At 41.8% G+C, this 144,179-nt stretch overlaps 1 protein-coding gene and 1 long non-coding RNA gene across 3 annotated transcripts; one reads left to right on the forward strand and one right to left on the reverse strand.

Annotated features, from left to right (window-relative positions):
- The first annotated feature begins 7,010 nt into the window (after positions 1-7,010).
- Positions 7,011-40,317, forward strand: INO80C (INO80 complex subunit C). 2 transcript variants are annotated; one of them, XM_075084407.1, is made up of 5 exons: positions 7,011-7,278; positions 28,033-28,143; positions 31,018-31,129; positions 32,859-32,926; positions 37,914-40,317. In XM_075084407.1, exons 1-5 carry the CDS (start codon positions 7,144-7,146, stop codon positions 38,043-38,045), a joined length of 558 nt encoding a protein of 185 aa, XP_074940508.1. In that variant the 5' UTR covers positions 7,011-7,143; the 3' UTR covers positions 38,046-40,317. The 2 variants fall into 2 exon arrangements, with proteins under 2 accessions (XP_074940508.1, XP_074940509.1); XM_075084408.1 differs by lacking the exon at positions 7,011-7,278 and adding an exon at positions 27,851-27,954.
- On the reverse strand, positions 32,853-58,696 carry LOC142053169 (uncharacterized). The gene is made up of 3 exons (XR_012659107.1): positions 58,517-58,696; positions 58,273-58,378; positions 32,853-35,308 (listed from the first exon to the last, which is right to left on the reverse strand). It is a non-coding gene; the product is annotated as an uncharacterized LOC142053169 (long non-coding RNA).
- Between the last annotated feature and the right edge of the window lie 85,483 nt (positions 58,697-144,179).

Consider the following 144,179-nt stretch of genomic DNA (forward strand, 5'->3'; position numbering starts at 1 on the left):
CGAAGCTGGCCTTCTCTGAAAAAAAGCTCTTTGTAACATAACCTGAATCCTCCTCACTGCAAAGATAATCCCTTTATTTCTTCAGTTACAGACACTGAGAGAGATGGGCTCTCCTCCCTTGCAGTGGCCTTTCATATCCCTGGACTTATCTACCAAAACATACAAAGAAAACCCAAGCCCTCCCAAATTGTAGTCAACTAATCATTGAAATAAAATAAAACAAAACAAACAAAAACCCCCAAACAACCCCGCCCCCCAATTCCTCTACATATTGCCCACTTGAGTGCATCACAGAAAGTAACAAAACAGATTCTTCTAGTACAGTCATTACTAGTAAAAAAAAAAAAAACATGTGGAGTATGGTTAGTGTATAAAGAATGGCCTGCACTGCTCAGTAAATTAAGATCATCTACAATGGGTGCAGATAATAGTTTCCTCCTCCCTTTTCCACAGAAATATTCTCCAGCCCCCTTCTCCTCCTTATACCATAGACATAATCCAAATTCTCAATCACTCTTCCCAGATCATGCTTCCAAGACCTTATTCTCCTCCAGAAAGATAGGTAAGATTTGGAGAGAGTCCAGAAGTGTAATGCCCAAAGATAGACACAGCATTCAAATCAAGCAAACCAAAGCTTTGAGGAGTGAAAGGATTACAGCATGTGCCTCACAGGCTTCCTGCTTGTGTGACGTTTATGTTTCAAGGCACTGCAATACCGCTGATTCATAACCAGCTCATAATTCACCCAGGCTTGCCTTCTACTGCAACTGTTACCCACTCATTTTCACCCCAGCCTGTGATTTATGTTGTTCCAATAATTTTCATTTTTTTCTGTCTTGTAGAATACTTTTCCCCCACAGATATGATTTTTGGGGGAATTTCACAAGAATTACACTGATGCTAAGCAGTATCAATCAGCTTCTCTTGGTCACCTCACATGGTCCTTACGGATTTCCCAGGGTCAACTGACCTAACTCTTAAAGATCACTGACTGTAAAAAGGAAGTATGAATTTGTGCTTGTCTGTACCAATTTGTTTATGTTAAAAAAAAGAACCCCAAAACCCCAAACCTTTTCTCTAAGTTCTAATTCTATCCTCCAGCTATAGTCTCCTCTTGGCTTGGTAACGTGCAAATTTAGTTAGGGGTTGTTTTTTTTTTGTCTGTCCCATCATCTGGTTTGCACAGTAGCAACTCAGCAGAGGCTCTCACAGACCTTGGCTAAGAGACTGGGTGCAGTCTGACTAGTTCTGCACCCACAAAAAAAAAAGTGAGACTGACGAATAACCACCAAAGTCAAGATGTTATCAAGCAGATGTCACACTGGTTGCACTTTGCATCTTCATCTTTTGTTCAGGTTTGGTTTTTTTCTTCATTGAGAAAGTAATAGTGAGCAAAGCAGATAACATTCACAGGTGGCCCACTAACACTCCGAGGATACTGTTGGCAATATTTACTCACTCAAATGTCTATCCTAATTGCAGTAAAAATACCCCAGCCTTAATCTACACGCAAATGCAAAATTACTACAGGCCTAAAAGTGCTATAGCACTAGCAGATTTGTTTTAACAAGCAGAGATGCAGCAGCTAATCCCTGCAAGCAATTTATTCAGTGACTTCAACCCCTCTTCTGTTAATTAATTCAATGGGACATTTTTATTTCTGTGAATTTATTCTTTATTTAGAATCATTAATAAATGAATTATGTGACCATGCTTAGTCTCCAGATTGCTCACAAACCATTTGCCATCCCACCCAGATCTTGTTCATAAATCAGAATACTTACTCAGCTAATCCACATTTTTTTCAGTCTACAAACCTACAGCATTTTCAAGGTGGTTACTGCATTAAAGATTATGCAAATGAGTATCATGACATTTTTATCTTTCTCAGCTGAGCATTTTGGAAATCAAGAACTTGTTCACATGAATAACCGCAGAAAACATTCATCAGAATCTGAATGCAAACTAAATAGGGAAATTCTTCACCCATTTTCACTTTCAAAAAGATAAGATTAAATCTAATACGATAAATTAATTCATAAATCTTTTGAGACGGTAAATATGTTAAACACTGTGTAATAAATAGTTATGCAGGATATACAGAATACAGGGCTCCATTAACTACACAATGGCAAGTTTCTTCCTTTCACAGTGTACGCAAACAGAATAATGTTTAAACTCAAAGTCAAGCACTATGTCATAATTTTTTTTTTCCAGTGTAGAAGTCTATTTTACCACAGCGAAACCTGTATTTAACATAACCTTTTGGGTTAGATTTCTCTTGCCTACACAGTATTTTGGTTAAACGTGCCAGACACAGCATGCATACCATTTTTGGTCAGAAGTCTACACTTCAGGTAACACCACTGATAAATGGCAGGTGTGTGGCCAATGTAACTTTACTGAGCTAGCAGCAAAAAATCCAAATAAAGTACAACTAAAATGCAAACAGAACAGCACTTTGACTCTTCTCTTACTGCTCATTTCTGATGTGTCAAATCCATCACATATTATAAAATAAACTTTGAGAAGGAAAGGCTAATAGGAAAACGGCACAAAAGGCATTTCTAAAGACCCTGCATCTCTTTTTGTGTTGCGAAGAATATAGAAACAGCTTTTTCAAAACTTCTAACAGGAAGAACATTGAAACTTAGATATTTGATGTGTGCAAAAAAAAAAGGCCTTTAATATTACAAAAGTAGTCTCCTTAATCCAAAGTTCAAATACCTATTTTAAAGGCGTTCGGCATTATATTTAAACAAAGCTAGTGCAATGCCTGCAGCTGCAAATTGCAGGGAACAAATGCAAATCACAAGACTTCACACTGCAGGCTCTGAAAAGTCATCAAAGCCTCCAAGTACTTTTAAAGAATAATGTACAAAATGCCACCAGACCTCACAAGCTACCCTGCAGGAATCCATTGCTTTTTACCTGATAGAGCGGTGAAGCTAAGAACTTCAATCCTTTCTTCTTCCAGAGGCTCTATAAAAATGCAAATGATGCCCAGTAGACACATACACAACTAAAAGAAAAAAAGTTTTGGTTTTTTTTTTAATAATATTTAAGTCTTTTTAAAGAGTTAAAAACTTAAAAATTATAGCACAAATTGCATATGTGTAATGCTGCTAAAGATGGATAAATTAAAAAAAAAAAACTGTCTAATACTGTTGCCAGGAAATTGTAATGGTACAAATTACTATGCAACCATCACTAGGAGGTATTTCTCAACTGCCACAACTTCCTACACTGAGTTCAACCTACCATCTAGCAAAAAGTTATCCCTACTTTGTAGATATGAAAATGAATGCAGAAAGAAGTTATGTGAGAATTTTAAAACCTTTGTTTTAATTCAGAAGTACACAGAGGGATTATGTATATTGCCTCACACCATTTTATATACCTAATAGTCTTATAAACTGCAATATAGCCAATGAGCGAAGCCCCGGACAATTTCAATTTTAACCCACCCGTTTTCCTGGTAGTGCAGAAGTAAGAACGAATGTTGAGCGCCAAACAGCCAGGTGGGATGTAGATCAGGTACTGAGAGAGATGTCATTTCAAAGCTTGGAGCAGAATAAATTCACAGTTATGGAGACCAGCCTTTTCCTTTTGGTGGAGCAGATTACCAGTGCATTTCATCGGAAAGCATCCAAGGCAGTTGCTCCCACACAGGCTGAACGTGGCATCCCGGAGGCATCCCACCGCAACCAGCTGCTCTGCTGGGCCAGTTCACCCATTCTGGTAGGAAGGATGTTGTCACAACTCATGACTCGCTAAGAAGCTGCTCCTGGGGCAGGCAGCAGCTCTGGCGAAGCATATGCTGCCCCAACCGCTTCTGCTTACAGATCTTCTCCCTCTGCTGCCCCTGCACCTCCAGATACACATTACTGACGTTCATAGCGGTAGGCCATCCTCTTCCAGTTCAGGTTGGTCCTTGCTGTCCCAGGGGCTGCTGTCAAGCCTTGCAGCCCACCGCAGAGCCACCTGCATGGCAGAGCCCTCCCAGGACCCCCGCAGCTCACGGACATGGCCTGCACAGGGGTAGAGCATGGCTGCCGGGAGCCTTGCTTTCTCAACTCTGCTTTATCCTAAATCATGCTGAAGATCCTTTCGCTGGTTTTCCATTTTCTTCTCTCATCACTTTCTTCCTCCATTAAGGAAAAAACCCCAATCTTAAATTAGCCTAACCATGAGGCACCCACCACCCTTCAATATGCCTCAACAGGTTCACACTGGAGTAATCCTCTCTGGATGATAAGTATTGTTAGTGGTCAATTTTTATCCAGTCAAAGGGTGAAAAAAACAAACCCCAAACAACAAAACCAAACCCTACCTCACAAACCTGGGATAGGAGCCTGAGATCTTCTTCCCTATTTCAGGAGACTCCTGGATTTTTCCTCATGTGTTATTGAGAAAAGTACAAGGAGCTTTTCCAGTTCACTGAGGCTATTACTAACAGGCAGGTGGGTGACTGCTCGCATCAAAGAGCACGCAGGGCTATTGCTGAGCTGTATTTTATTTTCTTATTATCGAGGCAGCATATAAAAACCAGACCTTGCAGTACTAGTGAGGGAAACAGTGCTCACCTCAAGCCAGGTTTGAAGCGAGCAGCAGGAAGAGCTGCGCCACACCAAGCCAGACTAGCAATTGCAATTTGCACTTCTTCAGGCGAGCCCTCGTCCGTGTGACAAAGCAACTGCCCATTTAAGCGTGTAACAGGAACCTAGCAAGATACATATTGCACTTACTCACCAGAACACCACCTCTTAATTTTCAGCAGGGCTGGGTGCGGACAGCCCACTCAAGGAGTGGGGAGAAGGCAGCTTCGCAACTCCATAGCCCTTTTGCACATCCCTATTTCTATTACTCATCCCCTGCAGACACTCTCACTGTTTACATCGCCATTATTGCTATTTTCCAATGAGTTGTAGGCCTTCTGGGATTGTAAATCATTTGGTACCGTGTAGAACTGCATTGTATTTAATATTGCTGCAATACACATGGGCCTTGTGATTTTGCTTTTAGTAAACCCATTGATAAAAATGGGTACAGATAAGAAAACGCCTAAGCGCTATTCAAAAACTTTCATAGCACGTTAATTCTCTGCATGATCCACATGCAGCATCTACTCTCCAGCAGCATTGAAGATGCTCCTCTCGGTAAAAACAATCCTATGATAAGGTATGCTTTCTTTTTAACTGGGCCTGCCTGGGAGCTGAGCACACAGTATGTGCATGGGAAAGAGACGGGACCCAGCCCGGGGAACAAAAAAAGGCTGACTGAGACAAGATCAACGCTTTGAGCACATGGCAAAGCAGATTTGGCTTTGTCAAGGGACACAACCCCCCTGCAATTCCCAGTGCCCCTGCTAATTTCAAACTCAGGTCACCATCTTGAGTGTGCGACAGGAGGCTGTCATCTGAAGTGAGAAGCAGCACACACTGCATAGCACACATCAGCCTAAAACAATTACTAGAGGTAAATGCAATCGTATTTACCAGCCTGCTCTGCGGTGCTGCTGGCAGCCTGCACGCTCTGACGGCAACTACAGTTTGGAAGAAGATGAGTCTTGGCTGTTCGTACAAGGCCTCGCTTACACCCCTGAAAAGCAAATCTTGTCCTGCTCTTCTGCCACATACACAGGTGTCAGGAACACAGCCTGGAAGTCCAGGCTTTTGTCCTCAACACTTTTTTAGGCCACCTTCAAAGTTTTTGTTTTACACAGCAGTGCCTGGCACCCCTACTGTGACCAAGCTCAGTCCTCATTACAGCACCGTCTATAAACGTGACCTAATTTTTATGCCTGAATATCAACTTCTTGGACCTCTGCCTCTCCATAAGGCATACCCTGGGGCAGCATCTCATAGCGCTGCAGCTAGAAACCTAGTAGTCAGGCATTGCATAGAGGTAGCTCAAACAAATATGGTAATAAGTTGACCAGTATGTTGAACGCAGGTGCACACAAGCATGAAGAGGCTAAAAAGAGTTTTATCAGCCACCAAGCAGCTTGAAACCCCACATTACTGCCAACCAGTTCTCTGGGGTAGGGTATGAAACAGCAGACAGTAAGAGGACTGTTGAAAACACTTTGGAGCACGGTCCAAATCACCACAAATCTATTCTGATACATTGCTCCGATGCAAAAGCACTCCAGATTCCAGTGAGAAGGAAAATTGCTGGACCGATTCCCTAGCCACGTCAAAGCAGGGTGGAAGCAAGCAAATCTGCAACGGTATGAATTACCCAGAAAGACACTGTTATCTGTAGTCATATTCTGAAAACTTTAATTAGACAACTGTAATTACCTGCAACTTGCATTTAAAAGTTGACACAGTTTAAGTGTGGACAATCACACCGAACATTTATCAGTGGCCTTCTCGGAGCTCATCATCTTAGAGCTGAAGGGAACAATTAAAACCAGCTGCATGTTTTTTTCAGGGCAACTGGAAAAAGCTGACACATTCGAAACTCACAGACCCTTCTCGTGGTCTGAAAGTATTTTGCATGAACTTAACCTCACATGGGGCATGCTTAAAGACAGTGATCGCCTGCACACGCAGCACCGTCTTCCAGTGCTCACACTGCACATGGGGTAGGTCCCCCACCTCCCACACTACAGCTTGTGTTCAGTCAGGTCTTACACAGCTTTTCATTTTACACTTCCCAAATGACTGCACACAGCAGGACTCAAAAGCCCCTGTGACACAAGGGGCCGGGCGGCAGCGCCCTTCCCAGCCCTGCACACCTACTACCTCCTACGGTTAACAAACCCGAGGCTTGCCACGTTGTGTCACCTCCCTGTCAACGAGGCGGCGCTAGGAGCTTCGGCCCGGCCGCCAAAGCGCCGGCCTCGCTCTCCCGCGGCGGAAACCTTTACAAGCGGGAACCCAGCCGCCGTGACCGCCAACCCTTCCCCGCTAACGGCCTCCCTCACGGGGCCCCGCCGGGCTTGCGGGAGCGTGCGCCGCTGCTACTGCGCGTGCCCGCCGGCCAGCGCCCGCCCCGCCAGTGCGCCTGCGCGGGGCTGCCTCGCGCCTGCCGGCTGGGTGGGTGTGGGGGGAGGGGGGAGCGCGCTCCCTGCCGGTTCCGCCCCGCCGACGTGCTCAGCCCGGGCGCGGAGGGGTTGGGTGGGTGTGAGGGGAAATGGCGAGTCTGATCCCCGCGGCGGCCTCGTCTCCTGCCGGCGCCCCGTCCCGCAACAAGAAGCGCCCGGCGAGCCCCGGCACCGGCAGCGGCCCCGCCAAGAAAAAGAAAGCGACGGCGGCGGGCGGCTCACAGGTAATGGGAGCCGGGCGGACAGCGCGCATGCGCAGCGGCCCCCGCCCCGCCCCTCGCGCATGCGGGCGGGAGGCGCGCGGGGCGGAGTGTCCGTTACCTCCTGTCAGGCAGCCCGCGGGAGTTCTCACTGTCCCTCTTCCTTCTCCTTCTCCTCAGTCCCGCCCGTGGCTTGACTGGAAGCCGCTCAGCTCTAGGGATCGGTTGGCCGCCGGGTGCCTGCCGCTGAGCCGCGGGGCTCCGGTGACCCTTCCTTTGCCGGTTTTTTTTCCAGGCGGTTTGAACGCCGAGTTTCAGGCCTCTTCTTTCACCCCCTTGTAGCGTGGGGGTTGTGTCCCCTCCGTGTATACAGCTAAACTGGTAGTGTAGTTCTCACGCCTTCTCCAGTCGGGTGTGTAACCGAGAAGTAAAGTTTAACCGAGATCAGTTAAAGCTGTGTTTAAAATCTCTTCACTGTCGGCGTTGTGCATGTTGACAAACCTTCTTGGAGTTACTGTTTTTTCCGTGCTTGCTTTCGGTAGCTTCCTTTGTTCCCAAAGTTATGCCATACCTGAACTCTGTATGTACACCTACACGCACAAATCTCTTGATTGTGCGTGAGGATGATTTTAATTTGAGGTAGTTGATCTGTCACAGTGGAGGGATTAGCGCTTTAATGAGCACAACTTAATTGCAACTAGTTCTGTCGTGTGCAGCTCAAACACGTTTTTGAGTTATGGCCTCTCGGTTGAGCTAAGTGAAATGAAGATGTAACCTCAAAGCCTGAGTTTTTGGGGAACAGGGTCGGGGAGGCAGAAGCGCTATTAATGTGAGTTTCTCCTAACCTCCTGTCCTCAGTCGCAGCGGGTAGTGCAGCCTCTGTTTCTGCATCGTGTGACGCGACAGTGCAGCTCCACAGACCCATCCCCAGCTGGCGACATCTACCCCTTGATCATTCAGTAGCACCTCATGCTCCAGAGCTAAGCCTGGGAAGAGGTTCAGAGTCAGCGTGTATGTGACATCTGCATAGACTTTAGATGCAGGGTGTCTTGAATTACTTCTTTTAGAAAGATTTCAGTAGCTAAAGGGTCAAAAAAGGGTTAGAAAAACTGTTCTCCCAGAAATTATTCTCAGTAACATTTCATGAACTATAACAGTAGCATAGCTGTGGAGTGTGCACTGCTGCCAGTTAGGTTGCTTATTTTCCCATGAGCCATCAGATGAGGGGAACGTTTCTGCATTTTTCAGCAGATCTTCTCTCCAGACAATTAAAAGCCATTGTGCACCCACCAGAGCAGTCACAAACCCTTCCTCATTCTGGATGACTCTTGTAACTCTTGTTTTCACCCTGTGGCAGTTACATAGTTTCTTTTCCTTCTCTGGTGGTTTATCCCTAGGAGAGGGAGTATGAGCCATAGTGCTTAATGTAGCTTACAAACTGCACTGCAACTGTGAAAAATTACTACCTGGCATGATTACGTTTGACAACTCATTCAAGGTCTGCTAGAGATAACAGTCTGGGTTTTCCAGCGTGGTGAGGTCTGCTCTGTGGTTGTGTGTGTTTGTGTATGCAGATATAAAACATTATATACTTTCATATAATTGAAATGCTTATAAAACCTTTTCTATTTAAAAAACTTCCCCAAACCCTTCAGCCTCTAAAACTATTTTCTGTAGTTCACACCAGACTTGAGCCTGTGGAGGGCTTCCGGTATTATGAGACAATCCATGATTTTTATTCAAACTGGGTTTTGATAGTGCGTGATAAACAGATTTTGCAATTCTTCTCACAAGTGATTTCATTGGAGAAAGGAGTAATTTCTCAACATTATGTCCAAGTCAGTGTACACATTCACTGACTTCAGCAGTGCAGATCAATCCCATAAGGAAAAGAAAAAAATTACTCTCATAAAATGTGTAACTTCAGGAATGGGGCAAGAAACAGCTCGTTGATCTTCTAGCAATCACATTCAATGTTGCTGGCTAGCTCTGGAGCGAGCCAGTTCAACAGAAATGAAATGGGGGCTTTGTATTTTTTGAGTTAGAAACATTGATTATTGGGCACTTTCTTCTGCAGTACCTTATTTAATCTTAATCTCCGGAAGTCCTTATAAAGTCCATAGTTAATTGCTGAGTAATGTACTTTTTCTGGATAAGGAAACCTGTGACACAATGAAACAGTCAAGAATTCTAGTCTGCTGAGCTGCTCAGAATACAGCCAGTCAACAAGCACTTAATGCTCTATTTTGTAACTTACCCAGTCTTTAAGTGGCTCAGCCAATCAGGGGCTAGGTCACCCATGAACTTTAAATACTTTTTCTGAATATCTGATATACCGAGTGTCCAGTCCTTGTGGGATTTTTATGGTTTGGTGTTTTTTTAATTATTTTTTAACTCCAAACAGGTAACATTCATCTGGCAGTCTGATAAGTGCACACCTTTAATACACACCACTTTCAGCAGAGGTTTGGAAGTAGCATGTGTTGCTCCTCTGACTGCTCACTTTCATAATTAACCCCTTTGATATTTTTAACAGCCTTTTAGAGCCTATTTCAGCTTTTCAGAAGCCAAATATATCATGCCATAGCTCAGCACAAAATGGCTTCTATTTTAAGTATACTGACATTATGAAACATATAGAGAAATAGTGAATTATTTCCTTGGTTAATTAAGTAACTGACGGTAAGAGGAACCCTACTGAGAGGTTTGTAACTACTTGCAGGGGTCAGCTTAGGATCTGGCGACTCCCTGTTAACTGGTGACTTCTGCTGAGAACCTTGTGCCTGGCCTTCCTGAATATACACTTCACATTGTGCCAGCTGTGAACTTACCCATATCTGTGATTCTGTCACTGTGAAATTAAAGAAAAAGGGGTTTTTGTAAGTTCTGCATATAACATAGTTTGTTCTTCTTTTGCGAGCTTTATGTCACAAGTAGCTATTGCAGTGCTCACCGTGAAAGACGTGCTGGTCTGGTAAAACTGTAGATTTCAAAAATGTGCTCATTTTTTTGTATAACAAATTTGCTAAAGGATAGCAATGTAATCAACTACTTTGAGTAACTGTGTGTATCCTACAGGAAGGTACACTTACCACACAGCGTACATATGCGTGCAAACCCAATTTTGATTATGTTTCTTCAACAAATGAATTGCTACTTTCTCTAAGATACACTTTAGGAACATTACCAAAAAACATTATTCTTCATTTGTATGAGTTACCAACCCAAAGGTATTGAGTCATGCTTGTCTTGGAAGCACATTGCACACAGGGCTTGTCAGTCACGTCTACAGAAGGAGACACATGCTTTTTGGATATAATGCCTGTATTTGCCAAATGTAAAATCAAAAGCAAGTTTACAGGAAAGCATGATTGCAAATTGATTACATCACTTTCATTAGCCTTACACAATTATTCCTCCCATGCAGTTGTGCTACTGAAAAATACCTCAGTCTTTGCTGCAGCAAAAGATTTTTAGTGCTGTTATTTGTATTAAATGGTCAACATTCACGTGTCAAACCCAATGCTGTTTAGTGGTTTACATGGCACCGTTCAGTTAGATGTCCTTGCCCCATGATTCCTGACAGCAGCTGGTTCAACTCTGTCGCTGCCTCTTGTGCAGACATGTCTCCAGGTCTCCTGTCTTTTTAACTACTGTCACTTAACCTGGGGTAGAATCTTTGACAGTGATCTTAAAATGCCACCAGCTCCTCTACCTTAATGTTCACACCATTATTTTTATAGATTATACAGCAACAGGAAGCTACTTCAGGATGTAATGGATGAAATGAAATGCTTGCCCATGACAGCTAGCAAGCTTTAAAGATAAAATTTGCAGTGAGATAAGAGAATGATTTTGAAAAAAAAAACTGTCTCTGATTTTTTATAATTAAAGAGATAAAATATGCTACATATTATGGTAATGTATATTTGCTTACGTTATTTGTGAAACAACTTCTGACACGCGTGATGAAGTATAGTAAATGCCTTACTTTGAGAATGACACCATGTTTCATCTTACATTTTGAATTGATGTAAACTGTGCTGTAAACTAGAGAAACACACAGAGAATGCTTTTTGCTTCCTTCCTCTCCATCATTGTAGCAACAGCAGGTCTTGGTACCATTTAGAAAATAAGGACTGAACTTCCTCATCTGTGATAATATTTAAGAGTTAAATTATTAAATATATTTAATTGATCTCTAATTGCGAATATTGCAACGGTACTGCTGGCAGCCTTGATTTTATGTAACTAGCTCTCGTTTGGATACTTAACACTTTCTGTATTTCTTGTTCTATGCTTAAAAACAGAAGCTATCCAACAATATTAGAAAATAAAGTCAAAACGGTTCAAAGTTACCGTCCTCATAAATAAGCTCCTCTCATGCACAACATGAAAATAAAAGGAGCAACTCTAAGATACGCTTAGAACTCCATTTTTATTTTAAATATAACTGAACGATCATGCTTTATATCGTAAACTGAAGATCATCAGATGAGATTTCTGATAGACAGCTGTAAGTTCACCAAGAAGACTTAAATATACCACACTGACATGGTTACTGCTATGTACTGAGAAGCTGTCCAGTAAAGACAGAGGGCTTACCGTAGTACATAAGTAGCATGGAATTGGACTCTAAACCATCAGTAAATTTAATCAATTCTCCTGTTATGCTATTTTACCAAGCCTGTCGCTATTAAGTAGGAAACCATCAAATCAATTTTAAAATAACTTTGTTTTAAAAAGTCCATTTGATCTGGCTGTAATTTCCTGAAAAATGAGGTTAGGGAGAATGAGAGTAACTACAGCACCGGTGAGTAGTACTGGCACTGCTGGGCTGAACTGCTGCTCTCACCATATTCTGGGACAAGTACCTCCTCCAGTGCGTCACAGTATAATAACTTTCTGATCTGAAATTAAAAATTACCTGCTTACGAATTCAGACCTTGTTTACTCCAATCAGTATAACACTAGACTTATTCTAATTGTTGCAACACTGTTCCATATAAGACTTTCTGTAACAGAAAAGCATGATTTTTCTTTGTAGTGGCAAATGAAATAAAAAAGTTGTGTTTCTCACCAACCCACCTGCCCTGAAAGAGACAGCAGGAACCTGATACAGCATGACAGTAGGGAGATGTAAGTACGTATGTACTTGCCAGTTTATTAAAAAGCTATCACGTCATTATGTTCTAGACTACACTTTTTCTTTATTAAACATCTCTCAGCCCTTAAGGTATGACAATAACTGAAAATATCTGAATTTAACCAGTGAAGCAGTGCCAATCTGAAGCTGCCGCTTGCCTGGAACAATACCTTTAAAAGATCTAATGTGCTCCCAGGGGATGTTAACTCAAACCTAATCGATTAAAATCAGTTTAGATTTAACAGACACTTACACTGGATAAAGTATAGGTATCATGATAGGTGCAGTCAATTGCTAGTTACTGCTGAGGTGAGCTCTTCAAGTTCAGCCACTTGCACACTTATTCACAACCCTGCCGAAGAGTCTTGGCTCTTACAAAACTAGCAGCCTGTTTAAAGCAAATTGCCATGTCTTAACAAGAGTTTTAGCAGGTAGTGCTTGAATCGGGATAGACAGGTGATGTGCTCTGGCATCACACTGCCTGGCACCAGACCACACAGTGCTGAAACTCCTCCAAACCTGCGGTTCTCTATATGAAGCACTCAGAGGGTCACCACTTACATCTCCTAATCCTTTCAAACACATGTGACCACAAAGATACTTTCTGCAACAAAGCAGACAGTGAACAGCTGAAATATTAAACGTCTCTTCTTCCATGAGTTTTTGTACTCTTCCTGAAAACCAGCTTATTTTCAGGCAGTCCACTAATGAGAGCCAGGATTATCCTGAGGTACCAGTTTTTGTCGCTTGAACATTTGAAGTCAAATCTCTTAAAGAGCCAGAATCCCTCCAGTCCCTGAAGGGCAAAAATGATAATTAAAAGACAATTAGCAGATTTTGTAGGGAAGTCTGGCAAAAGTTATGTGTGTTTTAAGTTTAGCTCTATTTTAAAAATGGGAATTACTTTTATAGAGCAATCTAGATTAAAAGGGAAACTGTCAAAACTGAGAGCTAAGAATTGACTTTGCTTGACATTTGTCACAAACTGAAGGCTTTAGATGATCTGTAATCATAAAAGTATGTGAATTTCCAAACCTGTCTATGCCAGTCTCAGAGAATTACCAACCCCCCAACCAAATGTGATTAGATTTTAGATTTAGAGTAAACACAGATGTGTTATGTTTTAGTAAGGCAAAAGCATATGTGTATTGACTTTTACTATGGGCGTCAGTAAGCTGGTGTCATGGTTTTTTTACCCTTCTCCCCTTATCCTAGTAGAGAACTTTAATATTTTCCTTTAGCTAATAGAAAATGGACAGTCTCGCTATGATAATGCTTAATTTCAGGATTCATAATAAACATGAAAGAAACTTAGGAAAGATAATAAAGATGGTTCACTGCTTTTATCATGAGATAAAATAGGACAGGTTATTTTTTGAAAGCAAAAGAGCAATCTAAAATGCCGCATGTACTTTAGCATGACATTTTCTCTGAGAGGTAGTGCTCCTAAAAGGTGATCTCAGAACCCAGTTAGCACATTAAAAGGTTCAGATTAACAAAAGAAAACTTGGAATAACTTAACTGTCTAGACATGGCAGATTTGAAGAGGTGTCAGACTGTTTTTCACATTTTTGTAGAGTGTAATGCTTGTATTAGGTAATAACTTCAGTTCTTCCTTTAGCAAGGCATTAGTACTTACATAAATGTATTAATTTTGTATTAGAAAGGCTAATAGAAATATTAATTTGGTAGTCTGGGAGGATTTTGAACACATTTTTAAAGTATTCCAAGAAAACAATGGAGACGTTGGCTATTTATTTAGACCTGCAGAAAGCCATAAAAGTTGTGATACCCCATGTTGTGACATGTACCTGGCCGTCACAGCAGAATTCATATCCATGAACAGCATGCCCTGACTCATGGCAAAGCACACCTGCAACTTCAAGAGGCTCAATTAGGCAATCTGTAAGCCTCTCATGATCAAAAACGAGAGTCCCAGTCTCCTCGTATCTCCTTCATGCTTACCCACCTCCACAAGTCTCAGCTGCATGCTGCTGCCTGTGTCACACCTGCTTTGGTACTCACCAGACTTGCTGAGCCACTGACAGAGGTCATCAGTCAGAAGACTAACTTACCAAACCTTCCCCCTCTCCCAGGAAGCTGCGTTGTCGCCTGCTGCATTGGTGAACTGGACTGATTCACAGGGAGGTCTAACAGGTGTTCGAGGTAGCACGAGGAAGAAACAGGACCACGTGGCAAGGAAAACGACATTTCCACTACCAGCGAGCTATTTCATGAGCTTAGATACCCTTAACTGCAGGTTTCATTAGTTTACTGTAACAAACTAAATGAAAACTGGAGCAGTTCAAGATCTGATTCATTAGTAGACCCAGTGTCCCAGCCTGTGGGAAGACCTGGAGAGTAACAGCTTCAGCTGTCATACTGCTTGTCTGGCAGTCCCTAAGTACCTTAGAACTGATTCTACAAACTCCAGCAACCTCTGTGAGGTAATAGGAAATACTAAGGACTAGTCCTAATTCTACTTCTCCGTGAAGATATAGGCAACTCCTGCCACCTGGGATTCAGAACCATGAACATCTGCCTTTCTGAAAGCAGTATTAAAACCTTTCTTTCAAAAGTAGAACAGAAGTCACACTTATGGCACTGACACTTGCTTTTTATATCTTGCGTCCTTACAAGTGCTTGCTGTGTCCTCCCCTCAACATTAGTCCTGTTCCTGCCACTGCCTGAGGGGATTCAAACCCTCTTTTTCCCCACGCACACCCTAACCACCGGGCAAGAAGCCGGTCTGGTGTGGTGGGAGGGGAGCATGGAAATGTTTTCTCCTCTACAGCTGAGGGTGGAGGTTCTGTCTGTTCCAAAGAGAATGATTCTGTAGTCTGGTACTGAACACAGTTGTCAGAAAGGGCTCCTTACGTATTTTAGGTATTTATTTCTGTTACCTGTTTTGTCTAATGATAATTTTTATGCAAAATACACAGTTGTGCAAATGGGGATCAGAAATCTTTTCCTTCCAAAACTCTAGCCAAAATGCTATATCGTCATGCCACCTAATAACATGCATTTATGTAGTAATAAAAATGCATCACTGTTAATTCAAGAAACAAATTGGAAATGGCTAGAAGGAAACTAGTTTGTGAGTAATGTGTAATTAAACTGCAGAGTCCATCATTCTGGGAGGGGTGAATATCTGTAGTTACATGGTTTGTAATCATCCTGCCCCAGGGTGTAAGTGCTGGCTGACTCAGGAAAAAGAATTGTCCTTGCTGTGGGTAAAGAGCATTTTGGGGAATTAAAAGAAAAATCCTTCCGTAAAGCATTGCAGGCCATTGCTAGGATTTACCACATGAAGTGAGACTCCTAGTATCGTATCTGTCCTTTTATAATTTATTAAACAGAGAAAAATAATTTGTTGTATATCATATGTCCTTAATTTTCATTAAACAGACAAAATATCACACTTCCATGTGCTTCCGTGCACCACCTGCCTGATATGTGAATTGCATGATATCTGCCATAATTTAAAAAGATACCTCTTTTTGCAAACATGCACAGGCCTAGAGGTGCATCCTTCTACACAGTTTTAAGCAAGCTAGGTTTTTTTACTTTTCTGCCCTTAAAGTGTTGGCGTGCTTGTAGTACTACTTACCCCATGTTCATAAGGATACAATGTGCTTATCACAGCAGCCTTATTTACTGCTTCCTTGGATTTATGGTTTTCTGAGTTAGTGAAAGAACAAGAAGGGCAGAAAAGGCTGAGACGCCTATGATAGTTTCTGCATAATTAGACAAGGTTTGCAGGTATGGATAGTGTTACTTAAGTTGTACAGCTGGAAAAATCAAATAAGCTTTCAAGCATATAAGTGTATTTTCAAATCTGAAAATGAAATATCAACTTCCCAAGGTAAATACAGAACAACTGCTTAGAGTTTGGTTAAGTACGTATCAGGTAGACTATAAAGAAAAGGTTAGTGGCATCCCAAGAGTATAGGGGATGTTAATCAAGGGAGGGAAGAGAGTATTATGAAAATACTTATCATCTAGGAGAAAGGAGGAGGGAGTTAAAACCCTGGAGGAAACTGCTTGAAAGTGATATGCCATAAAAACAGTGTTTCTATTGAATCAGTGGTATATTGGTGTGCAGTCCATCCAGCTTGCCTTAATTTTCCGGATAAACAGGTACATTTAATAAAAGATGGCCCCTCTGCCTAGAAACTTTGTTACATTTATGCCCTGAAACCATCAGGACTACAGCAAAATACTGCTGAAATGGAACACACAGAAATTAGGGCAGTAATTAACATGAGTTATATGACTGCTCGTGACCAAAAGAGCTTTTTGTTAATAAAGCCAGTATTTTCTATTTTATATAATATTGATTTCTAACTAGGGAGATGGAGAGTTGCCCAGAGAGCTGTGGAATCTCTGTCCTTGGAGGTGTTCAAGACCTGCTGAGACAAAGCCCTAAGCAGCTTGGTCCAAGGTCAGTTTTTACCCGCTTTGAGCAGGAGTTGGGTTAGTGACCTCCTGAGAGCGCTTCCAGCCTCAGTGATTCAGTGTTCCCGTGTCTCATTTCAGATGTCTGATTTATGTGATTAAGGTGGGTGCGCCCTCTCCTTAGCCAAGCAGTTGTATGCTCCATCCATAGGCAGGTCAGGGTACCTCAGATGGGAAATTTTCCCTATAGTGTATTAATGAAGCCCAAAATTCAATGACTACATTTAAACAGTATCAATTCTTCCTACACTGTAACAATGGTTACGTTTTAGTAGAACTGCTTTTCCCTGGGAGGAGAAGCACAATATTCTTACAGCAAAATTAACTCTTAAAATCAAGAAGCTGGAATAGGAGAAGGCCATTTTTCCTTGACATATGCACAGTGTGTTCAGGCTCCTCAAACCAAAGTAGTTAGCTGGAAAGTCCTTATTCCTTAAGTCGATTATCTTTGTTTACATAGTCTAGAACTAGCAATGCTAGCTTGAGTCTCACGCTAATAACCTTAAATCTTCTCAAGTCAGAAATTCCATTTTCTCCTTGACTTTTGTTAAACCTATTTGTTGCAGCCACATAATTGCCCATTTTATCCTCCTCCTTTCCAACTGTCCAAAAGGTATTTTTTAATTTGGTAACTATTTCATTGTGGGAAGCTTCTTAAAATATCTTGTTAAACCCATCACAAAATATTAAATACTATGTTTCCCACTAACCTACGATCGTGGATGTAATACCAAAACTTCACTAATTTGAATGTAGTGAAAAAGTCAAGTCTTTTAATAGTTCTGTTCTGTTTCAAGTCCAGCAAAAATGTCAGTCAGGATACAAGTTTATATGCAAAACACTGAACTGTCTAGTGCTTATCAGATGTGCTGCAGTTCCTCAGCTTCAATATATACTATCAGGGTGAAGTGTATTGCCACAGAACATATATAGTTGAGTAAACCAGTGACTTGTACAAATGTTTCTGCAGAAATATTTCAGAAATTTGCCTTGAAATTAGCATCACTATACAACTCTCTCCTCCCTTTTCCACCCAAGCAGCCTCAAAATAGTCAGATAACAGATACTTGTATTACCTCATTTTCATCTAAATTAGAATTTGCCGTATGTTTATTTTGGTTCAGTCATCAGTTTGTCATTATCCAGTTAAATGTAGGTAGCCATAGGTTAATGCACCTACAATTTTGCTGAGTATGGGAGGTCTGGCGTGCTGTTCAAAGGAGGAATGGTTGGTGTTGAGTTTGCTAGGTGAAGGAAAGTGGTTGTAGTATTCAGGGCATGTACAGCCATATTTTTTTAGTCCCATAATGTGAGAGAAACAATAGAGATGATATTTGTAGTCTGAAGATTTTTAAAAACTAAGGTATAGTTTCTTTCCTTGTCATCTTCTAAAGACCTCTGGAGCACCTGATGCCATTACTGCCCTTGGATACATTATGCCTTTGATAACTTTCTGAAGGTTTGTAGAAAGGATATTTTTATTCTCCAGTGCTTTAGAAGAGGAATGTTTCATACGTCACTATACCTAACGTTTGCCTTTCTAACATTGTGTTTGAGTACGACAGTCTTAAGTACCTGTAGTCAGATAGAAGAACCTTCTTCTGAGTAAATTTAGACTGTAGTGCTAAGCCTTTGCAATACGACTGCCATAGTTACTAATGCATCATGGCAGCAGTAGGTGTGGTTAGTAGTAAGGTAATAGAAACAGAATTTTTATCTACCTAAAGTGACAATTAAGACAGACAGAAGGAAGTGCTAAAATGTGCAAAAAATAGTGAAAATGCAAGAGTAAAGTTTTGTATTCTGCATTGGTTTACCAGTTAGTCCATAACATCTGAGCGTAAAATCTGACTGTTCTAACTCAGGTCTTTTTTTCCAAAGAAAAAGAGATAGAATAGGGGCTCTGGAAGACAGATCTACGCTGTCTTTACTCAAAACTAATTAATTGCCTTTCCTTGAAGAGATGGGGTTTTTTTTGTTTGTTTGTGACTCAAATGTTGTTTCCTGTCAAAATGGATAATGTTTTACAGAACAAACTAGAATCAGGAAACTCAGTATTTTTTGCAGAATAGAATTGGTTTCCTGTCAGGCATAGGAGCTGATATCTTTTTGCTTTCTTTGTCCCTGGTTCAGTCACATGCAGATGAATGGACTTGGATCCTTCTCCTACCTTGGCTGAAGCCCGTTATTCAACAGGGATTTTGATAGGCTCCCTGAGCAGCATCACAATGTTAACGGCATATGAGCATATTGTAATCCTCCACTCTTTTTTCCTGAAATACTTTGACCTTAACTTTACTATATCAGATGATGTATTTTAAACTTTAAGAAGCAGTTTAACCAAAGTCCTTGACTGAACTGAATTTTTCTGATAAAGGAATGTACTCGCAGTTTTTATAAAAATTCAATTGTGATTTACTCTAGTCTTTTTTGCTAGTATGCTTCCATCCATTTTCAGTCTTAAGGCCCATCAATTTAGAAGACTTTTTTTCTCTTGGGGAATCAAAATATTCCGTTAGCTGGGCTCAGTTATACCCTTGGTGAAAGTATGAACTAACATGTGCTTTTTCATTCCTTACATACTGAAATTTTTAGTTCCAGAGCTGCTTCAGCATGCCATTCAGCTCAGGAATTTGTCCGAGTTACAATTTTCTTAATAAAGAAAACTGTCAAACGTTATAAACAAGGAATAGTCCCAATCCACCAAATGAAATCTAAAAGTGAGAGATCCTTTGCAATTATTTAAGCCGAAGGGAGCTTTGTGGCAAATGCAAATTAAACCAAGCTTTTCTGGGATAGTGTGAAGCTATTCACAGTTGCGTCCCAATTACATTTTATTTGAGGCTTTTCCCCATAGAAAATAGTAATTTTTTCTCCTTGAAATATCTGTAAGTTATAAACTTTGTCTATCATAACACTTGAATGTTTTTAAATGGAAAAACATGTTTGGCATCTGAAATCTCTTGAGAAGAAATCAAAGCTTTTTATTGACGCTTGTTAGTCTCTTTCTGTGTTTGAAAGTTTAATAATTTTGAAGAGAACAAAGTAAACTTGAGTTTTTCTGAATTTTTTTGTTAAGTGAGTAGTACCAGTAAGAAGGGAGTTCTTGTGTCATGAAATTGCAAGGTCTTTTTCCCCTAGGTTTTCAAGAAATGTTTGAGAGGAGGGGAATGTAATTAAAATCTTATTCTCCCTTTGGCTGCATTTTTAATTTGGAATTCAGGCCCTCACACATCGTAATAGAGCTTTGCTTTAGGGTGTTTTATACCTCTATCAAAGTGACTAAAGTAATTAGTATTTTATACATTTTGGTAAGTATTTTGTCACTGGAAGCACCAGTGCAGGTGAATGATAATGGTTTGAAACTCAGGCAGTGACAGCACCCTAAATGAGAATGTCGCCTTTTAATCAAGTGCACTTGGAGTCTATGGTATTGAAATGCCCTACAGAGAACATAGAAAAGCCATCCATCACATTGTGACAGTCCAATCTTTTAGTGCATGAGTAAAATTTTATTCAGCCTTTCCAAGGCAGTTGGAATGTAAGATGTTTTAACAAAACAGCAGTGTAGAAGTTTGGAAGCATAGCATACAGGTTGCTTTCTGGACAGCATATGTGTCTTTATGTATTACCTTTATTGATTTAGAGTGCAATTGAAACATTTTCCATGCCTTGTTTCAAACACCTCCCCCTCCCTCTTATACACTCAACAGGCGCGATTATTTCTAAATTTCAGGCACGTGTTTGTTTGGAGTTAATTTGCATAGTTGATTAACTCTTGATGCTCAGCGGAAATACTCAGCAAGTTAAAGGGAAAGAACTGCTACTTTAGGAAGGGCAGATTTTTAAGTCTTGCACAGAAAAGGAGTCTTACGCATGACTCAGGAGTCCCTTGGGGAGCGCTTAGAAGAAGCTGGAGTACATTTAGTGACATGTACTTGGAATTATTAACTATTATTATAATAATTCAACAATCTAATTTCAAGCTTTGTGTTGTTTTTAACAACCCTCCCTTAGCTTTCTTTATAAGTGCAAGCAGCAGCAGCTTCTGAGGGCAATGTAGTAATTTAAACAAAAATATTTTTGTTGTTGCACATTTGGGAGATTGACTTTTGAAGTTAATGGAAGTAGAAACCTGTACCAGGAACCTTGTCTTTTAAGATGATTGGCAATGATGAAACCCATTGACTTAAATGGATTTACTCCCAGTTTACACTGTATTCATGACTGTCTTGCACCCTACTAGCTGCTTGAAATCAAGGACATTGATCTGCACTGCACTTAATACCTGTTTTCAGCTGGCTACTACTCAGTTTTTTTGTTTAGTAAATTTTGTTTTTCAGTACCCTGTGGAACAAAATTTGCTGTCAATATGCAAGAGCAGGTTTTCTTTCCTTCCTGGCATTTGCACATTTTCAAGCTGAAATATTTTTTGTCCTGCCCCAAAACAATATAGGACCTTCTGTGAAGGGAGAACATTCTGCTACCATGTACCAGAGTGCTGAGAGAGAAAAGGCTGGGGAAATTGTATTGGGCTTCATTTTAGTGAGTGGAGAAGACGAGGGAAAAAGTTTTTCCTGCTGAATCCAAGAACTAGTAAAATGCAACCAGATGGTGAAGACATGTTTATATGTGTTACTGAATAAGTCTTTCTGGCAAACTTTTCTGTCACAGACATGAAGAGAGTTAATCATGTTCAAGAGAGTGCTATTTCTTCAGTCTTATATTGTTACGGAATCTTCAGTGAGTTTGCTTTCAGAAATACACCATGCTAATAACATTGGTGATGTGAAATTTTTTGCTATAATTTTAACATGAGCTTAAGCATGTCTAATTCTGACACCTTTCTCTGTGAATTGTTCCCAGAAATGTAAAGAGCTTCATTTTTGTCTGCCAGAGTGTACGTGCTCAAGTATTAATGGCTCCTGTCATGTCATCATGCAAAGTTAAACGAGTTAAATATTCAGAATGTGCAAGAGCCTGTGCCAGGTTTGTTATACAGTGAGAGCTAATATATTAATCAAACAGCTTAATATATGTTCCAGTATGAGCAGTATTAGCTGAGACTCTGTTAAATAGCTGACATTCAAAGTCTACTCCCAATTTTAAAAAAAAGTCTGCTCGTATCATCGCTGCTGTCATCTAGTGACATTTGTGCTCTGTTTCCAGAGGGTATTCTCACTCACTGTAATTGGCTGCTAGTGAAAATACAGGTATTATCCATCTATTTTATAAATTACCAATTTCTTCCCTGGCTGCATGCCACAGCTTTGTCAGGATGTCACAGAACTTACACACAGCTAAAAGCTGAGTAAGTTGCTACAGGTTGGATATTGCTTTAGAAGTAACCTACTGCTGGAATAAATAGACATAGACCATTACTGAGGCTGACTTCAAACAACTGTGACAATGAAATTAAGAATGTCATTGTAGTGTTATTGTGATTATGAAAATCAGCTGCCAAACATAAGTAAAAATAATTTAAACTATTTATTGAATTTCACATACAAAGGTTGGAGCAAGTGGGTTCCTCAGCAAGCCAAACTGGGTGCTTGGGGCAAAGTTACCACAAACTGTGACGGCTTGAATTAGAACCAGACCCCACTTATTACTTGTTTTTCAATAGTGACATACAGCTCCCTAGTCATCACTGTAAGACAAAGCCAAAGTATCAGAAATACTGAACGCAGAAGCAAAATCAGACCAAAAAACTACATATGTAATCACTTTCATCTACAATTGCTGTACGCAATATAGTGTTAAAACTAAAGAATTAATCATTTACAGAAAACAAAAGAGACAGAGAAAATAAATGTTTACAGTATTGTTTTTGCTTCCTTAAAATAGAAACTCCCTTTCCAGTTCTTAGGGAATTTATGCATTTAAGTTTTGCTTTACCAACACACTGTTTAGTTTACCTTCTGCTTTTAAATTCTGTTTTACCATGTAAAACTAACATCTAACAAAAAGGTCACTGATGATCATAGTGTACTTTCAGTGATGTGCAAATCCATTTTTTTCTAAGCCATGACATGCATGATCTGCAGTGATGGGATGCCAGAAATGCACAAATTTACATCTTTGACTTTTATCTTCCATATTTTTAATGTTTATTATACTTCATAAAATCCTGCTAGCTAGTCTAAAATAATGAAAAAATATTAGAGAATATAATCCAAAAGTAAATAAGGTAAGAAATGACACTTTAACATATATCAGTTATTCTGTTATGGATTTCTAATCCTTGCTGGGGGGAGGGGGGGCAGGGGGAAGGAATGATGATTCAGGCAAGCACTTTCATAATAAGCTAATTTCACATGGTATTTAGTCCCATCACAGACACCCATCCCAAACTCCACAAAGCTGATTCTACCTAGAAATAGCCAAAACAAAGAATTTAGCTTCCACGGTCTAGAAGTTTTGCTTGTCCTCTCCCTAAATAAAACCAGACAGACAGAGCAATCTTTGGAAATCATGTGAAAAGCAATACATCTGTGGTAGGGAATTTGGAACAGAATATATTGAAAAAATTAATAGATCTACCAAAACCTAGGATTGAAAAGTGGTATGCGATTAGGCAGCCTCCCAATGTGTGTTTTCTCCTAGGACAGACAGCGTATACAGTAGGGTCCAAACTAGGCTCATTCCTGGGGTTTGGCTTTATTCAAAAGAAACCAGTGTTAAGGTAGCAAAGCTTAGCTCAGGTCTCTTCCCCTGACTTGGCTGCTCTTACCCGCAAATCTCTTAGGACTCCCAAGTGTTTGCTGCAGGTCTTTGCTCTCGCTCAAATTGTAGCCGGCTCCTAACCAAATGAAGTCCTCAGCCAGCTTCCTCACACAGTGATTATCACCCAGTCCTGGTACGTAACAGGGAGGACAGTGTCCCACCCAGCTGGGCTGCACTGAATACTTGATAGATGGTCCCCTCACTATTGCTCCCATCTATCCCAGGAGGGGTTGAGGTTGCCAACCTGTCACACTGTGGCTGTAGTTAAAATTCAGCTAAAGCACATAAACGCAACTTTATAGAGGGAATAAAATTGCACAAGTGGTCCTATAAGAAGCCTTTGACCTGCTGTCTACAGCTTTTAAAACATGCCATTCCAGTCGAGTTTGGTCTATGCCTGGCTACGGAGGATACTGGGAGGAGGAGGAGGACACAGGGAGGTAACATGAGAAGTGGTGGAAGCATGGACTTCTGTGGAGGTTAAGGGCCAGAGGACTTGTTGATGGGAAAGGACAAACATAGTTCATCTTTTGGTGGTGATGGCTTAGCTGCAGTCTTTACTGTAGTGTTTTTATCGTTATTTGGGGTAAAACTAGTGTAAGCATGTCCAGCTGTACTGAAATCACACCTTCATTTGCCAGTGCAGATGCACCCTGTAAACGTAAAGCCACTTCAAAGTCTTTGTTGTTACAATCTTCAAACAGCCTGTGGAGGAATACAGACTGCTTAGTGACTATTCTAGCACAAATTCCCTGTAGCCCTAGTTACAGAAACCACTATTTAAAAGACACAATTTAGTCACAAAGAGCACATTAAAAGCTGCTTCACTGTCTCTCTCCTTGAAGTATATATAGAGCTTCCCATACAGGATGTTTACAAGATCAGTTAAAAAGAAGCTTTAAAGAAGCTATTGGGAGTTTCAGCCCATGGTTACACTTTCTTTCTAGCCCTACTGCAAAGCATTTGGGATTATCCTAGGACGCTGGGGGTGAGGGAGTTAGCTACGAGACTGGCTGGGTAGAGAAAATGTGCTGGGGACTGGTTGTGAATTTGGCAGGAAGGGGAAGTTACCCACACGTGACTTTGGGTTACAGCACACATTGAGCAGTACATGTTCCCTGGTGACAGGCGCTTCCTCACTGTGCTCATGAGACCGCCACTGCTTCATAGGACTACAAAGGGGATTTGAATTCATTCCTGCTTGTTTGCCCCATCACGTGACGGTGAAGAATGAACTATTTTCCAAACTAAACGATCAAGTGAACAAGCACATTTGGGAGAGATTTGTTCAACTAATGTTAAAAGTTAAAGCTCACCTTTACTGTACAGTAATTGTGCACTGAGGAATCTTCTTTCAAGCTGTAAATAATGTGTTGTATTATCACTGTACTATTCACTTTCAGGAAACATGGGGTTTGCAGTACAAAGGTAGATCCATATTGGTGTCTCCCCCATGCCTTTAAAAAAAAACAAACCTGAAACATTAAATGATGTTTCTTATGCTTTAAATCCCGACATTTTAAAACACAGGCTGGACAGATCAGTAGATTATTAAGACCCTTTCAGTTTGTGGCTGAAAAAGCGCTGAGGATATCAGCGGAGACTTCTGCAGGCTGCTCAGAAAGAGCATTTCAAAGCTCTGTACTTGCCGGAGTTCATTTCTCTGTGCAGGAGCACATTATTCTGGAAGCAGCGCTTCTACTCAACTCTTTAATGTATTTCCAGAAAGAAAAGCACATTAGCTGAGTATCTGTCTTCCATAGTGCTACTGCTAAAAATCAGAATTTTCATACAAGCAATGCTGAGTGAGGGAACTGGCTTGCCTCTACAGTATGTCTTTATCTCAGTTCCCAGCATCTAACTGGGATCATAGTACTCAGTCCTGTTTGCTTCCCAGTCTGTCACAGGGCTCTGAAATCATGGTATCAGTTGCATACCACTGTGGTATGCAAGCTGCTTTACAGTCCTGCACACCAGCCTGCACCATTTGCCTTGGAGAGGAAACCACTGCTCCCAAACTGTCCATGACAGATCCAGGAGCTCCTGCTGGCATTATGCCTCAGTGGGACTGGAGGATGGCTCGAGTGTCCCCATGGCCCAGAAAAGCAGCAGCTGCTGCTCCGGATCCGGCTGCGTCTGCCACTGTGCAAGGGATGCTAGCACAAACAAAAGTAACATCTGGCCTGTAACGTGAGTTATCCCGACTCTTAGCAGCACTAATACCTGAAATCCCTTAGGGGTTGGTCCGGAAAAGAAACGACGTGTAGAATTTACATTCAGGAATTGTCCTGCCAGGAACAGTTCCTTACTTTCCTTCCCAATGCGCCAGCAAGATTAGCACTGAATCCACACAGAAAAACCCACTGAAGACAGCAAGCGTCATATGTAAATGTGCCCAGCTGCAGAAGTTAAGGACTATATGTATAAGGAAGCTTCTTCCCCTTTACTGATAAACCATTTTTATTTGCTCCACCTCAAAATACTAGATACTATTTTGAGATGTTGTTGGAGTGCTACTCAAAACCTGTTTCATAAACAACAGAATACTTAGAAGGAGATCACTGAAGGGACAAAAGCGACCAAGTAGTTAATAAGAAGCTGTAGGATTGGATTTAAAGCTGACCGAATGGTACCAAACAAGAGGTGAGAGCGCTTTGAAGAATAACTGTGAGTGATGATTTGTCCACTTACAGAATTTACACTGATAATAAGCAGTATCAGAGATAATTTATTGATCAAAAATTAGCTTGTATGTCAAGCCTTGTCTTTCTCAAGATTGACTTTAATGTTTGCTCCTGAAATCTGAAGTGCTGGAAGCGTGCATGTGGAAGAATATCGTTTGAAACCTAACAACTCATTGTATAAAGCCACTTTACTCAGGATTGCTGAAGATATTATTTTTGCTGCTCACTGCCACATAATGCACATATTTCTGCACATCCATCTGCATTTCTTCTGTTTCCGTGACACTCATTGCCTTTTAATGTTGTCCTTAGCAAGGGAAGAATCAAGTTTAAGCTACGGACTTCAGTGCTGCTTCCACTGATGTTATTATGGCAGTATCCTCTGTACTATGAGCTGACGGAGGACTGACTGTGGTTCTGAAAATAGATCATGTCTATACATATATTTTAATAAGACACTAGAAATGTGACTATTTTACTTGAATGCTTCTTTATACCATACTTTGAATATTTAAGACCTCTCTTCGCTGTTAAAAACAGGCACTGTTAATAACTGATATATTTCCCCAAAGTAGAGTTCAACTTGCCTACTTCCTAATCCTGTAATTACTTATGCATGTAGTTAAGAATACAAACACTTTCCTTGTAATCACATGGAGAAGGATATGCTGAATCATGGCCTTTGCTATATCGTCTCGGTTTCTAGTGGTACTCCCATAACTCAAAATAATAATGATCCTTTTTTCTCCTACTTAAAAGAGTATTGTATCAACACAGAAGGCTTTGCAGTGCAGGTTTTCATAGGAAAACATTTTTTTGTTCTATGTATTATCTGTCTGAAGGTGAAGTAAAGAAACATTTTAACCACCCGTTCAGTAAATATTGATTTAACTTTTAGCCAAGCTTTTTATTCCTCAAGAGAAAAGAATCAAGATATGAAATCCTATCGATTGAACCACCAAACTGAATGGCAAAATTCTCATTTGCTTTGGTATGGATCAGGATTTCTCAAGGAACATTTATGTATGTAGTGTGGGCTAGTTCTGGTAGTGTGGAGACTTGCAGCGTGCTCACAAAATAAAAAACCAACATAGACTCAGCCATGCAGACCTATCAGAAATTGTTTAGACTGCCACACAACTTTTTTAGCTTTCTGATCACACACACCCCTTCTCCAACTGCTCTTCCTGCTAAATAAATAAACCATAAAGAAAAGCCTAGAAAACACCAACTAGTGCCATGTAGATTTTGTGAGGCTTGTATATAAAAATAATGCATGTAGTGAAATCTTTTTTACTCCCTCAATCCACACTCAGGCATGATTGAAGCCAAATATGGAGAATAAACTGATTAATCAATTATTCTTTAGAATCTTGACAAAAAACTTCTTATAAATTTTATATGTTCCTGTTAATGCTCTAGTACCGAACATTCTGAAACAAATCCAATGTACATTTCTACTGTTCCTGGTTTCACATGCTGTCTTGCATTTTATAGAGATGGCTTTCATTAATACTGAAATAAACCCGATGCTGTTTTTACTCAGTAGGCTTTGGCCACTCTACTCCTCCCCTTTATGTGTCAGTTGTAAATGGCTTGACAAATATTCTGTTTCATGCTTCCCCACTGTTGGCATGCAACATGTTTAAAGATTCAAAAGAGAGAGAAAGGCTAAAAAGGCAACAGGTAGGTAATACAGCAGACGGCTGTCTCCAGTTAAACTTGCTCAGAGTAACAAGCAGTAAAATTGTATTTTTTCTTCAGAGTGCAAGTGGAGAGGCCATGAATGAAAACAAGTTTCTGAACACAGACTCTAGCACAGGATCAGTGGAAACAACTGTCAAGCCGTTACCATTTAAAGATCCAAACTTCATCGTAAGTATATTGTTTTAACATTTTGAAATGCTAAACTCTTCAAATAAAACATTAACTAAGATTCTATTTAACCATATTGCTATTGTAAATATTAAGAAAGTCAGCTTAACAGCCAAATAAAATGTCGGCAATTTTTAAGAAATTCGCCTCAAGTCCGTGCCCCGCCATGGTCCAAAGTGCACATTGTATTATAGCATGAAAATGGCATTGCTCCAGAGGCAGAACTATTACATTAAATTCTGGAACAGAGTCAGAAAGCCTGCCAGATTAAGGTAAGTGCAGAAGTTTTATGGTGTGGTATCTCACAAACTACCACAGCTAGAGAGGAATAATTTATACCACTGTGAATGTAGGAATCCCATCTTCCAGTTCCTAGCCAAGGCAGGCTGCAAAACAATTGAACTAGAAATCAGCCAGAGAGTCATTAGCAACTGGCATTTTGCTCCTCTCCTGGTCCCTGAAACTCTAACAGACCTGTGCTGTCTGTTCTTCCAGTAATTGCTAGATTTAGAAGCAAATGCTCCGTGAGGTTTAAACTGGGGGAGAAGGTGAAGGTAGGCTACAGCTAGTAATGCTGTCAGTGCTGGGTTTGTTTTTACTCTCTTTTTATCTTGCTGTGCCAGCGCCAGCTCATTGGCACACTCTACAAATGCTTTCTAGACAAGCAAACTTCTCAGACGGCTGGTCCTAAGCCAGTACTTAGAAAGAAGGATTTTATCCCAGATTTCATTCTGTATGAATAAGGTACAATATTCCAAGCATAAAACCTGACTAGTCAGGCATCGCACAGCTCACTAAGTACAGGTTTGGCAGAGGGTGTAGAATTAATCTCTGACTTGCAAGTTGCTCTCTGTCTGCTTTGCAGACAAATTCTGTCATGAGAGGGGCATTCGAACAATTGTATGCTTTGCTCACTCTAATCCTCCAGTGAACACCAGCATCTTTGAGAACTGAGGCTTGTTGGAAAAGCTCCATTTGCGCCCAGAGGCATTCCGTGTAGCTTCCATATAGTATTTAAATAGCCATGAGGCCTTGTGCTGATCCTTCAGTTCTTAGAGGGACATCACCATTTTCAGAGAGGCAATACTAATGTCTGCATGCTTGAAATAAAAATAGATATACAGGGCCTTTGGCAACTGCTGCAGAAATAATAGGCAGTTGTAATAAAAACATGAAATTGTCCTCCCCGATACAGTAACTAATTTGAGAAGTAGTATATTGAGTTTTAACTTTTAGCTTTTTGTCGGTATGAACTGGTGGTAACAATCTGGATGACTTTTCGCATCCGTCCAGACTAATTTACCTTAAAAGGAAGAAAATAAATCAATGTTTATCTCTTATAAACATGCCCAAATTTGAACCATTAGCTCACTGCAGAGACTTAAAAGCAGAGAAGAAGGAAGAAGCTACCTTTTTCTAAACTTCCTGAATGGAATTCGCATCCCTTAGCAATGGGGAAGGGGAAGACAACTTTCTGACAATTGTGCAGAGCAATGAATAACTCCACCTGTCCTAGCTCCAGCTTTCCCTGAACTTCACTAGTGCAGAGGCAGCTTGGTTCATTTGTGCTTGGCAGTCATGCCTTTTGATTGTAGGTATGTGAGGTGATACTCAGGCCCATTCCAAGGAGGCAGAAGTTCATATAAACCCAATAGCTGCTTCTGAGAAACCAGATTACCAAAAAAAGAAAAATCATTATGCAATGATCTAGGGAAAAATTAATGTAATGAATTTGAATTAGTAATGTGGTAGTACATCTCTTTTCATCTCATATTCCAGCAGTCTCTATTTTATGACGCTGTCTAGATTACTAGGGTGTTACTCTCAGAGCAAACATTTGCATGCACTTTCTATATTGGATATCCAGTCCCAAAACAAGATATATCATCAGCTCATGAGCATTTTTTCTGCATATATCTTAATGTCTACAGAAAAAAGCTTTCTCACTGAATTCTTCCTCCTATCATTCTCAGCAATTGAACAGGCTAATTTATAAACCAGTCACGGCAGAAGTGTGTTTGCAGAACTTTGCTGTGTTTTGATGAGACTGATGTGGCAGGTAGTAATTATTAACAGAAGTAACAACAACTCCCCAATTGTAATAGCATTTTCTTTTCTGAAGTAAAGCTGTGAATCTGTGTCCTTTGATCGTTTAGAAGTAGTACAGTATGTTGTGCGGCTTCTGTCTCTGGAGGGACATAAATGAATTACTCTGTAGCAGTCACATTTGATAACTGAAACTACCGTTATAGTACCTGTGGCAAGTCTTCCATTAGTGTACCTTTCAAAATGCAAAATTGTCTTGGCAGCCAACATCCTATTTATTACTCTTTTTCTATTCTTCTGTCTTCTATCCTTTGAAAGAAAAATAAAATTTCCAGAAAGTTTCTCATAGTATTCATTATATTTTGCAAGATCTGTTGTGTTTTCTACAGTCCTGGGTGAGTTGCAAGAGCTAGAGCTGCACCTGTAATATGCCATGAAAAGGAGAGAGAAAATTTAGCTGTGTAATCACAATTTTCAACACAACTTCACAGTAATAAGTTCTGATACGATGGGAAGTACATACAGAATCCTGTAATCTCAGGCTAAACCTAACCACATTGATTTTCTGTTTCCGTGTAAAAAGCAGATTTTCATTTCCTCAGTTAATCCTAAACATAGTAGCTTTGACACAGTCCAAAAAGCTTTGTTTTTCTTGCAGCTAAGATTAGAGTGTACAGTATATTAGCCTGCTGATGAAACAAGTGAGGATAAAAAATGGTTCATGACAAGATGAGAGGTATCAGAAAGACTACGAAATAGGAGTGTCACATTCTGAAATAGTATTCTTTATTTATTTTTTTTCTCTAAACACCATATTTTTAATTCTAGCACTCCGGCATTGGTGGAGCAGCAGCTGGCAAGAAGAACAGAACTTGGAAGAACCTAAAACAAATTCTTGCTTCTGAAAGGGCGTTGCCATGGCAACTAAATGATCCTAGCTGTAAGCTGCTTAGACTCTTTGCATGTATTTATAAATAATAAAATCCACACAAATACCTTTCTTTAAAACAAACCTGAATTATTTCATCCGTGCATGCAGTACCCTGCTTGAACAGGGTCCAGTAGTACATTTAAGATTAGTCCGATCATACTCGCCAGCCCCAAGTGGAGAGTAGGGGGAAGCAAATGATTTGGAGTATTGTAAGAAAGTTCAGGTACATTTGGGGATAGAGTTTAATAAAGGAAATTTACATCTCTGAACCAGGTCAGAAACTCCTTATTCCCATCAGGTTATTGTCACCTCTTCACTGCTGAGGAGCCTCCTCTTCTGCATACCGTCCAAATCTCTTCTGACAGGTGGCTGCTGCTTGATTAGCTATATTTGAACTATTTTCAAATAGATTCTGCTAAGCCACATACTTGCAGTAGCTTAGACCTCAGCCCAAGCTTCCTATCCAGCTCCTTATCCTAGAGTCTTGGGAGATTCAAATCTTACAGCTCCTGTTTAGTTCAGCACAGCTGAAACTACGCTATTAGCAGTCCTGAATACAGCTAGATGGTGTTCATCTACAGAAGCAGACTTACAGCAGTGGTCTGAATCTAGGTATACTTCAGGTCTGCTCGTAAAGTAGGATACTATTGAACGTAGCTGGAGACAGAATGTGAGCCTCAGATTTTACTTAAGCAAGTGGAGGCATCTCAGAATTGAGCATACACATATACTTTTTGTCAGACTTGGTGTTTTGCCCAAAGATAGCTTGCCATTTTTTGAAGTGTTTTAGATGCAACTGTTACAGAAAAATGCAGACTACTGCATAGTTCCTGGCTATTGTAACTGATAATCTGCTGATGTTGCTATTTCTATTACGATCTGTTTGCAACAGTAAATTTACAGGCTGTTTTTAAAAAGGTGGGAAAAGAAATTCAGGCGCATATTTAAAACCAGCTGTCTGTGGCATTAGTGTCTTTTGAATTTTGAGATGCTGAATTAGAAAGTTGATATGCATGGAGCATTTGAATTGATCATAGCATCTGAATGGGATGCAAGGGAGATCAGGAAGGAGGAAAGAAATGAGTCAGGTACATTATATTTTTGTAAACATCCAAAATAGGGGATTTAACTATTTAAACATAGCATATGTATGTTAGAAATGTTTATGAATGAGAGTTGCTATCTAAAGAGCACCAAAGAACAGCAATTTCCATCATTTTATTTAAACATTCAGACAATTTTCTAGGTCATTGTCTGGGCTTAAAGTGGTACATGCTTAAAGATTTAATTGATTTAAAGTATTGCTTTGCTTTTCTGGATTATAGAATTTCAGAGCTGCAGTCTTGAGCAATGTTTTGTGGTCTCAACATATACCATGCATATGATAATGACTATTCTTTGCAAATAACGGACTGTAAAGGAATTCATTAAGACTTGGAAGAAATCAACACATTTCAAATAGCTCTCTGGCATTTTTCCTTTTGGGGAGGGCAGTCCTGCTTACTGAACTCTTGTTTAGAGAGGTGAGCAAAATCAGGCTGTTGTTTACAGTGCTAACAGGCTAAATGTTTTCAGAGGTAATTCTGCTTCATATTTCTTTGCCTTAGTGGTGCTAGTTAACAGAGACCTCAGAAAGTAAAGGCAGCATTTTAAAGAAGTATTGCTACCTGTTTACATTTGGGGTTTGCGTTTTAAAATACATATAGCACACTGAATTTATTCTTTTGTTTTTCTCTAGATTTTAGTATTGATGCTCCTCCTTCCTTTAAGCCTGCCAAGAAATATTCAGACATTTCAGGACTTCCGGTAAGTATTTTGTTTTTCTCTTCAAAATTGGCATCTCACTTTCCACAATGAAATAAAGCTGGTGCATGCTTTTATAAAAGATCTACTTGCTGAGGGTCCTATTCAGCCTTGCGCTTAATAGCTGTCCAGTGATTTAGGGCCAAATCCCAAATCTTGTCACTACATCATGAAATCCTTAGGTTGTTAATAGATGTCAAGACATTAAATACCTTGTCCCGCCGGGTGGCTCCTATCACACCACTCTCCCCACTGTAGAGTCTGCATCGGTCCCCATCATTTCTGATTCTTTAGATTGTTACAGTGAAAGCTGGTGGCCCACAGTCTCCACGACTCCTAACTTTGCCAAGCTTTAACCATACAGACTGAAACTTTCCATGCTGAGTGTTTGCCTGAGGCTCATTATTTATTTCATTATATCTTTCAGAGAAATTTTCAAAAAGATGGCTCGGCAATTTCCAAGAATGAGATTAGGCAAAATTGTATTGATTGGCCAAACAAATCAATAATAAAAATTTTGTTATCATTGCTCTCAAACTTTCCCTCAAGCAAATCAGCCTGAGACAGACACTTGGCATGAACTCGTGAGAATTTCAAATACCCCCATGCTTCAGAGCTGGAACTTGGAGTTTGGCAGATGTATAGCCTGTGTGTCACAGATGGGCTTTTTTACATGGTTTTGTTAAAGGAAAGAGAAAAAGAAAAGGAAAAAAAACCCCACATTTGACATAGATACAGTTTGCACATGCTCCAAAAGTCTCAGTAGTTACAATTTGGCACCTGAATTCCCCAAAGATTCTGTTGGCACAAAACAGGAGTAAAGTAATTGAATTCTGTTCAACAAAAATTTTATATCTGCTGCTGACACTGTTCCTATGTGACATGAATAATTTTACTTAAAACAAAACAGGTGTTAGTAACAGCATATCTTTTAACTTTTCACCTTCAGCCCCCAGTGATTTATTTTGCAGAAGCCTATGCGTTTATTACAATTGAAATGAATGGGAATGTTGTAGTCTGGGCTATAAAAAGGGTTAAGTAATGGTTACACTAAATAAATACAATAAAGAAAACTTTGTAATGTCATATAGCCTTAGAATTTCTGGGACCCTTCCCCCAGTTCAATCTGTTTCTCATCCATAGGGCACTAGCCCACCTCACAGGGTTGATATCACCTCATAGAGATGCCTGTAAATACACACATTTGTTATATTGGTGCAGGTTAACACAGCACCTTGCATTCTGTACACTGAATTAGGTGAAAGTCCCTGTTGAGAAAAAGAAAATGGGTAAGCACTTAATTAAGGACTGCCTTACAGTGGATCACAGTGCAAAGGATCAAAGGATAGCTAAGCACCAGCTGTAATCTGGCGCATCCTAACATTTGAGTTCTTGATTTGGCAGCGTATGTTGTCTTTGACTTTTTTATTTTTTAAGTAACACATTTAAATAAAGCACCTAGGAGGAGGCATGTTTCCAGCCTGTGCCTTTGAGCGGGATTTGGGAATGGAGTGGGTTGCTCGGATTGAGGCTGGTAACCCTTGGTGTTCAAGAGGGAATGGGAAAGCAACATCTCCCTCACAGATGAGCTGGCAGACAGCAAATAGAAGAGACTGCTCACAAACCCAGAGAAAACATTTCATAGAATCATAGAATAGAATCATAGAATCATTAAGATTGGAAAAGACCTCTAGGATCATCAAGTGTAACCGTCAGCCCAACACTACCATGTCTCCTAAACTGTGCCCCGAAGGGCCACGTCTACACATCTTCTAAATACCTCCAGGGATGGTGACTGCACCACCTCCCTGGGCAGCCTGTTCCAATGCCTGACCACTCTTTCAGTGAAGAATTTTTTCCTAATATCCAATCTAAACCTCCCCTGACGCAGCTTGAGGCCATTTCCTCTTGTTCTATCGCTAGTAATTCGTCCCAGCCAGGCAGACTTACAGTCTTGTACTTGCAAGAGTATTGTTTTGATACAATAGCAACATGTTTTCAGACAAGGAGCAGGGGTCAGTTGAATAAGGAACTTCGCATAAGTACCGCTACTCTATATAAAGATACAGCAGATGGAGGAAGGGGGGATAGGTGGACATGTGAAATAATAATGAGCAGATTTCACCAAGATAGCAAAAAATCCATACTGGGTCACTGGAAACTCATCTGTTTCCTATCCTCTCCCCTTAGAGCTGCTTTGCAAGTATTAGTAGCATTCACACCAGGGGTTTTTAGTGTTGCAGCAACATCTCTGACCTGTGAGGGGTTACATGGGGCAGACGGCAGGAGGGCATGCGTCCCTTTCACTGCCCCATCTCCAAGGAACGAAATAACGTTTTCCAGTATTGGCCTTTGATGCATCTTGAAACTAGTCAGTCATTGCACCTATAACAAGATGATGATACAGGTTATAGATGTGAGTGAAGACCATGTCCCCACCAGCGAAGGGTCAGTTTAGTCATAGGAAATAAGAGACTTTTTTTCAGTTCCTCAGTTTTTGTTTACCAGCTCCTCCTTTCCATCAGTGATTTCGGTACCTCAACTATTGTAGCTCAGTATAAATACTCTCTTTTCTGTATGAATCCATTCAGTGCTGCTTTTGTTTCCTTTTTTTTTTTTGTCTTTCTACTTTTTTTTTCTTAATTTTCCATTGTCTAATTGCATTGTGAATCAAGTTTCCTATTTTACCTGGCTTTTCCAGACTATGATAAAAATACCATTTTATTAAGATAACTGAGACAGTGTGTCCTTTAAATTTCTAAGCCAGAAATGTTTCATAAGAAGCACTAAATTTATTTTCAAGATCATTTCCTAGTAGGAAGATATGTGGGGTAATAGAATATTTTAGAAATCCAGTATAAGAAAAATGTCCCTGTATTTTCTGTGTAAAATCTGAAAACATTTGTGTAATAATATGTTTTCTATGGGAACGCTGGATTCCCCATGGAAAAAAAAAAAAGAAAGTAAAATCAATTCCTTAGTATTACATATTTACGGAAGAATTAAAGGGTCTACAGGTACCAAAAAAGAAAAGTGTATTAAAACAATCTCATCAATTATATTAAATGCCACAATTAAATTCTACCAATCCTCTTCTCTTTCTGTGTGTAACACAAATGGAATTAAATTTACCAATGGTCTAAGCAGAGCAGCCAAGTGATATTTCTAAGCCAGCCTAAAATTCAAAAGCTATTACCTACTGTATTGGCACTGCAAAATAAAACTTTATTTCCAAACTTGCAAGGTGAGTATTTAGGTATTTTAACATGCAAAACAGAGTGATTTATTGTGAAGCAGATAAAAAAAAACCCCAAACCTTCAAATGTTTAATTCTCTTCCTTTTCTGAAAATGGATCCTCCTTGTTACTATAGAAACAGATCGAGATAACTAATTTATTGTAGTTGGAGAGCATGTATCTGTGGCCTTTGACTTAGTTTCTAAATATGACAGAGTTTTTTCTTTGCAAAATCACCTTACTTCACTTTTCTAATCTGTTTTAATTATTGCTGAAGCAGCAAAGTGTGTTGTCAGACCGAAGTCATGGCATAAATGGCTAGTTACCATAAATTAGTCTGTGCAAACAGTACAGCCCAATACGATGAATCAGAATGGTGAAGAACTGCCATAATATTTTTAACCTAGACCGGTGCGCAACACAAATTGCAGATATTGCTTGGCTAGTTTATTACAGAATCATGGACATTTGAAAAAGAGTCTACTTGGTTAGCTTTTTCGTAGATATGTGAGGCCAGATTTAAAGTGTGAAATAAAAAGAGATATATACCTGCTGTAACCATGAAGTTTCCACCAGGGGTAATTTACTCCTAATGTCCTAACTTTGCCATTTGTTTGAAAATGAATCGGTGGTTTGACTGTTAGCTGACTACATGTAACCTTGTAGCACTTCGTTCTGCAGAAACAAGCTGCAAATAACACTTAATTTTCTGCCCAGTCTTATTAGGCTGATTAACTGGATTTTTACCATGGTCAACAGATCCTTTCCAACATAAAAATGGTAGAGGGCTCTGCACTTCAACAGTATGGATGGGGGAAATGCTCCAGCTCTTCCTGGCCTTTTCTTTTTTAGTAGCAATGTCTTAAGGGACCTCAACTGTCTGTGCCTTGCAGCCTGCCACCATCTCCTGTTAAAGAAAGGTACAGAAGACACTTTCAGAGCCTCGGCAGGCACTTGGTAATTCAATGCTGAACGGGAGGCAATTGTCCTGGAGGCTGAAGGTGGAGAGGCAATACCCTGAAACCTGCCTTCTCCCAGGGCTGCCCCTGAGCTCATCTGAGCTCAAGGTTTCTGTAGCAACAGGGAAGGCGAGAGGATGGAAGGAAACTGGCACCACTCCCAGGCACCCAGGGTCCAAATATAGCGGTGGTTACAAGCGTAGCCCAGGGTTAGCTGGCCAGGCTGCTATCCTGAAAGCAGGCATCTGTAGCAAAGCACAACACCGAGTTCAAATTTCTTATCAGTTCAGTCACAGAACCATGAGCAGAGACACCCTTGCTTTAACAACCACTTTAAAGTAAATTAAAAGCTAAGTTGCATGCAGGAAGAGAAAATCAGTCCAAAGCTATCAGAGCACCCATAATTCAGCTTCTTTGTGGGTAATTTATTGGCAGCAGCCTGACTCTTTGGAGAGCTGCCTTGTGAGAGACTGCACGAGGCACAGAGTTGCTAGGGTGAGTTTAGAGAGTTGAGGAGTTTCTTTTGCACTGTGCTTTGTATGAAACTATTTCAGCCCTCTGTTAGGTTTAATGCATTTCTAATATGATTTTATAGGGGTCCGTTAACTTCTCATAAGTTCTGACATGAGGAAAATGTCAGAAAGGACAAACTTTTGGTCACATGGTAGAACAGCAGCAGTGCTGTTACTGGGAAAAGAAATTGACTATTTTGTGGTCTTGTAATTAGACACTTTTTTTAGTATGCTGTTTCGAGATGTTCTTTGAATAGTGTCTCTTCCATTGTTTCCTTTTCAGGCAAATTACACAGATCCCCAGAGCAAGCTGAGATTTAGTACTATTGAAGAATTTGGCTATATTCGGATGCTCCCTTCAGATGTGGTTACAGGATACCTGGCTCTCAGGAAAGCCACAAGTATTGTTTCCTGAAGAGACCAAATATTGTTGTATATTGCTTGTGAACAGTGCTAATTTTGAGAATCATGATGGAAACAGGACTGAGATTCCTTAAATCTATCCATGGATATTTACATCTGGAAGTAGTTGATGATACATGGATTTGAAGAGCATATGGGTTTAATTTTGATAAATGCTGATATTTGTTAGTTTGCCAATTTGTTAGCAATTTGGTTTGGTGATCAGAATAACTTAGACCTTAAGGATACGTATCTGCACCATAATGTCTGAATTATATTAATTTCTGTAGAGACAGGATTTCATCTCCACCCTGTACATTTTATGTACTGCTCTGGCTCAGAAGAAACAGTCATCTGAATTAAGGAAAAGGTACCAGGATATCCCAGCTTCTAACCCTGCCTTGCCAGATACACTTGGCTATGAAGAAGTTCGTCCCATCTGTAAAATGAAGTTAAAATATCTAGCGAGTGCTGCTATTGTGATGACTGTTTATGGTACTGAGCACTGTGAAAATGAACAGCTACACACAAATACTGTCAGCATAAATAAAGTTGGACTCGATCTTGTTTTTAAAATATCCTAATGAATATGCATAACAGGATCAAATCAAATCACCAGGCAACTCTGAATCATGACACTTTGTAGTTTTTGAGTGCTTCATTTCACAACCTGACTATTCCTCTACCTTTCCCAAGTTAGTACAGTATTAGTACTAATTAGTACAAAAAAGTACTGATTTCCCAGACTTTTGAAAAATTATGCTAAAAAAAGCAGGAATTCTACCATCCAGTGGTGTTCTGACACCCAGATGGTTTTCAGCAAGGCGAGACCTCCTATGTGAGGACACCAACCTTTGCGCCATGAGATACCAGAAGAATAATCTATAGCAACTGAACATTGTCAGCCTTTGGAGGAGGGAGACTGAAGGAGAGTTTGGACTCTTGCTGGGGGCGCTGATAAGTACATGCCAAGATCAGAATGTCCTCAATTTCCTGAAACTAAGTCCAGGGGCAAAAGGGCAGAGGGTTTTCTGCCCTTTCTTTCTTTTTGTCCTCTTTCTTATAACAAGCTGCTGATTTGTTGTCTTCTCACTTCTGCATCTTTGTCCCAGCCTTAGACTCTTGTGAAGTTTTAATCTGGACTCCAGGTTCAGGCTCAGCCATTCCTAGCCTCCAACCATGTGGCCTTCATGCCCATACTCCACCAACTGCTGTGTGGCTGTGGCACTTACCTCCCTTAGCTCTCTGAGCCAGTGGGTGATAGCCAGAAGGGCGGCTAGGCAAGTTACCACTCACTGTGGGAATGCTCTCTTCCTGTGTGCAAAAATGCCAAGTGGAAGACTTGTCCCATAGCTTGTTAGTCCTGGATTGCCCAGGTCACTAACGAGGTGAGACACTGCTCACGGGACAGCAGTCCTGTCTCACCCCAGCTCCATCACGGACACTGGGGTCTTGTGCAAGACACGTCTTCTCTCTGAGTGCTCAAGCAGCAGGCAGTGGTGACTAGCTAATGTCTAAGCTGCATCTTGAATGCATGGTTCTATAGACATGGTAATTATTAGAACAGATTTTTTTTCTCATTGAAAGAGTAAATATGCAGAGTGTTATTAATGCTAGTTTCATTTCAACTCCAAAACAGGAAAAGCAATAATGGGACACATTGTTTAATGAAAGTCTGTGGGACTTATTCCTCAGTTTTTGTGATCTAATATTTACAAAACCAAAGTAATTTAAAAAGTCTTTGACATGCTTACAATAGATCCTTCAAAGCCCTGGATACCAGATAATGCTACAACTGTATCACAGAACAAAAAAGAATAGGACAGGATATCTCTCTTCATGCCAGTAAGCATCCAGATCACATTCTTTTTGCATCTGAGTTTTAGAATGGATATTTTTAACTCACTTTACGTACTAAAGATGTGTTTATAAGATAAGCTTAACATTGATATGAAAAGAAAACACATAGAACTGCTGTAAGATCATTTGTGCTTTAAATAAGCAGTCAGCAGCTCAAAAAAATTGTATTTCACCAGCTTGCTCTCTCCTACAAATATTTTTAACATTCTTTGGGAATGACGGTTTAGGAACCCAGGCTCCCTCACCATCAGAAGTGTTCCATGCACTCCTGCGCTGTGTATTACGATGTTGCTTCTCAGTTAATTTCTACCACGCAGTGTTTATGCATTATTCCATTTTCAAAACCTAAGTGCCCTACCGAATCAGTTGTCCTTACTGAGTCAATCAATCAATCAAAAGTAAATAAAGCTCAGATTTGGCAAAAATGTTAGTGACGCTTCTCTCAATGTTTTCTGTCCATATGATGGCTGCTAGATTCCCTTTTCTTTCCTTGTTTCTTCCTTTGTTAGCTACTGGCCCTTTTTTCTTAGTCAGTAGCACCTCCCTTTTACTCATTCAGCTGTGCAGCCGTCAAGCCGAGGGTGGTGAGTCAGCCGCCAGCACCATTCCGCCTTACATGCATCAACAACAGTTTACTATGTAGAACAATCAAAATTAATTTCTTTTAGTGGGAAGTTGAGGACAGAAAAGACCTAGCAGCCAACATTACAACGTCGTTCAGTCTGGCTAGGTTCTTTTTGGGAACAGCATGTGGACTTGCTGCTTTCATCAATGCCTTCTATGAGAGAACTGAGCAATACCTACCTGACTGTGTGTCAGAGAAAACACGGATAAGTGAAGAGCTAGTCTGTGCCACAGAGTAGTTTTAAAGAATGTTTTATTGTCAGCTTTAGAAGAAGTGAAAACTGGTAAGTACATTTATATTTCAAAGTACTTATGGAACGCTATCTAGATAAATATAATTAACTTGAATTTAAACTGCAAAGAGGACAAAAGAAAGGCATTTGAAAAGAGAAGCAGCAACAGATAGCATTTCAGACTTGGAGAGAATGTATTTTGACAAAGAGTACTGCCACGTCTCTGAAGCAGAAAGGCGGCAATCAGGGTAAGGACTAATTTGTTCAAGTACAACCTTTACTATCTGTGAAGCATCACCTGAATATGTTACTTAATAGAGACTGCGGATGGCTTGAGCCTCACATGCGTTTGCATTAATATGTTCCCCTGTCACCCCCCTCTGTTACCCCTGTAACAGCATGCAGCAGGCCAGTTGTTAAGCTCCCACAGAAATACTACTAACATTGACGGGAAGCGAGCTTGTCCAGCAACTTGCAAGGTACAGTCTAACTGACAAAGCTTTACCCTTAGTCTTTTTGGTGGGTGGAAAGCACATTTTCCTTGCCTCATCTGTCCAATTCCCCAGAAAGAATGAGGATGTTCACCAGAGGCCAAGCTCCTCTTTCCCTGCGGAGCTACCTGCCCCGAGCACTGCCGGTCCAGCAAACACTGGAGGTGGGGCATCGCCTCCAGGTTACTGTGGGGTTTTCTGGTTGTTTTTTTTTAAGACTGCAATAGCTTGCATTTACCCCATGCTTTGAGTGAATCTACTTGCTCTCTAGGCCTGGGCAAAGCAGGCAACTGCCTCTGCAGCAGCTGGGCCCAGGGCAGCAAAACTGCTGTAGCTGAACTGTCTGGTATGGCCAAAGCCCTGGTGCTGGAAGGGCGCTGTGCTGCAGCTGGGGCAGGGGCTGCATGAGGTGGGGCTGTAGGACTGCAGGGCTCCGAGGGGAGGGGTGTGCTGGGGGTGATGAGGAAGCTCTCAACAGCTGCAGCTGCTGCCTCCACCTTCCCACCCTCTCTAGTGGATGGGAGAGCAGGATGCTGGAGCTCCAGGGCTCCTGCCTTTATTATGCACCACTGGTCTGTGCAGCAGGTCTGTACCTGTGGAAACTTCCTGCTCCAGCCCTGCCCTCTGCTGCATCTGTAGTAGGAATGACCTTGGCCCCATGTCCTGCAAAGCAGCAAAATTCAATTCAGAGAGGCCTTGGGCCAGCTCATTTTGGAGCCCCTCCATTTCACTGTCCTGTATTTCCCAGCTTTTGCCCATCATAGCGTTCTGGATCCCTGTGGAGTTGTGGAGGACAGGAGTAGCAGGCACATGGAGGGACATGTGCCTTGATCTCCTTTGACAGAGGCCTGTAAGTGCCACACCCCACCGAAGCACAAGGAAATGAAGGTAAGCAAAGGGGAGGGGGATTTTTACTAGTGAATAATATCAAGGTAAAAATAAACTAGTATAAGGTTAAAAAGGTTTTATAAGTCTTCTCTGTTGAGAAAAAAAGCTCAAACCCCCTGCATGACTGCAGTCTTTCCTGAAGGGCTAAGTAATTTTTAATACATTAATATAACAATAATTTATTACTAGAAAATTACCAATGGGTTTTAAGGCCTCTTGCAATCTCTGACAATGTATGTGGTTTACATACTCAAGACAAAATAGCACATAGTTCTTCTTTCTGAATCACTTCAGGGAAGAAGACTTTCACAGACTTGATGTCAGGTTCTGGGAGAAAAACCCTGACTTAGTGCTTTTTTAAACAAGAAGAGTCAACCAGTGTCTGTGTTGTTACTGAATGCTTCAGTCACACTACGATGATACCACAAATATTAGAATTCACAGAAATCTCTTTGTATTTTTCTCATGTTAGTATGTGTCCCCCAATTAAAAACGACTTTTCTCTGCCGGCTGGAGGGTGGATGGGTGGGTCACAATAAAATAACACATTTTAAGTTAAGAAAAACATTTTAAGTCCATTTGGTATCCATAAGTATTGCTGGACTTGGTTTTGTATTTTCTGAGAAGCTTAACAAATCCAGTCTTCTCAGATGATTACATTACTGTAAATCACAACCTATAGACAGCAGCAGCAGCAGCAATCTGTTGGGAGAGATAATAACAACAACTAACAAACACTGTTTATACTACTGGTAAGTAGTGCTTGTGTAATTGCACACAGTTTATGACTTATGAGATCACATATGTTAAGTACAGATCATCGCTTTCTCTGACACCGTAGCCTAAAAATCAATAACCTCTACATAAAAATCGTAGTACTAGTAGACTAGACAATAAGTTGGGTTTGGGGCTGGCTGTGGTTACTGTTGGCCGGCATGTGCTCCTCTGGGCAAGAGCTGCCCTCAGTTGCTTGCATGTTGACGGCTGTGGCTCTGTTACTTGACTCTGGTACACCCAGCACAGCACCCCAGAACACTGCATCTGACTCATGGGCAATCAAAGCCTTCTCCAATGTCCCAAATCTGGGATGCAAAAATTGTTCTTCTCTCAAGTGAAGAATGTTTACAAGCTGCTAACCACACACAGCACATGTGAACAGCGTCCTTCTTCTCTGCAAGTCTTGAATCCAAAGCATGGTTTGTGTGAAAGAATAGGTGCCCCTCGTGTGGGTACTTCTGTTTCAGCACAAGTCACACACAAGCAAGCTCTCAGCATCAGGTATTGGGATTTCTGAAGGCAGCTGCCTACCCATTCATGGAAGAAGGCATTTCCTGCCACATCCTATCAAAATAAATCGATATCCGGGCTCATTCAGTGCGTCCGTATAGATCTGATAAACCGACAGCAATAAACCCTTATGAGCAGAGATGCAGGCCTGGTCTGCTTGGTGGGTGCTGGGCACTGAGTAAGCAAGGGTTATAGGGAAGGTCTGAATTTTGGCTGTGATCCCATTTGTATCCCAAGGGAGAGCAGTTTAACAAGACATCTTCCCTTGATTCTCTTCTCCCAGGAGGAGGAGGAGGTGTCTCTAAAAGGACACCATAAACACACACGTACATTGCCTACACACTGTGTGTCGGGTCATTAATTTCAGGACTAATGCATCAAGACGACATAAAGGGGACAGATTTACGGATCTTTTAACATAGCTGTCTGTTGGCCCAAATCCTCTCTCACCTTCCAGTTTAGATAACCTGAGTGATGGTAACCCTTGCGTGCTCACAGAAGGGAGCGAATAAGTGACCCCACCCACACGGAGGAGTGCTCCTGTGGTCTGAACTCCACCCAAACAATTAGAGCGGTTAATTGTGTGAAACCTTCAGGCCATGGCTGCTTACCCAGGCAGCAGAGGGCTGGCTGGACAGTGTGTGTCTCACCTGTTCTGTAACTACTGCTGCATCCTTCCCCAGGTGGCTAAGCAGACATGGGGTGCGGGGGGGTGGGTAAATACGTGCAGGCAATCTCACGGTGGGAGCCTGCCCTCCAGCTCAGGACCAAAGTGCAGACACCCACTTTCAAATAACAGGAAAAGGCGAGCAGCCTTTAGGAGCGTGCCTGAACAGCAGTTCTTGCATGGGGGGCAACAGAGGCAGTGTGGGGTTTGATAATAACTTCAGTAAAAGAGGAAATCTCAGGAATTTCAACAAAAGCTGGACTTAGAGTAAGGTGAGAGGACTGGAACCGAAGAGAAATAATTTCTAAAACACTCCGTGGGTGATTCTTAATCCTCTAAAATAACACGTATGGCATTATGGTGGTTTTATATTTGGAATAAAGAACATAAATAGAGCATAACTCACTTCAAATTGTGCCTTTCTGGAAGGTATGTCATAGCTGGTGATGTGGACTCAATGACTGCCATCAGTCTCATGTGCACAAGTGACAGCAGCTAATAGGCATAAGCCTTGTTCTCATATTAAATGGGCTTTTGTTACTGAAGCTGATAGCAAAGCACAATCAACCAAATATTTTTGGCCCCTAACAACCAAGAATCTGTTTCTTTGTCATGTTTCATCTCTTGTACCAGGCTGTACAAAATCAGAGAGCTAAAAAGTAAATACCAGTGACTCCATTCCAGTGCTACGTGAGCCTTTCCCATGAGCTTTGCAAATTGAGAATTATTACCACCATTTTAGCGAAGTATGAGATGTTCCATGCCAGTACCCTGGTTTGGCCCCATGCTTCCTGAACCCTTGCGAAATGGCACATCAAACCCTACTGTGAAACCCCATCTGCAAACGGTTTATTTCAGCAGCTCTCTCCACGTTCTTATAATTTACCTAATAATGAATTGGAAGCCAAATTCTCTGTGGACCTTGAGAAGTCCTTCTGAAGGATCACACTGGGACAGAGGCTGCAAAAGCCATCCTTCCTGTACATCTCCTGTATAAAGCGCCACTGGGACATGCAGACCTCTCCAGAGCCTTTGGGCAGTGACTCTCGCCCCAAGGTCTGTTTATACCTTTCATAAAAAATACACATAAGTCACGTGGCAGATTTTTGGAACAAGCAGCGGAACCCCGCTCTTCCACCTTTCACACACATGCTTTGCTCACTGCACGTAACAGTGTCTCGATTAATCCCTCCAACTCTATGAATCATGGGATTGTACCCACTGCAAAACAGTTGTACAGCCTTGTGCTAGTTTGGGCACTCTCCAGAGAATGGGAGAGGTGCTTTGAATCTTGGGTGCAAGAGGAGACTGAGCCCATACCAAAGAGTGGGGAGGAAGCGTCCTCACCCCTGGGCAGTTCGATAAGGAGACTAGGAACTGCAGCAGCCTCTCTGTACTGCCTGTATTTCAAATGAAAGCAATAGCCTACAATAGCCCTTTTGCAGAGTGTGATCCGGAAGGGCACTGCATCTGCTGCTGCAGGACAGAACGTGGGCAGGAGGCTGGCACCGAGCTGCTCAGCTCTGTTGAGGCTGACACGTCTCCAGGCACACCCAAAGGCAGAGCTTCAGATGTCTGGGTTAACCATCCGGGATCCAGTCAGCAGCTGTGTGAGGGTACAGAGGACTGCAGGTTCGGGCATAGACTGTCTAAACTCAGCCTGGATCCCTTCTGGGGATCTGCTCCTCTCTGAAGACTTGGGAATGAGTCTTACCAATTCAGTGGATTTTGACTCAACACCCCACCCATGTCACCTGACCAGCTCACATAGCACACACTTCTTGTCACCAGAGGTACTGGTATCGCTACCAGCACTGGATCCAAAGCGGTGAAAGCATGAGCATGCATGGAAAAAAAAAATAAGCAACCAATCAAGGGCAGACAGGGGCCCTCTTGTCATTCTCCCAGAACTTCTCTGCCTTTCAGGCCACGTCTCTATTACCTGCATGACCTATTGAACGCTATTCTCTGCCTCCAGCTTTTCCAAACTTATGTCACAAGGTCAAGCCAAGACACTGCACAAGGTTAAAAATCCCATCCTACAACATCCATTTCTAAGCAGTTCTCAAAAGACATAACCAGAATGCAGCACTAACAGGTGTCCTAAAAGTCCTCCTTTGCACCTCTGTACTGGGTGTAGGTGGCAAGGTTTTGGTAGGAGCAGGGCTGCAAGGGTGGCCCCCGTGGGAAGAGATTCAGGGGCTGTAGAATGCCTAAGAATTACAGATGCAGTCTCCTGGCCCCCTAAAAATGAATATTTGAAGTAATAACTGGTTTTTGGGGTCATGCAGAAGGAGAGGCTTTATTTTGTCCTAAATAGCACATACAAGGTTGATCAAGTAGTAATTATATCTGAGCCACTAAGAAATAATCTCCAAGGCATAATTAGTAACAGCACCTTCCCTGGGAGATGTGATTCCCTCCACCTCTCACTTCCCCTCCCTGCTCCAAAAAACCCAACAAGCAACCAACCAAAACCCCTCAAACCACTGCAGCCCTGTGATAGCTTAAAAATAAGGACTGAAAAATAAATCACCAAATTAATCAAAGGAAGGTTTTTATATAAGATCTGTCGAATTGACCTGGAGGTCTGCAGAAACTGCTTACCGAAAACAGAAAAGCAGCACTGGAAGAAGGAAAATCCCAAGTGGAAAAGCAAGAAGAAAAGCTGAAATCACAAGAGGAAAGTTAGTGGCTCATATTGCCAAAAAGGCAGCCTTCTGCAAAGGATAATCGAAACCCCAGGGTGGGACAAAACCAGAAGCATCCTTTACAGCAGTCCTTCTGTCAAAAGGGTCATTGAAGCAAGGCTTGAAATGGACCGAGTTCACCAGAAAATCGAAAATGGCTTGCCGTGGAGCCAGCCAGCTATCCTAACATACAAAGCGTTTTCCATCAGGAAGTGTATTTCTATTTCATGAACTGTACAGCTACCCAAGGCTTGCAGTCACTGCTTGAGAAATTTAAAACAACTTAAGTAAATTAAAAAGGTGCACACACACACACCCCCCGAGACCTTCCAGATTTCACCCAATCAAAGTGCGGGCACTTTGGTTCTTAATACTGTCTCCTTCCTGCCAACTTCTCTAGCTGAGGGACATTTGCCACACTGTAACTTTATCTACAAACCCTGAATGTAAATACATGTACAAACCCTTAATGTAAATACATGCGTTGGAAAGATTTTACCCGGAACTTAGAGTGGGTGAGCAGTTAAAGGTTATCTCTGGGTAACGACTTCCATTTGATTCAGCTGACACAATTCGGTCAGGAAGGGCCCACATCCAGAGTGGTGCAGCAGGCAGGTACCAACCTCCACGCCTTGGCCTCAGGCTCCTGCAGGAAGCAAGACCTGTGAGCAGCGCTGGCGGTGGCATGGTGATCACCGTCACAGGAGTGCCAGCATTTACTGGGAGATTTCTTCATTTTTCTTGGCTCAGACTTTATATATATCTCTATACAGAACAACCCCCACGTGTTTGCATTCTGAATGGTACTCCGTTATAAAAATAGCACAACTGGAAAAACTATTGTACCTGCACACACATGGGGGTGCACCTTATAAATAATTTATTGTAGTTAAGCAAAAGCTAACGGATAACCTTTAATTTAGTTTGCTAAAATTGCTAATAAGCCACTAAAAGCTATTCAACAGACTGTCTATTACAGGAAATCTTGCCAGGATGCTCAAGTGGTTTATGACCATCTCGGATATCTGGGGAAGAGCGAAATGGGTCTAATGTTTTTGAAGTTTTGTGGGGCTTTGAGAAATCCAGACATCTGCGTTTTAATCTTTGGAAAATCCTGAGATCAGCAAAACTATCGTCTGCAGGATTTAACCACAAGTTGGACCCACCTCTTAGCAAGTCTAAAAGTCTCATGATTGCTGTAAAAAAACCCAACAACCCCCTTTTTTTTTTATATATGTATGCATAACGATGGGGTTCGTGCTGTAAAACATTTGTCTTTAAATGGCAGAGTAAGAACATGGTAATTCATGCTTTCTGCATAACCAAGTTAACTGGATGTGTCTCAGTGACCGACTTAACAACTGCAGCTTTTCACCTGCTTCTTTGGCAGCAATATGTTTATTGCAGCTGTGTGTGTCAGCCCACTAACAACAACAACAAAAGGGGTAAGTGCAGCTGTGAGGCAAGACTCAAAGGCTTGCACAGCGCTCCTCCTGCCTTTTAGCCAGTCCTGTCATCCAGCTACCATCACCTCTACATTTCATGGGGAGGGATTTTTTTTAAACACTGGCTACGCGGCTCAACCAAGAGGTGCTGTGTGTGCACATCAGCACTTTTTGCTGAGGGGCACGCTTTTTACAATTTCACTTTTCCTCTCTCATTACTTGTCCTTCCGTATTTACAAGTCAGGAAGGATCTGAATGCAGTTCTAAATCTTCGTGATATTTGAGATTTTGAGTGGGACATTGAAATAGCTCCAACACCATCAGCAGGGACCTCCAGCTGAAAAGGTAGTACCACAATGACTTCCCTTTCAATGTAAAATCATTCATGTCAAGTGCTCAGATTTACACATCCCTTCATATGTACTAATCTACACCACCTTAACGGCTTTACATGTTTCTAGTACTTACTTTGGCTTCCTATGTACCGTGTTAATCAGGTGTTATTTTTCCATGACACAGGCAGCTATCCTGAACATTTCTGGAAGCTGATATGACACACTCTTCTTTGGAAAACGCAGTAAAGCATGGGTGCACACCCAATGCAATATCTACAGTAATTAGAGTCACTGCTCATTAAAAAGTGAAAATAGGTGGATTGTGTTATACAGTGCACCAGTGCTGTGGCAGCAATACTGCATTGCTCCATAAATAAGAGGGAAAAAAAAAACCCCGTTAAAGTCATTTATGGCACTTGTTTCCAAAAAGGACACTATTTCCAGGTATTTGAAACAAAGAACACAGTGTATTTTACCCTTTTTTTCATCTTTCTGCTTCTAGACTGGGCAAATTAACATTGTTTTCTTACCACAAACCTCTGGAGACACCATGGTTTAAGAATGTTTTTCTGAACACTCACACTAGAAAAGCAATCAGCCAGCTACTGAGCTTTGAAGAAAGGCAGTGGCATCCCTGTTCATACACCTTGAAAACAAGTTAGCCTGCGGGGAGCCAGGCTGGGTGAAGATGAGGTAGGCAGAAGTACCACAAAACCTCCCTTCTACCCAAAGCCAGTGTAGCTCATTAAAGCCACTATTTTGCACACGCCATAGTGGTGATCTTAGATGAAAAGACTTACACGCCTCTTCAGTGTGCCTTATGTTAATCTATCAGCACCTATACGCTCATTTAGAAAAGTAGAGAAGCTAGCGAATGTGACACCTCTACAAGAAGGGTCAGAAAGAGGATCCAGGGAACTACAGGCCTGTCAGCCTGGCCTCGGTGCCAGGAAAGGTCATGGAGCAGATCATCTTGAATGCCATTACGCAGCACATGCAGGACACCCAGGGGATCGGGCTCAGCCAGCATGGGTTTATGAAAGGGAGGTCCTGCCTCACTAACCTGGTCTCCTTCTATGATAAGGTGACCCACTTAGTGGATGAGGGGAAGGCTGTAGACGTTGTCTACTTGGACTTTAGTACGGCCTTTGACACTGTCTCCCACAGCACCCTCCTGGAGAAGCTGGCTGCTCACGGCTTGGACAAGTGCACTCTGCGCTGGGTTAAAAACTGGCTGGACGGCCGAGCCCAGAGAGTGGTGGTGAATGGAGTCAAATCAAGTTGGTGGCCAGTCACGAGTGGTGTTCCCCAGGGCTCAGTGTTGGGGCTAGTCCTGTTCAATATCTTCATTGAATATCTGGATGAGGGGATTGAGTGTACCCTCAGTAAGTTTGCAGAGGACACCAAGCTGGGTGGAAGTGTCGATCTGCTGGAGGGCAGGAAGGCCCTACAGAGGGACCTGGACAGGCTGGATCATTGGGCCGGAGCTAACGGTATGAGGTTTAACAAGGCCAAGTGCCGGGTCCTGCACTTGGGTCACAACAACCCCATGCAACCCTACAGGCTTGGGGAGGAGTGGCTGGAGAGCTGCCCAGCAGAGAAGGACCTGGGGGTGCTGGCTGACAGCCAGCTGAACATGAGCCAGCAGTGTGCTCAGGCAGCCAAGAAGGCCAACGTCATCCTGGCTTGTATCAGGAACAGTGTGGCCAGCAGGAGCAGGGAAGTGATCTTGCCCCTGTACTCAGCACCAGTGAGGCCACACCTCAAGTACTGTGTGCAGTTTTGGGCCCCTCAGTACAAGAAGGACATCGACGTGCTGGAGTATGTCCAGAGAAGGGCAAAAAGTTGGCGAAGGGTCTAGAGAACAAGTCTTATGAGGAGCAGCTGAGGGAGCTGGGGTTGTTTAGTCTGGAGAGGAGGAGGCTGAGGGGAGACCTTATCGCTCTCTACAACTACCTGAAAGGAGGTTGTAGTGAGGTAGGGGTTGGTCTCTTCTCCCTAGTAACAAGCTATAGGATGAGAAGAGATGGCCTCAAGCTGCGCCAGGGGAAGTTTAGGTTGGACATTGGGAAAAACTTCTTCACCAAAAGGGTTGTCAAGCATTGGGACAGGCTGCCCAGGGAGGTGGTTGAGTCTCCATCCCTGGAGGTATTTAAAAGAAGGGTAGAAGTGGTGCTTGAGGATATGGTTTAGTGGTGGACTTGGCAGTGATGAACTTGAGGGTCTTTTCCAACCTTAGTGATTCTATGATTCTGTCATTCCCCTTCCCTCCCTCTCTATGCAGGGGGAAAGCAAAGCCCAGCTCCTGTCCCAGACAGCTCATCGGCTGCTGACTGTCCCCGCCCAGCCCCAGCACAGGCCACCTCTGCCACACAGCACTAAAACTGCGGTGATGGGATCCCCCCCACAGAGGAAATCTGTGTGCACTGCTGAACGGGAGAAATACAGAAAAAGGAAAGAAACTTGACTGTCATCCCATCTGTAACATATTTCTGTAGAGAAAAAACATTTTATTATACTAACCATTATGTTTTTATACCTTTTTAACCCATGGTGGCCAAGCTTTAGCAAAGCAAAGCTTCAGTTATTTCCTGAGAAAGGAACCAGAGGTTTGGTGCCTCAGCAGGGGCAGGGCAGGGGGAAGGGAGAAGAGCTGAGAAAATAACTTTTATAACTTTTGCAATGGGTTCACGCGGGACTATCCACCAAACCTATCCCCAGCCAAGCAGCTTGGGAGCTCAGGAGCTGAGTCGGTGGTGTAACACGTCTATCTGAACTTCACAGGACACACAGATGCTGGGCTTGATATCTGCCAGATAGATAGGTTTCCGGGGGAAAACTGCCTCCCGCCTCCCCCCTCCCTCCCGCTTCCCTGCCTCTCTCCTGCCATCAAGTACAGGAACGAGCCATCTGCTGCCATGAGCTCACGGGAGCGATGCCTACATCCGAGCCGGTCACAGTGTGTGCTCCCCACAGAACTATCCGCTTTCCGCTCCAAGCAGTGACGCACCGTGACATTCCCCTCTGGCTGGGGACTCCAGGAAGCGAGCTGTTTGAGTTGGACACAGGCACAGTGACACAGACACAGGTGGCTCCATCTATTGCGACATAAGGTCAAGCCTGCTGCAAAGGGCCCTACTTTCCCCGATTGTTTCCCTAGGGACCAGGAAACAGGGTGAAAAGCAGGCCCCTTGCTGGTATTAAATTATACTGAAGTTCACTCCATGAGTACTTGTGCAGCTCCCTGGCATTTCTGGATAAATCAGACCAGGCCTCTACAGCAGGGAGAGGCAAAAATCTCACTATTGTACCAGATTCAGGGAAAATTACAACCTGGATTTGGAAGTAATTTTGTGGCTGATGTGCATTTCCACTGCAGAGTCAGCCAAAATCCCACTCTTGGCTGACTCCCATTGCAGGACGTTTGGGTCTGGTGCAGAGCTGGATGGGTACCTGTCCTTTGCAGTAGGACAGACAGCTTCCAAAGTAGCTGGCTGAAAGACATACTCACTAGAATGGGGGACATTTCAGGATGCGTGCAGTTTTGATTTTAAACTCCTCTTCCTCAGCTGGTTTTTTAATCTCTTGTTGATTGTTGGAGAAACACCCAGTTCAATGTGTTCACGGCCATCATTTACCTGGTGGTATTTTGCTCCAGTGGGAGAAAGAGTCAACATTTAAAATGTAGTTGAGGGAAAAGAAAAGCCAAGAGTCAAGCTCTCACTCAACAATAATGGCTCCTTCCTTTTCTGGACAGTCTGCACATTCTTCATTGCCATTAATAATTTTCTCCTGAATAAAATTAGATGGAGACCTCTATCTGCCAGGCCTGAGGCAAACAACCCACTGGCTGACTTGGCCAGCACATCAGAAGTCGCTCTTAACACTGACTCTGCAGTGTCAGTACTGTTTGATTACGATGCACAAGAGAGATACTCCAGTTAATGCCAGCGAATGCTGTATGAGAAGACCTATATCTCAAAGAGGGAAAAACAGCACAGTTCTTTGTAGCAGGGAGCAGGGGAGGCGAGTCCCCAGAGCTCAGCTTCAGTGGTCACTTCCCTCCCCTTTCTGCTGCAGACTCCTGGGCCAACATGAGCGGTGATTCACAGCTTGGAGCTTGTGTCACCCTCACCCCCTCTCTCTTTTTCATCACTGGTCTGGCAGTGGAAAGGCTTCCCACACGATCCCCCAGCCAAATCCTGCTGGAACTGCAGTTGTCTCATGGTGCTCTCATCCCAAATAACTCAGCTGCTATGTTGGCTTCAGCAGTTAGAAGCTGCTTAAGTTTTCTGCTGCCTCAATAGAATATATTTCTTGGGAGGGATAGCAAATCTGGTATTCTGAGCTAGACTGTGGAGTAAGGGGCAGAACGTCCAGTATTGCACAATCGGCTTGCATCTCTCCTAAAGATTTCATTTGCAATGCTCTTTTGAAGTTCTGCTCTTTTGAAGAAGTAAATTCACTGCCAACAACAGTTACAGGGGTATTCAGTAAGAGGAATTTATTGCCCTTGATACTTGTTCTGACCACAAATAGGTAACATTTTTACAGTCTTTTCTTATAACCATGTAATGAGGAGGTCCAGTGAAAGCAATTTTTGCCTATGGGTTGCTGAACGGTACCAGTATCTCCAAGTATTTATGTTCAGGATTCAAATATGCTTTGTGACTGGTCACCCATGTTAAGCAGTATGGTTTCTATTCCCTAATCAGATTCCAAAAGAGGCCAGGACTATATGGAGAAAAACAAAGGGCATTGAAAGAGGATGTAGGGAGAGAAGCAAAGTTAGAAAATTCAGCAACCTTCTCTCTTCTTGTAAAAGAAAGTACCTCATAAAGGCTGTACAGGTGTGGTTCAGAGTTTAAAATACTTGTGTTCTTTCTCCACTTGCAGACAGAACTGTCTAGATGCTATTTTACCCAGCACATCTACTCCAAGTCCTGCCTTGTGCATGGATGCTTTGAGTTTTTTATTGCAAAAGGTGTGGACAGGCCTCAGTTTGGCTCGGTTCACTACTTTCAAATCTTAATGCCAGCTGGAAGGTTGATAGAGATGCTTACTTTCACATGGCGCGTACCTCATATTATTTCATATATTTACTGGTTCGATGAATGGGTCATGTCTGCCTTATATCATGGTGTGGCTGGCTGAGTACAGCATTCCAGGTGTGTAAAGCGCACAAGATGGTCCAGGAGCCTGGGGATCTTGTCGGTTCCTGGGAAATTCAGGCCTCACATAGCTAAAAGTCCTCCTCTGTTGCCCATTTTTTGCCACCACAAAGAACCACAGTGATGTGCCCAGAGAGAAGTCTCCAAACTGGTGAGAAAGCCAAACAGGGGGCCCATGCCAGGCACACTCTTTTCTCCTGAGATTTCTGTCCTTGGTCTTTTGCTACCGAAGAACATGTTTAATGCTCAAGAGAGAGGAGGCGTACCAAGTGCTTTTAGGCAGGGGACCTGTCTTTTGCTCCTCCAGAACCACCACCTCTTATTCTGCTGTCCTATTCCCTGGTACTCGGGCTAACAAGTTTTAAAACATATTTTAAGATGTATCCGCTAGATAGCAAGATTAATGCCCAAATTCAAGCAATAGCAATGTCACAATGAGCTAAACTGTCAGCCTATCCCAAAAACCTTATCAAAACAAACTGCTTGCTGCCTGTGTCTTGAGGTCACTTTATATTTCATTTCGTAATATAAGCATTATATTCTTATTCTAGCATTCTCATGCTAGAGACTGTCTAGGATATTTAAACTCACAACTACCATCAATGGAAGTGTTACAGTGTTATGTCTAAATCCACCAGTCAAAAAAAAAAAAAAAAAAGGAAAAAAAGTAAAAAGAACCTATATTTTGAATGTTAAGGCCTGCACTCTGCTTTTATGACTGGTGAATGTGCTGTTTCTTAACTTTTTTGTAATATAATTCGCTTTCACATGATATAACACAGGTTTCAAAATATTTGAAAAGTTCCGCAGCATCTGCATAAACAGCTAGCACTGCTGTACAGGGTAAAGGTTGCTTTAACTTCACGGAACAGATAAGGAGCAGTTCATTTTAATATAACTCCTAGACGCAATACTGTTGTTACTCGTCTTTAAATGGTAGTTGGCTCTTGGTGCTGACTATCTATAGTAATACTGTGTCAAGCTGAGTGAGTACAGATATTGTTTAGAAGTCTGTCTATCTTCCACTGTTTTAAACGTCTACGTTCCACTTATTTAAACTTGCATAAGCATACTTTAAAAATGCACATTGGGCTCTTATTTTAATCACTCTTATCTTTATATTTTTTATAGTGAAAACATATTTACATTTCTAATATATACGTTCCTCAAAATACACGTGCTGCTGCAGAACTTCAGCAATAAGGATGAGAGGTGCAACCCCTCAGAAAGGGAGGCAGAAAACCCAAACCAAATGACAAAACGTGCAGCGCAGAGAGTCAAGTACTGGAAAATATAAGCTTGCCAAACCTCAACTTACGTAACCAGCTATTTGAGAGTACGTCACATGTTGAAGAGAGGTTGAATAACAAAAGCTGAATCCTGGCTGCGTCTGCTTTCTTATACAGGTAGTCTTCACGGGGGACTCAGATGACCTAAATACTGTGTTACATAAAGGCAACTGGAAGTTTAAACACCCTATGTGGGTTTCAAGCCCTCCATTACCACCTCTACAATGGTCTAAATGGTTTCTCAGATAAGTTACATGGTCATTTAGAATATTATATCATGAAAAGCTACATATTTTAAGTGAGGATTTGGTTTAAGACCCAAACAAAATCTCTTCAGCATACCAGATAATAGATTACGTAAGTTAAACTCTCTAAAAATTGTGAAAGAAGAAATTAATAAAAGTGCACATCATCTGTGCAACAAATTCAATGATAATACAAAGTGCAATATGAATGGAAACTATTAGCAAAATACTGGGCACCAAAGCAGAAAATACGTTATCATTTGCTGGAACCAGCCTAAATAAATATCTGTCAGAGAATAAAACAATTTACAAGGAGACCTTCCGCTGTCTAATGGGGCTATGTTTAACACTTTTTTTCTTCATATTGGTATTTGAACTGGGTCACATACATTCCTCTTAAGATGACATTTTAGACCCTATTTATAGAAACTCATCCTGCCTGCCACATCTTGTTTCAATTAAAATTTGATCTTGAAACAAGACAGAAGGATGGAAGTGGGGGGACCCCGCAGTACCGGCTACTGCTGACCTATTAAAAGTTTATGCTTCACTTTGAATGCAAGGAAAGGCTTGCAGGAAAACACCAGCACAGACACCGCCCCAGAAACCTGCAAAGCCTCTTTCTACAGCAGAAGAAAGAGTCCTGGACACTTCCTCCCATGCCACCGGCACACAGTGCTTCCCATCTGTTGGGAGTCACTTCCACCTCTGCCAGCCGTGCCATTCACACACCTTTTGCCTTTTTAGGCAACACTTCTTGCTCCATTTTTCTGGGTTTTTCAGCATGTAAGACCTCTGTCTATTTTAGATCAAGCTTTCCCATTTCAGACTTTTATTTAAGCAAAGGCCTTTGTGGATTTCTGTTTCAAATGTGCTTCTGGGACATGGGTAGGTTCTTCTGAGCATTGCTGTACTCAGGAACCCTGGCTGGTTTGGGATATTTAATCAACTTCCACATCCCTCCCTTCCGCCACAGTGACTCTAGTTCCTCTCTCCCATCCCTGGTGATCTCAGCCTTCACAGTATTTCCACAGGTCTCCTGCCTACAACATTGCCTCCGGATCCCTCCCAAGTCCCCCAGGTCACCCCCAGAGGAGGACTGAGCTCTGTTCCACATTGCTGACTGGCTGAGAGCGACTCATGTGGACATGAGCAGGGTAAGAGATGAGGGAAAATCAGGGGAGGAAAGAAGGATAAAAAGGTTGAAAGGCCTAAAGATATAATCTATAAGTTTATAGCTGTTGTGCCCCCTTGCAAAAGAAAGCACCTTAATTCAGGCTGCACATGGTACAGTTCAGACTTTAAAATATTTGCGCTTTTTTGAGAAAGGCGGTGAGATCTGCCTCAGGGCAGCTGAAAACTCCCTCTGGTCGACCTCCATTTCCACACAACTAGACAGTACCTTAATCTCTAGTGACCCCCTGCCCTCTCAAGTGAGACTGAAATCAGCCAGCTGGTTCAAAACCCACTGGAAAAACGGTGGAGAAAACTTGCACAATACCTCTGTAAAATAAAACCACCAGCACTGTAGCTGCTGGTGCCCTCGCCCAGCATTGATGGTAGGAAGTGAGACAATTCGGGAGCTTTGTCCCAGGCTGCCAGAGCACAAGCCTGGTCTTGAAACCACAGCTGCACCTCATCACAACAGGCACTCAGAGCTGCCAAAACACATAACACAAATTTCATACCAGGCCTGAAAAAGAGAGAGACTTGGGCATCTCCACCCTCACTCCTGGGACTCCTGCTGCCCCAGGCTCTGCACCTCTCCTTGGCTTGCCCTACCCTCCAAGGTGACAGCAGCCCCCAGCTGTCCTCCCTGCTCCTGCATCCCCCGTTTGCGTGGTCTCCCCATCCCAACCCTCCTCAGCAATTGTGCCCATCCACGGGCTGACCTGAGACCCCTGGCCTCCCCCTTCTGCCTCTTGCATCACCCCAGACTGACGAGTTCCCTCCTGCATGGCGCACACACTCTCGCATTTCCTTCCTTCATTCTTCTCTCTCTGAAGTTAGACAATTTTCATGGTTTTATGTTAATTACTTTTGAACAACAGCCTTTCTGGAAAACAAAAGGTTTCCCAGAGCACTGGTTTCTTTGGAAACGTTCCCATGGCCAGCTACAAGCTGAAATAATAACAATAATAGGAAAATTTCCACAGAAGTATACAAGACTATTTTTTCCAACAACTGGAGAGAAGGTTGTGGGGTTCTCTTCAGTTGATTGGGGTGTTTGTTTGACATTCTTGGGCCAGCTTTCCCCTCTAGCCTCCCAGTCCCTCATTCCTGCCAGGAGAAAGGCATAAAGCAGAGTCACCGCAGTCTGCTTCAAGACAGGGAGAGGCAGTGACCCTGTTTACTGAGAGCACCCTCGGTGTGTACGAGTGAGGAGCTGCATGGAAAGGCTGCCAGCCTTGGCTGCCATTCCTCTGTTGTTAAAGATCACAGGAAACGATGGACACTTCTAAACCAGAAAAATTTGCAAGCAAGCTTCAGCTAACCACAAGAAACTAAAGCACATGGCAAGAATCACAAGGTTCATAGCAAAGGGAAAAAGCTGACAACTTTTGATTCATTGACTGTTAAAGGTTATGATGCTGCCATATAATACTATGGAATTGAAACGATGGGTTTAAACGCTAAGCAGGTATCTGCTTCAGCAAATAAATCCAGGTTTCACTCTTTTTCACGTATTTGTGTATAGGTGGTGGTGAAGTTGGGCTGGTCTCAAAGAGGCAGCAACACTTTGGGGTGGGGCATAGGGTTTGTGAGGGCCAACTGGCTTGCAGAGCAGTACAATCCCTCTCTCACTCTCCTGGAGCCAAGCCATTCAGAATACAAGCCTACCTTAATCTGGCTCCCATTGCCCTGATCTTCTGGAGCTTTCTGATGTCCCCTTCCACCTCTAGAAAGTTAGAGTCCAACGGCAGCATACAGGCAGTGACACAGACATAGCCAACAGCTACCTTACAGCCAGTGCGAGTGGGTGAAAGATTAACAGCCCCATAGATGCAATCCTACCTTTTTGCCTTTAGCTCTGATAGCCAGAGACTCGAAGATTTTGCTCTCTGTTGTTTCTTCTCAGCTCGTCCCATCTTGCTCTGTTATGCTCCAGTTCCACAGGCTTCTTAAAAAAAGACAAATAATTTAAAAGGTGCTGTAAAGGAAGACATACGTTACACACTCTCATTTTAGTACAGGATTTTTCTCACAGCATGCACATAAAGTTTGTTAACTACTACAATATCACAAAAAGTACCACTACCTCATATGTTGAGTTGGCAGAAAGAGAGGAAAAGCAAATCAAAACCTAGCTTCCACCAGTGACTGGCACACTTGGGGGCTTGGCAAGGAAAGCAACTGCTGAACTCCCTTCTGCCAGAGCAGAGATTTCCCCTGCGGTGGCACGGGCACAGCTGTGCCTGCAGGTGTCTGCATGCAGGGCTGCTGGCAAAGAGGGAGGAGAAGGAAGGAGATTTTGCTTGCGGGCCCACCCTCATACCAATGACCCCATGGCATGTGTAGGGTAGAGGAAGATAAAGCAGAGGAACATGGCGGCTCTTGATGCTTTACAAATCTTTACCTTCTGACAGGACTAAGGGGCTTTGCAAAGGTTTCCCAGCACACTTCCCACACTGGACAGAAAGTTGTTGGAGTCCTCCACCCAACTTTTCTCATAACCAATTCTTTTAAATCACAGAGAGCACAAAAAGGGAAGAAGAAAGGAGTCCAAAGTAACCTCAAGGGGGAGAAAAGGAAAGGGGTACTTGCAAGTTGGAAGACAGAGAGCCTCAGCAAACAGCAGCTGTTGCTAAATAAGCCCCAAAAGGCTGCAGGTGCTCATTTCCTCCAGGTTTAAAGAAACAGCTTGCAGCAGGACTGCTGGAGCTTGTAGGGGTTGGGTAGGGGCTATCAGCTATTCTCAGCCTAGCTTATCAGCTTGAGCATAAAACCCAGAAGATATGTTTTCACTTCTTTCAACAACTATTTTCTGTGTTCAGTTATAGCCTTGGTCTGCCTGCAGAGTAAAATTTTCATGACATTTGTGAAGCTGCCTATCTTTACTCCACCTGCAGTGGCAAAGCACCCTTCACTGTGAGCCAGGTGAGAATATGGTTCCTAAAAAGGGGATCTATACAAGCAGTATTTTGAGACTGAGCCAGTTATTAGAAAGGAGTTTCCATTCCTGTAGACATACAGTGCTTGCACTATGTTAAAAAGGAGGCAGCTTGCCATAAGCCCGCAGTGCTTGTTTAATACCCACTCCCTGTGTGTGCATGCGGAGTTGAGCTGCTGAAAGGATGGTAAGACACAGAAGGATCACAGCACCTGCTGCCTGAAATTGTGTTATGTCAGTTCAGGCCCTGTTCTCTTCTAATATGTAAACCTCTGCATCCAAAAGCTGCCTCCAAAAACCCTCAGTAAATAATTCCTTGCCCAGATCCACTGATCTTTGTAGCCTCTGCTTATTCCAGCAGAGCCTTGGACACAGATGGACAGACAGAGATGCCATAGACCATGGTACTGGTATTGCCATAGACCGTTTACATGGACATCAGGGTTCATATCCCCAAAGGTACTCGGGTATTTTGTATGTTCTGCAGTCACAGGGGTTAGCTTCCTAACTGCTGCAGGCCCCTATTCCTGTAGTGGCTTTCTCCTTTCATATCCCAGCAAACAGGGGCTGGTGTCAATGTATATCTTAATTTTATGTCTCTGAGTACCATGTAAAGGTAGATCCCCAAGGTAAACAGCAGGTACATGAAAGTTGGAAGGAATAGTCAACTGAAAAGAAAAATATTGGGGAGCCTGAGGTTATGAGCCTACAGCTGCTGAGCAAAAAACATTTATTCATTCAGAGATGGGAAAACAAACAGAAAAATCGATATGCCGTCCCTCTATGCTGCATGTATCCAGATGAAAATAATTAAAATGCATCTTACTACCTGTTGTGCAGATTTAACAAAGCGTAAATGCACTGTGCTCCTCTACCACTCTGGAGGCATGGAGGAGGGATGAATTAATGTCAGACACTGAAATGGGTGAAGTGGCCACTTTGGCTTTGCAAACTGTCATGAAGCGGTGTGAGACAACCACCAGCCATGTGTAAGCACCGCTGTGGAGTAGAGGCAGCCTCTTGGCCGAGCCAAAGTCCAACATCAAGAGAGCACAGAGGGACAGGGTGCTCCTGCAGATGGATCTGCACAGCAGCAACGTACGCTTACTGCAAGGCAGGGAAATGTGGACAGTGGCGATCATGCCTGAAGATGTGTAGAGATCAAGAGCAGAGGGACTTCAATGCAACGATCTTCATCACTGTAGGATTTTGCTCTTAATCTCCCCCACTTGCCAAGAGAAGCAGTAACCATCTCAAGTTATTTCAGTTGGGGCTGTCTAGATGCTGTCAGCGAATTGTCTGAAATTCTTGCAATTGAGAGATAAGCAGCTTTTATGCAAAAATAAAAAGAAAAAAGCTGGCACTTCAAAATTTTTAAAAACTAAATTCAGACATCAAGCAAGGAAGTCTTTAAAAGCTGCCACTGATGTAGATTTTGTGTAAAGAGCAACTGCTTTTCCCTCAAACAGCATGAAGGTAAAGAAACAGCACTCTCCCCTCCCCAGCACGCTGACAGCAGCTATGGGCTAAACCTGTCAATTCATACTCAGTTTAAAAAAGAAACTGAATATGAACACAAAAATACAAAAATGTGTTGCATGACATACATAAAAAAAGGTTGGCAATTCTTTCTACTAATTATTATTGTATATGGCAAATAATGAATGCACAGCGCTCTCAGACTCTGTCCCTGAATCATCTCAGTGGTTAGACCACCTTGCTTCCTTTATGTTTTTCTTTCTATTTGTGGCCTCTTGTCATTGCACTGTACATGCAGCAGCGACCACACCTGGCAGTGCATGAGGTCTAGCCCGCTTGAGGGCCTGTGTAAACACAAAAAGGGATTGTGTTAATCCTTCATGCAGGTTATTTTGTCGGGGACAGCTCTGGACATTGACACAACAGTGTTTTATTAACTATTTGTTACAGATAGCTTGAGGTGCCGCAGCGCACATAACCCCAACCAGCTCTCCTGCACTATCTCAAATGCAGCAAGTCCGGAGTGTTGTAAGTGGTGTTCACTGTACGCAGTTACGTTACTGTAGCTAAACTAGAAATCAATCCTTTATTGATCAGAGGAAGACCCAAATCTCTTCAAGGACACACGTGACTCATGCTCCACCTTTGTGCTATATATATATACTGGTGTTTAATTTAGTGCACTTTGACTTAGTATCACCAGCATTCACATATTGCAAACAGGAAAACCGAGACAGGAAGTTTGGGAACTTCTTTTATCTCAGGGATTAAAAAAAAATACTTAAACAACACGTCAGTTACTGTATTCTAGTATTGCATATGCTATATAGTAGAAGTTAACAATCCCTTTAGATTAAGTGCCTTTTCTCACAAAGCACACCCTGAAGGGCTCAGCAACAATATTTTTATTATCTGTCTAGGTACTTATACAGCTCCCACCACTGCTGTACCTGCTTTTATAGTAGCTGTGAAATACAGAGACACAGAATCTAATATGGAATCAGAACAAGGAAACTTTGTTTGTCCAACTACTATATAAGCCAACAAAGGAAATGAAACAAGAATCCCAATGAGGTCCAAGCTCTTTTTATGACGCTGAATCACTCAACTTCTAATTTATCGATCACAAATTGCTATTGTTAAGATTAAGTATGAGCATCACCTGGAAGAAAGCCACCACTTCTCAAGAGACTGTGTTGTGAGCTACAGAGGAGAGAAGAGTGTGATTCCCACTCCTTCTCTTATGAAACCCTCAAAACAGAGAATATTTATTTTGCCAACAAAAATCAGTTGGTATGAGTAACTCTTAACTTTGCTTCTGTAAGAAAACAGGAAAGAAGAAATGAGAAGAGCACACAAGAAAGCAAATGCACACACCCCCCATCTGTTATGACCTGCTTCTCAGAACAAAGTGGTATTATCTCCTCAGGGAAAACCCACTTCATTTTGGTCCCACAGTCATTAGCATCTTCACAAAGTAAATACAAGAGACAGCACTGGGCATTGTTCTGCACTCTCTGCAGGGGTATGACTGATAGTACAAGACAGTTTACTGTGGAAGAATCAAGACTGTGAGAATATAAAGCTTTCATATGCCTTCTTTTTCCATTAAAAATGGCTTACTTTTAGTAACGAACATGCTCAGTTGTTTTGACCTCAGACAGAAGCAGGAGCAGGGGGTTTAATTCTGAGGAAGGAACCATTCAGGTGGACAGGCTGAAGTAGCCAATGCCCGGGGCTGACGTGCAGGGCCGCCAGCAGCTGCAGTACAGCAGACAGTCACCTGCTTCCAAGAGGCGTGCACAGATCCTGAGTCGGGAGACGTAGCGCGCAACAGGACAAGCACCCTCAGAGCTGGGGACAAACTGGATGAGAGGTAAAGCAGGCTGGTGTTCAGCAGGATATCCTTTGGGAACAGGGAGGTGTAGGGAGCAGTATGTGTAAGAGGGGAGAGAGGTTGGGTGGAATACAGACATGATATAAAATCAGATCAGGAACTTATGGAGATACATTGAGCCTTCCCCCCAGGAACCTCTACAGCAGGAAAGCTGTAGCTGGCAACCGTCTTACCAGTAGGTCTATGGAAACACAGAAAGATCCCCTTCCAGTTTCATCTCACTCAGCTACAACCAAGTCCCACAACCAACATTACTTTATCAGGGATCTGCCTTGGCTTTCGTGAGGGTCTCAGACAAATTCTTAGTCTGCAAGACACAAGAAGTCTAGACAGCAAGACAGTGAAAGAGGCACCCACCAGAGAAAACGTGAGGTCTTGGCCAAGAGGTGTTTAACACGGCTGGCCAGAAACACGTGTACAAGCAAACGTGGGGCTTGAGACAGAAACAGTGTGAAGTCAGTGCTGGGTTTAGGACTCTACTTCAGACAAGAAATCTCCCATATGCTGTAGTGAGCTCTAAGGCGACCAGCCTGTACATGAAATCTGCATTACTTGATTAAAATAGAGACCAGAACCTTCTTAGTTCAACCATGGAAATGTCAAGGAGCAAGCAGAAAAGGAGGTGTTTCTTCACAGAAAAGACATCTCTCTGAGGCTGCCACTTCAAAGACACAAGTGACACAGGGAAATCACCTGCGGTGGTGTCTGTTCTCTGTTTCTGAGGCAGGGGCAGAGGGGAAGAGAAACTGCTGCTAGATGCCATTCTGAAAGCAGCTTTTCTGTGTCTGGTGTTACCAGACATACAGGGCTCCAGGCCACCCTTGGATGTAGGCGATGCCCATGCTGACAGACCTTGCTGAAGGGTGAAGCCAGGGAAGGAGGCACAGGTGCTGCAGCGCCCAGGATCACCCTCAATCAAACACTTAGGGTGGGGGAGCATGCCAGAAGAAGTCCAGACCCTCCTGTGGCTGTCACGGTTCCCTTGTCTGAGGAACAAGGTCCCACCTCTGCTCCAGGGCTTCAGAGGATTAAACACAGAAACAGCCCTGCCCAGGCAAGGTGGCAACCTACATGGTTTACACAGGCTCATAACTTCTTCACCATTAACGCTTGCTATTCCTTAGCTTGTTTTTGAGGTTGTATTGCAGCACCCCAGGCGGCTGTAGAGGTGACTTCGTCCAAACCTGTCAGACCCTGCGTGCTCACCCTGTTCGCCCCCAGCTCTGAAAATGGCAGCTGCTGGGTGGGTGCTGCGGGGGAAGGGGTGCTGGGGGATTACATCTCTGTTGCAAAGTGACTGCATGGCAGCGAGGAGGCACCACATGGGGGTGAGGGCCATGTGGCATCAGGGGCTCTGGAGCAGGTAAGGTGTGGGTCACCGCTTCTAGACAAAAGCCTGTTTTGGAAGCAGAGACCCGTGAACTCCCTCCTGCCCCTCACTGGGTCTCGTAGCTGTCTCAGCCACGCCAGCGAGGAACAGTCTTTTTCTGACCTCAGGTCTCAGCCTAAGTGACAGAGAGGACATCAGGCAACAGAAGTATCTGCTTCTTCCAGGGCACGGGTCAGAAGGAAGAAATTAAGTAGAACCCCTGGGTGTCTCTCCTGCCATCTGATGCGGGCTCCTCTCTTCCCTGGAGAATTCAGGGAGGAAAAAAAAGATGAAAATTGTCTGGCTAAGCCTGTGTGTCTTTTTACCACAAACACCTTCTGTTCTGGCCTAAGTAGTTGCTTTCACAGCTGGAAAGAGAATATTTTTTGCCTTAAATAAAAAGAAAAAAATGGCTGGACTCTTGTCAGTATGCTCTGGGGAGCTTCAAGAAGCCACATGAAACTAAAATGTTCTCTATCACACCTCTGGCACCTCTCCACAGCTCCCTGGGTGTCACTGTGAATTAAGTTATGTTGGCTACACATAAAATTTTTTGCAGAACATAACTCATCAAAGGTAAACACATGGAAAACCTCTGGCTCTGGCAGCAATTGATGGAGATGTCTTGATGATGGAGCCACATCTTCCCTCAGGGCTGGCCCTGGGCATTCTGTGTTAGTGTGCCTGTACCAGGCTCCAAAGTTTGAAGTGACCCTCAGAAGACACTTTCTACTGCCTGCCTCAAAGGGGGGATGAGAAGGTCTAAGGGGAAGCTAAAACCTATTGCACAGAGGTTCTGCCTTCACAGCAGGAGGAAGCAGGCTCGGACCCCATACAAGTACCAGGCGCAGGCAGTAGGGAACAGAAAGTGGGTGCCCATTTTCTATAAAACACTCCTCAGCTATCGAACATTTCCCATGATGTTCTCCCACCAGAGCAGCTAATCCCTCCAGCAACCTGGGTGACCATCACCATCCTTTCAGCCAGCTTCCCCTCACCGGCTCTTTCCATACGTAGCTTTCTTTCAGAGGCAATGTGCAGTGGCCAGAAAAGTTTGGGTTCTGTTTTCTTTCAGTGCAGGCCTCCCTACATGGGAGCACTCGGTCTCATGCCGTAAGCCACCCCAGCCCCAGGGGCAGCCTGGGTGAGAGCATGCACGGGACCCCTTTGCAAGGACTAAACACTGCATGGATGGGCTCTGAAGAAATCATGTGGCTTATTCCTGAGGGAAGTTGAGGAGGGGAGAGATGTGGCCGTGGCTGCTCTCTTCCCATGTGAGTGTGGAGATTCAAACAGAGGAGGTTTCCTTCCCCATACAGATGTATGGGTAGGGGTGGTTAACTTGGCTTGCATTGAGGGCTGGGGGACCAAGCACCTTATATCTTTTTTCTTCTTTTCACTCCCCCATTTTTAAGAAAGAAGTGTTTAATATACTGGGGCTGAGCCTGACCTTATACCAGTACGACTTAGACTTCATTGTCATGCATTTCTGTTTATACTGGAAGAAGAAAAAACAGAATCAGCTTCTACCCACAGCAGCACTACAAAGATGAGAAGAAAAAGGGCTGTGAGTGCTATAAGACTAAGTTGTCATAGCAGCATAATTACATTTGAGTCTACTTTGTACGAAAGTAGACTGCCAGAACCTCATTTTGGAGGGAGAATCACTGTCAGGAGAAAAAGGGAATGCTGCGCTGCTCTGCCTAAATTGTATTAGACGGCAAACAGCAAACTGGATCTGCATCTCCCTGCAAATGAACCTCCTTATATGAAACCAGCCAGACCATTTTCATCTATTGTGAATTCAGAAAGAGATCAATGAAACACTTCTTCACAGAGTTTGAGGAAACTATATCAAATTGTAAACTACAGCACATAAAAACCTATTAATTATACATGTGAACAGTGTTTTCCAGAGGTTACATTTTCACTGAATTAAAATTTAAACAATGATGAATTGGTTAGGTTGCCTTCCTGTTGAATAAATAATTTAAGTAATAATGTAAATAGGACTTCATCGACCATCAGCATAAAATCCCTTGTAGATGCACCGATTGTGTAAAAAACCCAAACCAAATATCCAGAAAAAGACAAATCAAAACAAAAGGCACCTTAATTGCTTATTCTCTGATATGCAGACAGGGTAGCTGCTCAGTTCAGTTTTTCTGGCACACCTCACAGTGATGTTTCTTGTGGATGCCAGCTCTGGCAATTTGTACACCGCTTTCCTCCTTGGCACAATATCCTAAGGAGAGAGACTCTCTCATTGCGACGTGGCCATGTTCACACCACATTTACAGAGTTTCGTAGCTGTCAGGGGTCTAACTTTGCTCCACACACCTCGAACGAGCATCCCGAAACCCTCCGGCAGTGGCTGCTGGGGTGGAGGTCGCAGGCAGCGCGTCCCCTTTTCTTCTGAGAACCTCACCCCCTCCTACACTGGTGAGTAACCCTGAGTCAGCAGGGCAGGACAATGAATATTGGCTGCTGTCAAGGCAATTTCTTTCAACAACTTTACATGAGTTTATGTTTTGTATGACTAACTTGTATATTGGTTTTTATGAAGAAACATACAATGGGAAATACAAAAAATAGTGAACGTGCTCCAGATGGCACAGAATTACTAACAAGAAACAGGCAGACACACAATTTCTGCAGCAACCTGGAGCAGCTACAGAACAAGGCAAAACCATACAGGTAAAGTTTTAGGTTGAAGGTCAGAGAAGTAAAATAGGGGAGACAGTGTCAGCAGGAAAACAGAGAGAATGTACTTGCTAGCGGAGCGTTTATTATAGCTAACCAGAACTTTCATCCAAAATAAAATAAAACTCCTCAGTAAACTTTTTTTTCATCCCTTCTTTTGACACTGTTAATTCTTTTTCCAAAATATAAGGACCTTTCTTTGGTTAATGGTTTGTGTAGTCGTTATGCTTTTGCTTGTGAGGAAAATCTTTATTGTGAGGAAAAGGTGTAATTGATGCGGTGTCTGAAAACAGCACCTACCTTATGATGATATAATATTTCTGAATCATAAGCAGCTTCATTCATCTCCAGAAGACATTCATGCTGAAGTTTCACTGTGACCATCGGAATGCATCATCATTAAATATTTTGCAGCCACTCAGTGCTCGCATTCAAGAAAGGAGAAGCTTCCTTCCAATCTTTCTTCCTAAACTGATGGCTGTAGCTGTATTTCTGAACAATGTTGTCTGTGCTATATTTTATTTTTGTGGTGTAAGTAAATACCAGATAAGAAGAAAATGGATTAGTTATCTCTTGAATTTTACCAGCCTGGGAAAATACTCTGTCATAGGCAGATTTCCTGTAAGATCCTGACATACTTTCCAGATAAACACTCACATTATAATACATCTTATGGGCTCCTACTTTGTTATTCATGTAATTGTGCAATCATTAACATTATCTACCTCTGAGTTAAACTTTCTCTTCTTCTTGGGAGTGACATTCAAAAAAACTTTAAAAGCCAAGCATTAGCTGTATCTTTGCTGTTTCATTTTTTTGTGTGTGGGGTTTTTTTTCCGTTTGTTTGTTTGCTTGGTGTTTTTTTTTTACAAAACCTGGAGCTGGAGCTTCCTGATTGTTAGGTTAGATGTTGTGCTGGGGTGGAGTAGAGTGATATTAAAAGGACAACACTGGCAGCCAGCACAGCTAGCTGCCAAAAGAAGGTGAGACCCAGTTTTCAATCATTTATTTCCTTTTTCAGAAACGCTGCAAGCCCAAGCTCTTCACAAGGGCTGATAGAAACTTTGGGAGGTCCTCAGGGCACTGAGGGCATGAGGAGAGCCCAGGGGCAGCACCCACACACCCGCTGCCCAGTGCTGCCCCACAGAGCACTAGGGGCAGAGGGGAGGCGGTGGCACCACATCAGACTTTAATGCCAGAGACAAACTCCTCTCTAGATGGAAGCATTTGCTGCCATCTGTAGCAAAGGCTGTTCCTATTCCTTCCTTATGTTTTCAAAACTTTTCTCTGATCCTGTTTTCTCTCTCCTATCTGTTTCGCAGCCTAAGAAAACACACTGAAACAAACAGCTGTGTGCCCTAGCAAGAAACAGCAGCTCCCCCTCACACCCTGAGGATAGCAGAAAAGCCACTGGCTGGCCACAGCCCGGAGCCGTGGCACGTCCTCCTCCCTCGCAGGAGTCCTAGTACGTCTAATTCCCCAAGCCCACAGCTGCGCGTCCCAGGCGTGACAAGGAGACAAGGTGGTGTTATTTAGAGATCCTAATTGAGATCACCACCTCTCTGTTCATACCCACAGCTGCTCTGAAGACCTCACATTCAAACATGGAACTATTATTGGGTTTCCCAGTGAGATCTGTGTCTGCTCACAGAGCTGCTGAGAGACCCCTCTCGTCCAAGGATGAGCCAGAGCTGTCGCAGTGCCCTACTTTCTCCCCTAGCCTAGATCTGCTTCCAGCTCCAAGGACACAGCTCAACCTTCATGTCTTCAGATTCACTTTGTCCTCTTCTCTAATGATCTTGTTCTTGCCCCTGTGCTGCATTCTGCCTGTACCTGTATATTTTCACTGCAGCTCGGCACATCAGATTAGGGAACTTTTAGCTGGGAGTAAAATGCAGCATGGTCTCCTGTTTATTTTTCAGCTGGATCAGTTTCCCAACTTGGTCCACTGGATAGCCACAGAAATACTTCTGCTAGCATTAGCACGGGGCTACTCTGGGGTCAGAAACAAGCAGCTGCAGGCCAGTGATTTGCTTTGAGACAGATCAGCTCTTTGAACCAGGTCTCAAGATGTCTGTCTCTGCAACAGTGCCTGCACAGAGGAGGAAGCAGGAATACAAGGCGGGGAAGAGGGCCTGGCCAGCAGCCTGGGCTTGGATTGGCTTAATCAAACCAACCTCAGTTACTAAGGGAAAAGAACAAAAAAGAGACTTAGTAGTTGCTGTTTCCCAAGAAAAAAAAAAACAACCAACACTTAAAAAGACTGGGTAGCTGGACATTCTCCTATGAACATGAACTTCTAAATCTTTAGAGGTTTTTTTGCTGTTGCTTTCTCAGACCTGATATACCTCTGAAGGCTTGTCTACCTTTTCCATTTACATCACCTGATGTAACAGAAGATGCAACACTTCATACAAAGGCGGTCTCTGAGTTACTATTCACACTGATGAGGGACACAGCCAGCCCAGTTATGCCCATGGGCTGAAAGGCAGTTCCTGACTTAAGGGATTCAGGACCTAAACAGACTGGGAGAGAGGAGGTCAGGAAAATTATTTTGCATATCGAACTTCAGAGAACAACTACAGCAACTAACATCGTAACTGAAAAATGGCCAGAGCACCATCCAAAGCTGTGATTGCTCATCTTTTGGCTAGATTAACGGTAGAGGTTTGACAGACAGATCACAGGCAGAGAGGTGCTGCCCAGTGCACCTTTAGCTAAAGGTACTATGTCAGGGCTACCTACGGCGTGCTACTGTGACAGCGCACGACCCACGGCATGGAAATGGCAGGGAGCAAACACAGGGGCCTCCCAAACACCGATCATTAGTGGGTCTCGAACGGAGCAATGGCAATTCTCCCACAGCTTTCTTAGAGCCCCAGAGAAAACTGATTCTTATTTGTTGCAATCGGAATTGGATCTTGGAATAACTGAAATATTCTCAGTTTACCAAATGACTTCTATTAACGTAGCTAATTCTGAGTCTCGTGGGTTTTTCCAAGAAACACACTCTGACATCTGCTCGCAATAAAAGCAGATGACAGTGCTTCTACACGTACAGCCCAAGCCGATTCCCTGTTAAAATTAAAGCACCCCCATGTCCATTAAACAGAGTGTAACTTTTCACTTGCTTGATATGTACATCAGTGGATGTAACTTGGAGGGTTCGAGATCTGAAACAAAACAGACTGAAGACGATCTTTTAATAGCCTGTTATATTAAAAGTGGGGCTCTTGGCTGCTATGCCTAAGTACACAGGTGGGTATCGCTGCATGGAAAAAACGCGCCCTGCTCCACAGCAGACAAACCCACACAGCGGCGAGGAAGGTTTCAAGTGCCGTGTGTTGTACAGAGCAGGGAGCATAGTTATTGCCAGCCTGCTTCAGCCTGCCTGATGACGAGTTAACATGCCATTTTCCCTGTGCTGTCAAAGCCTTTGTCACGGTAATAGCCCGTTTCCTCTTTTTGTTAATATCTCTGTCAAGAGAATGAAGCAGCAGAATTGAAAGTGCCATGGTGTGTGATAGCACTGTTCTGCTCAGGCTGTGCTGGCAGCCTGCTGTGTTTTGATTAACTGGATGTTCCTCTAAAATTTGTATGAAATTATTTTTCCATAGAAGCGCAGGGTGATGAAGGAGGAAGGAGCGGCCGGGACAGAGCTGGAGGCTGGCTGCCTGGTCGCTCGGGAGCCGGCACGGCCACTCGGGCTGCGGCTGCTTGCACCTCCTCCTGCTGCCTTGCCTGGGCTCTGGCGAGGGAAATTGCTCTTGTCCTGGCAAGTGACTTCCAGTTTCTACTCAGCAATCCCAAGAAAAGCCTGTCAATACATGTAAATTGTGCCCTGAGGTATGTGAAAGGTACGTTGGAATGAAACCCAGAAGCGTTAAAGTTTTACAAAGTGGCGAGCAAACTTAGCACATCAGCCTGCTGGTACAGGTGCTGCCACCCCCGCACACACATAAGCCCCACAGTACGGGGGGAGGATGTGCTGACTTTCGGCCGTTCTGCAAATTTCTCCACTGATCCCAGGTCTCACTGAGGTCGGTGCGATGCTGCTTGCATGGCATGCCTCTCTTCCACCCCTTGTACAGTAAGGCCAACAAGGGGTTTGCTAGTGGAGGGGAGGCTTCAATCTCCTTGCACGTCTGGTTGGGATGTGCATACAAACAAGAAGAGGCCACTTTGCTTTGCCTTTTCTTGATCCTCGAAACTGAATGGGACGAAGCTCATGAACAGGGAGCTCTAACTTTATTTCCTAGGGCAACTAACTTCTCTGTAAACAGGGATCCAGAATCAGGGATCCCATTTCCAAGATTAAGCACAGTTCACCGGCAAGGCACAATGAATCTAAATGTCCTGCTATAGAAACTGCTGGTGTATCACACCCTGCGTTCCTTGCTGCGGGTGTCAGAAGTGGACAGAATTGTCCAAACTGTGATATTTTTGATCTGATTTAGCACCAGTGCAAATGACACAGGATGCAAAGTAGCCAGGATTCAGTCATTCCTTTCATTATCTCTGGTTTTACTGCTTAACTGAAGTTGCAGAGGGCTTGCGTGTTACAAAATGATCTGTTTTCTGCTCAGAATTCATTAGTAAAACAGTTCTGGCAAGTGCAGTGTCCGTATCATTCCTGTTGACTTACACTTACAGATGTTGTAACACCATTGCTCTGCAATCAATTGCAAGCCGGTACGGGATTAACTTTCCCACCACTTACAAACTCAAGCTCATAAATGTTTTACAAAATATTTCAAAGTTTTTCTAATGAGTTGGTCTGACTTTTCAGTCTGCACACTTATTACAAATGTCTCAAAATATTTTATGTATTAATAGACAAATTTGAAATGTATTTGTGATGACACCTCCCTCCCTCTTCTTCTCCCTCCTCCCATTACATATTACACGTGCTTGGTAGGCTCTATGTACTCCAGCAGCTTTATAACAGATATAAAAAGTTTGAGGCATGGGTTTTGTTTTGGTAACTCGGAGAACTATATCAACAGGTTTAAAGAAATGGAGAGGTTTGGAGAGACACCAGCAAAACCTGGTGTCTGACTACTCCAAGAAAGCATGCCACTCCACTTAAGCAACTGCCATTCCAGTGTGGACAGTCCTCCCGCACCCTTGTCCATGCAGAGGACTCTGAACACTGAACATAGCTTAGACCTCTGCAACTCACCGTAACAGGGCAAATTATTTTATTCACCAACTCCCTTTTCATTGCCTAACTCAATTCAAAAGAAAGCACTCTTGCAAAAACTTTGTATCCTAAAGCAGACATTACAAGTTGTTGCACTGTATGAGATTTGACTACTGCTAACTTGCATTAAACTCACTGAGAGCTGGTTTTGATTTCCTTTTGAGTGCTTTTTTTGTGTTGAGGGTTTTTGTTTTTTAATGGACAACAAATATTGGCATGGAATGGAAAAGCAGGATGCCATTTGTATGACATATTGTACTATAAGGACTTTTACCAGAGTACTGAGACATGCTGCCTAATGAAAGAACAAGCCTGGAAATCCAACAATTTCTTAGTCAGATAATACCAGGCATTTAGCTGAATCTTTACTGTAATACTTGCAAACTGCTGTTTCTTACTAAAGATCAAGTGGACAATGACAGAAGTGGGAAATGTATTGAACAAGACTGCAGGTTAAAAAAACCACAAATAGTACACGGCATCTGGAACAGACATGAGCTATGGGTATTTCAGAAATGAAATATGCCAAACAAAATGTAGGAAATGAGGATTTACAAATGTTAAATCCAACAGAGTTGCACCAGAAGAGGATAGAAAGAAAGGTTTACAAGCACTGGGCTGGTTTTGCTTTTCAAAACACCAGATAATAGTGCTGGATAAGAGGAAACAAAAAAAAAAAAAAGAAAAGATGTGGGAAAATTACAAAGGAAGTTTTGCAAGAAGAAGCTGCCTTGGCAGGGAACGTGGACAGGATAATGTGCATGTACAGAATATAATAGTTAACTGCAATAAAGCATCCACCACTCCTGGCCAAAAAGCATTAAACTATCATGGCTGGGCTAAAGTGCATGAGTGAGTATTTCAGGTCACAGCAGGAAACACCACACTCTATATTTCATTAGGCTGCTGCAGTGTTTTGCAAACATGGTGGTGGGGCGGGTGTAGATATGAAAAGGCAAGGCAGGTTGTTTCATTTGTTTATATTAAAAATAAATAGCTTTTGAAAATATGACTGAGTCAGTAAAGAGTATGAAACACAATCCTCAATTTGTTATGATTTAGCAAGTAAGAAGTGGAGAGAGGTAAAACCCATACAAGAAATGCCCACAATATCTTTCAAAATCCCACTCAGTCTACAGAAGTGCTTTCAAGAGATCATGCTGGTATTGTTCTAAGCAGACTGGCTTGCTTCAAAGTCCAGCAAAAACAGGCAGGTTTTTATAAAAGAAGCAACTTCCCCTGCCCAAGACCAGACGCAGCACACACCCAGGAACAGACACTGCATAGCGTGATGCCAAAGGAATTCACTGGTAGGAAACCTCTGGCAGTGCATCATGTCACTAAATGAAAACAGAGCATGCTTAGGGACTGCAAAGCCCTGTCAGCTACCCACTCCCTGGCTTTAAACTTTGAGTTGGTTTAAGAGAATAATTCTCAAGTTATTTCTTCTGATATCACCATAGCTTTACCTAATCTCAAAGGGTTACTCTGCCTGACCTCCAAGTGGCAAGGCTGTGATAGTCTCAGGATATAAACAAGGTAAAACTTATAGGGAAAGATAATATCTTTTATTAGTCTAACTGGCAGAGCTGAAGAAACCTGCCAAGTGTGGACAGAGCCTATATTCATTAGAAGCAGATACAGTGATTTCTAGCTTTGTGTGCTGCAGGAATGCTGAGACTGCAGTTTATATGGGTCACAGGCAAGCAAGCCAGCTCAAGCATCACACCCAACCCAGCTAATTCCTTGTGGAGAGTTTGCAGCCAAGGTTTGAATGGCTAGATCACCGCAAATACTAAGCTGAGTAGGTTGAGGCTAACCTGTATGCTATGCTTTCTGTGAACAGAGGCTGGAGCGCTTTTGCCACAGAACAGCATCAACAGCCTCATGCAGCGATAGGGTCCTACCCAGCAACTCACTGGAGTTGCAGCCTGGTGGTGCTTGGGAGGTAGGGGTCCTGCCTGGCCCAGACCCGCCCTGCTCCTGCCCCACGTATCAGCAGGACTGAATCAAGACTGGGGCACCGGTTCACTTTAGCAGCACTATTTCTCTGAATTAACCCAGCTACTTCATTTCTATTTGTGCACCCTTCAAAAGCTCCGTAATTGTACTCAGCTCGTTTCACAACAGCTAGCGTTTGGTAACAACATGGGGCTTGAAGTTTAGGGTGCAGTGATCTCTTTTCCCAGAGGATGAAGGTGGTGGAGGCTCTCTAACAGCTACCTCTTAAGATAAAACCATTAAGAAATGAGAACTTGTTAGAAGGAGAAAAAGTTACATAAATTTTTTATTAATCAAAGCCTTTGAAAAATTCCAGAGCTAGTTTTTGAGCCAAGGCTAAGAGAAATTTGCAGCATTTTTGGTTTGTTTTCTTTTATGTATTTTTGACTTTGAGATGGTGATAATGTGAATGCTCGGTGTTATGGTGTCTTTATAGTTTCATCATCCGAAATCCACAGACCTTCCTCCTTTCGGCATCCTTTGGTATAAATATGTGTGTACAAACTTACATAGATTTATAAGTATAAAGTAAAACACACGTCAAGAACACACACATGGTATTGTACAGAGGGATGAGTTCTGAGAGGCTTACGATGCTAAAGGTTTCTCTCTGTCCTTTGAAGTACTAGTTTTAAGGCATAAATTGCCACCAATTGCCTTTTTTCTTTAAATTAGAAAGCACAGGCCTCAGGGTATGGCTGCCTAGAACTGCCTCTGGTACTCCTAGGAAAATGACTTCTTGCAGGCACACGAATTTTGTAAAGCTAAAACCATGACATAGATGAAATCACATCTCTCATATATTAACTTGATGATAGACTCAGGCCAGGATCTTCTTACTAGGACCACATAAAAAGGGATGAAGGATTTCCCACAAAGGGCTTTTGAGCAGTGATTGTACATTTGAAAGGAGGAAATGAAATTGCTCAGTGCTACCAAGCTTCAACTTTAAAAGACTGAATCCTCTGTTTAAGCTCCATTACACCAATAAATGGCTAAATTGTCCTCAGATGATGGGAAGCAACCTGCAGCTTACAGTAGCTAAGTCTCACCGACATAACTGCAACAGAATAGAAGCAAAAGAGGGGCAGACCGCATTCAGAATGATGTGCTTACTTTATTTCCAGTTTATAAAATCTTAGCTCTACAGAGGTCAGCCTGGGGAGCAGATGTGTTCGTTATGACTCTTTTATTCTCAGTACAAAACTGAGAGGGCCCCCCAGAATACGAGCTCATGAAAGAGCACGTTTGACTCTGTAAAGCCTCCTCCCAGCTCACAGAGCTTGCTCTCTATGTGTTTGGCTATTGGTTACTTTTTTCTATAATGGAGACAGGGTCAGCTACAGTCATATAAAGAGACTTGTAGCTCTAACTTTCAGGAAATTCAGGCCTTTGGGAGATATCTGGATGAGCAAATTGTTAAATTTGTATGTCAAAATTAGAATTAAGGCCAACCCACCACAAACATACATATATATAACCCCAGCATAGACAATGCTAGCATTATTTTTTTCCTAATTGCTTACCTATCTTATTGTTAGCACAGTAACTCTAGGTGTGTTATTTTAATGAAAGTTAATACTGCAATAATTATAAGCCCCCCTCCTCTCTTTTAATATTCTTGTTTATACCTGTTTTTTAGATTAAATAATGCAACCTGTTTACTGGCCATAAATTATAAATCACAGGCCATGCTTAATTTTTAGCCCAAAGAACTACAGAAAGTAAAAGGTATGTTTTTAACTCCACATAAGACTGAGTTCCCTTTTTAAACATGAGAATATGATTTCAACTCCCTCACCACTCCACCACCTGGTGATGTAATAGCTGCTTGTATCAACACCTCATCCTTCAGGGAGTGACACATCACCATTTGTGTTGTTTTGCACCAAAAAAAAGAGAGAAGTTTTTCTCCTGGGCTCTTTCAACAACAAGCCTTTGCTACCTTTTAAGCGGATTGAAGGAGCAGAGCCCTGTGATTACCAGTGAGGGTCACAGAGGTCACAAATGAGGTCAATTCTTCCCTTGAAAGCTTTTTCAGAACAATGCACTAAAGAGTTTGCATCCCAACGGCTAAGCAAAGCAACCATGGACCCACTTTTTCTTGTCTTTCCATCCCTCTTCTTCCTTTCTTGCCATTTTAATGAACAATCAGATGTTCCCTGACTCACAGTCTGTAGTCTCAGTGGCAGCATTCAGAAGCACCTTGTGTGTAGTTTTAAAAGCATATTTACTTTATTCATGTAAACAGGATTCATTACTCCTTGATCATTTGAATGAATTTCAGTGTCCCTACAATAGAGGTTTGGTACCATACAGAATCACAGAATGGCAGGGGTTGGAAGAGACCTCTGGAGATCATCTTGTCCAACCCCCCTGCTTGAGCAGGGACACCCAGAGCAGGGGGCACAGGAACGTGTCCAGGCAGGTTTTGAATGTCTCCAGGGAAGGAGACTCCACAGCCTCCCGGGGCAGCCTGTTCTGCTGCTCTGGCACCCTCACAGGAAAGAATTTTTTCCTCATATTCAGGTGGAACTTCCTGTGTTCCAGCTTGTGCCCATTGCCCCTTGTCCTGTCATTGGGCACTATTGAAAAGAGCCTAGTCCCATCATCCTGACACCCACCCTTTAGATATTTATAGGTTTTGATGAGATGCCCCCTCAGTCTTCTTTTCTCCAGGCTGAACAAACCCAGGTCGCTCAGCCTTTCCTCATAAGGGAGATGCTCCAGCCCCCTGATCATCTTTGTAGCTCTCCGCTGGGCTTGCTCGAGCGGTTCCCTGTCCTTCTTAAACTGGGGGGCCCAAAACTGGACACAGCACTCCAGATGTGGTCTCACCAGGGCAGAGTAGAGGGGGAGGATAGCCTCTCTCATCTGCTGGCCACACTCCTTTTAATGCATCCCTATCATCAATTGAGTTTTCTCTAAATAACATTTTTTGTTTATTTGTTTATAGGAATGGCTGCATTTAAAAATCTGTAATCCATGCCAGTGTTGATCTGCCAAAACTCACACAAACACAGGCCTTTTAATGTGCAGCATGACTTTATTGCTGAACATATATGTAGCAGAAAAAGTGACCTCCAGTGAGGAGGAGGTTGTTCACAACATACCCCTGTCTGTATCATTTTATTGGATTTATTTCTTAACCAGACCCAGCTCAGAAGTGGCTCATCTAGTTTCCAGGTACAAACATATACACTTGCTTCTTCCATCCACTATGTTTCTCAGCCTAAATATACTAGAAAGTCAATTCCATTACACTCTCCTCTTCAGTTACATAGATGTAAGAAGAGCATATTGAAATTAAAAAAACCCAAACCTTAAAATAAGTCATAAAATGTCTGTTAACTGATAATGCCTGTTTTTGAATTAAGTAAAAAAAAACTTATTAAATGCCTGTTACTAGTATACCATGCTTAGAAAGAAGTCCTAGTGTTTGTGGTCACCCTCCTATAGCAGACATAGCAGCTTTATGGTTAGATGCAGCTGCTTTCATTCACCATGGTGGCATCGTAGCTGTTACTCTAAGCAGTTGCTGCAAACAGTATCTGGATTGCCAGTTATATGGTGCCTGGAAACAGTTAAAACCCCACCCAGGACTTCCCTCCCTTGTTGCCCTTACCTGTTACCATACCTTTGCAATAGGATTCTGCAGCTGACAGAAAATTAAAGACAGCTTTTCTTGCCAGCCTCCCTACTCTTTAAAATTAGTTTGTGATAGAATAACCTGTAACAACCAGATGAGCTTTCAAGTTATCAAGATGTTGTCATCCTGGCATTTGCCCTAATAAAGGCAGAATGTTTATCTTCAGGAAACATGGTTAAAAACAAAGGCAACACCAATCTGTTTGGAATATAAAATTAAAAGAAAATTTCAAAAAGCTGCCAAAACCAAAGGAGTCGCAGAACAGTTTTATTTATAAAGCTCAGGCAGAAGCGGTACAAACAGTGCCAAGGTGCCAGAGGTCCCTGAAGCAGAAGCTGTGAGAACCCAGGCAGGCAGCCCATGATCTAGCTGAGCCGTGTCTGAGCACTGCACCCTAAGCTGAGGGCAAACATCACTTTAATCCGTCTGTATGGTTTAGCGTTTATGCCGGTTATAGCTCCAGCTGTGCACAGACCCAACACTCTGTGCCCTTCTTCTAGCCATGGTCTGTTAGCGAGGGACCGGAGCTAACACCCAGCTTCTGCACTTGCTGTGCCTGATGAAGAGACTTTCCCTGCATGGAAGCCATCAGCACAGACTAATGCAAGAGGGACTACATGGGGTAAAGCGACTGAGCCACGAACCTGAAAGACCAACACCCACTTTTTCAGTTTTGTATTATGGGCTTAATGCCTTACAGAAAAGCATCTGGACAATATGAATTGGGAAGGAATCAATAACTGATTAACAAATATAGAAGGGTCTTCCTGGCACATTCAAAAGTGTCACGTCTTTCTCAAGTAACGACCACAGGATAAGCAGACCGGCACACTGAGTGAAAGTCCACAGAGGGAAGGAGTCCTGGGAGGTGAGTGTCACTACTCAGGAAGCCTTGGTGTCGCTGTGAGATAACTTTCTTGGGGAATTGTAATAAGCAAGCTTTTAAATTTTGAGGATAAAACCTACTAGGATGACTTGCTGCTAATAGCGCTAAAAGACAGACAAAGAACTCCAATGAAAGCCACCTTTACTTGACCAGACCATCCCGCCTCCCATTGCTTTCCCTTGCTTACCCCAAGTTCCCACCTTGCCCTCCATATCTATGTTCAGCTGTGTCCTCCCTCTCCCACCATCGCAAAACACATTGCTCTTCCATTTCAGTCCACTCTCTACCTCATAAAAGGCCAGCTTTTGTGACAGCTGCCCACTGCTCTCTCTCACCTTCTTGCGGTCTGCTAGCACATGGGCTACCTGGCCAGAACGTCTCTCCCCACAGCAACCCTCCTCCGTCACGCTCCTCCAAGAGGAATAACAGGAGTCATGGAAATGATTTGGCCCTCCAGAAACCCAGGAGCTTTGGTGTCTGTGATCATTACTTTCATCTCCCCTCTCAAAACAAACCAAATGAAACCAAGACGATTAGGAATAAATTAGGAAATAAGCAAGAACTCTCGCTCAGACAACTGCTGGATTCTCTCCAGCAGTAACAGCAATAGGGTTTCATAGGGTAAAAGAGCAAATCGGAACTGTTTCAAAAAATCCTATCTTGTTGAAGTTTAGTTTCATTATGGTTATAATCTTATGAAACAAGAAGCAGGCTCCAGAGGAACCCATTTGCAGCTATTGGCAGAGCTGATGCATGCTAGCTGCTCCATCAAGCAGGGTCATGCGAAGTGTCAGTCTCTGCTCTTGGGTTTCACCCCTTCCTTCTCCAAGGCCAGTTGCTAGCTCACTGTAATACCCTTCTGGGATATGAAGGACTGGAAAAGATCAGCACGACTTTGTTGGCTGACAGTGCTGAAAATGAAACGCTTTCTTTTCAGATCCAGTACATTACACACCTGACTCCAAAGCTGTCTGACAAGCATTTATATTCTTTTCATTGGCAAAAGAAATGTCCTAATAGTGGCTTTGAAGGCTGTTAAATGTACAACTGGCATCATCATGTTCTAAATGCTGTGGGATTAGCTGTTACTGTGATCACTGATGGCAAAATACACAGACAAAAGTATCCCCTTTCGCCTATCAAAAGCACATTTTAGAGAACAGATGGAAGCAGGGAGGTCAGGAATGGTGGGGAAAAGCCAGCAGTAGACCCAGTGGCCTCAGAGGGCTGCCTGTGAAGTATTTGCCCCTCATGACAAAAGGATGGGTTAGAGGAGACCCTCTCAGTAACGGTGTAGTCCACCTTACTAGTGAACATGCCTAAGAGAAGGCTTGAAACTGCTAAGTGTGTCTGTTCTCCAGCACATGTCATGCCAGAGAGGTCAGTTAGGTTGTATAGTCACCTCCAAAAAGGAGAGAAAAACTCAAAGGAAAAATTGTGTGATCTGTTGCCTCTAACTTACCACAAAGCAAACTGTTTCCCCCCTCACCTCTTCACCCCTTTTTGGGGAAACAATTGACCCTTCAGCCCTCCCAATTCAGGAAGATGCTTTCCTAGCATGCTCCTGTCTCCTGCCTCCCTCCAACACACACCAAAAAGCTGAAAAACAGGCCACAAAGGCATCTCTTGCCAAAGGGCTTATGCAGTTTACAGGAAGAGGTGCTTAACTGTTGGCAGGTCAAAAACCTGGCTGTGGGTGGCCCAGCCCCAGTGGCAGTGCAGAGGGAATACCAAGGGTGGCCATTTTGCTCAGTAACACATTCAGGTTTGCCATTTCTTTAAAGGCAAAGAATTACATTTTTAACTGAAGTAGTCCCAATTAGTATTGCCTCATGTCACAAAGATTTTGGTATTGTAAATGTATGACCTGTGTTGCTTTTATCTCTTATAAACTGACCAGATGCAATGGTTTCTTTCCAGTAAGCTTTGTTTATGCATCCACATCTTATTATTCATACCAGCTCAGCTGGTACAATTCAAGCCAAAGTCAAACCCCACGGAACCAAGCCCTCTTCTTGAAAAGGAAATATTTTTCTCCTTTCTGCCTTTAATGAGTTTATTTTCTAAACAAGTCTTTATTGGTCCGAAACACTTTAAAACACAGCCCTCGCAGTGCTATGAATTCATACTGGGAAAAGTATGCCACTGTCCATGTTTAAACCCAAGCTTAAATACTTTTAAATAAAAGAATGGCACAGCAGTTTAATTTATTCCAGCCACATTAACAGTTGCAAAAATCTGTGGGATTTTACTAGGGAAGTAATAGGTTGTGAATAATTTATTTTTTATTCCTCACTCACAGGTGACAGGGATTAACCTAGCTATTTCAAATGAGTTTTAGATTATTTTAGAGTGCTGAATAATATCCTGTTTGAAGGCAGCTATTATATGTCAACAAGTCAATGTTTGCACAGTGGGTCATTCAGAAGTGAGAGGAAATTCTGACCACATACTCAGAGTTCAAGCGCTGGATATTTCATGAACATCGCCTGTAATACAGGGAATAAACTCAAAGTGCTTTTCTTTCTCCCAGTTCTCTCCTCCCCTAAATCTCATTTCTTCTACATCTTTAACACTCTGATGTCACTAGATGCTTCTGTCTGGAATCACAGGAATACATATATCATCCCTGTTCTAGCCAGTGACACTGATCTTTCAACTCTGAAGCAATTAAATGAAATGAAATGAACATGAAATTAAACATTGCTGTCGCTAAATAAACTTCAGTGCCTTACGGTTACAGCTACAAAAATGCTTGCTAATGACCAGGCGTGGCTGATAGCAGAAGCAGCTGTCCTTGCTCACAGAACACTGCTTCCAGGTCACAGCTGTGCCCATACCATGGAGCTGATGAAACCAGGTGTGCCTCCAATATAGCTTCTAGCAAGGTAAGTGCATGGAACAGAACATGTCTACGAGAGTCCATCTCAGAGGTCTAAATATTCATGAAAATGATTTTCCTGCTGATTTCCACATACCTGGTTCAACATCCTGCTTAGCTCATGTTAGGAATCAACAGTTCTAAGTTTGCCTCCTTTCAAAGAGTTGCTGAATGTCAAATCAGTTACTTGAGCAGCGATGAGTGAGACAACAGTTTCTGCAGTGCAGTCTGGCCAGAAAAATTTTGCTGGCACTAGTGGCATTGGTAATCTAATCTGTGTCACCCCAATTTGCTAAAACAAAGAGTCTAGAAGGGTCTCTGCAGAGCTTTTGAGGTGCATTTCAATGCATTAAGTTCAGCTTGCATTTGATCAAATGACCTACAGCAGCTTTGATCACCATTCAACATACTGGTGTCATTAGCATTTGGTTTGGTTTTGCTCTTACTGTGTATGTATTAAGACCATTCAGAGACAGACTCTTCCTCTCATTAGCTAAACAGATAGGAATGAGCAAGGAACACTGTGCACACTCCACATATAGGAATCTGCTATTGAAAGAGAAAGTGATTCTCCTTACTGGGTGAAACAGGGAGAAAAGTAACAACCCAGCCTTTCTGAGCCCTGCTGATTGGGTCCGGACAAGAACAATAACTCTACTTCACCAGAATGATTTGCTTACAAAGAGATACTGCTCAGACAGATCCAAATTCCCTTTTTGGCCAGTATAAGGTGACAGCATAGTTAACCAAGTCTGCTTCCCCTGAAATTGTGTATTCCTGGGAAACCTTGAACCTCTCCTGGCTTCTCTAGTCCACACCATAAGTGAGGCAGTTCTGCCCAAGGGCCGATGCTGTTCCGCAGTGACGTTAATAGAAGTATTTGCTCCCATTTTCTGGACTTCAGGTTCATATATGAGCAGAGGCAGAAGGTAAGTCCTGTTTTCAGCCTCACCATACAGAATCACAGAGGGGATTGGTAGTGGACACAGGACTAGACTCAACATGAGCCACGTGTTGACTCAAAAAGCACCACAACGTGCACGTTCCCGAAAGGGACCCTGATGAAGCACTGCTCCCCGTGAGGAACAGCCCCTGGAGCCCGGCCAGCCAGTACACCGCTGCCTGTCCACACCTGTCTTTAGGTGGCTTGATCCAGGCCATAGGTGACGAGTGCTGAGAAGAGCACGTATGTGAGTTAGAGGTAAGGTGTGGCACTGAGTGTGTTTGTGCTCATCTTGCACAGGACGGCAGCGGAAGCTGTCCTGTTTTGGACTGCACACAGTAAATTGTTACAAGAAAACCTTGTCCCTTTGCCAACTGCTTTGGCATCAAGCGTGACACGCAACCGCTCATTGAAACAGTGGGAGATGCAAGACTTCCTGGCCCATATCCCACTGTTTGTGGGCCACTGTCCCCATGCCCTGAACTCTGAGAGAACTTAAAGACCCCTGGGGAGCAGTGAAATGGTAATTTCAACAATACCACCTTGTCTGCAGAAAGCTTTGTGGGTCAAAAAGCCTGTTTTTTTCCAAATGATTTACATGTTTTCAATGTCCTGAAATGAATACAGAAACATGTCTGTTTGTTTCTAGCTATTATATATATGTATACACACACATTTAACCTGTCCTTATAAATCCTGTCATGGGCATAACAGCAGTAAATCAGTTCAAAATGAACCAATTATTTTTCATAAATTACTAAATGTACTGTAAACTGTTTTGTTTTAAATAGTTAATAGACCTATTAGAGACTATTTGTAGGATGACACAACGTTTTCAAAAGGCTTTTACTCCTTGAGTGCAGATCAGACCCTGCTAAAGGCTACCAAATAGAGGAAATTAAAAACACGCTATTACCATACACAAATGAAGATCAGAAGGGGACATTTCAGACACTGCCATTACAGAAACAAAAGACGTATTTAGAACATTTCCTCATAGGCACCGACAAGCAAAACCATTAACAAAACACAAAGCAAAATGAAAATAAATGTTACACAGCAGCCCATCCCTTCAAGCTTGGGATTCGGACAACCTCATCATTCCAAAGGGGAGAAGGTGATTTTGCAAACTGACACAGTCACAAGCAGTGCCAATGGCAGAGGAAAGAAGACATTTCATACTGAGGAGGGAAAGACAAACACCCCCCCTTCTCTGCCTGCCCCCTTCCCTGGCAGAGGCCCAGGTCAGCTGTGTCAGTGAACAGCAACAGCATTCCTGGTCTCCAGAAACCTCTGGAAGGAATCCAGAGCCATACGTGTATGTCTTGGCTCTCTGCCTTTTCCTGGTGTGAACCTGGTTATGTATTAACTACCTGACTGGTTTCTTGGATTTCTGCTTGTTCTTTCTCTCTTTTTTTCCTTTTTTTTCTTCTTTCCCCCTGACAACCTGAGATCCAGAGGGAAGGGTAAAGTGGAGCAATAATGGCCCACAGACTCCCAGGGCAAATCTTAGACAAAAAACACTCATGACATTCTCATTCTTGGCAAGTGAGTTCTTGACCATGGCTGAGCATCATTCAAAAGCACCCTTGGCACCAACAAAGTAGTCAAAACAATTTACCAGCTCATTGATGTTCAGCACTCTAAAAAATCTTTCCCTGAGAACTTTGCTGTTGTCCTTCCCAAGCCCTGGAGAACCGCACCCAGAAAATGAGCTCGTTTTTCAGCTATGCTGAATGCTTCAGAGTGAATTTCAAAATAAAACAAGGATCTCAGACCAACTGCTCCACACAGACCATTCCTCATAGCCTGAAAACCAGCCTCGCATAGTTACGACGGATTACTTCAAGGCTTACATTTCTACGGGTCACATCAGGTGCTGTGGTTGCTGATGCTCTCAGTGATTGCACTCAGTGGAGTAATCCATTACCTTTATCACAACGCTTTTGATCATGACAGACAGAAGTGCTCTAAACATACCACATGATTTATTTGCAGTGCTTTCTAATTTAGCTATTGAGACAAGTTAGTTACTGAGACTGAATATCAAGGATATCTTACAGGATAGGTCAGCCTAAAGAAAGCAATTTTAATTTCTAGTAGCTTTTTGGGGAAAAAAATCAGTGACAATTAAGTCCCTGTTTACTACTTTGCTGCCATTTTTCCCAGACATCAAGAGACTTCTGCTAATATACAATCACATCAGGGACTCCTGCTGCCCGGCACCATTGTGTTCTCACCTATCTAGACAGAACAATTCAGGAGCTGTTCACGTATAGTCACCTAATTTGTAACTAATGATTTGTAAGTTTGTTGTGGACTTCTTTGCCTTCCACCGTTTTTATGGGGAAACGGCACTGCTTGAGAGGCAGAAGTGACTGCATGTGTAGGTTCAGAATATACATGTCACTGATGCAAAGTATGTTCCTTCAATTCCTCCTTCACAATGTGACTCCTTCTGTCCTAAAATCCCGAAGGTAAGCTCCAACTAGTCTCTTCTTTAAACTGTGTGCACTGGTATTTACAACATGTATTTGCCATGTACATATGTGTTTGTATACATAAGTATATACTTCATACATATATATATATATATAAAACCACTTACAGATGTTGCTGCATCTGAAAATTTTAGCCTAAATATAAGTTCTTAAAGGTGACTTCAAACTAAGGCTAAATGCCAAACAACATTTGAAGAATGACACATCACATGTTTATAAACCCGTTAAGTGCTTTCAGCAATTTTATCTGATGTCTAAAGATTTGGCTTCAGTAGAGCTTTATCAGATTTCAGCACTTATAACTTAGAGCCAGAAAAGTGCTAGTAATTGCTGCGTGTCTGTAAACGTGTTTTAACTAAGCATTACATGTGTTATTACATCAGTAGTCTATTCTGCTATGAATTGTCTTAGGATTCTCCCTCAAGGAATAAAAGCCAAAAAAAAAAAAAAAAAAGGCAGCAAAAAGAGAAGAGAAGAAAAGACCTATTTCTTTAAGTCTAGTGGGAATACACTGAGTAAAAGGGCAATCAGACTCCCAATAGCAAATAGCAGTTACACCAGTTTTGTGGTTGGAAGAAATTATTATCTTTTTTTTTTTCCAGTTTCATTTAAAAAACAATTTCTATACTTTTACATATTTTTACTACATTTTAATATATAATTCAGTGTCTTGGAAAATTTTTTAACTATGAGACTGAGGTTGACCTTCGGACTCTAAAGTAACTACACCTGACTTTTGGGACTTCATTGAAAACACTTAGCAAAGCGAGCTACATTTACTTTGGAAATCATTGCTATAAAGCATAAAATACAATTTATCTTTTCTTTTACCCCATTACATAATATAAAAAGGGCAAAGGAAGCAGCCAACATTTCAAATTGTCAACAATTTCATTTGACTTCATGTGAACTTCCATTCTCCATAAAATACTAATGTCTAACAAGGCAACACATGAAGTCGATGCAAGCACACAGACAGGCATTCTCTTCCTCAGAAATACAACAGCCTAAGATGGGTCGTCAGAATTCAACCACGAAGTTGCATATTAACTCACCAGTTCAGGTCACTCTTCTGTGTAAGAAGGAGGTAACCTCTGTCCAACTAAAATTATGCCTCTGTCATTGTACAATTCCATGAAAGGTATTTTTCTTAATTTTACTTCCGAGAAGTGAAGTTTATAACCCAGAATTTGATGCCTGATATTGGCCATATAATTTGTCTGCTGTAAAACTGTTAATGGTAGCAGAATGATCTAATCCTTCAGATCTTGCAAACCTTACTTTTTATGACATACTGTTAGCACTGAATTCTACAGAATTATTTCCTTTCATTGTTTTAAGGATAGTCAAATTACTGCTGTATGTGACTATAGCTCTCGTCTTCTGGGAACCTAAAGCAAGACTTTCTCATTTCTCTGTTTGCCTGGGTGAAGGAGGCTGAACTGCTGTCAATAACCACTTATAGATCACAGCTTCTGAAGATAAAGGTTCTTGCTTAGATTCATTCTTATCTGTGAAAAAATTAGATTTTCCTTCCTATTGTACATGAGTCTGTATGTATACAAGTTAAATTGCACTTACTGTTTTGTTCACTGAAGTAAGACTTTCCAGATTTTGTGTGCTTCTCTAGTTTTTCCTAACATGGATAGTGATACGTAATGACCACATCTTCAGTTCAGACTTCAAATCACCAGCAAAACTGTACAAGAACAATCCCAGCACAGATCTTTGTATGGCACTACTAGGTCACCTACATTTTGAAAAACAGCCGGTACTTAAAACATTTGATGCCTAGCCAGTATTCAATTAGGGACAAAAATTTCCCTGTCTAGCATAACATAAAGTCCCTTTTTCTTACAAACATCCTCAAAACCTCCTAAAAACCTGGATGATATATGCCGGGTTTTTCTTCCCAATATTTAAAATAAGGTCTTCAAATAACCTCAAGGTTATTCCTTCCAGCTAAGGAATTTAAGCAGAAACTGTGTTGTTGGTCAGATGACGTAATTTTGTTTTTCTAAGTATATGTTTCTGTTCTGAGTACCCTGAAATGCTTCCCCTCTATGTAGGATATTGCGCATTCACCTGCAACTCCCAAGGTCACTCTTCATTGCATTTTGGAAGTGATGCTCCCTGGTGACACTTTTACAGCAGGCAGGCAGAACTCCTATTTTAAGGGATATATTGCATGGGTTTGTCAGAAGCTTTCTGGTTTTGGAGCTGAGATCCCTCACAGCTTGAGACGAACACCATCTGGTCCTGGCGGTTCACTAGAATTAGGATTCCCACATTATTCTGTGAATTTCTCCCCTGAGATTTCTCCTCTTCTTAACAGCATACTAAGGACTAAGGTTTCCCTTGGGTGAAATTTTGGGATAAGAATTTCAACAATGGACATATCTAGCCTAGTTTAACTGCTTCAGGCAATTAGCTTTTCTTTAGTCATGTCATCTGCCTTTAAAATTCCTTTTCCCACTGATCTTTCTGTACCTAGGGGTCCTTGGAAACAAGTGCAATCCTGCTGCCTCAGACACATGTTAGTACTTGTGTGGTAGCGGTATCTGTCTCTTTACCATAATTAACACAAATTCTTTACTTATGAGCTTAGAAGTTAGAACGGCATTTTTCATCAGGCTTGGAGATAGGAGGCATTTTGCAACTGGAAAAACACATTTTGTACATCTTGTGCATCTTGTACAGATACATGAAATCTAACAGTCTAAAAGAACCAAGAAGGGCCACTGTGGTCAGCTGATTTAACTTCCTTGCAGCACAAACGGAGCTGCTTTCTGCTGCTTGAGTTTACTTCTGAATCCATGTTTGGGTTGGGATAATGAGATCCAGAAAACTGCCCCACAGGACGCTCCCTTCTAGCCCACAGACTTTGCCCTCTAGAGCAAAGGGGTGGCTTACAGAAATGTGGGTTATTACAGAAGATAAGCATGCCTTACATACATCCAGTAACATGGCAAAATGAAAATGAAAAGGACAGAAGGAAAGAGGCAGAATGTGAAGAGAGCCAGCATTGCAAAGGGAAGAACATGGCTGACCAGTGGATGCATATAAAAAAGTTCTTGGAGTTAAAGGAGACAAAAACGTTGATGGCAAGGCCAGAAGGAGGGGAACTGGAGGAGGTTAATCAAGATATGAGCAAGGGCACGTGTAGTAGTCTAGAAAGGCAGAGACACTCTTTGTCCAGGTGGGTCAGCATGCAAGATAGCCAGCAACATGCAGTAGTTAACCAGCTTCACACAAGATACACTACATCTTCCTCAAAGGTGAGGAAACCCTCATTAGGAACTACAGAGGAGGATTTTTCCTAGGAAAAGGAAATTTGGAGTACTCTGGTTTACCTTCTCCCAGAGATACAAGCACGGACAGTCATAGCTCCAGTTGGCCCTACTGGGCTCCCAAGTTTCTGAACACTGCTGTTGCGGAAGTCTGTGAGCAAGACTCGCTGGCTATCACGGAAACTGTCATCTTCCTTTTCTTGAAAGTCAAGTCAGGGATAAGGCCAATTTTCTTTAGTAAAAAGAAGCCTGCTGCCAAGTCCTGATGCTCCCATAAGTGACCTTGCTGAACTCAGATATGACAACGCAGATTCTACTGGCCTCTGTCTTTGCAGACCCCATGAGCACTGCTTTCTTATTCCAGGAGCCCATGGGTTGCTGCATATATATGGGTCCATCTGTCTCCCCCTTCATATTTAACAACTCAATTTTTCACCACACTCGCTCCTTTTCATCCTTTTGCCTTCGGTACAGTGACTCATACACAATATTCAAAATTATTTTCAAAGCTGCTGAGTTAAATGAACAGTCCACAGCTTACCAAACCCTGACAGAGAAATTAGAGGCAAGCTGATAAAATCAAAGACACATACCAAAGGTGTAATGGAAACACAGAACCCTCTGTGTGAAAGTACTTTTGAATAAAGAAGGCATTTTAGGAGAAAGATAAACTGCTCTTTCTAACAGTAGATGGTCTTTTCTAGCCTTCAGCTTTTTCTTCAATACACCTGAATTAAACCCACTTAAAGGACACACAAAGCTTTCCTCTTCTTTGAACACCAATGGTACAAAACTAAAAGCAGCTCTTAATTGCAGTTCACATGTGGCACTGACAGAGCCGTGTACTTCCCAGAAAGCCCTATTAATACTTGCACAGCACACACCACTAAGGATGTTAATGGGCTCTCAGTAGTGGCATTTAATTCAGCCTCATAATACACTTTAAGCCCAAGATTAAGTGCCTCCTATAAAATCCGCATCACTATTTTACTCCAGATCCCCAGAACAGTTTTCAGAGATGTCCAGTACTTGCAAAGTTGGGACAGGTCATTTTAGAGCTGGTGTTCTGAGACCTAAATGACCCAGAAAAACAGGTCGTATGCTCCTGGAGGCTGGCGCTGAAATCAACAGATGCTTTGTTTTGTTTTTTTCTTTTTTAACCTAGGGTGCAAAGCAAAATAAAAGGCAGGTTCATGGAGTCCCCAGCAGAGAAAGGCAACCTTGTGCCCTTCCTTCTGAGTACTGCATAACATGTTCTGCTTCTTACCCACACCCAGAGCCTGGGGGCCAAGGCGCTTATTTTGGTTGTGTCAGTAAAAGACTGTTCCAAAGTGACCTGCCAGAGGACAAAATGACAGCCTCTAGAAGCCAAGGGCAAGGATCCTTATTTCAGATTAAGCCACAAGACCATTTTTCTTTTTCTACACATGACTGTATCTCATATGAAGGACGTCTCCTTTTTCTCGGAGACACTACACTCATTCAAGGCAGCAGTTTCACAGCTGAGATGGTGCTGAATGCTCTTTAAGCAATAGGATTTCAATTAAAGCAGCAACAGTTTTTGGCTCTTGGAACAGCACCACGTCAACAAGTCCAAGGACTCCAGATGTTTGTCCAAAGAAATGTTATGGCAACAGCCTCCCTGACACAGCTCCTCTGTGCTGCAGCGTGCTTTAGGGGTTGTCATCATGACCTTCATATTGTTGCCTCTCCTCTCCACTCCAGTCCCTACAGGTTTGCAGCTTTGGCTGACTTAGCCTGTTCTCAGTACTTCTGAGACTTCATCACAACTCCTCCAGTATTGCTGCTGTCCTGTTCCAGGGCTCTGGATTGTTGCAGAACAAGTTTCAAGTAACAAGCCACCTACTTGATGAATGATCTCAACACCTCACTACAAGCTTCCAGGGGACTGGATGCTTTCAGCTGGAAAGTTGGGCTGCCAAAGATTTTCATCGCCTCAGAATACCCTTTGCTCACTGGACAACTGGTACTGCTCAGCTGCCACTTAGACACAAGGATTCTCCCTTGCTCTTATCTTAGTTTCTCACACCCCCCGCTACTCTTGAATAGGTCACAAAGTCCATATAGTAGAACCTACATCAACTCTCACATCAGGCTGCTCAAAGCCAAAGGGACTTGATGCCATCTGTTATACAGATGAGAGGCTGGGATAAGCAGGAAAATGTTTTCCACATCTCTTTTGAATGATCTAACAACCCAGAAATACTCATATCTAAAATTCTGGTCCATGCCCATTTCCACATAAAACTGTGTTCCTGCTAACAGGCAAAGACTAGTATAGACTAGAACAGAATAGAAGACAATAAGAATAGAATATTTCAGTTGGAAGGGACCTACAAGAATCATCTAGTCCAACCACCTTATTGCCCAGTGAGACCTCAGAGGTGCAAATATATGATTTAGAAGCGTAACGTAATGGATTGATCCTTTGAGCAAGCATTTCGGTGAGACTTGGGAATCAAACTTGCAGCAGCTACAGTAACGGGTGCCGTGTCCTTGGGCACTGTTGAGGAAGTACTGTCTTCCTTTTGCAATCTCACAATATATTCATCTTTCCAAATAAAACATTTCTGGGCAGCTTTTTACACTCACTTTCACAGAAAGCTCCTCTGGGTCCAACTGGTATCAAACTGGGGAGGGATATGGGAAGGGAATCAAACCACTGATTATGCCTATTGTGCCTTTCTGATCTCAGACCAGATGCAGCTCTTCCCATGTAGTGAGCCTGCAACAAGACTCTTCAGGCACTGCTCTGCAGAGCATTTCCAGTATCATGTGGCTGAGCACACCCAGAGGCTTAACATGCTGCTGGGGCATATTTCCTCGGGCTTCCCATAGACGGTCTGTGAAACAGCCATGCAGACAGGAGGAAAGCAAATCACTGACGCCAGGGCCTCCACACCAGCAATTATCACAGACCAAATGGGCACGATCACCTCATCTGTAAGCTCTCCCATAGCCATTTCAAGCAGGCTTTTTCAAATAACAAGGAAATTGCTTCTTAGCCACAAAGTGTCTGTTCCTCCGCAGCCCTGCTGACAGTTTTCCATGCAGCCCCAAGGTGGTGCTGGGTACAACAGCTGGTATTAATGGGTTGACACAATGTAAAAAGTCAGTTAATGGACGAAATACATGAGGTGCACAAACAGTGCATTCTAGGTAAAAAAAAGGCACAGCTTGGCTCCTAATTTGGATCGGCTTGCAGAAGAATCAGCTGATGCATGAGTATACCTGACTAGCAGAAAATTATTTTGCTCCACAGACCCAGTTTCACTGATGTATATAAAAACTAATATGCAGTTTTAACTTTATAACCACTTGAGTAATAACCATTGGCTAAAACTATACTTAAAGCCATGACTATACTTAAGTGATTACCTAAACATGGATCCTTAGGTATTGGAATCTTAAAATGCCCCATACCACTGATCAGCCATTGTGTGTCTTAAAGAGATTCGCTATTGTGTACCACAAAGGGAAGTGAGGCAGACAGAGGTTAAGCGATGTGTCTTAACCTTTTGTAAAACATCTAAACATCTGTTAAAATCAGCACACCTTCTCTGAAGGAAGGAGGATACCTACTTGTCTGCTATTCCACTGGAAGGTTAAAATAACCTCTACAAAGAACATATTACAAAACCAAGAATTAAATCATCATCCAGCAAAACAGACACCTGGAGGATAAATGGCTAAAGCTGACAACTGAGGCTCGATTCTTTAGCAGTGTCAATGCCTCCAGCTCCTACCTGACTTCTTGAGGATGGTGGTGTTGCAGGTCAGAAGTTAGGGGCTCAGGAAGATTGGTAGAACAGGCCAAATGCAGTGCAGAACTCCCAGGGGAGCTGGTGGGGTACCACTGGCGGGAGTAAGATGGGCTGTCAGCCTTCTGCACAAGCCAAAGAAAAGGAGTGCAAGTGTCAGAAAATAAGCTGTTTCTTCTCTTACTTGCTTTAATACACATAGTCTTTAAATCCAGGGCATCTTCTTAGGGAATAGACAGAAAGGTACAGTTAATGGCTCCAAGGACACTTCAGGTTATTTCATTTTATAATTAGCTGCAATCTGTAAAACTGAACTCGTTAACACAAGGGGATGTGTTAAAATTTTTGGATAACAGCAGAAATATGGGATTTTTTAAAAGATGAAAGGAGTATTTAGGAAAAAGAGATTATTTGGAAAAGAGGCTAAATGATCTCATTCATTTCCCAATTGCCCTGCAAACTCTAATCTCAGCTCCTCTTAACTCACCCATCCTGCTTACCTACACAAACACAGGAGAGGCATACCAGTTCTCCATCATACTTAATAAAAAGACAATATTTTAATGTTTACTTTTAAAGAATATCTCTTTCCAGCCCACAGTTTCCTGCAAGCTAAGCTAATTCCTCCAGGCTTCTTAAAATATGTTAGCAACATCACTGTTCTATATCTTAATTACTATCTCAGTTGGAGTTACCAAGCTGCTATCTTTGATTTTGTTGTCTCTGCAAATACAAATAAAACTGTACTTCGTTGATCCTCTATGACAAACTGGGCGATACGTGTATTCTTACACAACGAAAGAAAGAATTAGCAGACACAGTATTCAGAAAGTGTTGCTTTGCCAGAAATCAGAGCGGTGGGGCAGAATGACAATGATACACAGGACTGTACCTGCACTCCTGGCATTGTACAAAATTTGCTGGAATAGGAAAAACAGTTAAAGTCAGTGTGTGGAACAAGTTGACTCACTCCATATTACTGTGAATGACAGGAACATTTTAGGAAATGCTCTTTTAAAGTTATATACATTTTCAGATTTATCTCAATTTGACTTCGAGAAAACTGAAACTTGCAGAGCAAAGATAATTTTAAAAAGCTTTAACAGCTAGGTTCTTTGAGGCAGGGATTTTTTCACCTTTATGGGTAACATTCATTTCTCCCTTTGACATGAAAAAAGCTTAAAGACCACATAAGAACTTGGGACTTCTTGGAGGTGTGACTCCATTTTTCACCTTACCTAATATGTGCTATTTCTTCGCTGTGCCAAACTTTCACCTGCACTGCATAATACAGTTTTACTAGTGTTGTTCTTGTCAGTGAGTTTTATACCACTTCCCCAAAATGGATGAAAAAAGCATTTTTTTGTTGTGATGGACATCAAAATCAATGTGCCTCATCATCTCTGGAGACCTGCTTGCAGGGAATGCTTAGTCCACAGCCCTCATGTGCTTCCCGCTAGTTTTTGTTGTCCAGTAGATCCATCCCCAGTGGCGGGAAGTTCTCCCAAGAGCATACAGATTGTTACTCATTCCTTGATGTAGCCGAGGCTTGGCTGCTTTGAAAGGCTTGGCTTCTTTCTTTCCTCTCTCCCTCTTCATTCCCAAGTTTAAACTTAAAACAAACGCAGAGGGAGTGAAAGAAATTCCCCAATCCCAACATCCTAGGGTCTCCTACTCTCAGGTGCATTAACGTGCATAACACTACATTTTTCAGACCCAGGTTGTAACTGGTAAGTTCTTCAGGGCATGGATACTAACTAATTTCTCCAATGCCTATTCAAATCACACAAGTGCAGTCGGGATTACAGGGCCTTGTCAGCACTCCCTGCTCACAAAGCTGACAACCCACCTCCAGATAAATGGAAAATCAGAATGTTTTCTAATATTTTTTCATATTTATTTCATATATTCATTTTAAATACTTAATCAAATTTGGCAGATGGTCCTTATGTTTTTTTGTTGACTGTTCCAGAAAGCTGTGTGCACCTTTATTACCCAAGAGCCACCTCAAAACCTTTTGTATATCTGCTTTTCCTTCTGCTTTCCTGAGGGAAAATGTCTCTGCAGTCACACTGTTTGTCAGCCCCTTCTCCTAATAATTTTGTAGCCCACTGGTCAGTATCAGTCAGAACAGACAGATGAGTTTGTGAAGATGTGAAAATTCTGCAAGTTCTGTGAAATTCAGAGGTCCAACTAAAGGAAAGGGACTATCTTTTAGCCCCTAATAAGTGAAAGACTGGCAAAATTCAGCCCTATCTATTCCAAGAAGCAGCACCTTACCATACTAACCAACATACACAGATTTGTAGAGTAAAACGTGTAGGGAACATGGGGAAGAACTACCATGTGCATGTGTACCTGCGCAGAAGGTCTGCAGAAAAAGAGGTATTAAGGGGTATGATGGAAAAAAGAGGTATTGTGGAAAGGGGCGTTCAGGACTCTGGAAGGGGACAAACTACAGCAGTGACAGATGGCCATGAAGCCACAAGGGTGGGCAGGGCTTTTTCTGGAGGGCAGCGTGTTATATGACACTCAGGTCACAAACCTATAGGACTTCGAGCTTTATGGAGATCCACTTCATGAGGTCACAGAAACCCTGCTCATGTCCCACAGTTTATTGTTATTTCTGGCACACTCCTGTTACAAGAGGATAGCTGAGTGCCATGAAGTGACCAAACATCTGGGTTGTGCTGTCTGCAGTGTTATATCCTATGCACTGTCACAGGGCAACTACTTGGTCAGCTGGTGTCTCTGTGGCTTGAGCAGGCATCCATCCAGGACAAATTTCATGTTGTGTAACTGTCCCCTAGTGTCAGGGGGATATGTGTGAACTTCCCACTTTCTTTCCTGGTAGGATCCGAAGTAAAAGCAGTAGGGCAAATCACTGCAAGAAAAGACTTCCTTAAACTGAGGACTTGCAAAAATGTAAAACTGGTATGAAACAGTAAAAAAGCAGAATGGTGAGGGCAGCCCACTTTGACCAAACGTCAGTGACTACAAAGGTTCTTTTCTTTTCAGGGGCCCAGGAAATGGCACTTTCCCAAGATACCTCCCTGTGGTTACCCTAGTACACGGTGTGTGCAGTTTTCAGGCCACCTAATATTCTATAAATATATCGGATCCATTTTCTCACCTATTAATAGTACTATTCTTTCTGGTCAGAGGAATTTGTGTTTTTATTTGGTAGAGAGCGAAATGTTAATCATTTTTACTACTGTGCTGTCACTGAAGTGAATTGGAATTATTACAAAATGATGAATTAGAGGTAAAATATTTTTTTCCTTGGATAGTATTTGCCTCAAATACTCTTGCCAGGGCCAGTTTAAGGAACCCACAAATTTCAAGGGAGATTTGCCAAAATAGATTTTGTCTTTCTAAGAATTTGCTCATTGGAGCATTTCTCCCTTCAGTATTATAGGAATAATGACTATGACCTGGATTTTACAGGAGGAGGGTTTGCAAGGGGAGATAGTATCTTGCTAGACAGTGATATAACTGAAGATAGGAGATGCAATTTCAAGGATACAACCCTGATTACAACCCAATTTCACAATGCTGCTTCCGTAATCCAAGGGGCATTCTGCTGCTACAGACAGGCAGGGAGGCGGGATGGATGTGCAGGTTCTCTTAAGGAGTCAGCAGAAGTTGTAATCCCCACCACGGTGGATACTGGTGCCTGAACAAGCTTTCCTTCTTCTTACAGAGGGAAAGAGCTGGGATCCTATATGAAGTCTTGAGTCTTCCACTCAGACATGTTCTCAGTTAGCTTGTTTGTACTTCAGCTTCCTTTTCAAGGAGCTGCAAAATTACAAAAAAACCCCACTTCTTCCAGTAGCTTGGCACAGACCTAAAAGCCAGTAGTGCTCTGTCATACCCACTTTTTTTATCCTGCCTACCCACTTACTACAGAAATCCGTGAAAGAAGTTTTCCATGAGCCAGCAATGTCTGATGATCTGCATGGTGGCCTGTCTTTTTAGCCCAATGTACGCTAAACATACTGCTTTCACAGTCTGGGCCCTGTTGTTGTTGACTCAACTGTAACATTGCTGGTTCTCCCAGTCATTAGGGTGAGGTTTCTTAATGAGTAAGTAAACAATTTTGTCACATTAACAACACTTTTACAGCATACACAGCTTGTAAAAGCACTAGCATTGAGGGAAACAGCCTTCTATCAACCCAGTGCTTTCAACAAAAATGAGGCTCTATGGGTTTACTAGGATTTGCAGTACATTATCTAAGGGTTGCTAATTGCAAACGAAGCTTGAGACACGAATCAAAACTTCAAGCTATAATTTTCACTAATGGTATAAAATGCATTAGGCTTTTCAACAAAGCTTAGCTGCTGCAGTGAGGTAGGAAATGAGATCTCCTTACCAAATTTAATTCAGAATCTTTAATTATGGGTGAATATTAACAATTCAGCTTCTGAACTTTGCTATAAATGTACGTCTGTAGCTTCAATTAGTCCAGACCTGTCCGAATCGCAAAATGAAGGTCCAGTCATGCTCCCATTTCAATCAACAGGGAAAAGTGCAGGCTTGCTTCCACATTGTTAAGTTTAAGCTTTGAATTCTGTGGAAAAACAGAAAAAAAATGTAATTTCAATGGGTCGAGGGGTTTTTCATGCCTCTGTAAAACTTGAGCAATGCTCTTTTTCATAGCATAAGGAAAACCATGATCTTTTGGATAATCTGTTTTGGTCTACTGCAAGAGCTATGGTTTTTCTCCCAGCTAGTGAATTCTAAGCTAGTCAAGCCCTTTCCCATCAGGCATCTGCACACTTCCTTGCTCAGAAAGCCTCATAACTTTTTGGTTCTGTTCCCGGCTTTGTTATGGCAGATGCTTTCATGATAATGACTACTCTGCTAGCCTTGCATCCTCCTAATTTTGAGACTTTGAGATGATGTGGGAAATAAAAGTAATAGTTTAAAATTCCATAATTAAAAACACCTAGATAAAGAATAATTGTTTCAATGCTTGTGGCAGATAAGGACGTGGCAACTACAAAATCCAGTCTACCTGCTTTCCTGCAAAGATCTTTCCAATAGGTTTTAATTTTTAATAGAAAGATTGAAGCTTTTCACTCAATGCTTCTGTTCATGGCAGAAATCTGACTTACTGAACTTGATTTGCTACTGATGATGCCTGAGACTCAATTAAAACACTAAAGAAAGACCTTCATGCCGATTTGGAATGAATTTCCCTTTTCTGACTTCCCCAGGGTTGGATGTATGATTTCAGGGGAAAAAAGTCTCAGTGCCATTGAAGTTCATATTTAGACTTAGCTAAGTCTCTTTCAGACCACAGCATTTCTTTTTCTTCCATTCTAAGCCATTCCTTCCTTCTAGCTACAGCAGCTATTTATTTGTGAGTTACTTTAAATCTTTTCCATTTTATAAGGCACTTTGCTTTTGACAGCACTGGAAAAAATGCAGCTTTGCCTTCTAAATTTAGTAGAGGGAGGAAAAAACTGAGATTGTTTGCTGGTCTCTCTGCTTCTATTCTTCTGTTCCAAACTATTCTCCATAAGTTCCTGTCTATCGCCTTTTGTAAATAACATCTGCTTTTCAAACTCCCTGTCTGCTAATTAGTCTGAATCATTTGTGAGAGGAGAGTACTTATTTAGAAATGTACAAATCAAATGCTAATGGATATTAACAAGAATTTCCCACTCACTCAGCATTTACATAAATTTCCACATTAGAACTATGTAAAAAAGAAAACCCCAAAATACAAACCTAGAAAATTTTTTTTGGGGGGGAGCTGTTTCAGAATTATGCATTCAGGTTGACACTGCCAAATACTTTCAACCTTGAGAAAGATTTTTCCAATGCTATTAATTTATTAATTGTCCTTCTTATCTCTTTTCTAACATATCAGCTGGTTTGGGGATATCTCCCTTCTGCTGTGGAGAGTTTTACCCACATCCTCTCTTTCTCAAGGGAACATCTCAACTCCAGGCTACAAAGTAATCCCCACTCAGTTGCTTTCTTTCACCGTGACTATTTAGAAATTTCATACAAAACAATGTCATGCAGACCAGCTCCGTCAATAGAGAGTGAAGGAAGGAAGTCATGAAGTACTTATTTCCTGATTATTAAGGACTTGCTATTAAGAGATGGGAGACGTATATAAATCTGCTTTGCCTATGGCAAAATATGGCTTTGAACCAAAAATGTCTACCTTTACAAGGTAAACTTCCTGAACTTCAGGGTCTCAGTGATAAACCCTAAGATCTGATAAATCCTGTCCTAATGGTCTTTCATCAGTAGGTTCCTTAGCTGAATTAAGCACACTGAAGGGCAAAACAGAAAAATTAACATGCTACTTTGATTAAAGCCTGACTAAGTAAAGTTCTAAAGAGCCAGCTGGAAACAGAACCATGAACCAGAGCCGTGTCAGAGGGGATTCTGCACAGCTTCACTCTTGGATGTATGGTTTTTTAATGTGTTTTATGAATGATCTGGAGAAACATGAGTGCTATCTGTGGAAAAAAAAAAAAAAAAACAGACAACCCCCCAAAATCTGGCTGTACACCACTCGTTAACAGCCACCAAATCATCGCCAGAACAGCCAGCTACTGGATCACCATCCCTCTGAAATCTTAGGGAGACAATCCATATTTTAGACAAAACCTTGAAACGTGGAACTAACCCCAATTCTGTCCCCTCAGGTGCACTGGTGTCTTTTCTGGAAGCACATTATCTTTCTGATAGTTTAATTGCTCAACAGGCACATAAGCTATTGTGCCAGACACAAACAGAAGCCAGTAATAGACAAAGGTGTTAAAGTTATTAGAAAACAACACCTCTAATGCCAGTTTTCTCACTCTGACTCTTATTCCCTTTGGAAAGAGGGAGTCCTTGAGTGAAAAAAGAAAGGTTGCTGGGTTTGGGGAGACAGGGGATTCTCATTCCTCACCTCTGGCAATTGAAAATGGCTGAAAAGCCCCAAATAGCTCATTTGCTGCCACCTTATGACTAGCCAGGCCCTCTGACAGGGAATTTCACTGCTAGGGTGATCCCTTGACACCAAAAGAATGGCTGTAAGAGTTCAGACCAAGAGTCCGCTTAACCCAGCATCCTAACGCTAACACTTATGGCCATGAGAGGCCACCAAGGGAAGGAAAAGAACAGGGTAGGCGTATATGCTCCTTTTCCTTGGTGTTTTCTCAACTTTCAGCTCTTCAGGACTTCAGAAGATTTCCTGTACCTAATGTGGTTTGTCTACTTTTTAAACCCCAAAAGATTTAAAGTGGAATACTCTTCCAAGTATTCACCAAGTTCACTTGAAACCCAGGGAATCTCTGTGCATTTACAACAACCTTCATCAAGTTCTCCAGGTCTGCTATGAATCACTTCCCTGAGGCGGGAATGCAATGCAACGCAAACATGTCAGAGCCAGCTTTAAACTCACTATTGTAGGTGCTGACAGAAGTTCAGCTACAGCCTGGGCTGACCATTTCATTATTCACAGAGCTTCCTCAGCGAGTTCTGCAGCTCCTTGGAAGCTCTGCGGTGCCACAGTGACACTGCTTCCAGACAACAGCTCTGGTCTGTGGGCATTACGATACATTGATACTGACTGCAAATACGATTCTTACTCCTACCTAAAATTGGTAAAGAATCACAGATTTCCTACTGGGGCACACTCCGCAGCGGTGGAAGTCCCACACTGATGTAACAAGGAGCAAGAGTGATCTGCTAACACCATTGTCCTGAAGTACAGGTGGCACATTTGAGAGCAAAGTTTGACAGTGAATTAGGAACCATCCTACTGCAGAGTAGCAGTCTACTATTTCTTACGGCTCCCATTTTGCATTTTTCTCTGTCAGTACAGCTTGAGCTCGGATCACCTCCCTGCTCACAAAAGGTTCTAGCTGAGTCACTTATCAATTTCACCTGAACCTTGCTATTTCCGTCTCCATTTGTCATGTTTATGGGAACATGTTTACTACTTAATGTTCATACAAAGCTTGGAAGTTAGAAAGCACTGTGTAGCTGCTAAATGCTGTCATTTATGCAGTTCCTAAGATCTCCGAGGCAGGAAGCACACATACACAAGGCGGCTTGTCTTGCCTGTCTTCCAGTATGCTCGACTGAGGGGCAGTTACACAGGGGCAACTGTCGTGGCTAGTTAAAATATTCAAAGGCAGGGTCACATCTCATACCTACTGCTTTTATACGGCTACATAGGCAGTCCTTTAATGAAATCCATGCCACTGAAAGGGCTGCCCAGAGCCCCAGCGCCACGCTGCCCACAATGGCTGCAGGCAGGAAGGCAGCTCCCATTGCCTCTGCTGTGTCCTGGCAGGCTCCCGCCTCCCTGGGAGCACACCTCTGGCACCTGAGCCAGCGCCGTTTGGCACACAGAGCGTGTATTTATGATGCCATATAAATGATTCATAGGAACACATACTTTATTAGTTCAGGAAAGAATGAAGGATTTCTGTGCACTGTGGTCTATTAAGTAATAGTAATGGATCTCAATTACTTGAAAGACCTCTAATTAATTTCAATATTGGCAATGCCCGAGTTAAGAGGTCAGTCAGGAGATTAAGTCCTGTTACCTCAGTGTTGCTCAGCCTTTCAGTACCAATTTTCATAAGCCAGGCAATGCTGCAGGAATCAAAAACCTAAAGAGAAAAAAACCTAAAATAGCTATTTTCATTATCACCTCCTTCCTCTCTTACTAGTTCACAAGAGATACTGTAATGCAGAAGACTAATGGAAAGGGGGAAAAAAAGGTTTTGCTGCATAAAAGATACTTTCCTTGCTCTGACATAATCCTCCTGATCTATCTAAATTGCTTCCCTCCTTAGTCTCCCTCTCCATTTTGGCTGCTCGTTCATTTTGAAATTCCTTCCGAACTGTTCTACTCCTCTGCTGCTGACTGAACAGTTCTAAGTCATACTCATGAGTTAGATATTTCCTGATATTCCTGTGCCTAAACCCAACTTTTCCTCTAGTTTTCTGAAAAATCTAATCTGTTGTCAGCTGCCAAGCTTGGACTACAAGGCAAGCTGTACACTGAACCTCTTGGTATGCACTTTTTGATATAGAAGTATACATCAACCCAGGGGTGACAAGTGAAGCAGTTTCAACTGGCACATTTTCATTCTACATTACTGAAGTACTTACATCCTGCTTCTAAGTATATATTACTCTATACAAGGCATGTCTATAATATACACTTACAGTGTAAGCACCAGAACTATAATTTTCAAACAGTGGTTGAAATCCTCAGTCACTGATATGGTTTTGGCAACATACTGCTTTTCATTTTTCATATCACTAACTCTGATTTAAATGTGTTCAATTTTAAAAACTATTTTCTCACGAGTTCAATAGTTAAACCTCAGGCATCTCCTGCACCAATTAAATTGAAGTATAAAATCTCATCAAGATCCAGGAAATCTGTCTCGATGCACAATGTAATAATGAGACTTAAAAACTGCTCAGCTAATAGAAGTAGATAGGCTGAAAGTTACATTAAGTTCAGACTCCCCCATTCCTAATTGAACCTTTGACTGTAGTGAAGGTCTGATACCTGCCATCACAAAATGTTCCTTAAAGGACAACACAGGAATGTGGCAACAATAAATAGCTGAACTTTCTAAACTAAGGCTACCATTAACAGGTTTCTGAGTCTGCACTGATCTCGTAAGATATAGACTAGCAACCCCACGGCTTCCAACAGATTGTTTGTTTAGAACAGTCTTCGATTTTGCAAATACCTCTTAAGAGGAGCTCAGCCTAGGCCAAAGACCCCAGGTTGTAAACAATCTCAAGAGATACAAGCCTTGGTGGGCACAACGCACAGGCACACTTTGGTCAGCAGTTCAGGAGATGTAGCCACCTTCCCTTTCCATATCCCAGCTGCTACATTAGGATCTCCATCTTCGTCAGTCAGCTTAGCCTCACCTCCTACATCTTTGCTTCACAGAAGCAATGCACTCAAAACAAATGACGCAAAACAGTAAGCCACTTAATAAGCTCTTGACTGGTGCATGTGAACAAGTCAATGCCGGGCATCTCCACTAGAATTCTGCACCAGACCCCATGCAGCCATTGCAGTGGAGCAAAGACACATGCTGAAGAGAATCAGTCTTGCACAGGGACCAGCCCAGCAATTCCCACACCACAAACAAGCACTTTTCAGACTAGAAGGATGGGTGCAATGGGGTAGACAACAGTTTAGGAACTCCTGACATATACAGTGGTGGATCAATTTGGTTTGGGTTTTTTTGTTTGTTAGTTTATTTTTTTAAAATTTGTAGTTGCTTTTATGAACAGCTTTATTACAAGGTGTAAATATAATCTACTTTAAAATGGTGTTGCTTCCTGGCTTAAAATGTTTGGTTTCTAATATTCCAAAGCTTTATATTTCAAGGAGAAAAAGGGATAACTTTATATCTCTTCTGGGCAAGTTTGAAGGTTGGGTCTTTTTTTAAGTCAGTACAGTACAGAGCTTGACTGTGAAGACAGGATTTAAGGAAAGCAACCTCTCAAAAGTTGAATTAAGAACAAGAAAAAACTACTTCTACTCAGTTATTGTTCTTAATGGGGTGCTTGGTGAGTCAGCGTATTTAGAAGACCTTCTAGGCTACAGCAGCTTGTCTACTTTTATGTTTTGATCCTACTTTGATTCAGCCTCCTTTAGATATAAATACTATAAACTTGAAAGTCAACCTGAGGTCAAGTTCTGATGACAGCAGTATATATATTATGAAAGAATAATGAAGTCATGTGTTACAATGCTGTGAGGCATAAGCTGAGGGTTTAGGTGGTCATGCTCCTGCTCCTTGTGCCTCCTTGAAGGCAAAAAAAAAAAGGGCAAGACCTCACAGAACACAAGTCACAGCTCTGAACTGATATCTGATAAAAGCACAATGTGGAAAGCAGAATAAAAGTCTATTACCCCTACTAAAAAGTTCAATAAGGAGTTGTAACTCAAGGAACCAGAAACACTATTTTTGGAATGGCAAAACCTAATAAACTTCAACAGGAGGGAAGATTCTTAAAACAAACTGAACAGTCATTTCTTGCCCTGAAAATATTAGAAAGGAAATCAGATCCATTCATTTGGAAGCAACTACTACTGTAAAGAGGCTGGGTTTTTGCCTGTTTTTTTTTTTTTTTGTTTTAAAAACCCAAGTCATACTAATCAATCCCAGCTATGATACAGAAAAAAATTACGTGAAACTCTTTCCATATGGTTCTTTCTGTAAACAGCAATATTTTTGAAACAAACTTTGTATAAAGAATTCCAGAGAGTAAGCAGAATAGTCTGAAGTTAGTTTCTAAAAAGCACTTTTCAGAATTATTTAAAACATATGGAAGAACTGGTCTTTTGGTTAAACAAGATTCTTGAATCCGAGATTCAGTTTTATGCCTGAAATGGTTCTTGGTAGATTTTCAAATAATTTTACTTTGCCTGCTTCACCACTTCTGACTCTGAGTTACAGACCCTTAGAACACATTTTTTCTTCAAGACTAACCATAGCTGGAACAGACAACGTAAAATTCCCAGTTCTGAAATGTCGCAGGAAATTAAGAGTTCAAAACAAAATTTTAATGGCCTAAAGGGTACATTTATACTGTTATATAAAGTACTGTCAGAATCGGAATATTATTCTTATTTGTTCAGAGAAAATTTGTAGCTGACATTAAACTACAAATGATATAAATAAGCTTGCCCAACACCAGCAGTATTTATAAGCATGTTTAATACCCAGTCACATATACCATATCTCCCAAGTCCTCCCTGACAAGTCTTCCAGAATTTTGCACGTATGTTTTGCGGTCAAAGGAAAATATCTATAGGTCAATTATTCAATGACTTCAAGTCACAGGGCTCAGGTATAGAAAGCTTTGAGGTTTGAGTCCTTCCTGCGTCAGGAATTAAACTTTTTTCTGAGTTCATAAATAACTAAGGTAGCCAGCAGGTTTATGCAATATTTATCTTATTTAAATTCAGCAGAAGGTACAATTTCTTTTGAGTTTGCCTATTTCCCTGTGCTCGAAGTCCAACAGCAAACAAGTTTGCCTCCCTCATGCTTGTGTGCACAGTTCAGAAGACCACTGTGCAAAACAGAACCTCTCAAAGCAGGCTCTGTGGACCAAGTGGAGACAGATCCCCTGGACCAGCTAGCTGACTCTGCTCTTCATCTCTGGCTGCTGGCAGTGAATTGAAAGATCAGAGACTCCTTCATACTGCTATTCCAGGTAGACCATTGCTGCAATTGCCATCAGGGAAATGTTGTAATCTCATGTGGGAGAGGATATAAATAATCTTGAATGGGTTGTGAAGTATCCAGGAGACAATTCATCTATTAAGACATGAGCTGTGCTGTAAGCCACACGTAAGCAAATCTTGTCTGGTTGCTTATGAACCATTAAGTATTTTTCTTACTCTTAAAGGTGATACCATTAACTAAGAATAGACTAAGTTACATCTTTTTATGTTAGGCTGTAAGTAGCTAATCTGCTTTTACCAAAGGGCAGACACTTCACCATGCTGGGCAACCTGTCCCTGTTCAGATTCAAAAGCTCAAGATCTAAACACAGCCTGAGGCCTGTAAGTGGCAACGTTTAAGGTTTACCAAATTTCAAAAGTTAGCTTTCCTTTGTTTGCCTTCTTATACAGATACATCCTTCAAGTTTGTTTTCAAACAGCCTATAACTGATGTAGAGTTTACTGGTGTTACTATGCCACTGTTAAGATCAACCAGAAAACCTGAGCACTGGCCTGAGACTGTGAGGTCTGTTAATTTTGTCATCAGGGAAGACCAGAGGTGCCTTCAGCCAGTGCAAAGAGCTTCTCAAAAGCATTTAAGTGTTTGAGGGGCCCATGCTCCTGTTAGGGGTCTGCTTGCAGGTACAGGGGGTAGTAGTAGGAAAGACTCAGGAAGATCCCAGGAAGGGTCTAGGAGAAATGCAGCAGCCAAGGAGGCACTGAAATAACCAGCAGCAGGATGCCACAGACCACGCTGAGGACCGCAGGAAAAGGATGAGCAGGAGACCAAGGTACAACGAAGTTCCAAGGTGCAACAAAGTTCTTACACGGCTGCTGCTCTGAAAGGAAGTTAAAAGTCAGAGTGAATACAGAAGGATGCAAAACCAGGCTGAGTCTCCTTGGGCAAGTTTTGTAGGGTCACAAGTCTGTCCCTCACACGTGCACCAGGCACTAGGCCAGTGTGCGCAGCTTCCCTTCCTCGTTTTCTCCGCTGGTCAAGTGACCAAAGTTAAGCACTATTTTCTCCTGTAGCTGTATTAAGAAACATAGTAGACAGAAAGGAAAAACAGCCTCAGCTGCAAAATTCCCTCCTTAGTCATAGGTATGACAAAATGCTTTCCTTTGGACAGGAAAAGTGAACACCCATTCTCCTCCCTTTCACCTCCTCCTGGGACACTGGGTTGAGTTAGTGGAAATATCAGGGGATTGTCATAGAACTTAAATGCAAGTTATTACAGGGAATTGAGGAGAAAAAAAGATTGCACAAATTTTCCCACTGCTTGTATTGTTTTAACTTTTGGTTACAACTTGTATGCCCTCCAAGCTCTAAGGAGATACATAGTATGTCCAGTACCCCTGAAGTCCTAATTATCAATACTGTATGCTCCCAGCATCTCTGTTATTTGTACATAAAACCAAATTAGCAATATCCACCAGGCCAAATTCTTCTGCTGTTCACACTGGTACAACTGTTCCTGTCTTCAAAGTAACTGGGAAATGTTCATGTTCAATTTGCTCTGCCTTCATCTAAAGTTTTATATCTTTCTTAAGCACACATTTTATTACTAGGTCTCTTATTTCCATCTGCTCATACTGACTCACACAAAAAGTCTTTCTTTAGGGCATTCTATAAACAGACTAATGAAATGAACGCAAATTGCAGCAGCCATTCCTTCTACCACACCTTTCTCAATGCAAAGGCCTGTATGTGCAGATTTTGTTGATGTAAATAAAATATTTGCGCTTCTTCCAAGAGGTGCACAATGAAAATTTTGCTTGTCACTTTGACTATACTCACACATAGATATTTTTTAATTAACAACTTATTGACAAGTGGTAGACCTTTGATGGTATTAAGTGGCTTTCTCCACAGCAGCAGCTTGGCATCAGCTCTAACTGTATTCCTGAGCCAGGTATGTGCCACTGATGATTGCGGATCTACAGTGCCTAGCCATATGCCTAAGATGTTAGTTTTCTCAGCCACTGGCAGAGCTGATCAGCATCCAGTGATCTCTGTGTCTCTGCCCTTGGCTTTGCATCATGTTGAATTCTCCTGAACACTCCTTTACAAGGGCTGCAAAGCAACGGCCTGTGAATTATCAGAAAGGAAGTTCCAGAAATCACTAGTCATCAGGCTTTCACCAGAGGTAAAAAGCTGCAGCCAGGGAAGGTGATATTTGGGATGATTAGTTTGAGGTGCAGTATGTTCTAATTTGTTCTTCAGTTCTCACATCTCCATATTGCCACTCATTCAGAGAAGCAGATACTGATGTTAATGAGATGCCCTCGGCAATCTGCAATTCCCTCTCTTTAGCAGAGCAACACCCTTTGACCTAAATGTTCCTTTATTTCGCAGAATGTTTAAAGTATAAGCAAATAGATATATTTTCACCTTTTTTGTCTTACAAAGCTAAACAGCAGAAAAAAGCAAGTAGGGAACAGGCAACTAATTAAATTCTTCCTTGGAAGAACAACAGCAACAGCACAGTCTTTTTACGAGCCACACACGTGCTTTTAAACTGGCTACTCTGCTTTCTGATTCTTAGGCCTCCCTTCTTTCTTCTACTTTTAATATACAGTTCATGAAATACTGGAATTGATTATCTCCACAGCAATATTCATCAAAGCACTCCTGCTTCTATGGAAGCCAGGGATGAAAAGTTACTAGGCAAATCTAAAGGAAAAGTGCACTCACTGGATTCTTACAAGCAGGCTAAATGTTCACGGGATAAAATGAACAAAACTGGAACATTTCTTTCAAAATGTTTTTTCTCTCAGCGGGTGTCTCTGAGTGGTGCTAGTGTTACCTATCTTGATGATGAACATATTTTCAAGAGCATTTTTCTGCTAACAAATAGACGTTCTGAGAGGTAACATATGTTTAAGTGCTCCACAGAGCCACGGTCTGAAAGAGGAAAGGTTCTTATGGAAAGTGTGCCAAGACAAAATCCTGGCCCGCAGAAGTCAATAAGAATTTTGCTTTTGATTTTAATGAAGCCAGGATTTCACTCAAGAGAACTGCAGAAGGGTCAACCTATTTACAGAAAAAAAGTATCCAGATGTCTCACAGTATTAGGGGCTTTAAATCAGAAATCGCTGTAGCACTGTGAAACCTTTTCTTACTTGCTTTACTGCATGAAATATAATGCCTTATTTTTAACTAAAAATTATTTTTTCCCAATGAAACTAATATAAAAGAATGTACTGGAGAAGAAATGCAAGTCTACTTTATTGTGAGACATAGAAATACCTGTTGTGTCTTACAGGATAATCCTTCTGCAGAGAGTTAGATTTCTCTTTTTTATGTTGACAACCACTGTTATTTCTACTTTATGGATTTATACCATAGTAAAAAGAGGACAATGAGCCTCTGGACTGATAATACAGGTGGTATTTTGGTTTTGTTGGGTTTATGGTTTTTTTTTTCTAAATGGGAAGGTGGTAGAAGATTCACTAGTATTCACAGGTATGCATGTCTGCAAGGCCAGTCAGAGATATACATGGCCATTTTCACTCAGCTGTCTTAAAAAACAGACACATGCCTTCGGTTAAGACCAAGTTATATACCCATTTCAGAAGCCAGGGGAATTTTAATCACCATCCTATTAGAATTTAATTGCATTCAGCCTCTTTTTCTCCTCCCAATCCCTTCCAGACACTGCTTTTCTGTTGTGTTCAGACAGTATCCTGGTGGGATGCTGACATTCTGCCATAGCTTTGCTTAGAGGTATACACAAGGAGAATGTAATTCCTGCCAAAACTCTCACCAGTTGTAAAGCAAACAAAAAGTGTCCTCAAAATGTTCCATCGTATACAAAATTAGACAATGTTATAGTCAAGGAAACTTCATGTATTTAATGTGGCTTGTATTTCTGTTAGTGTCTCCTGGAGTCTCCTCCCTGACAGGAATGTACATTGAAATTGTGCACAGTAACCCCCCCATTGCCACCCAGCCTTCTGCTTGAGAAATCCAGCACTGTGAGCCCAGGCTCTTGGACTCACTCAGTCTCGAGCTTCTGTCTGACAGTGCAATCTGTAACTGTCAGCCTGCAAGGAGAGACCAGCAACAAACCATGTAGTAAGTAATCAACCCTTGAATACTTCTACATCCTTTCCCACTGTATGTGTAAACTTTGGAGTTTGAAACTGATCTCAGTTACATCAGCATAGATCCTGACTAATGCCATCAAACTGTGTAAGTCCCAGTAATTATTTTAAAGGAAACAAAAGCAGATGCCAGCACAATGAATCCTAAAAGCTCAACGAGACTTAATATACTCATATCATTTCACATTATGAGCCAAAATTCAAGTGAGCAGCAGCAGCACTAGCTAACCCTCAGTGTACACTCTCATCACAAGTAAATTACGGAATATTACTATTAGCTTTCTCATTAGTGTTGCAAAAAACTATTAAAAATATTTTATTTGGAATCAGCTGAGTGTAATTACTGTGTAATCACCAGAAATAAATGCTGTCTTTGCCAAGCGTTGATTATGTAATTACAGGTTAATAACAAGGGTGCCTGTGCTGTAGCACAAAGCAACAGTCCCTAGATCTATTCTTGTATCCAGAACACTAAGGAGCTGAGAAGCTCTCTGATTCCGGAACAAAGGATGTGGCTGTATAATTTAATCACTACAGTGCTCTTGAAAAATACTTCCAAGGGAAATTTTATTTATTTTTTTTAATTGGGGAAGGAGTTTAGTTCCTCAGTACCAAAGCAACTCTGATAAAAAGCAGAACACACATATTTGAAACAGGCTTCCCATTTTAATTGGTCTGTCCCAGGCTTGATACCAACTCTCACTGTCTTAGTGAGCATTACCAGAACTTCCAGGGGCAAATGAGAAAAGTTGTCAGGTGCATCTCAGCACTGAGCTGTAGTAAACAAATGACAGAGGTTCTGGTGAATTGGGCTGGTCCCAACTCTGAGGGGGCTGGAGAAGCCTGAATGAAAAAGCCAGCCTGCAGCAGCATCACAGCAGCATTATTTTTTCCTAGAAAATGACCAGTGCCTCAGAAAGGTTTGTCCTCTTCTTCCTCCCACCTACTCAGCAAAACAAGTAGCTTGCCCAGCTGGGCCTCAGGATACATCATTTATCCAGAAAAAAGGATCTTGGAGGAGAGCTACAAGGTTTGGTGCTAACATGAAGCACAGATCTCCCTCTCAGCAAAACAACTGCCTACAATGTGTTTAAACATGAGACTCTCAGGATGAATGTGGCAGCAGGGGCAACTGCTATCTTCCTCAAGGCATCCTTGCATCAAGCAGCCTCTCATAAGAGAGAGGGAGCTGAACCCCTGTTTATATTTCTGGCCTGGTTTGAATGCACACCACTGTGGTTTCAGGCCCTGACTCTCCTCTTCCCTGAGGTAGAATTTCAGTTCCAAGGACCATAAAAATTAACCATGCATGCAATCTACAAGGCTCACCTACCTACGCTTCCTTCTTTCATGCAGGGATCCCTAGCCATTCTGTTGAAGACATAATATATTTTAAGTGCAACAGAGAGTGCTCAGCACAACAGGAAAAACGAATTTCCAACCATGCAACTGTGGATTCCTGCTCGTATTATCTGCGGCTTCAGCAAGATCCTCTCACGCCAGCATGTCTGTAGTTTAGAGGACAGATTGCTCCATCCAAGTCTCTGCTTCTCCCTCAATCTTTTGACCTTCTCATGGCAGTCCCTCTCAAATTTGGTACACAAAAGTAGAAGCATCCAAAATAAAACAAAGCCCTAATTATTTTCCTAATTTTTACGCAAGGGTAGCAATTAGTTTACAGTCTGTTCCAATGAGCTCCTGTGTGGCTTGTGTAACAAATGAGGTCCCTTCAATTAGATGGTCATTGCCAGCAGTGGCTTCAATGCCAGCTGTAAATTATTTTTGTTCCAAACACATCACTACCATTACTTTACCCACAGAGCTTGTTTTGTGCTTTCAGGATTCAGGGAAAATGAGTGTTTGTTATACGAGATTGATACACTAAGAAGGAAGGACTAGATTTTTTTTTTCCTCTAAGTACTTAGGTGCATGGTTCCCATTTAAATCAATGGAAACCTTTAGGAACCTGGCCCCAGGTGACCTGGGGCTTGTGTACTGTGTGCTCTGCTGCCTTCGGGGACGTGCTTAACCAGTAGGTAAACCAGCTGCTACAAGGAGCCACAAAAACAGCACAGTACAGAGTCATCATTAAAGCAAGAGCAGTTTGTCAAACCACATCAAGGGCCTGATGAAGAATGAATGCCACAGTCTTTAATATAATCTCTGAAAGCACCTTCTCTTCTGGATTTCATATCCATACAGATCAGTGCTGATGGAAGTGCACCACACAGTAATAAATGTTTAGTATTCAACATAACCCAAAGCATGAGTTGACACAGGAGATCTACCAAGAGCACGCAATTGTAAACGACATGATTCATGCACTAGTAGTAGTGAACATGATCTGTCTGGGGAGAGGGGAAGAGCATCAGCCCAGGCCTCACAACGGTGCCATCCGATGTGAATTCTAGCACCTGTACCCTCTGCTCACCGCTTTGGGAGACACACCAGTTCTGCTCAGAAGTCTTTTATAAACCTGAGCTTTTAATAGATTGGCAATGCAGCAAAAAGATTTAGAAATTGGGTAGTAGTGAATTCTTCTTAAAACCCTTGGATATGAATTAAAATTAAAACAGTAGGCTTCAGCCCAACACAAATAATTTAGCAAGGATGTTAGTGTCACTATTTCAGTCACACTGGCATGTTTTCTGTTTCCATTTTCATGTCTGCAACTTAACCATATTCCACATAGGAAAATTAATGCCCTAGTCTGTACAGGTCTTACAACAAAACTGCTTTTTCTGACCTCATTTTACTACTTAAACTCAACGGCAAAATTCCTGCTCACTTGGACATGAGCAAAACCAAGTCTAAAGCTATGTGATGCCTACCACTGAAAAACAAGAAGATATAATTTTACAAAGTTATGATCTACCGATCATTTACTGTGCCTCAGAAGTGTCTCCCTTCTGGAAACAATAAATAAATATACTCAAACTATGGCTACAGTAAGGAATGTACATACATACTAGGTTTAGACTAGACTTTGGACCCAAAGCTCAATTAAGGAGCTCTTGAAGCTAAGGTGGAATATAAACAGCAGAACTGATCTCTGATCTGACAGTCCAACTCTACCACTGTCAATATTTTAAATATTCAAGTACAGTCAGTAACAACAGGGTGGAGACAGTAAAACAAGGACCAGTCAACTAATGAAAATACCATAGTAATCCCTGATAGAATGACTGCTCAAGAATTAGAATATACTTCTTTTCTCCCCTGTTTTTTAATACAACCCTCTAGACAGAGACACTCACTAATTCCAGATGGTATTTTAACATATATTAAGCAAGAAAACTTATTGTTCCATCTTACTTTCACAGTAATCCAACATCTGCATTGCTACAGATGTGAATATAAATGACAGAACAGCAGCTGAAGGTACAAGAAACCTATAAAAGAAATGCATTTTCTGCGATGATGACTGGTATGAGTTTTTGACTTTACAATCCCAGCCAGTGGGCAGGAAGTAATTAAGAAGGGGTTTTCACTCTCCACTGTGTGGTCTTTCAAAGAAAGATCTCCTGGCAAAGACCACTGCATAGAGGTTGCATATCCATGACACTTACTGCTAAAGCTGCTGGGCGGGTGGGCAGGAGAAAGCAATTCTCTAGGCACTGAAACCAGGGAAAATCCTGTGAGAAGGAAAAGAAACTCTTCTTTACTTACTGCTGTAGTGTTGATTTATTGTTAGATTTTGATGAGGGAAAAGGCAAGGGGGAAAACAAACAAACCAAACAACAACTTGGTTAGTGGCTTCAAAAAAAAAAAAAAAGGCTGGAATCTTGAATTTTAAAAACTCTTTGTTTCCATTTAATGCTGGGAGAGTAATAGTTGGAGACCAAAGTGCAGCATGCAGACCTTTAGAATCTCAAGCAGGAAAACTGGTTCCTTCAGAGCTGTTGGTGACAGATTCATTGAAACACACTGAGGCCTGGCAGGTGATGAGCCAGCCTACTTTAGGCAAAATTAAAAGGTTAACCCCTATTTTCTTCAAAATAAAATGTTACTGGCCTTTGTCCTTACAAATAATCCTGAAAATGAAAAAAATCCACCAAAATCAGTCATTAAGGCTGTCAGTTTTCACAAAAGCTTGCTGACACTGCACCCTCAAGCTCAGCTTCTAATCTGTGGTATTTACAGAAATTATACCACATTTCCCATCTCCTGACTTGCTGATTTTCTGGTTAACTATATAGGCCAGTGGTGGGGGCCAAGGAGAGGAATCATGGAAAAAATAGAGGAAAACAGCTATAACTGTTTAGAAAAAATAAATGAACAAATCTTTTGTCTTCTCTGGATCTGTCCCCCTGTTGAAATAAAATCTTTCCAAGGAGATCATTCCCCAGCTGGCAAAGGTCTGACTGCAGTTCAGGTCTCTGAATATTTGGTCTGCTTTTTTACTCTGTTCCCAGCAGTCTCATCCTATTTCTTCACAATCAATGGAAGATCCCACCGTAGTGACAGATCTGTGGCTTAGGAGGATAGTTATCCTTTGCAAAACACATCTTTATAAAAATGCCAAAAAGCAGAGAGTGTGTCTCAAGGATAGCAGAGCATTGGTGACTCTTCCCTCACCAGCTCCCCAGACTAGTAGGGGGAATGTCAGCATGAGCCTGGCACTCTTGCCTAAACTGTTGTTCCATAGGCCCATTCAACACACCAAAAAGTCATCTTCATTCAAGGTGCTCATAAAAATCCTAGACAAAAGCAAGCCAGAGGTACTGCGGGGGGCCTCTACTCCTTCTAGAGGCTTGGCACATCCCTCAGCAGGGACGATCTTTGAATGGAAAGGATACGGCCCCACTTGACTGCCTCTGCCTCCAGTGCTGCCCAGCCAAAGCTGCAGCTGGGGACACTGCTCCAAGTGCTTTGGAACAGGAGCTGGTCTCTCCCACCATGTAACAGCTGATATGCAGAACAGCAGCCAGCATGGATTAAAAACTTCTGAGGATGCTGCCAGAAAATATGTGCTGTTCATTTGATACCTAGAAATATTCTTATGATTCACTTCTGTTTTAACCACTATATGAAATCTATTTTCATCAGTGAAAGTCTACAGAGGACACAGATTAAAATAATAATACTCCAAAAACCCACCCTGCTGGCTTAACATCATTTTTCATAGAACCTGATTAATTAATCATGATGAAAGGCACTGAAGTGCATTGCTGACAATGTTATGACAAAAAAAGATGGTGGGGTCAGCTCTCAGCCAGCGTAAGAAGATCACTCTCTACCTCACTGCTTTTCTCCAATACTCTTCCTGTGATGCTTGTGCAGCTGATGACATTTCTGCCCCGTTTACTTTGTTGGAAGCCCTCTTTTTTGCTTCTTGGATTGATGCATAAGGTAGAAACAACAGTTTTTCTGTCTGACTCCAGCACAGAGTTCACCGCACGGGCAGGTAGGAAAAATACTATTAGTAGAGTGAGTTGAGCAAGAGCTAGGATCATTGCCAGATAATAAACACGCATCTCCACAAAGCAACAATAAATAGCATAAACAGGCTTCGGTTCTTTCCATAAAGATGACTATTAATTTCCTCCAACTGTGCATCGATGGAGCTTAGTGACCCAACAGTATATTCTGGATGTCTTCTGTGAAAATTCTTTTCTACAGTTCATTAGGTCACCACCACATCTCATAATTAAAAGATAGTTTGATTGTCAAGGCAAATTATTGTGCACTTGGCATTTCAGGTTTTACATTTGGCCTTGGGCTCAAAAAAAGACGCAAAGCTCCTACTTGCAAAACTTTCTTGAACATGGAATGAATTATACTTTGTGTGTGGTTCTTTAGAAGCTTCTATCTGAAACACCTTAATTAGCATCAGAAAAATAAAGATATTTGTTAATGTGAAATGAAAGAATTTCTGCGTCAGGTCTGATTTTGCACAAGTGCAGCTCTGTAGCTCATTAAATTTAAGAACTCCTTATTTGGAACTTAAATATTATCCATTTTAGCCCACATGGTAGTTAGCACCTCAGCTGGCCAGATGGTTACAGGAAAGGCAGTAATGCTTCTTCCTTTAACACAAATCACACATCAAAGCACATCAGGAGACCATTCTTTCTCTCACCTCCACCCAAACCTGGACAGCAAAAATGTATATGTTAGACATGTTCTGTTAAACCTTATTATTCACTGCATCTTCCAGGGTCTCTCTTCAACCTTTTTCTTCCACTAACCCATAATGGCATGTCAGGACACCATAACTGACTGCTCCAGCGCCTGTTGCCAGTCCTCTTGCCTTCAGGAGCCAATCTCAGTCAGCCACACAACTAGGATCAGCACTGCATCAACCATGCATGCCAGCAATCAAACTGCGTATAGTAAGGTCTAATGGTCCGGCAGCTAGAATTCAAGTATTTCCATCTCTGACTAACCCTTATAAATATTTCATCAGTTCCTTACACAATACATTGTGCAGCAGTTATCCTCTACTATAAGTTTTCTAAATGAGCGGTTACTTCACCTGCATACTGAGCACAGGTCCCAGTCATTAGCAATATTATCAGATTGGTTCACAGTTTTTCCTTTTAAGGATGTTCTTAGATATTCCCAATCTATATAACTGTCCTGGAACCTTGGGTAGACCTGTAATAACTCTTCGCTAAACCAGAGACACCCTACTTGTTAGTGCAGCATCTAATTGCCCATGTCATACTTCAAAATTACTACCTGAGTTGAACAGCACCATTAACTAGTCTTTCCTCTTTTTAAAGCCTTCATAGCATTGCATTAGCTTAAAGCCCTGTCACAGAAATACTAAAAGAAACGTGTTAAAAAAGCTGCATTGTGCTGCTCTGCTACAGTACCCTGGTCTTCAGGATATTGAAGAAACATCTAAATGAGGTGAATAAATCCTCAAAACCAAATCGTAAAGCAAGTTAGAAAAGGAAGAAACAGATGCACAGAAAAGCAAATGGGCATGCCCGGGGTTACGCAGCAAGACTAAATATCATTCTAACAGCTAGTCTGTCTTCTGTTTCACCTGTATGTGAACAAATGCAGAGAAAAACCTACTAAAAATGTAAAAAAAAAAATCAAATATTGTTCAAGGGAAAATATTTAGAAAAATGTAGCAATCTTAAAAGCAAACATTTATCTGCACACCTGCTCATGTACTATGAGTCAAGAAGAGACATGATTAAGATCATTTCTGCATCCTTGACTCTGTTCCTGTCCCACTAATGCTCAGTTCATCTGTTCATCAGAGTTAAATAGCCCATACCCTATAGCCACCTTATATGCACTAAAGCTATTTTGTCAGCATAAATTTCCCAATGAGCTATAGTCTAGAAAACTGTTTATGATGTTGGCTTTCAAGAATGTATGTCAATGATAAGCAAGAATGAGACTGTATACCTCCTTTCTATTTGCTCCAGCACTTAATGCCTTTTTTAGGACCATGTGGAATTCATCAGCATTGTGAAGCCCTTGAGCTATGCAGAAACCATGTTATTAATGCTATTAGTGCTAATTAATTCTGGCAACAAGGTCTCTGCAACTAGTCAAGACATCGGTCTTTGCCAAAACCAACAGATTAAATAAATTTAAAGTTCTAGGACAAGTTAGTACATATTTATAAAGAGCCAAAAAGAAAGTTAGGGAAACTGAAAAAATTAGGTAATTTTCAAACTTTCATACAACATAAACGCTTTGTCTAATTTGCTTCAAATTTGCTGTAAATTTGTAGATGGGTTTGTATCAGTTTGTATGTGTCCGCAGAGGGGTTAGCTGTATAATGAAGAGTTGCTGAAAGTGAACAGCAACAAAATTAATATCATCATGATATACATCATGCTTTAGTTTTGAATGTATTGCAACATATCACAGTAAAATAATAGAAGTTTTCTAAAGGTGCAGGTTTCTCATATATTGTTATATAGGAATCTGTATAGTGTTACTTACAGCTTTATATGCAGTTAAGCAATTCTTCAAATATTCAATAAGTTCAATAAATTCAATTCTTCTTCTAGAAGTATGTAACTGCACTGGAGGAGACCAGCATATTATCTCAGAACTTTTCACAGCACCCTGCAAGCTCTCTTCTGCATATGAAGAGAAACAAAGGGAAGCTCATATTTAGGTGTAATCCTCTAGTTCTTCATAAGCATAAATTTATAGCAAACTAAATGAGTAACCAGAGAACGGATCATCCCTCTTTTCCAACAACTCTAAATTAGGTTTGAAGAAGTGATGGAGACAAGATGGTGAGGCAGTGAAATCAGAATTCCCATCCTACAGACAAAACCACCAAGATGCTCCTACTCATTTCTGGTCATGACTAACCTAAGATTAGTTTGCACTTATTTAGCGTGGTGCTGCCAAATTAGCCTTTGGCATATGATTCTGATTAAGGTATAACTTGGTCCCAAAAGCCTGTAATTGTGTTAAGGTACAACCTGGCCATCCTTGTTCATGTGCACGCAGATCACACACACTTTCCAAACAGTTCATCTCCGTTACTTTACCAGCTTCATGTTTCTGCTCTGCTCAAGTAAAGAAATGCCAATATAAAGGCATCTAAAGTGAGCTCTGTTGGCCTGAACATTCTGTTATGAAAACTTTTCGATTTTATCATCAGGTTGTTAATGTGTGGCTCTTTCTGGAGACCACTTTAAGCTCCCCATAAATCTGTGAGTTACATATACAGCAATACACTATGGAACATTGGTCCCTCTGAATTCAAGTTGTCTTGCTATGAAGAGTTGGCTAATCTAGAAAACACAATGGAAATTCAAGTTGGTTGTGATCCAGCCACTACTTTTATTTCCAGTCCAGTTTACTACCCCAAAAAATGAATTTATGTCTTCCTCATAAGTGCTACAAACACGAGCTGTTGACAACACTGTTTTTACCCATCTGAAAATGTAACCTGGACTAAGGTACATCCATTCCTATTTCTAATCCAGCCCACGGTAGGCAGGAGATATGCTCCTGCTCAGTAAAAGTTGCTGAACCAGTTTGTCTATAGCAGGTGAAATGTAGACATACTGGCTTAACTGGGATGGCTTTGTAATGACTTCTGTGCTGCACTCAAGCTAGCAAGCTTGGCCTCTCAACAAGACAAAGGCCTGAGCTCTTTATGCCACCATCTGATACAGCTCTTCTGTCTCCACTCCCAAGGCTGGGCAAGACCGTAGATGTCAGGCATCTCTTTTCTATATCTCTAATAGTTTTGATAGAACTGACATGTGCCCTCAGAGATCACCAAATGCTACAGTGTGATTTGGAGAAAAAGGCAAGAAACGAAGAATCTTCTGCATATTCGTGGAAGCTATTATCGGTTTAATTTGTTGGGTCTTTTTCCCCCTCTCTTTGAGCGTTATGTTCATTTAAGAGCAGTGGACTGCCCTGAAAGGACAATAGGATTACTCTTTCCCTTGCAAGTAATTGACATGCAAAGGAGAGAGAAGACTGTAGACTGCAGAGTGACTTGGGAGGAGACAGCTGCAGCACCAAAATGTGAGCCCGCAGTCACAGAGGAGACCTGCTGGGAGGAGCACAGAAGACGACAGGCCTCAGAAGCAACGGAAAGACCTTCCTATGGATCAGAAGGGACTTGGCATAATTTGAAGCAACTCAATTGACTACAATGCTACCATACTACAACTGAATTGACTACAACTTGAAGTGACTGAACTGACTACAATAAATGCTAGGAGCCGAGACCGGATTACAAGATCACAGTGGGCAGGGGGAAAGGTTATTTAGAAGTCATGTTCCTAATTTCTACGCTATCTTAGTTACTCTGAGTTTGAGAAATTCTTAGAAGCTATAAGTTCTTCCCAGGAAAAAAAAAAAAAGACATTCTAATGAGACCCTTTTTTTTTTGTTTTCTTTGGTGAGCTTACCTTAAAGAAAAAGTACATGTAGATCCATCTCAGATCTCTCACTGATGCGTACACACTCTGATTCCCATCACAAAGCGAAACAACAAAGTCAGAGATGAAGGATGAATTTATCCTGGCTAGTGTCTGATCAGGACTTTGGAAGTTTCTGCAATCTAGAAAGTGACATCAAAACAGAACCACAGAGAGTTGAGGTTCATGTCATGCTCACAGTAGATCATCTTCACCCAGCTCTTCACTCAGTAACTGTGCTCGCTAGGTATTCAGATGATCACCAACAATCAACAAACTGATATCCAGAAAAACTGCGGTCATTTTAAAAACACTGAATGACACAAATTCCAGTGGTGGGTGATCCAACACCAGCGCCTACACTTTCAATCCATCTCATGGCCCTCTGTCACAAAACCACTTAGAGGAAAATAGGGAATAATGTACTTAAGCAAGCAACTAGCCCAACCAGTTCATGGTCTAGTCTGTGACACGGATATCTGCTGGTGCTTCAGAGGACTGAGTCTTTGGACGAGACCAAATTCATGTGCCTCTGGCTAACTCTATAATCTATGCTACACAATGAAGCAGAAAATCCTTTCTTCTCAGTTTATGCCCTGAAAAGAAAGTCTTGCCACCACCCTTATAAAGCTTTGGTCTACCCAATAAACCCTCAAGTGCTACTACTATTTATACAAATGCCTAATCCTTATTTTGAATCTTGCTAACTATTTGCCTCAGTAAATCTTGTGGCAGAAAATCCCATGAGTTGATTATATGCCACATTAAAGAGTAATCATTTTTAATGCATTTTAAAAATGGTGGGTTTTTACACCATTTGCCAGCTTTTTAGTCTTGCTTCATTCTGTACCTTCCCAGACATGTTCCTCTTTCGTCTCCAAATATACTGTAGAGAGAGCAGGGGATGTTCATGCTTCCCATCCTCCCACATCACGTTATTTCCACTAAAGTAAGTTTAGTACAGGAAAACAAACAAGAGTTGTTGCTAGTCCAAACAGCAATGAGATGGGACTCTAAAAGGGTGAGTTATGTGAGCACTAAAATAATCTAAAAAAAGACAAAGTGAAGGGGCAGAGTGCTTGTGTATTTGTGCCTAGTAGAAGCTGAATGTACTCACTCAGGGTATCTATTAAGAAAGTATCTTTTCTCAGGAAGTACTTTGAAGGAAGTGTTATAACCCTCAATTCTATCGCTCTGTTCCAAATCTGTATGTTAAAGCAGTATTTGTCAAAAAGTGTGAAATAAGATACCAGTGAAAAATACTGTGTAAGTTCCAAATATTAATTCCTCACGCGGCGTTCATGTACTCGCTGCTATCACACAAAATTTTTAACGAGCATTCACTTCAGTGAAGTAGAACCATTACATGATATGTTGACTTTGTGCTTTATAAAGAATTTATTTTGTAAGTGTATAAACTTATCATTTCCTGTGCTTATTCTTTTTATTTTGTTGGCAAAAAGCCAGACCAGTGATTTTAATCATGTGCCACCTGGCAAAATTCCTCAGCTACATTTCTGTTATGACAATGTGAAACAATAGCCACTTCATTAAAATGTGGCTCATAACTGAGCAAAATGATAAATCAGCAACTTAGATATTTCTACCCCTAAACCTAATTTCTCTAGAAATCGAAGTATTTCCAGAAAAGCCATATCAGGCAATAAAATACATCTTCTTTGCATGAAGGGGTTCTGCCAAAAGATAGAAGAAATGTTCCTTACCATCCCCTCTGCTGAGCTGCCAGTCAATATTTAGTGAACATGGATCAGTGATGAAAATGCAGGTTGGCTTTAGGGGCCACATGCTGTAGGCTAGATCAGATAGTACTTTGGGATGTGGGAAAGCTATTTAGAAGAATGGCCTTGAAGTCCATGATTTCATTCATAGGTTGAAATAAGAGCCTGGGGGAGGCTGAAGCCTCATAACCTGATCCGAAAAGTTGGGTTTTGCATTCTAAGCTCCAGAGTTAAATGTGCAATGATGCCAATTAATCCAGCCTTAAACAAGATTGTAGCGAGGCGGGGGTTGGTCTCTTCTCCCTAGTAACAAGCGATAGGATGAAAGGAAATGGCCTCAAGCTGCGCCAGAGGAAGTTTAGGTTGGACATTAGGAAAAAATTCTTCACCGAAAGGGTTGTCAAACATTGGAACAGGCTGCCCAGGGAAGTGGTTGAGTCTCCATCCCTGGAGGTATTTAAAAGAAGGGTAGATGTGGTGCTTGAGGGTATGGTTTAGTGGTGGACTTGACAGTGATAGGTTAGTGGGTGGACTCGGTGATCTTGAGGGTCTTTTCCAACCTTAATGATTCTATGATTTTATGATTCTATGAAGAGAAAGGAACTGAATCACAGAGGCTTATTTCTGTGACCCATTAGGTACACACATGTATGGCTACTTCGACAACACATACATCAATCATCTAGGTAGGCAACCCACAGACTTTGTAGCAGTTGCGAAAGCAGGTACTACACTGGCCTTTCCTCTCCTCTGAGATGTTTATTTAGAGGACAACTTACTGCATTGCACTACTGATTTGATGTACACAAAGACATTTGTGACACTCTTAACAAAAATACAGTACTTTTTCTCCAATCAGTTTTTAGATAGAAAATCACTTCTGCACTGGATGGAGAGAATCTTTCTTTCACAAGATTTGACTCCTGCAGAACCAGATGTTTCTGCATTTTTCCCTTGAAGAGAAAAGATGATTAAATTTTTGTTCTTGCACAAAAAGTAAGGACAGGGGTTAAAAACCAGAGCACCAGCAATGTGTTCCCAGATGAAATACACATAAAAAGGAGAAGTGTCAGGTTAAGACTGAAAAAGGGGATAGGAATTTATGCAGAGAAAAAGAACAGAGGTTTCGTCTCTGAAAGATGTATTCATGATCCAACTTGTATTTTAAAAGGGCACTAGTCTATGTTAACCAAATTGACCAATTTAGCAAAATTCTGTCAAGTAATCTAAGAAACCAAGTATGTACACTACAGCTCAAGTTCCCATTAGCCATCTGTAGTATTTATTATGGATTGTAAGCCTAAGGTTGACCAAATTACTTTCCCCCTCCCCTGAATCTTTTCTTTAATGATTACTTGTTATTAAACTTCAAGCACTTACAGCTTTAACTATACTTACTGTGTACAGATTTTTTTTTCATAGAGTACACTAGTAAGTTTTTCAGCTTTGTTCTGGAGGGTTTAATTCATTACTACTGTAGGGCCAAAATGAGTGGTTTTACTCAGTCATGACCAGGGACTCAGTGGGATTCCAGAACAGATGTAGCAAAAGTATAGAGCTTTTCTGGAGGAATAAATAAACTTTTCTTAATGAAAAACCTGTTTTGAAAGCAGCAAGCAGGTTTCAACTAACCTGGCATTTCTAATATGTCCTCAGTTGAGGTGTTAAAAGACCTTTTTCCTTTATTCTTTGTGTTTATTTTCAGGAGAATAGTATTTAAAAGTATCTTCAGTACTTGCCCTCTCCTCCTTTTGGTGCTTTGGGGTGGCTTATGTTGTCAATTCCTTCTGCTGAGAAGTCATTAAGACTAGAGGCTAACGGTCAAGCCCATTACATGAGAGCTGAGTTTGTTTCCATAGCATCTGGCATTTGTTTAGGAATGATTCAAGTTTGAAATGACCAAAGCAATGGTGTGAGGGAAATCAGAATCAAAAGAGCCGAACAGGAAGGACATCAGCCTTTGGCCTGTCAAGACTTCACGAGGCAATGGAGGGTGAAAAAATCAAAGGGAAGAAGGAAACGTGGCATGAAGAATAACTCTCACATCTACTTTGCTAGGATCAAACGTTCAAAGTGTGCATTTGAGAATGAGTTTTCCAAATCACATTTATTTTTTTTTTTTTTAACTGTTCACCTTATTAATCACCTGAGACTATGAATCACTTAAGCTTTCCTTCAGTTCTCTTGTATTTTATCTTGTAGTGGTTTGCCTATACAATAGCTACAAGGTAATAGGTCCTTTTCAACACAGGACCACTAAATATCCACTGCACTTACAGTTCAAATGGAGCAAATCCAAGTTCTTCTTAAACATATAATCCTCCCATCCAATTATTCTGGAAAGCTCAAAAGTATTTCTCACAGAAGAGTGGTTGCCAGAGCACAAGGCTTTTGCAGCGGTGCAGCAGAGAGGCACCTAGCATTCACTAGCAGACCACAAGGGTAATGGTGTGTTTATATCCATCTGCAAAACACACGTCACCACCAGGTGCCAGGCAGTGCAATGGCAGGATCCTACACCCTAGCTGCGAAAACCAAGAACGCCCTCCGAAGTCCAGTCCAGATCTGCTCTCTCAGTCCCTTCGTCAATTTGTAGCTCAATACTGCCCTGCTTTCATCTTGAATGCTGAGATAAACTCAGACAAAAAAGTAATCCGAGGCTTTTTCTGAACTGCTGCCTCACTACTATGGGACATTTCCTTCAACACATGCAGGTTTTAAGGTTCTCTTGGCCCTTTTTAAGATCACAGTGAAATACTGACCCAGACATGCCAACGCATGCAGCCCAAAAGCAGTAGGCAGAATCGTCAGGTATGTATATTTAGATCCTTAAACTATTCCCATGATTTAATCCCCATTTTCCAAATGCGCAGATACCTCACTCTTTTCTCTGCAGTGGCACATCATAATACAGTCAAATGGATGATTATACATCACTGCCAAAGCAAAGGGAGCACGACTTCCCCACCTGAGGCATTACAAAACACAAACAACAGATGTCTACTAGTCCTTTCTTACTCCCTGTTTCTAGTGAGAGGAGATGTTTTGAACATAAAACATGGAGGCCTTGGGAGGCTGTGGCAATGCCATCCGCTCTGCTAATCAGCTTACGTGTTGTGCAATCAGAGAACAGGAAACGAGATCACAGCTCAAACTCAGCCAGCCTGCTACGGAAGATACTAGCTTTATTAATACTTTGAGGCTACTCTCTCTCTCTCTCTCTCTTTCTCTTTTCAGCAACTGTTGATAGTCATCTGCACAAATCTCTCTGTTACTGGTTATGGCAGATAGTAAAAACAAAGATACAGACTCGCACAGCACAGACACGCATCTTTATGTGTCACTAGTGATCCATATCCTAGGCTGGGTGCAGTAGAAGAGACCACAGGGACATACTTTGATTGTCTAAAATGTAGCAAAAATGACAGCTAAAAGTTTTCTCCATCTGTCTGGATCTAAACAGAATTGTGTGTGCATACAAATTCAGAACTAAAACAGCTGACAACATGGCAACCACCATGACATGAGTGCATTTACTGGAGACACCAATTATTTCACTCTTCTCAGTGCAATCCTGCTGTGCCTGTGAGAAAGTTATTCTGTGGTCATGCAGGACTCTGGGCAACCCAATATCTGCCACCCTTTTTCGCCACAGCATTGTCTCTTTCCCCACTAGAAGATGAGCCTTTTTACTAGAATCATAATCACTAATGCCCTACCATCAGACACAGGTCAGACGTTACACAGAATAATTACAGATCAGCACCCCCTTCCCATGTCCCACATCTCATAATGTACCCAAGTATCATTGCTTTTAGCTTGACCTTATGTCAAACATCTTCAAATTTCTTTTCTGCTGAAAACAATTCAACTTCCAGAAGCTTAAAATTATCTTGTTTAATATCCTCCTTCCCGTTAAAGCTATGCAGCCATGCTTATGGTATTAAGATGAGCTTAGATTTACAGGGAGGGATTTAAAAATGATTCTTTAAAAAGCCTCTGAACCATATCTTAAATAACTTCTTTCTAAAATACATGACACATACAGAATGCAGCCATTATGGCATAAATGATTTTTTGGACCTTATTTAAGATGACTGGCATTATTCCTCCAAAGTTTTTTCACTTTTTGGTAAAGTACCCATTCCAAATGGCTGCCAAAAGGGTCACCTGAGATCTTCCCATCTGAACAGGTTGATATAAAAAAAAAAATGCTGCTCTGACAGGAATTAGAACATTTAGCAGAAAATATTCACTCCTTTTTATTTTTTTGAAGGAAATGATAAACCATTTTACTACGACAGGTAAAAATATTTTGCACTATAAAATATTAGAATAGTAAAATCAAAATGAAATGTAAAATAGAGATGATAAAGTGAAAATTAAATTAATAAGAAAATCCTTTTGCAGACTATTTTACTTAAAATATTCTGAGAATTGGGTGCTTTGTCCTTTGTGCAAACTCTATTTGTTAGTTCAAAATCTATCTTTCAATGACGCTGTGAATCTTCTCATATTCTACGTACAATGTAGCAATACATACACAATCTCAATATACAAGTGCACTTTTAACAGCTGTTGCATTCACACCTGCTGGGTGGTCATCTCCTCAGTTACAGAACCTGGTTGCAGGACACCTGGGAGAATGAAGACTTAATGCTGCCTTGTCTGTTTTGTGGGCCTTGGCAAAATCCCCTTGGGTTACCTGTGGGTCTGGGTCCACAACACATGGCAAGGGAGAGCAGCAGTTTCCTTAGCAGAGGCATTCTACTGTTAATTTTTAAAGTGGCCACCCATTAAGAGAAATGCTGCTTCATGTGTGCTGCAGAAACTATGCTCTCCCAGGTAAGTCATCACCACAGAAGAAAGACACTTCTCCCTGCATCTCATCGCATTGTGTTTCTGTAAAAGCCTCTCTATGGCACAGACTTGGCGCCAACAAAAAAAAAAAAGGACCAGAACTTCGCCTTGTACCTTATACCCACGCTTACATCCTCACAGAGCAAGAGACCATGGCCCAGGCAAAAAGGCTTTCTGAAGGAGAGCTTCTGAGTGCAGTCTCCCGGCAAGGTGATGCTACACAGCATAAGCTACAGCCTACTCTAATCTACCCAATGCAGGCCACAATTTGAAAAAGGACTTTTGGGGCTCTGAACTGTATTGTTTAGACCTGGTTTTGAGTGGCACATTTTAATGGATGTCTCTTGCTACTAGGAGACAAGTGCAGGGAATACAACTATTAACAATGGCTTTGTGAATTATTAAAGACCCTTCTTTTTCCCAGCTGAAGAAACAAATAATTCCCAGACCGAAGGGCACGCAGTTCCTCTCCTAGCAGCAGTGGGCTTCTCTCTCAGGGAGAACATTTTTATTAGTTTTTCAAAGGGCCTAGTATAATACTGCTGCACTTACCTCTAATGTACTGTAAAGAGACTTGAACTGCTGCCAGCAGGAGGGCTATGAAGGGACTTCTGAGGCACTGTGACAGGCCTTCAATTGACTTTACTAGCAGCTTTTACACATCTCTTTGGAGCTCCATTAAAACAGTTTATTTAGTGTTATTCCAATTGCTTTCATTAAAGACTTGTTTTGTGCTGTTCCAGTTGGAGTGCTTTCTCATTCTGGTACTTCTCTGAGGTTTCTGATTGGGATGGAAAAGCTACTGCACTTATCCTGTGGACTGTGAACTGCCTGGTTTTTACGTAAGTCCCTTATCTTCACGTACTTTGAAGTATTTGTTCTTTGCATACAAATCATTCTTACCCCAAAATTTAGTCTGAATTTCTGCAGCAATGCTGGAAAGGCAGTTCTGAATAAAGGAAATATTTTATGAGACTTCAGTATGCATGGACTATGGATCTGCTTTACTCACATCAAAGAGAAATACTCTTACTTAGAGTCAACTCTGGTAAACTCAAGCCAAAACTGTAGGACAGTTAAGACAGAGTCAAGTTTAACATGGGGCCTTCTGCTCTTGAAGGAGGTCATTCAATGAAAAAGGGGGAGCAATGGGCCACCCTGAGCCCTCCTTAAGTTCACTGCCACCTGGCACATTACCCTGCAAGTGCCAGGGCTGACGTTCATCCATCTCTGCCTAGCATAGGGCAGAGTTATAGCTCCTGGAAGAGCCAGGTCTGAAATTACTCCCTATCTGGCTTGCTTTCACCTGGGATCTGCAAAGTTAACATTTGTTCTAGTCATTTCTCCCCATGTTTCCCAGCCTTCCCCATCTTCCTTTTTAAATGAAAGCAAGCACTTACTTGAAGAAGGACAGGTCTTTAAACATCTGAAATAGCGCTGTGCTAGATTTCCACTAGAAAGCTATAGAACTTCCTTGGAAGTTTCCTACAGCATGGCTCCCATGTTCATAATTCATAAAAACTTCACATGTTTAGGCTTTCAAGTTCTCTGAGCACAAGGTGGATTTTTTCCCTTCTTTTTAATTAAATCACTCAAGGCTCATGGACCTAAAGAATCAGGACAATTTTTCTTTCTCCAAAACTGTGTATGGTTATATTTTTATATACAACAAGGAATGTCTTTTTCAGAAGTAGTTTTTGACCTAACCTTCTTTTTACAATATAATAGCATAAACATCATTAATAAACACTGTTGAATTGCTGCCCTGGGCTTCATTCCTTTTATAACCTGTCTGAAGGCTTGCTTTCCTTGGAAAGATAATCACAGCAAATTCTGAACTTGTTTCCAATGACAGCTGTCACCTCCCCGCCAAAAGCTCTGACACTCTACTTCGGGCTGTTTGCGTCCTTTGCCATTTGTTCTCCCCATGAGTGCATTTGTTGGGGGGAGTACTGCAGCTTGGCTGAGCGTGTGAGCAGCCAAAATTTTTGAAAAGCTAAGCAATCACTCTGTTGTCATTTAAACAGTTCCAAAATCTGGGTTTGTACTCCACAGTTCAACTGCAAAACATGCAAGTGATGCAACTAGAAAGGAATATTAAGCCTCTTTTCCTCCTAGCTCCCTTGTGAAATATTTAAGGGAAACTTAGATAATTTTCCAGCTCAAGAGAAAATGAGGCATTACTTACACAACGGGAGTCCAATCTATTACCCTCAGGACATGGGGATAACACCCACTGACATCACTAGAGATTACTCATCTGCGGGGTGGGATAACAGGAGGCAAAGATATTCTGTAGAGACTGCATGTCTAGATCCCAGAGCTTCTCCTAATGTCTTGAAACTTCCAGTCATGAAACTGTTTTGCCAAACCACCCAGTTTCTTGGTCTCTCAGCTCACCTGCTCAGCTTCTTACCCTCAGTCTTGCTTTTTCACCATTTCGTTAGCTAAAGTTTTTGATGTGGGTTTGCAAACTTTATAACTATACACAGATTCAGCAAAGACAAACAAATATTATAATGTTCTAGATTGTTCCAAAAATAATAACCACAAAGACCTGCTTACAGACAATTTGTTTTTAAAGTGATGATGAAACATGGACTGTTGCTTTTTAAGCAGTTAAACAGCCATCCCTGAAAATCGTTTGCTGTTCGGTATCAGAAAGATTACTTTTCTGCATATGTAACAACAGAAGTAACTTTTTAAAATGGGAAAACGGAACTGCAAAAGTACCGGGGCTTAGAAACGCTGGGTAGAATGCTAGGGAAGCAGGTAATGTTTGGCTGGCAATCTGCTTTCAGGGAAGGAGGATAAGGTGAACAAAGCATCTAAAAAGACAAATGAAAAATATACTTCCTTCTAAATATTTTCACATGTAAAAGGCACTATGGAAGGCTGATTATTTTTTTCCTTCTACAAACATGACTTAATTGTTGGTGACATATTTTACTCTTTTTCCTGAAGAAGACTCCTAAAAGTTGAGTTTACACCCAGAAAATATCAGGATAGGCAAACCAGAAACATACCATATAAACAACATATCAATAGCTAAATTTATTTGGGAGTGTACCATATACACAGTTGCTAGCTGTCAGTCAGTCCCCTATTTATTTTCCCTCCTTACTTCTCTGGCTTTACCTCATGTTGTTCTCTTAGTTCTCTTCTCACAGGCATCTCCACCACCTTCCCCTTCCCACAGATGTTTCCACCACTACCGCCCAACTCCGTTAATTCACTTGTCCTCTCTGCTGCTTCCCTCCACTGATCTTAAGTCTTTCACTTTGTCTCCCTCTGATGTCTGCATTTCTGACAGGGAAAGCAAGGCTGGGAATGTTTCCCCGTGCTTATCAGTCATGGAAGTCACGCTCTACAAGCAGCAGCTGCTTTAAATGGAGCGACACATTTTTCTCTGCTTCTCCCAATGAAAAATGCCTCACTGAGTGATGTGACAGGGAGAATTCCTTGCGAAGGTTAATGGCAGTTCCTCCTGCAAGGCTTCACAGCTCTGTGGGAAGCTCTCACTCATGCCTGCAGATAAGGCAAATGGATCAGCTGTTCTGTAGGCCAGCCAGGAACATGTGATCACATGCACAGTCATGTAGATACCAAGCAGGTAGCCAGTGGGCTGGCTGTTGATCCATAAGGGTCCCTAGGTGAGGTGCCAGACTCTCTCCTACACTTTCCCATTCTGGCTGGTGGGGCCATTGAGGGTAAGGGACCATAAAGCAATCCTGCCCAACTAAGCAGCAGCAGAAGCTGGAAGAAGCACAGACCATGTAATGAATGCCAAGGACTAGAACATGCATGTTAAATCCCTCCTAAGAGAAAAATAAAGAGGTAAAACATTAGCACTTCAAGCCTGCAGAGAACAAAATCTTACTTTCATTAGAACCACAGTTTTAATATTAGCAAACCAAGGGAAAACAGGAATGGTGCTGGATAGATCCTAAGCAAAGCAGTGTTACAGAGTAGAGGGCAAATGTTTAATAACTGGAGAGCTAACGTTCACCACTCCAGTAGAGTATAAATCCTGAGCACTCACTGCTTATTATGAAAAAGCAGTACTCGATTCAGCACTTTTTCCAATGAAAATCTTTTGCAATCCTATCCTTCAAGCAGAGACAGGAAAAGAAAAAATAATTAGAAGAAATGAACCCTGGAAAGAAACAGTCATTTTTATTCATAGAGATAGCTTACTGAACCAGTGATTCTCAGACTTCACAAGGCTTGCTAAAGTCAAGATACCAGGGTGTCTTTGGCAGAGATACAGGAGCACAGAGTCAGACAGCCTGAATGCCACTACTGTCCTTCTATCCTACTGGTTGGGTCTAGGACCAAGGTAACTTTTTTTTCAATTTGAATCTGAGCCAGAACATATTTCAGTATGCTTCATTGACTGAGCTACATGTTGACATCAAGTCCTGTGCTAATGATGATGACTACTAACTACTAGAGGGAGAGAAAAATTAAGTTTTCTCTTCACCCTAACACACTTCCTTGTCTGCTTAGAGGTAATACAGCCGCACTTGAACAACACAGAATGTAAGTGGATACTCCAGGCAGGAAGACCAGCAGCCTGTTAATGTTGGTGTGGGAAGTGAGGCCACTCAGAGCTCATGGCAACTTGTCAGCAATGCCATCAGCTTCAGCCAGGACAAGATTTGCCTACAGATCAAAGGCTGATGGAAACCACTGGCAGCCTCCAGCATAACCACTCTCCCCTCCCCACAGAACCGCAGAGCTGGAAGAAATCTCCTGACACAAAGCAGGCAAAACAATTCCTACACTATCTATGACAAGCCTGTCTTGCACCCATCCTTCCTGAGAAGTTCACAGTCTTCCTAGTCAGTCTGTTCCACCTCTTTGCTACCCTTACAAACAGTTTCTCTCATACAGGACCTAATACTTCTCTGCCACAGACTCACTGCTTATTTCTTCCCTATGATCAACAATCCTGGAGAACAAGTCATTGCTGACCTCTTTATAACAGACCTTGCTATATTGGAGGCCACTGGTGTAGACCACCTTTTTTTAAACAGGGAAGGGAAAAAAAGTTCCTCATGTTTTCCTCATAGGTCACTTTCTCTAAATCTCTTTTCACTCCTACTGTTGCACTCTGGACCTCCTCTCTGATTTATTTGCAGCTTTGTCACAGTGCTGGGAAAAGCTGAGCACAATACTGCAACAGGGATATCACATGCAGGGGTCAAGTAATCTCCTATCATACCACCCTTGGAGAAAATTTACATTCCCCAAAGAAAACCATCACAAAAACTTCAGTGCATTTTCTCTTCTATTATCCAAATTTTTAATGAAAAGAGAAGAATCTGGAGGATCAGGCCCAAGACAGAACAATGAAGGATTTAACTTGAGGTGTCGCTGATGGGCCAGCAGAAGGAGCAGAGTGTTTTGTTTAGACACTCAGCAAAAACCCCTATCTTCCAGATGGCTGGAAGAAAAGATTAGCAAACATGATGACATGATAACACAGAGCTTCTGGCACAGATTGAGGGATGGCAGGGAGCCCAAGGAAGAGAGAAAGATGAGTGAGAAGCACATGGGGAACTGAGAAGGAGAAACAGAACAAATGAAAAAAAACCCTGGTACTGGCAGTGAGCGTGGCCCAGAAAACGTGTGAACTCCTTCCATCCCACAAAGTCGTTAGCATGAATTCCCTTATAAAGATATAACAAAGTTTTTAAGAGAACATTTCAGCTATTCATTGTCAATGGGAGACTCCATTAGTGAAGATGAAAGTTGGGGACAACTCTTTCCAATTTCAAATCTGTAGAGAATGGAGAATGAATAGGTTAATTGCCAGCACAGATCAACTAGTACATACTGATTTACAACCACAAATGAACTGTGAGCTTGGAAAGTTCAGGCACAAACTGCACCTGTAATTTGGAAGCTAAAAAAAAAAAGACAAAAAAACCCCACACACCAGCATTACATTGCTCACTGTAAACATATATTTGACTTTGAAGAACTTGCCAAAGGGCTAAGAGTCTAGAAGGACAGCAGTTAAGAACTGCATCTAAAATTACCTCCCCAAGAAAGAAGGAGAGACAGGGAATGAAAAGTAAGCAAATGAGGCATAAAAGGTGTGGGAAGAAAAGAATTTCAAACTATAAAAGAGAAACAGAATATTAAAAAAAGGAGTAGCCTTTTACTGACCACAAACCGAAGTCAATCTATCATTCTGCAGATAAACAGATCACCATGTCTCTACTATTTTACAGAAAGCATTTTTTCCTTTTTTTCTTTCTCTGTCAGTTTTGCTCTCCTTGCTCTGTTTATACCTTTCCAACTTGTTCTTTCCCCATCTTAATGTGTTTGGAATCTCTTAAGAAATCAAACAGCATGGAAATAAAACTGCAATAAGAGATCTGCTTAGTGACACCTCCAGACTTCAGATTTTGGCAGTGATGAAAATGAATTCTGATACTACTCAGTAAGCCTTAGGCTGAAATAAACAGGTTTACAGAAATAACTGTTTTCATGGAGAGTGTCTGCCGTCTTCAAAATTCCTTAACTAGTGTGAAAGCTTAATCCAAACATTTTTGACTACAAATAAGACCGAAGGAGAAAGTGTTAATGGTTGACCTTTTTGGGAAAGGTGGGTGAGGGGCAGCATATTCAATAAAGAGATAAACCCCACACAAACATGCATAAAAGGCAAACAGTACCAGCAAAAGGCTTCAAAAGTTTCATTTGTTTCAAAATGCAGCTAACTACAGACTTCTTATCAGCTCTTCCCTTAGGCCATTCCCAATTCCCTTCGAAATTCTAGAAGTACAGTACGTGCTTTTAAACAGTAGGGATATGTAATGTTTTGAACAGTTTGTCACAACGTGTCAGATTTTCCAGCAGTAAATATGTTTAAGATCAGGACCAGATTGTTTAAGCAGAAATATTGTTACTCCTTTCTGACCCAAGAAGTTAGCAGAAATTCGGGGTCAGAGTGTCATTTTATTCTAAAAAAGAAGTTGATACACAGGATGCACATCTCTTACACGGTCTTGCTATTTACAATGAGTGTACACAAAAAAAATCCATTTCCCTGAACACAGTAGGAGATAGCTTATTTGCTCACAGTGCTCAATGCCCATCTAGCTGACAATGAACTCAAAAACCTCTCTTTGTAAGTTCCCAACCATCCCTTCAGGGTTTTCACTTAATGCTTGCTTTGCCTGACTTCTTGCTTCTTTTCTGTCCAGTGGTCTGCAGTTATAAATGCTTCTTCTTCATGGTGAGACACACAAATATAAGTGCAAATGCATTTATGCAAGCAATGACATATGCTTGTGCTTTGTATGGAAGCTGTTACAGTTTCAACAGTTTTGTTCAGTGAAGAAGATCCACTGTTCGTTATGCTTGTGACTATCAAAAAAGGCCAGCAGTTCACCTACTGATTACAAAAAGATTTAAGCTGGCCCACAGTAACATATCTGCATCCCACCACAAGTTACTAAGATTGATATAGGAATTATTAAGTCCCATTCCAAAGCCGTAATGGTCCCCCAGCCTTAACAGCTATGAATATCTATCAGCAATAGACGAAAAGACACCCTCAGGACAGATATCAACTACGTTTTAAAATCCCATTTATATCTGTGATTTTCAGGACAGAAGAGCTGTTAGGGTGACTTCACTGTGAGGCAAGTAAAAATAAAAGAGCAAAAAGTAACACTTGTGAGGATCTCTATGTCTGAAAGCTGACATAAATGCCAGTTGGAGTTAGCTGCTGTACTGTGCAGAAGCAAGCCTCTCTTAGACTTTGAGATATTACAGACTGCCACAAAATAGACTAAAGTGAACTAAGAAAAACAGAGTGGTTCAAAGTCCTAACAGAACTGAAATACTCTCAAAGTGGGGAAGACAGGTATTTAAAAACAGACACTTTGGATTTGTAAGGGATGATACAAACACACATAAAGTTGTTTGAAGATAAGGTAATTTTTGACAACAGCCCTTGCAGGATGGCTTTCAAAACTGTTTTCACCTTCCTCGGAGACTGACGATGAAGCTGCATTACAGAAAGCTGAGGAGCCTTGCACTCCATATAAAAAGGAAACCTGTGACCATATATGAGAGTTCTCTAGAGAAGGAAAACACGGAAAAAAAAGGGGGAAAATGTTGGGTTACACTTTTGAACAAAGTCAGGCCAAAGAACCACTTTGCAAAGGATGGTCTCCAGAATGAGGTGGGGAAGACACTTAGGCTCCAGAAGGAAAAAGCTTTTGCCATAGGTGGTTTTTCCCAGTTCAACAGAACTGGCTGTGAAAAGCCATTTCCATAAGATATCCTCTCCATTGCTGCTGCCTCTCCCAGAAGTGGCTCGGTCAGATTGGTTGGCGGTTGCCAATATTCTGGAAAGAATGACGATGTGGAACAGATACTATTGCTTTGCAAAAACCAGAAGTACTCACCATAGGTAAAAAGGTAAAGACAACACACCTGACTGGAAGGGACAATGGCAAAAACTGCAGCCAATGTTGATTAGACTATCATCACTAAAAGCCAAAAGAGATTTCTTGAAGTTCAACTTGCTTTCAAAAGGTAGATATCTAAGTCAAGAACTGTCAGAAAGATGCATACTGAAGCATGGATCGGGGGTTGAGGGAGGGCATGAAAAAGGAAAAGACTGACAGAGGCAATAAAAGGTGGAGAAGTAAAATGGCGATCTTCTAGTGGTGAAGTTTTCCCCTCTTTAAAGAAGTCTGTTTCCAAACTAGCCAGATGAATAAATGGGGAAAGAAACAAACCGTGGCAGCAGAAGAGAAGAAAAACCCTCAAGTGCATGAAAAACATGTCAAGCCTTTTAGCAGGGCTATTTAACAATACTAAGTGGGCATCTGAAAGAGGTTAGGAGTTTCAGGCCAGCTTTCTCAGCATGCCTCTCACGACTCAAGGACCCTTGAGAAATGGAAGATAGGTAACTAGTTCAGCCAAGAGCATTTCTGGATGCAGTGAGGAAAAAGCAGATAATAAGTATCTTAGTTTTGATATTACAATGAAAATCGTCTGTGACTCCCACACAAAAAGCGCAGCAGCTGCTGTTACACCTGTATGTCATGGGGGCTGTCACCCTCCAGGAACAGCAAACCACGGCGTGAAAGAGAAGGTGCTCAGAAGGAGCAGTCTCAGTTTTGCAAAGATAAGTACACCTCCCTCACCTGAGACTCCTTCAGTTCCTGTGGGTGAGAGGTTCATCCCCAATTGCCTTGTCAGGAAATCAGAGGGACTGACCAAAATTCTCAGCTTCCACATGTCTTTGCCTGAAGTAGCTCACAGGTTAAAACCCCTACACATTGTTTTCTTATGATACTTCCCTCCCTTCAGCAAGGGGCTCTGCTGATCTCAAATCCTGAAAAATAACTCGAGGAGACGGACCTAAGAAAACCTGGCCTGAACTATGAAACCCTACACAGAATAGATACACTTAAATTCCCACAGTGATGCAGATATAGTTTGCTATTTCTCTTAGGTACCATTTTCATAACAAAACCACACCAGTGCATTATTTAGTGGCTACAGACATATTTTTCAGAGCACTTGACAAAAACCACAGTAAAGGTCACTGTATTATGTGCATATCAACCTGATTAAAACAAAATATAAGAAGTCCATCCAGCCATAAAATAAAACATCAGAGTTAATCCTAAGAGGAGGCTCCACATAATATAATTAGCACCTGAGATAGCAAAAGGAAGTGTGTACATATTTCTAGAGATTATTTTGTTCAAAGGCACCAATATGACCCACAAATATAGGTTAAGAGGACATGTGAGGATCATTTATGGATTGAAAAACCTAAAACTAGAGCCAGACATACTTCATACTGGCCTCAAAGGTGCGCTGACAGACATTAAGGAAAATATTTACCTTTTATCACGTACATCTAAAATGTAATTCAACTCTTACAAAAGAATTCATGTTTGTGATATGGGCCAGGTGGGGGGAATCTTTCTCCAGAGCAAAGATGGGGTGGGCTTCTTGAAGAGCTGGAATGATCTAAGAGAATGCTCTTAGCCCCTGGTGCCTGCCTTCCTACAGCTACATCAGCTGGCCAAGTATTGTTCGCATCTGAACAGCATTTTCACTGGACAACATACAGTTTCTTGCACACATACTGCTTATTTTCCTGAAGTAGTTTCCACTGAAGCACAGGCTCAGCAATACTGTAGCTGCTCTCCATTATCTATAAACTTAGGAAAATATTATCAAAACAAGAGAGGCAGCTACAAAACAGTATGCATGCTGAGCCTGTGATCCATATTTAGGTTTGTTAAATTGTGACTGGCAGAGATAGAGCGTTAAGCATTATGTGCTACATCTCAATACACTTATCTTAACTCTAAGATATGTTAGATCTTTTGTCCAGACTAGTGCTAGAAATCTTCATGAAAGATGGAGCACTTTTGTGATCTGGGGTTTCAGGGGCAGCCAAAATAATTCTGTGAAAATCTGCATCAGAGAAATAACTGACAACTACTGCAAGAAGGAGAACTATCAGAAGAAATAGACTGTAGTCCTGGGAGATTGTCTCCTGGGTGGTCACATATTGTTAAAGGGGGCGACACCTTCTCCACATCACAGGAACATCAGAATACAGGCTCATTGCTTTGACTGAGAAAGCATCAAACCGGTGATCAGCATAACAGGCTCAGAGGACTGAGCCCTAAGGCACAGGCACAACCAAACTAGTAGATTTACCACCATCCAGCAATGGTCCTGGTCACCTCTTGGCAAAACCCCACGGGGCTTTGTAATAGAGCTGGGCAGCTCGGTGCCTGAGGGTTTTGAAAGATTTTCTCTGGCAAATAACAGCAGGGCTGGGAAATTGTTGAAAGTCTGATGGGAACACGCCCTCATTCCTCAGCCACTCTGGTCCACAGTCCAGCATCTTAGTTCAAACCTTCCTTCACAGGATGCACGGCAAACCCGAGCCCTCTGTCAAAGCCTTTATTGTCTCTGTCACTTAACAAGGCTGTTTATGTCTAGCTGAAATTCTGTAGTGCGCTAATGGTGATCATTAACAGGACTGAGGATAGCCCTCACGTGTTCTGACCCCTGGCAGTCCTGCCAGACTTTTCTTCCCACCGCTTTATTGCTGTTCTGCTGAACACACATGGCTGCTGTTAAAATCCCAGCCAGCTGCTAACAGCTGCCGGGTTTTTCCCAGTTCATTAGGAGGCCACAAATAGTTTTAAATCATGAAGCTAATTAAGCAGAAATAAGACTGCCAAATGGTCTAGGCCTCAAACAAAATACACATCTAGAAATTGCTGACCTGTAAAAGACCACAGGGAAGAGTTCAGCACCATCTGCAGACTCTGCCTCAGCTCATCAGCTTCCCCTATGCACAGATTTAAGTATTATCTTTGTGAATCACTACCTTGGTGCTCCTCAGTGCTGGCCAGAAACAGTAGTTTTTGGCATCACAGCTTGCTGTTAGAGAGGGCCATCCACAAGTCATGCTCCCAGTTAGCCCACCAGACTAATGGCCTGATGTGAACAGCATTTCCACACTTGCACAAAGCCTCCCCACTCCTGGCAGAACAGGTGTTCTGAGGCAACTTCTCTGATCCCCTGGTAAGAGCAAGATGCAGATTAACCTGCACCTGTATCAGCAGGTACACAAGGCAGCCCTGATGTTTACATTACACAGACAACGTATTTTCATCTTGGAGATAGGGGCAAGGCCTGTTATAGGAATCTAAGTCCGAGGGCTATTTCTTAAGCATGATACAAACCCCAGTTCTTCAACACTATAAGTGCCACAGAGCAAACGGCCACACAGAGACATCACCCAACAGAGGTGGAAGCCAGCATTGATGCCTTGGGGCTGAGTGTAGCGCAGTGGAAGCAGGTTGCCTGGGGCTGTTCCCAGGTGGCAGTGCTGTGTTCCCTGCAGGTGACACACATATCCTTTTCTGGCAGCGTCCGTCTGCAATCAAGTGCAAGCAACGATGTGCAACGTGCTGTACTACACGGATTTCTCCTAGGCATCTAATACGATTTTTTTGTTGTTCTCTTCCCCCCCGCCCCCCCTCCCAAGATTTTTTGCCCTATTACAGACACATCTGAGGGCCAAGTTTGGGAGAATGCCTTGCAATAGGAAAGACTGAATGCGTATTTCCTCCTTCCCTATATTTCTGTGGGAAGCCAATACAGCTCACTTTTTTCACAGGTAATATAACTGTTAAAGAACAGACCAAAAACTATTTAATATTAATAATAATATACAAGTTGTAGTATGTATTAAGCACCAATTTAGGACAAAACCTATTATTGTTTCATTAATTTTAGACTTCAAAGCACTAAATCACACCATGCCACAAAGAAAAAGGTTGGATTTTTTTTAAGGAACAACATCTTTTAAGAAACCAAACAGAAATAAGAGTTCACAAATTTAGAAAGGACCCTTTTTTTCTCCTGGTCCGTACAGCTGGCTTGTTTAAAAAAATAAATCATTGTAAGAAAAATATGGAAAGTGAAACATTTGGGGATTTTAATTTCTCAACTGCACCTTGTTAAGAACAAAAAAGTTCTATTAAAAATTTTAAATAATGTATTTAAAATCACATGACAAAAGAAATACTATACCACCAGTATTTGTAAGAGAGGCGAGAAACTCTAGACTGTAAAACATAACAAGCAGCATCTCACTAAAGTCAATGGGAGTCAAAGAAAGAAACATCATTAGAAAACAGACGCTGGGATTCTCCTGCTTTTCCAGAGGCCAAATGTGTTCTAGTTTCACTCCTCCTTTAACCACTGCCTTGCAAATACACAAGTATTGCTTACAGTCATCTGTTAAACTGTATGCAAGATAAGATCCCAGAGTGATATGCAGACAGGATTTGGTCATTAGAGGCTGGTAAATAAAGACTCTTCAAAAACAGACTCAGAAACAATGAGAAAGACTAACCGTACCATCCATATCACAGCAACCTGAATCTGAGACAGAGAAGGCTAGAGCAGAAAATCTGGGCCCCTTATGAGGCTGAATACTACTTGCTCTCCTACAGAAACACATTAGAAGATCCATTTATCAAAAACTTCTGACTAAATACAAATCTTCTCAGTAAATGTACTCCCAATTTGATTAAACAAGCAAACAAACTGCTCCAACTAGCCAGAAGCCAAGAGCAGGGAACAGTTTTTCCTGGACCTGCAGCCACCCACAGTCCCAAATTTCAGTTTCATTCAAGGGAGGAAGTGGAAGCTTAGAGTAACGGGGGAGAGAAACTTCCAGATTTCTCCTGGGACAAGCAAAACACGGTTTTGGTTAAGGAGAGTCCTGAGGTTTTCTAATTCAAAGTCACAATGTTTTTGCAAAAGTGAGGACTTTTGAAATTTATAAATCTGTTTGGCTACCAGCTAGTTATAATCAAAAATGACGGTACTCACATGAAAAGCAGGAAACTCCAAGAGGATTTTCTGCCTTGTGGGAACACAGCCTGTCTTCCCTAGCCCTCAGCTGCTGCTGCAGGTGTAGAAGAGCACCAGGTCCCTTGTGACAGGCCGTGGAGTGCAAGTCTCCACGCAGTCCTCTCTTGCCTACTGGTAGACCTGTCCACTGGACTTTACGTCAGATAACACTCATCTACCACAGGATTCTCAGTTCTTTCCAAATCAAACAATTCATGTCCTCATCCAGCACTGCTCCAGCCTCACTGAACAGATATTTAAGTTAAATGCTAAGTAAATAAAATAAATAAATACAGATCCTTGGAATTCTAATAATAGCCCCCTCTTCCTCCTCACCTCCCCTTCCCATATCATGATCAAGCACTGACAGTAGAAGAGGGACGTGGAGAGAGTTGGTGTTTGCTTTCCTTTTATGGGTGGGGTGAAAAGGGCCCAACCTAGCTTTTCTTCTTTGTTTCTCTCAGTGCAATGCTTGTGACAGGAGTCATGGTGCTCTGGAGTCTGACTTTGCTAGCAGAAGGTTTCAAAACCAAAATACAGACACCTTTTTCACAAATATGTATTTGTTGTATGCGGCACATAGAGACCGAATAGGTATGATGCAATGATCTTAGTGACACTCATTTGGATCAACACAAGTGATTCCTGCTGGCTTCATCCACTCACAAGCACTCCGACTGTCACAGAAATGCAGGCTGATAAAATCTTCATGCTGTAAAGCCTTATTTCCCTCCGGGTATATTGCACACAGATTTAGAGTAGGGTTACAGTGCCGGTGTATTGCTTGAACCAACCTAATTCTCCCCCGTGGATTTCCATCTTCCTCCTTTTTCACTAAGGCAAAAATAATGATTCTTAAGCTTGCCAATCCACACTCATTTGGAATAAGGTTTATTTATTCTGGCTTCACGTTTATGGTCGTCTTTTCATAGCTCCAGAGTACTCCCAAAGAGAGGAGGTTTACAGCGCATTTTAATGGAGATTTTAGAGGTTTTGCAGATTCAGAAAGGAGAATCATATCCACATACAAAAAGCAAGCTGAGCTGCTGGGTGCTAGAAGGGACATCTCTTTTGTGTGCTTGCCAGAGAATGCAACGGAGACAAATTCCACCAAAATTCCCAAAGATTTATTAAAGCAATCTGTCTTAGCTAGCTGAAGTCTGCTGGTCACTTTTCAAGAAAGTGAAATAATAAAAAAAAAATTATTGTTGCATCCATTGGTTGATTATTCATTAATATGTATATATCTTCCCCTCGCAAGCTCCCCTCTGTTTTAAGAAACTTATGCCAGAAATGTATTTGTATAACTCTCACCCCATTCCTTTCCCAGTAAAATGTTAACCCTTAAAGGAACCCTTTCTTTGATTCATTGCATCAGTTTTCTCTGTGATTAGCAAAAGAATTAACTTGAATATCTGTTGGAGGCCAGGAACAAAAGCTTTCAGAGGAGTTAAAAGGATAATGTGAGCCTGATTAAACACTGGAATCAGAGGTAAGAGAGAGCAAAGATGAAGTACAATAGAGTGAAAAGATATGCAGGAGAATAACCAGTTGATTCGATGAAAGCCTTTAAAGATTGCACACAAATACCAGGAACATGGTGAATAACCCAGAAAAACATAATAATTCTGCACACACTCCGAGCTGTGACTGTGGGACTTCATGGGGTAAATAGCTGGATAGAAGTATGAGTATAGAAGGTAATCAAAAAGCAAGGGTGGTGTATTGTATCTAAAAGAAAGAAGAACAGGAGGAAAGAAGAAAAATAAGACAGAAAGAAACTTGCTCAAAACATTACAGAGAGATGAAAGTCGCATTTTCTGAATGAGCTTAAATAGGTAGATGACCAAATACAATACTTTGAAGTGGACTTCATTCTCAGAAGAATAAGGCAGGGAGACTAAGTAGCTGACAGAAGCACCCCAAAATAAAAATCTGAGGGTAACAGTGGTCTTTACATCCCCAGATACCTTCCAGATAACCAGTACCCTAGGGCTCATAATGCCAATTAAGTTTTTGGAAAAATTTAGGTGATTTTATATTTCAGAAGGGAGAAGAACCTACTATGGAACAACTATTCCAGATCTGCTTCCAACTTCATCTAAAGCTTTGAGGTAACTGGGTGAAAGTATCCAGAAACTGTAGAGTGCTCCTTTTTTTTTTTTTTAAGAAAGGAAGAAAACCAGGAATGATAGAATAAGATTTTTAATTTCAGCTTCCTATGCAGAAGCTCTTGCTTAAGTCAGTGTTGATAACTAGGCTTGAAATTTTAATCCATCGGCCATTTCTCCCACTCCTATTTAGTTGTTTTCTGAAACTGGAATGGGAATCAAGCTTCCAGGCACACACACTTCCTCCTATTGTAGCTGCACTCCGGTCAGAAGACAGAAATTCTCATCCATTTAAAAATCTATCAACACGGCAATGTTCACTCCAAAAGTATGACCTAATAGTTGTACTGTGGCCTTTCTGCTGGGGTCACAACTCACGTACGCTGTTAGCAGATCCCCGTGCTAGTCTGCGAGTTGCCAGTGTCATTTCCCCCAAAGTCATCTCTGCTGCGCTCTGTCCAGGCTCATTGGTCACCCTGACCTGGAGTTCACTTCTCTAACAACTCCCGCTGCTGCCATTCATTCTCTGTTTCTTCTCCCTTTGGCAGGATCAAGTGTTTTTTCTCTCCTTTCAAAACCTTTTAGCCACCTATCCTCAGAGGTGCGGTGGGATTCATTGCAAGTTCATCACCTACGAGGACTTGGTTCCTGTGCTGACAGTTTTATACAGCTGTAGAAGTTTAAGCTGTTACGAGAATCTGCTGACTAGTTCCCATCCTGACATTTTCATCCCAGGAGTCAGAAAATTTGGTGTTCAAAGACAGATAAGGAAAGGGTACATTCCCCCATCCCAAAACTGGATCAGTAGTAAACCTATGGAATTTAGGTGTGCCAGGATCTTCCCCATTTCTGCAGAAGGAGCCAGTGCCCAAATCACTGAGCTAAATCATAACTTCCATAAAGCACTGATACCATGGGGAAATACAGCGTAAGAGTTCCTAAAACTGTCCAATTGCTGTGAGAAACAGAGCCCAAGGGACACACTGTAGAGAGTAATAAAAAGTGAATGGACTAAAGAGGGAAAACAAACAGTAAAAACAAGCAGGTAAAACACAATCTCAGTCCACCAGTGTGTCTAGCTTTTGTTTGCTGTTTCATGGAAAACTCTTGTAGAACAGAAAGCTACCAAAAATACCACCACCACCCCTTCCCAAAACCTTCAAATCCCAGCCCAAAGATGTGTGTCCAAAGAAGTACATACCCCCCTATCAAAAGCTATGAGAGAACAGCCCACTTCTGCTTTTAAAAAAAAACCACACAAACAAACAAGCAAACAAAAAACCTTGCATTTTGCCTACACAGAAGCTATGTATTTTAAAAACAATCCAGAAAAAAAAATCCCCAAAGTGTTCTGGTGTCTTTCTGGCAAGTGTGGTCACTCCTTGCTCCGGGGGCCCTTGTACAGATTGAAATGAATCTCATCAGAAATAGCATAAACAATGTAAAGAGAGAAAATCTGGAAACCCTTGTTTTCTGCAGCAGTAAGACAGAGCACACCATGCCCAGTTCTCTTCCACCCTGCAGAACACACTGTCATTTCCAGAAACTTTGTGCAGGTCAGACATGGCCCCAGATGAAAATTCCCCACACAATTACACTAGCGGCAGCAATTTACAACCACTTCCATTACACATAACTCACAAAATGAAAAGAAAGGTAATGAAGGACGGAGCTGACAGTTTCAAGTTTAATCTTTGAGCAATTTGGCAGTCATATGGAAGGTATTATGAACTTGAAATCACACTTATTTGTTCTTGATGCCTTTGTTTCATTCTTTACAATGTTTAACATTAAAATCTATTATAGTTTTGGAACAAAAAGAAACCATCACACCTAATTTAAGGCCCATGAATTCCCACAAATAGCAGGTATTACAACAAGGCAGATACAGCTTAATCTTACTGCACATTAAAAAAAAGGGGGGGGGGGGAGAAGCTGATATGAGCTTTTTCTCCCTAAGCATTGCGAAGTTAGTAAAAGAACAATTCACCCAGAAACAGATGCAGCAGCTAAAAAAGCAGCTGTATTAGAAAATTACTCTTATGTGAACAAAGCAACATAACCCCAAAAAACCTTCCCCAAATCTTTTCTGGGTATTCCTCAGTTGGCTTCAGTTCATCATTTGTGTATTTAAAAAAAAAATAAAAAGGTCAAACTGAGAGGGAGGCTGAGGAAAAGGAATGTGACAAGTGAGAGGGAGACTGAGGAAGAGGAACGTGACAGCCAATAAATAGGCTTATGGGCTCTAAAAAGTTCCCATCGATAACTGTCTGAGACTATTGAGCTAAAAATTAATCACTTCAGAAAGTACTAACAACACTATGGGAAAGCAGCTAATAAACTGATGAGGCCAAGATTGAAAGCAGTCGCAGAGGATGCACATTAAGCCTGGCTCAAGATACAAAGGATCCCTACCCTGGTGCCAAAACCACATGAATCTAATGACACGTTCAGTTTACATGAGGACACATGACCCAAGAATGCCTCCTAGCAAGGAACTTCTGCCAATTTGTTCTCCTTTCACACTGGTGACAGAAATTGTTATTAGCACCAAAACTGCACTTGCAAAAATGTTTTGCACTTAGCTTTATTTAAACACAAGGCTTCTTGTAGGGGAATACAGGAACTATTAAATTAGTTGTAGAATATATTTATTATCTATAGACATGTAAAAGCAAGTAAAATACTCTTAAAAGCAAAGTATTCCAGGAAACTTTGGTTTCTTTGGTGGGTCCATAATGAGGATTGACACTGACATCAGTTATATAGGGAACTTTACAAAGCTGAAAAATATGTAACAAATTACCCACTGTCACACATCTCCTTTAGCCAGTGAAATGAAGTGACAGACTGAAACAGGACCAACTGCCAAGATGACCAACATTTTTCCCCTCAATGTGTCTCTGCTCAAGTATATTGTTTATCTGTGTAATGGGATAAATTTCATATTGCAGTAACAATTTAATAATGATAATAAGAACTCATAATATTAGCCCCTGTAAAATCAGCTCCCAGTAAAAAGGAGAGGAATGCTCGTCACATAAGCAATTTCTAACTCCTCACCGTTAACAGGTTGAAACAGTCAGAGCTGATAATGACTTTCATTAACCTGGAGCAAAGCAGCAGCTCCCTTGCCTGCAGGAAATCTGCTAGAGACCAACATCTCCTCCAGCACAAGGGCAAGACAGATCTCAGGAATCTGTGTCCACAGTTTACACCGAGACCTGCTAACACAGTGGAGCAAGTTTCCAGCAACTGCACATTGCCGTCAGAGAATCTCAGGGGACAGAGCTAGTAACCATTGTAATTCACGTCTGAAATATGTCTTATTGCCTAAAACCGTGTCAGGATGTTACAGCACTGGATATCCCCTTCACCCTCAGGGAGGACTGGTTGCCACAGAATCTGGGGAAGGTAGTTTAGATCTGCAGCTTATCTCGGAATCACCAGAATCACCTCCTGGGCTTTAACTAGCTTAGAAAGCAAGTAGCAAGGTAAAAAATACCACCCCCCCCACCACCCCCCCACCCCCCCAAACAGATTGAAATGAGCAAGAGGGAAGTTAGGATTTGGAATCACAACTGGGTAGCTGGCAAGGTGGCTCCAGTGGATCTTATCCTCTTCCTATTTCACATCTCTGTTTTCCATTTCTCATTAAGGAACTCTTTAAGCTGCTTGCGCTGTCACTAAGCGGTAATTGAGTGGGGCATGTTACCTAACATCACTTTGATTTCAGTTCACTTCCATAGAGCCCTGAACTAGAGAGGCTCAGCAACTCTACACAACCAAAAGAGCCATCCCATCAGTGTGAGTGGGAACTTCTCCAGAACAACAAAGACAGCTGAGGACAAGAACAGTTA

Source organism: Phalacrocorax aristotelis, chromosome 2, assembly GCF_949628215.1.
Source record: "Phalacrocorax aristotelis chromosome 2, bGulAri2.1, whole genome shotgun sequence".
NCBI lineage: Eukaryota > Metazoa > Chordata > Aves > Suliformes > Phalacrocoracidae > Phalacrocorax > Phalacrocorax aristotelis.

Coding starts and splice junctions, on each gene's coding strand:
- INO80C (XM_075084407.1), top strand. CDS start 7,144: ATGGCGAGTCTGATCCCCGCGGCGGCCTCGTCTCCTGCCGGCGCCCCG. Junction 28,144..31,017: donor TTAAAGATCCAAACTTCATC/GTAAGTATATTG, acceptor TTTTAATTCTAG/CACTCCGGCATTGGTGGAGC. Junction 32,927..37,913: donor CAGACATTTCAGGACTTCCG/GTAAGTATTTTG, acceptor TTTCCTTTTCAG/GCAAATTACACAGATCCCCA.